Here is a 144,179-nt window from a genome sequence, read left to right as displayed (position 1 = left end):
ACACATGGTCAAATATCACTTGGTATGAAAACCTTCACAACAATAGGTATAATCTACCACGCAGGAGCCACAACCAATTCAGGGCACTACACTGCATATATAAAAAAGAAATGTGGATGGTTTGAATGTAATGATAGTACCATTACTCTAAAGCAGAGATTACCAGCAAATCTTACAAATGCTTATTTGATGTTCTTAAAACCAAAATTTGATAAATAAACTGTATTTAAACCTTTAAGTAAATTTGTGTTAAAAAAATATAAACTGTTAGAATACTCCAAAAGCTATCTAATTGCTCAAAGATTCTACAACAACGAATCAGATAAATGAATACCTCTAAATTAGACCAAAAAATACACAGTTAGAATACGCCAATTGGTATCTAACTGTCCCAAAATTATAAATTTGTGTTAAAATAATATAAACTGTTAGAATACTCCAAAAGCTATCTAACAGCTCAAAGATTCTACAACAACTAATCAGATAAATGAATACCACTAAATTAGGCCAAAAAATACACAGTTAGAATACGCCAATTGGTATCTAACTGTCCCAAAATTTAACAATATCCAAATAGATAAATCAAAACCACTAAAATATATTAAAAAAATAGACAGTTAGAATACGCCAATTGGTATCTAACTGCTCCAATATTTTATAATATCAAAACAAATGAAGAATCTGTTACTGCTCCAAAAAAAATACAACAAAGCAAAGTATAAAGCATTAGCCAGAAACAACAAGTGAACACTGAAAACAAACAAACAAATAAACTGTAGCATAACAGAAAAAGTTTTTTTTTTTAATCCAACATGGATTTTTTTTTCTCCCACAGACCCAATGATTTAAGCAACAAATACAGAAACTGAGCAAATTGCACAGTACTCTGATTTGTACTCTACTAAATATGAGGGTCGAAAAGAAATAAAAGTATATTGCTTATACAATGTAATAAGTCATTACAAAATACTAATACTAACATGCTATTTTCTTTTATCACAGAAATGAAGAAGAAAAACATGGACTCCCATTACTAGACGAAACAGTAAGTATACAATAATAAGGACAACCATAGCAGCATATCACATCCATAGTATCTAATACCTTTGTTCCTTATACATTTGTTTTTCACCCAAAGTTATAAGCAAATATGAATGTGATATGCTGCGGTGGTTGTTGCCAGGGCATAGAGTCTTGGGTGCATGGCCAAGTGGCCATGCACCCAAGACTCTATGCCCTGGCAACAACCACCGCAGCATATCACATCCATAGAGTGAAACATTTCAACTATGATCTATGGGAAACTTTTAATGTCCGCGAACAATGTGAGTGTTCTTAGAACACTTTGAACTTGCCAGCGAACAATACGGACACCGTCTTCAGGACACCCCCTACGAACATTTCAGAACAACGCGATAGTTCTTAGAACACTTTCAACTTAACAACAAACAATACGGACAGCGTCCTAAGGACACCCCCTACGAACATTCCAGGACACCGGGAGTGTTCTCAAAAACGTCTTCAGAACACCCCAATCTTGTTTATTTGCGAACATTTCAGGACACCGCGAGTGTTCTTAGGACACATTCAACTTGACAGAGAACAATACGGACAGTGTCCTCAGGACACCCCCTACGAACATTCCAGGACACCGGGAGTGTTCTTAGAAGCGTCTTCAGAACACCACCATCTTGTTTATTTGCGAACATTTCAGGACACCGCGAGTGTTCTTAGGACACATTCAACTTGACAGAGAACAATACGGACAGCGTCCTCAGGACACCCCCTACGAACACTCCCCGGACACCGCGAGTGTTCTTAGAAGCGTCTTCAGAACACCCCCATTTTGTTTATTTGCGAACATTTCAGGACACCACGGGTGTTCTTAGAACACATTCAACTTGACAGAGAACAATACGCACAGCGTCCTCAGGACACCCCCTACGAACACTCCCCGGACACCGCAAGTGTTCTTAGAACAGTTTCACTTTGCTTGCGAACAAAACGGACACATATTGACTCCTTAGAACACCCCCTAGTCAGCTTATTTAGAACATTTCAGAACACCCGTGATGTCCGCAAACAAATCAAACACAAAAAAACGTCTAACACATAAAAAACACAACTTTCATGCTATCTCATACACTCCCACCCTCCCCAAACACTCCTACACACCAACACACTCTACAAAATACACATTTTGAACAAAGTTTCACTGCGCTGTCCGGGGACGACAGCGAATCCAAGATGGCGGGCGCTACCGAAAAATCTGACGCGCTTCACGCCGTCCAATCAGCGAACACGGTGCATGTCCGCGAACATCACGCAAGACGATTGGCCAATCAGTACACTGTCCGCGGAGCGAACAGGGAAGTGTGTCCGCGAACCGAACACAGATATCACAAATATTTTTTTACCTACTTTTTGGTAATTTTAAAAAAAACTACTGGACGGATTTTCACCAAATTTGCAAAAGGACGCTTTCGGGACCAAGCCGCTGCTCCTCGTCCAAATTTGGTGGAAATCCATCCAGCGGTTTGGGCTGTAGGCACGAGCAAAATTTATTTCCCATTCACTCTATGGAGAGTGAGTATAATGTATACAAATATGAGCATATAGAGGGAAGGTAGAGTAATAAAAATAAAACTATGAGAAAGTGCTCATAACCATAATGATTATCTTCATGCACAGAAAGGATTGCTCTCTTTCAAGCCTGTATCTTCCGCTATGTATATGTTTCATATGATGTGACTGGACCCTAAGTCTACAAATATAGTACCTTTTCAATTTTTACTTCCTGACTGTTACTGAAGAAAACTATGTGGCTTCAATATGTCAGTAAAGGATAAAAAGGGAGAGCCAGCCATGTGATGTCATCAGTGATGTCATCAATGACATTTGTGATGTCATCTTTGATGTCCTGGGTGTTAGTGTTAGCAGTGCACGGTGGCGCGAGTTATGGTTGCTTATGTTACCATAACTGTCGAATTTCAGGGGGTTTTCGGTTTTACTTTGAGCCATAACGTCCCTTTAACAAAGTTTTTTCACTGAATTTCATAGGTTTTTAGTAGCGCAACTTATTCATAACGCCCTTTAACAAAGTTTTTTTAACTGAATTTCACAGGTTTTTAGTAGCACAACTTAACCATAATATCCCTGACTTCATATACATGTAACATAGAACATACTAACCCCCTCGTAGTGATTTTCATGTCCGCGGACTACCGCCATGTCCGGACACATCGAAAATCTGAGACTGGTGAATGTAAATTTAAATAGTGTGCCCCATTTCCCCTTTGAAGTTGGCTCTGAAAAGAGCCGTTTTTTTTTTTTACAGATGCTTGACCGACACCTGTTATTTTGTATTTTTTTTCTTGTTTTTTTTTCTTACTTTACTCCTAAAATCTTCACATAACCTTCTCCAAAGCAGCCCTTACATTCCAAAATAGAAAGGCATTTCCCGTAAAAGATAAAGAAATGCCATCTTCTTTAAAATTAACAGCATTACTGGCATCAATATTCTCATTGTTACAGAAGAACATACCAGCTCTAAGCATGAAGGCACACATGCCTCGGTTCATGACACACCTAGCAATATTTTGCTGAGGACAAAAAACTGAACTATTGTCCCATATTGACCTAGGTAGTAATCCAGAAAAAATTACTTTTGCATTTGGAAGGATCTTCATTACTGCTTGAACCAAGCGTTCCAAATCAGCCAACAAAGTAGGGGCACTGACGTTGCCCAAATGGAAAGGACCATAGTGCAAAACTACCACATGCGGACTGTTCATCGTGGCCATATCCTCACAAACTTGTACAATTCCCTGTACTTTGCAATCAGGCACACTGCTCCACACCACCTCCACTCCTTTCACATCAAAGTTCTTTGCAACATGCCTGCATTCAGCGTACTGCTGTAAACCATGCACAAACATATCTCCGAGCACCAACACCCTGACTTTCTCCACTTCTGCCATCTTCACCACACACAGTCTCTTTCAACACAAATCCACAACCTCGACATCTGTTTGGCTGATCCGTACAATCTTCTTTCCATGTTGGATTTCCTGGAAAAACCCAGATGTAGCACTCCCTTTCCACGAACAGCCGCGGTGTCCGCGGAAGGTGTCCACTTTACTCTCTGTGCCATTCCCTCATTGCATACAGCTAAGCAATCACACAATACGAATAACGTCCTCAGAACAACCCCATTTTGTGAATTTTCGAACATTTCAGGACAATTATTACTTCATTATTCAACATATTAACATTACAAATATTATACTTTCATCTTGTACTCTGCACACAATGCTATGTTTCTCCATTAGTAGCTCAGTATACTAGATAGAATCCCATAATACAATGCTATTTATATCAATGCATCGTTCAAAGCACTAATAATGGTATGATATTTATTGCAATATCCTTGACACTTTTTTCGCAACATTATAATAAAAATCCCTAGTACACAAATTCCATGAAAAGTACATACACATGTGATGTCATCAGTGATTTCATCAATGACATTTGCAATGTCATCTTTGATGTCCTGGGTGTAAGTCTTAGCAGTGCACGGGGGTGGCGCCAGTTATTTTTCATAGCTTACCATAACTTGCGATTTTCAGGGGTCTTTCGGCTGTACTTAGAACCATAACGTCCTTTAAACAAACTTTTTTTAATATCACGCAAACAATATACAAACATGGCGTGCAAAAACCAACTTCTACAGATGGCTTTACACAGAATGTTGCAAAGTAAGAATTTATGCTCGTTCACAGTGAAGATCAGCTGCTTCCACAACTTCTACAGATGGCTTTACACAGAATGTTGCAAAGTAAGAATTTATGCTTGTTCACAGTGAAGGTCAGCTGCTTCCATTTTTTTCTCGGGCCCCGGAGAGGCTCACGAAGCGGACTATAAGGTTGTATTGTGTTTTGACCTTGACAGACAGAGATTGTGATGAAAGACTTCTCTTGAAGGAGTGTTGCTAAAACGTAAGAGAAGATAAAGATGAAATTTCTGAAACGAAACCACTTTTATATATTATATCACTATGCGAAAGATCGTTGGCACACGCAGAGTCGTATTTTGGGACTGCACCACTCGTAGACAATGGAAATTGCAATTGTACTGTAAGTAACCCTTTAGATTATTTTATACCAAATATAATTACAATAGCGTAGCATTAAAGACCGCTCAAGTTGAACTTGTTTGTTGAAAGTGGCATAATGTTTTCTACCGTGCACTATCACTGCCGAATTGATCCCCTGTCGTTTAGAGGGCTCTGCAAAAGGCAGACGACACAGGGTGGGTTAATAGAAATAATTTAACCAGTCTATAGGCGGTCAAGCGCTCTACTCGCTGTGCCACTTCACTGTAGCCTGTCAAGTGGCACAGCGAGTACAGCGCTCGCTTTGACATCCGTGCACAGCTTGCTAACGCAAGTTTGAATCCCGGCAAGGCCAAACTCAGCCTTTCATCATTCCGTGGTCGATAAATGAGCACCACACACCGTGGTTAATAATAAGCACCGCTTAGATACCTCACGGTTCTTAGCGCTATATGAATGGGAAAATATTATTATTTTATTATTAACATACTCTGTTGCACTATCTTCGATAGCAAATAGTTTCACGCCCATATAAATAAAATGATGATTTTTAATGAAGATCGGCTGGTGAGACTAATTTATGTTTTTTAAAACAGGTATGTGGCTCCATTTTGCCTATGTCACGATTTACAGACTCCAGCGGATGGGGTCTTCAACTGCCAGGTGCAGGTCCAAATATGCAACTTCATGACCCTCACCATTTTATGGGACAATCGCCAAGGACCAATATGCCCTTACGCAGTACTAGCGGCTACAAACAACATACCAACCAATAGGGTGGTCTAATGGCTCGTTGTTGGAGCAACCTTCCGATTATCAGAGCGACCATTTACTGCTTTTATCATAAACCAACAGCCTATCTACCGCAAAGGAACAACGCGTGGCTCCAAATAAACTTTTGCTGATCGACAGCAGAGACAATAGCAAATCGCTGAATATTCACTAAACATTTCATGTGAAATAAATGTACTTTACCAAATGTACAATCCTGCTGTTTACTTTTAAACCACAGTTTCATATTCCGAATTGTGGCGCACTGAGTTGTAAGCTGATCTAACACCCTCTGTACCGCAAAGGAACATCGCGTGCCTCAACATGAACTTTTGTGGATCGACAACAAAGACAAATGCAAATTGCTGAATATTCTCTAAACATTTGATGTCAAATAAATGTACTTTACAACATTTACAATCTTGCTGTTTGCTTTTAAATCACTGTTTCATATTCCGAATTGTGGCGCGCTGTGTTGTGACATAATATGTGTTGTCTTCCGGGTTCTGTGTAAAGTCACTTAGGACTGCAGAGAACTGGGCGTGTTTGATTATGCACCCTGTAACGTCACAGAGAGAGGCGGGGAATATGAATGCTTTGATAATATCAGGTTTAGGGGCGGGAGATATGATTTAGTGTCGCAAAAGCAAGTCAGCTAGGTCAATAGCGCCAGTCATAGGATTATCACATAATGTCGGCGCACACCAGCTGGATTTATCGTTTCTTTAGTGGACAAAAAGTTGGTTGACGCCCCTAGGAAATTGTACTATTAGCGGACAAAAGGAGTGGTCTTAAAACACTTTCACCCTGACAACGAACAATACAAACAACATTCTCAGAACACCCCCATTTTGTGTAATTGCAACCATTTCGGGACACTGCAAGTGTTCTTAGAACACATTCAACTAGACAGATTACAATACGGACAGCGTCCTGAGGACACCCCCAGTTTGTGTATTTACTAACAATTAAGTACACCGCGAGTGTTCATAGCTCATTTTTACCTTCCTTGCGAACAAAAATGACACATACTACGTCCTCTAAACACCCCACCATTTAGTTTATTTACAAAATGTCAGAACAGCCGTATTCTCAGCGGACAAATCGAACGCAACAAAAACGTCTAGCACATAAAAAAACAAAACATTGAACCTATCTCATACTCCCCCACCCTCCCCAAACACTCTTACACACCAACACACGGCACTAAATACAATTTTGTATCCACGTTTCACTGCGATGTACGCGGTCGACTGCGAATACAAGATGGCGGGCGCCACAGAAAATCTGACACGCTCCACGCCCCTCGCCGTTCAATCAGCGAACACGTCGCATGTCCGCGGACATGACGCAAGGCCATGGGCCAATCGGGGTGCTGTCTGCGGAGCGAACAGGGAAGTCCGTCCGCGAAGCAAACACAGATATCACTAATCTTTTTGCCTTACATTTTGGTCATTTTTAAAAAAACTACTGGACAGATTTACACCGAATTTACAAAAGCACGCTTTTGGGACCAGGCCGCCGCTCCTGCCGCAAATTTGGTGTAAATCCATCCAGCGGTTCGGGCTGTAGCCATGCGCAAAGTTTTTTCCCATTCAGTCTATGGGAAAAAAAAAAAAGTTTTGGGACCCCCCCTATAACTTTTCCCCCCTGGACGAATCCTCACCAAACTTTGCAAAAAAATTCAGAGTGACCCAACTACCTTTTTGCAAAGTTTGGTGAGGATCCGTCCAGGGAGAGCGAAGTTATAAGCCGCCCAAAAAGTGCTCTTCCTATGGAAACAGCAACTTAACCATAACTACATGGCCACTACTGTGGCCATGTAATTACACAGGCACGGTAGTGGCTGTGTAGTTATGGTTAAGTTGCTGTTTCCATAGGAAGAACACTTTTTGGGTGGCTTATAACTCCCCTCTCCCTGGACGAATCCTCACCAAACTTTGCAAAAAAAGAATATGGGCCGCTCTGAATTTGTTTGCAATTTGGTGATGTTTGGTCCAGGGGTGGGGGAAAGTTATAGGGGGGGTCCCAACACGTCTTTTTTTCCCATAGACTGAATGGGGGAAAACTGTTGTGCATGCCTACAGGCCAAACCGCTGGACGGATTTTCACCAAATTTGCGGCAGGGGCAGGAGCTTGGTCCCGAAAGCGAGCTTTTGTAAATTTGGTGACAATCCGTCCAGTAGTTTCCTTTAAAACAACCAAAAAGTATGTCTCAAAAAATTAGTGATATCTATGTCCGCTCCGCGGTCACACTTCCCTGTTCGATCCCCGAACAAGATACCGATTGGCTAAGGGGCTGGCGTCATGACCGCAGACACGCGACGTTTCCGCCGATTGGCTGCAGTGAGCCGTGATGTGCGTCAGATTGCTCTGATGCACCCGAAATCTTGGATCCGCCGACAGCGCGGTGGTGACCAGAGGAGAAATGCTGTTTCGGAAACTGTTTTGGTGTGTCAGAGTGCTTGGGAGGTTCAGAGAGTAAGAGATGGGTGAAATACTGTATTTGTTTAGGTGACAGGTGCTAATGATGTATTCCCTATGCCTGCCTTGTCCGGGATGTTTGTAAGTACTGAAAATGAGGGGTCTCATAAGGATAGTACTTCTCTCTGTGCTGTGCGCAGACAACTTGAAACTGTTCTAAGGACACGCGTGGTATTAGCATATATTAAAATTGAGTACATGCCGTAGTTAACATTTTTGTTTCTATGGGTATGCTCCTGATTTATACGCCGCCATGGGTGTGATATGCTGCGTTGGTTGTGGGCAGGGCCTAGAGTCTTGGGTGCATGGCCGTAGGCCGTTGGCCATACTCTCAAGACTCTAGCCCTGGCCACAACCACCGCAGCATATCACAGCTATAGATACACCCGTAGTATCGCATATCGGGGAGGGCCTAGAGTCTTGGTTGCATGGCCAAAGGCCATGCACCCAAGATCAAATTTATACGTAGAGAAGTTGTAAGCCACAATTGGTGCGATATGCTGTGGTAGTTGTGGGCAATACGTAGAGTCTTGGGTGCATGGCCAGAAGCCATGCACCCAAGACCAAAGTTATAAGCACTGCAGTTATAAGGCACCATGGGTTTCATATAGTGCAGGGTTGTGGACAGGACGTAGAGTTTTGGGTGCATGGCTGAAGGCCGTAGGCCATACACCCAAGACTGTAGACCCTGCCCAAAACCACTGCAGCATATCACATTCAAACATCACACCCATACAATCGATTATGTATCTGGTAGGTGTGGGCAGGGCCTAGAGTCCTGGGTGCAAATTGTGTACATGCTACTGTTAGGGTAAGACCTTGGGATTTATGAACGGTGACTGCATATACAAGAGTTAGAGAAAATTGTTCTCTACGTACATACATGTCTTTGAAGAGAAGGAATCGAGCTGTTGAGCGCCCTATCCTTTTCACTTCTGAAAGTTTGTCAAAGTGAATATTGACAAACTGAATGTTGTTGTCACGTGGGTATGTTTGAAAGCCAACAACTGTACCCAGTGCCCCATTAATTAGCCCTTGCTCCACGTCAAGGTTACTTTTAAGCATTACTCTACAATTTAAGGATAATTTTAATATTCTTTCCAACCCAGCTGTGTTGGAGATTGAATTTTCTAAGGTATTTAGTATTGATGTGGCTTGCTGACACATGGGTAGTGTCATACCACATACGTCCAGTTTGTCTGTGGAGCAAATTTCCATTATTGGTTGCATTTCTTTTTTTAACATTGTTTCATTGAATTTGAAACAGCTTGCAAGAGTGGCATTAAGGCCATACAATTGACATTTTTGTGCGCTAATTGTTCCATAACATCAGTAGCACATGCATTATCGCCATAAAGTGCATGAATGTGCCGGTTTTTCAATATTGCTTCTTAAGATAGTGCACCAACTCTAATACTTTTTAAAATGTTGGCGTAAGTCAGATCTGCAGATTGACACATGTTTTCTGTTAATTCTCTGTATATGAAATGTTGCCATCTTTGACATTTCCTATGCTGCCAACAGTTTTACGGCAGAGTTTGTGTCATAAGGTTTTAAAAATAGGTTCACCTTTCACTGGTGTCAATTGTAGAAGATCTCCGAAAACGATAATGTGTTTCCCTGCAAAGAGTTCTTCGTAGTTTGTTTTAAGTACTTCTTGCAATCTGAGGTGAATCAAAGCCAACATTAGGTTGGAGACCATGCTAACTTCATCTATTAGTAGCATTTTCATTTGTTTTAATACTCTGCATAGTTCCATTGCAGCTTCTGCAGAAAGTTTGAAATAGTCTAATTTGTTTTGGTGTTCTACTGGAAGGAGTAGTAATCGGTGTAAAGTGACACCGCCTATGTTGTAGGCAGCTAAACCTGTGGGGGCAGTTACAACAGCTGACAGTTTGTTGTTTGTCAATAGTTGAAGGTATTTGCTGATGATTTTGATTAAGACTGTTTTTCCTGACCCAGCTTCACCACTGACATACAGCAGTATAGGTTTGTAATTTTGGCAGATACATTCTTTATTTTTGTGTTGTACACCGTGTGCAATTTCTTTTGTTACTTCTTCAAAAATGGTGCGCTGATCTTTTTTAAGTTTTGATTGTACTAAAGTTTAGTCTTCTATATCTTCTTCACATTGACACATGGTGTTTTCCACTTCTGTCATAGCTAATTCTGCCTCATTTGCTATTAGTGGCTGTCCTAGTGGTTCTTGACTTCCTGTTACAGAAGGTTGACTACTGTCGGAATTGTCCTTATCTAGTTGGGCCTGAAGTTCTTCTTCGTGTTGCTGTACATTGTTTTGTACTGCGTAAGGTTCACATCGCTGATAGTGCTTTCATTTGCTTTGAAAGCGTCTTCATAGCAGTCATAGTTATCTAGTATCTCTTCCTCTTTCTCCATGGTTTAAAAAGTTGCAGCAGGGACATGTAATATAGTTCTTTCTGTTGAGAAGTTTTTAATGACAATTTGACATGATTAATTAAGCTTTGTTTGGTAAGTTTCACTAAGCTGCATTCACAATCTGTCACTCTATATCAACATTTGCTTTCATCTGGTTTTATATTATTTTTGTATGCAAAGTTTTGAGCTATGTGGTGTAGACACATGGTTTCCAAAGTGGTACTCCTGTTCGGGTAGTATGTGTCCAGTAAATTGTTCTTTAAAATGTCTTGGCTGTTGGGGTCATTTTTGGCAATTGTTTCTATGTCCTCATATGATTTGAGAACTCTTTTTCTAGATTTAGCAGGACCAAGACTGAGCCATACTATGTTTCCTGTTTTTCCATACAAAGCAGTACCGATTAAGCGATCTGCAGCTTCATAGGTGCCACATTCTCTATGAGAGAGCATTTTTATGCCTAGGCTGTACAATTTCAGAGATAGTGTTTTGTCTGATGATAGGTCATTACAGAGGTCTTGAAGCTCTGTTTTTTCTGCTTTTGTTAAGTAGGCTGTAACATATCGTGCAACTGCAGTGGAATCGTCTGCAATGTACAGCACATCTATGTTTGCATTCCATAAGAGAGCAATGATTGCATTGTAATCATTGATATATTTTGATTCTTCTGTTCTTTTTATGTAATACGTGTTCTTAGGAGATTTACCTTTAACAATATGTCGAACTGAAGACATGAAGTTGTTCACTTCACCTGTTTCTGTAACTGCTCTAGGGAAACCAAATCAGCATTTGGTGTAGTATTTCCCTTTGCTTTTGTATTTGTGACGACAATATTTGCCACATTTGTGTCTTTGAAATTGTTAAAGCTGTCTATGAAGGTCACTATGTGTCCTTTGTGAAGGGATTTCACAAGTGACATATTTTTGGATGAACTGCAAAACAGTGGCATCACTGTCCTGACCAGATTTAGGTGCACCTTTGATCCATAAAAGCATGTGAATATGTGGTACTCCTCTGGCTTGGTATTCTTTTCTCCAAAAGTGTTGCACTTTTCCGAGGGGAGGAACAGTTTTATTACAAATAAAGTGTAGCATAGCAATGAAATGATGATGGAAATATCTTGAGACATTAACAGGATCTAGAGAGCAAAGTAATCCAGGTGTTAGTATATCTATGTTTGTTTTGTTGTTGTTTGATATGCATGGAAATCATGTAAATCTTCCTATGCATACTCTGCACAACTTAATGTAACAAACCAAGTGGGTGGTCCAAGGTTTCTGATCATACAACGTACATCTTTGTGCATCAAAACCAGTATTCTTTCGTACCACGCATGTTTGCAAACAGATTTGTTATACTTGATTGTAAAACCTCATCTTTTTCTTGCACTTTTTGTATTAATTGCGTAGCTGACATATTTTGAAAGCGGGTTCCAGATTTCAATATGTGTGCAACCCTGTAACATAGGGTTGCTAGTTCACTTTCAAAGAGTAGGTGGGATATGTATTCCACATTTTGTCTAAATCTGGGATCTTGAGAATACGTTCATAATGAGTGGTATTCTGATGCTGTAATCTGAGTGGGTTTATCATCGTATTTTCCTCCTTTGCCAGTAGGAAATAGCAGTGGAAAAGCACGTGCTTCTATACTTTTTTCCCACATGCTCATTGGAGACCCTTTGGTTTGTCGCATTTGGTAAGTTTCTAATGCATCATCTATGCTCTCATTAGAGTGCAATGGATGAATTGTGTAATGGTCCAAAAGAGTGGATACTGCAGCAGGATCCATAAGTTCAAATTGACCAGTTTCTGATGACTCTTGAATTATTTCAGTTGTTTCCCTTAAGCTTTCTTCAATATTTATTTCTTTGTAGTATTCGTTATTGTCTTTCAGCTATTGCAAGGCTTGTCTAACTTTATGTAAGTCCATGAGTTGTTGCCAAATTTTTTTGTCTTTTGTTGGTACACCATTTACTAAGACAATTAAAGAATGCTCTATTGGACGTTGCACTCCTAGAGTGTGCCCACTTTCTGCCAGATCTAATGGCAAATAAACTACTTTGCCACAAATGCCTTTCACCAATTCAGAGGGAGGTAATTTTGCTGTTTTTGGTTGAAGGCGTATTATTGCTTGAAATGGGTGAACTGTTTGAATTATGATGCTCTCATACAAATTGAGTTGTTGCAAGGGTTTTGGTAGTGGGAATAATTCCAAATTATTTGTGATAGCATGTGAAGGAGTTTGGTTGTTGTCCAGTTTTGTAGTGCAGTAACTGCAACCTATCAGCGGTTCACTTATTTGGTATTTGTTTTCTGCTAAAAGGTAGAGAGCTAATTCAAATCATTTGGAATCTTCATTGTCTTCTATTTTGTATGTTACGTCTATAGTTTTTGTGTTCCTTTTGTAAAACATTCTGCGGCAACACACACACACATGGTTTGGTACTTCAGCGGATGTACTTTTAAATTTTAGTATTTCTTTTTTGTATGTGTGTAATAGAAGGTTGCTATGTGCAGAATTGTTGCTAGTCTGTTCTAAAAGTATTGCATTTTGTAAGTGGCTTTCACTTCCAAAATATTTTCTCTGGATACAGTGGATTTCTTCTTGTAGGTATTTGGGTGTACCATGCAGAAGAGTTTTATTTAAATTGGCTAATTCTAAAGCTGGGTTTTTTAGCATAGTACAGTTTATACACTAGATTTCAAACATTTGAATGATGTGTTGATTTCCTTTTGATATCATGAAAGGTGCTTTTGCAAATAGGTCCTGAAATGCAGGCTAATGAATGTCCTTGTAGTCCTGTGTATTTGTGCACTGGACAGATATCCATATTTTTCAGCACTTTCATTTTGATTTTGTCTTTACCTTTCACATACTGATTGAGGCACTGACGTAAAGATTTGAAAGATTTGTTAGGAATGTTACACATTGACGTGCACGCCATTTGTATACTGGACAGCCTGGTTCAGTCGAATGGAGAGGTAATTCTGAGTTTTCAGGGGATACTTTTGTAAGCAGTGTTTCTTGTTCCATGTTGGTATTATTGATTTTTTCATACCCTTGTCCACTGCTATGGATGGCAATTGTGTTTGTTTGATTTTGTTTGTATGCTTCTTCATTAAAATATGGTTCTGTGGTCGTTGTGTGACTCCATTTTCCTCCACAAATATTTAAGAAGTTATTTTTGTTGACATTCCGTTTATTGAGAAGTTTCTTTTGTAGTTTAGTACTTAGTTTTGTTAGTGGTTTCATCCTATTTAACACTAAAATAAATAACTTCCTTTTGAGAAGGATTGCACTGTCTACAAGAGCTTGTAGGATTAATTTTCTACGGTAGGTTTTAAGGGTTGAGGATGATTCCACCCCCCTTATTAGATTCTGAAGGACTCTGTGGTGAAATATTTTTGCTAAAATACTTTTCTTTACTATGGGCTCTTGCTAGTATATCAGGATTTATAGGAGCATTGTTAGCAGTACTCTTAGCCGAATTCTTGTAAAGCATTTTCTGTTTCATGCCACATTTTGATAGAGGAGCCAAAGTTTCTGTAGTTGAAGCTTCCTTTGTTTCGCTAAATGACTGTATTAGCTGTTTTGTTTCAATGTTCTGTTCAAACTCTGCTAGAGATGGATGCTTACTTTGGACACTTTGATTTTCATTTGCTCTATTTCTGCGTTCCTTTCTACGGACTTGCTTTTTGGTAGGCATTCTTTGTGGTCTGTTGAATAAAAGAAGGCATGGTTTGGTCTGTTTTACAATGTATGTGTGCTGTGTGCATGCATGCATGAGTTTGATGGGGAAGCTGTTTGTGGTGGTGTGCGATAGTGCATTGGGCAGTTACAATGAGTTGGGAAGGCTATTTTTCTGTTTGTATATTACTACACTGTGCTTCACATGAGAGTAGAAAGTGAGCTAGTGGTGAGCAGAAGCATTAATAGTAAACGTAATGGTATAAAATTAAAACAGCTATTTGTTTTGTAGTACTAACATTCTAAGGCTTCTGTATGTTATTTGTGTTCCAAAAACACAGGGATTTGTGTGCCATTCTGCCTGTTATTCTTTGTTTAATAAATGGGGATTTGTGGGCAGAATGGTTCAGAAATCAATGTTTTATTTGGTGCGCAAATTACATAAATAACCCACACAGTCTCTTTGAGGAACAGTAAGAATATAAAGGTAGTACTGTACTTACTTTTTTTTGTGGAATGACCAGGTTTCTTCGGGTATGTTGTTTGCAGTGTAGATGCTGTTGATTTTCAGGAGAGTAGTCTTCACTGCAATTGCAAAAGGAAGAAGTTACTAACTTTGTGTGTTTAAAGCAGTGATGTTAATGTGCACGTTCATTTTGCATCTTTCGTCTGAGTATTCTCGTTTGATATCTCAACACAGTGCATGTGTGCATTTCATTTCACTATGTGCAGCCTTTATATGTTATTTGCATTATGTTAGTTGAACCGGCTTCGCAAATGAGTACCATTTTCAGTTCATGAAATTCCCTTGTTTTTTTTAAGCTGTGTTGTCCATAGCAGAGAGGTTTGGAAGTGATAGGTCATTACAATAGATGGGAAAAATTGCCTACTTTCTTATTATAAGTACGAATGCGAAAAATCGGGAGAACCTCAGAGGAAGATGTCACCACAGCAATCGGGAACGTTTATTTTTCTCATACGATCGCATTGGAAGTAGCATTAATTTAGGCGGAAGACAGTAAAAAATGGTGACATTTGCTAATGGAAAATCGAGTTTCGCACCTAAATAGGGAGGGTTGGTACGTATGTATAGGTTATGCGAGAGACAGTAAGAAGTATTGCGGTTTCTCAATGAAAAATCGGAAGTCTTGCACTTAAAGCGGCAGCGTTGTTATGTATTGGCTATGCAGATTTAGTGGCATTAATTTGTTTAAATGGAATCATATGGGTTGCACATGTTCTCTGAATAAAATATGCATACCTGTACTTTGTACTCATTCATGTGCGTATGCATGGAGCTGTAAGTAGAAATCAGTGACACTTGCACAGTAGTTTTTGAAGTAGGTGCTTTGCAATGATATGCGACTTGCATTCAGTGTGATCAACAGTACATTTGAAGTGCGGAACTCTGATGACGAAGTTAAATGTAGAGATCTTGAATGTGATTTGTGGATGGTTGTGTGACTGCTTAGCTGTGTTTAATGAGGGAATGGATCCGCAAGTGATGTGGAAAAGGTAGAAGGACTGGCTAAGAGTTACATGCCACACGGACAACGCGCTTGTCCGTGGGTAGGGCGTGCCACATACGGGGTTCTACAGCAAATCCAGCATGGAAAGGGGACTGTAGGCATCAGCCAATCAGATGTTCAGATTGTTCATTTGTGTCAAAAGACAGTGTGTGTAGTGAAGATGGCAGAGGTGGAGACAGTCAGGGTGTTGGTGCTCAGAGATATTTTTGTCCATGGTTTACAGCACTATTCCGAAAGTAGGCACGTGGCAAACAATTTCGATGTCAGAGGAGTGGAGGTGGTGTGGAGCACTGCGACTGATTGCAATGTTCCGGCAATTCTCCAAGTTTGCAGAGATATGCGTAGGATGACCAGTCCCCATGTAGTAGTTTTGCACTATGGTGCTTGCCATTTGGGCTACGTGAGTTCACCTACTTTGTTGGAAGATTTGGAACAGTTGGTGCAAGCAGTCATTAACATCTTTCCAACTGCGAAAGTAATTTTTTTTTACTTACTCCCTAGAGGAAAATGGGACAACAGTTCTGTCTTTTGTACTGATCAAAGTATATCATAGTGTACCATCAATCGCGGCATGTGTGCTTTCATGTTACGAGCTGGTATGTTTTTCTGCAACCACAAGAACATTGTTTCCAGTAATGCGGCTTATTTTGAAGCAGATGGTGTTTCTTTATCTTTTTTGGAGAATGCCATGTTCTTTTGGAATGTAAGGCTTGCTTTGGAGAAGGTTCTGTGATGATTGTAGGAGTAAAATAAGAAGAAAAAAAATCAAAAAAATACAAAATAACAGGTGTCTGTCAGGCATCTGCCAAAAACACACAAAAACGGCTCTTTTCAGAGCCCACCTTAAAGGGGAAAAGGGGAACACTATTTAAATGTACAGTCGTCACGCTCAGATCCTCTACGTGTCCGCAGACATGGCAGTAGTCTGCAGGCAGCGCGTATTACTAACAGGGATTCTGGCGTGGAGACACATGCAAATGAGAATGAGCGAAGCTAGGGATTGGTCAGTAAAGTTCAGTGGGTGTGTTCTGAACGGAGAGATTTAGTGAGAACATCTTTTTCTTGAGAGAAGACAGACAGCTATGGCTCTGTCTGCTCGAAAACAGATTATCTGGATTTTGGGAGACTCATGGATACATTGGTTGAAGGTGCATACAGAACGTTGCGGTATATATGCAGATCTTGGATTTTTTCATGTGGAAGTGCACTGGCATGCAGTGCGTGGAATGAAGTGGCTGGACTTGGTACCTCTCTGTGCTACTTTACAGACAGAGTGTCATCCTGATATAATTGTCATTCATTGTGGAGAAAACAGTTTAGGGCATGTCTCTGGAATTTTCTTTGCAGTTTGCAATGAAGGAAGGACTAGCGAAGGTCATGGACATGTTTCCAAATTGTCAAGTCGTTATTTCCCCGTATTGCACAAAGACAAATGTGGCTGCGTTCTTCTGCATTTGGTCCACAAATGGAGAAAGCGAGACACAATGTCAATAAGGTTGTTTGTGCCTTTCTAAGAGATGTTGGCATGGCCTCTTTCCACAATGAAAACATTTTGTTTCGCAGCACTTTTATTTTTCGCAGAGATTGAGTCCATCTCACATATGCTGGCAATCAGATTTTTCTTTGAAATGTACAAAATGTATTGCGACCTTTTTGGATTCAAAGTCACCTATTTTGCATTACATTTTTTCGAATCCACAATTTTTCAAACACACACAACACCACCAAAAGGATCTTTTCAGAGCCACCACTTACTCCCAGCGAAAAGTGCATTGGTTTTGCTACGCATGCACCCTCCATTTTTGTTCGTCCTACGAATGTCCACTGACTTCTTGAAAAATGCGCGGGGGCCTACACCAGTCACTTGATAGTTCCATTGTTAAACTGAGAACAGCAGCTCTAAAAAGAGCCTTTTTTGTATTTTTTGTTGTTTTCCTTTTTTTTTTTTTTTTTACACACGACACACTAGGAGAGGAGGGTAAAGGAGGGTAAGGAAGGGACACCAACCAGGGGGATAAGAAAGGACAGGTGGACAGAGAAAAATGTAGGGTGAGCCTTACTTAGGTAGGAAGCAGTTCTTCTTGAAAGCACTTCGAAGACTCTCCCCCCTGCAGAGTACTGCGTCGCAGTACATACACAATATTGTGACCCTCGCAAGGTAAGGGTCAACAGCATTGCGAATGGCTTGTGAGGCAACTGGAGGGATGCGCCCTCCCACAGGAGTGTCTCTTGTGGTGAGAGGATCCGACACAGAGGATGCTGCGGAGGAACTCAACCTACTACGTTCTTCACATGGTATCACCTGGCGAATGTCCGCACTGTGGAACAAAGTTAGGTGTCGCTTCATGGTTGTCGTACCAAAGCTGTACGCACCAGGTCTCCCGCGACTCAGCACCAACTTGCACTGGTTACACATGACCTGGTTTGCACGTGCTTTTGGTACGTTTCCAAAAACGGTCAATAACCGCCACACCCACGACTCCCTGCGAGTGCTTGTAGTATGGAGTTCCTCCACCTCATTCTCTTCTTCCTCGCTCTCTACATCCTCACATCTATTCCCCTCTGCAGGCCCTTGGGGAGGTGGTGGAGGGTTTGGGGGTGGTGCTGAGGCTGATGAAGCAACAGCAGCCATGGATGCCATTAGGGTTGGTCAGATAATCTTCGCTACAGCAGTAAAGGCAGCAGAACTCAATCCGCTGTAGCCAGAAGTACAATGAAGATGAGCTTGGGGGTGTGGCCTGTTATAGGGGTGGAGGGGTGCACCTCGTTACCATATCGATCACTCAAAAGCGTTGCAAAAATTCTAAACAATATGTTGCAAGCTAGGGCCATTGTATGGGATATGTGAAATGGTGATTTTGTATTGTAAAATAATTTCCCATGTCTACATAAGTTGTTTTGAAATGTTGTGGAAATAAACAAACTGTGCAAATTAGGCCACACGCTCAACGTCATCAATGACATTTGTGATCCCTGTGTTCCAAAAACACAGGGATTTGTGTGCCATTCTGCCTTTTATTCTTTGTTAAATAAATGGGATTTGTGGGCAGAATGGTTCAGAAATCAATGTTTTTTTTGGTGCGCAAATTACATAAATAACCCACACAGTCTCTTTAAGGAACAGTAAGAATATAAAGGTAGTACTGTACTTACTTTTTTTGTGGAATTACCAGGTTTCTTCGGATATGTTGTTTGAAGTGTAGATGCTGTTGATTTTCAGGAGAGTAGTCTTCACTGCAATTGCAAAAGGAAGAAGTTAGTAACTTTGTGTGTTTAAAGAAATGATGTTAATGTGCACGTTCATTTTGCATCTTTCGTCTGAGTATTCTCGTTTGATATCTCAACACAGTGCATGTGTGCATTTCATTTCACTATGTGCAGCCTTTATATGTTACTTGCATTATGTTAGTTGAACCGGCTTCGCAAATGAGTACCATTTTCAGTTCATGAAATTCCCTTGTTTTTTTTAAAATGTGTTGTCCATAGCAGAGAGGTTTGGAAGTGATAGGTCATTATAGTAGATGGGAAAAATTGCCTAATTTCATATAATAAGTATGAATGCGAAAAATCGGGAGAACCTCAGAGGGAGATGTCACCACAGCAATCGGGAACGTTTATTTTTCTCATACGATCGCATTGGAAGTAGCATTAATTTAGGTGGAAGACAGTAAAAAATGGTGACATTTTCTAATGGAAAATCGAGTTTCGCACCTAAATAGGGAGGGTTGGTACATATGTATAGGTTATGCGAGAGACAGTAAGAAGTAGTGCAGTTTCTCAATGAAAAATCTGAAGTCTTGCACTTAAAGCGGGAGCGTTGGTATGTATTGGCTATGCAGATTTAGTGGCATTAATTTGTTTAAAAGGAATCATAAGGGTTGCACATGTTCTCTGAATACAATATGCATACCTGTACTTTGTACTCATGCATGTGCGTATGCATGGAGCTGTAAGTAGAAATCCGTGACACTTGCACAGTAGTTTTTGAAGTAGGTGCTTTGCAATGATATGCGACTTGCATTCAGTGTGATCAACAGTACATTTGAAGTGCGGAACTCTGATGACGAAGTTAGATGTAGAGATCTTGAATGTGATTGGTGGACGGTTGTGTGACTGCTTAGCTGTGTTTAATGACGGAATGGATTCGCGAGTTATGTGGAAAAGGTAGGACTGGCTAAGAGTTACATGGCGCACGGACAACACGCTTGTCCGTGGGTAGGGCGTGCCACATACGGGGTTCTACAGCAAATCCAGCATGGAAAGGGGACTGTAGGCATCAGCCAATCAGATGTTCAGATTGTTCATTTGTGTCGAAAGACAGTGTGTGTAGTGAAGATAGCAGAGGTGGAGACAGTCAGGGTGTTGGTGCTCAGAGATATTTTTGTCCATGGTTTACAGCACTATTCCGAAGGTAGGCATGTGGCAAACAATTTTGATGTCAGAGGAGTGGAGGTGGTGTGAAGCGCTGCAACTGATTGCAATGTTGCAGCAATTCTCCAAGTTTGCAGAGATATGCGTAGGATGACCAGTCCCCATATGGTAGTTTTGCACTATGGTGCTTGCCATTTGGGCTACGTGAGTTCACCTACTTTTTTGGAAGATTTGGAACAGTTGGTGCAAGCAGTCATTAACATCTTTCCAACTGCGAAAGTAATTTTTTCTGACTTACTCCCTAGGGGAAAATGGGACAACAGTTCTGTTTTTTGTCCTGATCAAAGTATACCATATTGTACCATCAATCGCGGCATGTCTGCTTTCATGTTACGAGCTGGTATGTTTTTCTGCAGCCACGAGAACATTGTTTCCAGTAATGCGGCTTATTTTGAAGCAGATGGTGTTTCTTTATCTTTTTTGGAGAATGCCATGTTCTTTTGGAATGTAAGGCTTGCTTTGGAGAAGGTTCTGTGATGATTGTAGGAGTAAAGTAAGAAGAAAGAAAATCAAAAAAATACAAAATAACAGGTGTCTGTCAGGCATCTGCCAAAAACACACAAAAAACGGCTCTTTTCAGAACCCACCTTAAAGGGGAAAAGGGGAACACTATTTAAATGTACAGTCGTCACGCTCAGATCCTCTACTTGTCCGCAGACATGGCAGTAGTCTGCAGGCAGCGCGTATTACCAACAGGGATTCTGGCGTGGAGAGACATGGAAATGAGAATGAGCGAAGCTAGGGATTGGTCAGTAAAGTTCAATGGGTGTGTTCTGAATGGAGAGATTTAGTGAGAACATCTTTTTCCTGAGAGAAGACAGACAGCTATGGCTCTGTCTGCTCGAAAACAGATAATCTGGATTTTGGGAGACTCATGGATACATTGGTTGAAGGTGCATGCAGAACGTTGCGGTATATATGCAGATCTTGGATTTTTTCATGTGGAAGTGCACTGGCATGCAGTGCGTGGAATGAAGTGGCTGGACTTGGTACCTCTCTGTGCTACTTTACAGACAGAGCGTCATCCTGATATAATTGTCATTCATTGTGGAGAAAACAGTTTAGGGCATGTCTCTGAAATTTCTTTGCAGTTTGCAATGAAGGAAGGACTTGCGAAGGTCATGGACATGTTTCCAAATTGTCAAGTCGTTTTTTTCCTGTATTGCACAAAGACAAATGTGGCTGCGTTCTTCTGCATTTGGTCCACAAATGGAGAAAGCGAGACACAATGTCAATAAGGTTGTTTGTGCCTTTCTAAGAGATGTTGGCATGGCCTCTTTCCACAATGAAAACATTTTGTTTCGCAGCACTTTTATTTTTCGCAGAGATGGAATCCATCTCACATATGCTGGCAATCAGATTTTTCTTTGAAATGTACAAAATGTATTGCAACCTTTTTTGGATTCAAAGTCACCTATTTTGCATTACATTTTTTCGAATCCACAATTTTTCAAACACACACAACACCACCAAAAGGATCTTTTCAGAGCCACCACTTACTCCCAGCAAAAGTGCATTGGTTTTGCTACGCTTGCACCCTCCATTTTTGTTCGTCCTACGAATGTCCAGTGACTTCTTGAAAAATGCGCGGGGGCCTACACCGGTCACTTGATAGTTCCATTGTTAAACTGAGAACAGCAGCTCTAAAAAGAGCCTTTTATGTAATTTTTGTTGTTTTCCATTTTTTTTTTTTTTTACACACGACACACTAGGAGAGGAGGGTAAAGGAGGGTAAGGAAGGGACGCCAACCACGGGGATAAGAAAGGGCAGGTGGACAGAGAAAAATGTAGGGTGAGCCTTACTTAGGTAGGTGGCAGTTCTTCTCGAAAGCACTTCGAAGACTCTCCCCCCTGCAGAGTTCTGCATCGCAGTACATACACAATATTGTGACCCTCGCAAGGTAAGGGTCAACAGCATTGCGAATGGCCTGTGAGGCAGCTGGAGGGATGCGCCCTCCCACAGGAGTGTCTCTTGTGGTGAGAGGATCAGACACAGAGGATGCTGCGGAGGAACTCAACCTACTACGTTCTTCACATGGTATCACCTGGCGAATGTCCGCACTGTGGAACGAAGTTAGGTGTCGCTTCATGGTTGTCGTACCAAAGCTGTACGCACCAGGTCTCCCGCGACTCAGCACCAACTTGCACTGGTTACACATGACCTGGTTCGCACATGCTTTTGGTACGTTTCCAAAAATGGTAAATAACCGCCACACCCACGACTCCCGGTGCGTGCTTGTAGTATGGAGTTCCTCCACCTCATTCTCTTCTTCCTCGCTCTCTACATCCTCACGTGTATTCCCCTCTGCAGGCCCTTAGGGAGGTGGTGGAGGGTTTGGGGGTGGTGCTGAGGCTGATGAAGCAACAGCAGCCATGGATTCCATTAGGGTTGGTCAGATAATCTTTGCTACAGCAGTAAAGGCAGCAGAACTCAATCTGCTATAGCCAGAAGTACAATGAAGATGAGCTTGGGGGTGTGGCCTTTTATAGGGGTGGAAGGGTGCACCTCGTTACCATATTGATCACTCAAAAGCGTTGCAAAAATTCTAAACAATATGTTGCAAGCTAGGGCCATTGTATGGGATATGTGAAATGGTGATTTTGTATTGTAAAATAATTTCCCATGTCTACATAAGTTGTTTTGAAATGTTGCGGAAGCAAACAAACTGCACAAATTAGGCCACATGCTCAACGTCATCAATGACATTTGTGATCCCTGTGTTCCAAAAACACAGGGATTTGTGTGCCATTCTGCCTGTTATTCTTTGTTTACTAAATGGGGATTTGTGGGCAGAATGGTTCAGAAATCAATGTTTTTTTTGGTGCGCAAATTACATAAATAACCCACACAGTCTCTTTGAGGAACAGTAAGAATATAAAGGTAGTACTGTACTTACTTTTTTTTGTGGAATGACCAGGTTTCTTCGGATATGTTGTTTGCAGTGTAGATGCTGTTGATTTACAGGAGAGTAGTCTTCACTGCAATTGCAAAAGGAAGAAGTTAGTAACTTTGTGTGTTTAAAGCAGTGATGTTAATGTGCACGTTCATTTTGCATCTTTCGTCTGAGTATTCTCGTTTGATATCTCAACACAGTGCATGTGTGCAGTTCATTTCACTATGTGGAGCCTTTATATGTTATTTGCATTATGTTAGTTGAACCGGCTTCGCAAATGAGTACCATTTTCAGTTCATGAAATTCCCTTGTTTTTTTTAAGCTGTGTTGTCCATAGCAGAGAGGTCTGGAAGTGATAGGTCATTATAGTAGATGGGAAAAATTGCCTACTTTCATATTATAAGTACGAATGCAAAAAAATCGGGAGAACCTCAGAGGGAGATGTCACCACAGCAATCGGGAACGTTTATTTTTCTCATACGATCGCATTGGAAGTAGCATTAATTTAGGCGGAAGACAGTAAAAAATGGTGACATTTTCTAATGGAAAATCGAGTTTCGCACCTAAATAGGGAGGGTTGGTACATATGTATAGGTTATGCGAGAGACAGTAAGAAGTAGTGCAGTTTCTCAATGAAAAATCTGAAGTCTTGCACTTAAAGCGGGAGCGTTGGTATGTATTGGCTATGCAGATTTAGTGGCATTAATTTGTTTAAATGGAATCATAAGGGTTGCACATGTTCTCTGTAAAATATGCATACCTGTACTTTGTACTCATGCATGTGCGTATGCATGGAGCTGCAAGTAGAAATCCGTGACATTTGCACAGTAGTTTTTGAAGTAGGTGCCTTGCAATGAAATGCGACTTGCATTCAGTGTGATAAACAGTACATTTGAAGTGCGGAACTCTGATGACGAAGTTAGATGTAGCGATCTTCGATCTTGAATGTGATTGGTGGATGGTTGTGTGACTGCTTAGCTGTGTTTAATGAGGGAATGGATTCGAGAGTGATGTGGAAAAGGTAGAAGGACTGGCTAAGAGTTACATGCCGCACGGAAAACACGCTTGTCCGTGGGTAGGGCGTGCCACATACGGGGTTCTGCAGCAAATCCTGCATGGAAAGGGGACTGTAGGCATCAGCCAATCAGATGTTCAGATTGTTCATTTGTGTCGAAAGACAGTGTGTGTAGTGAAGATGGCAGAGGTGGAGACAGTCAGGGTGTTGGTGCTCAGAGATATTTTTGTCCATGGTTTACAGCACTATTCCTAAAGTAGGCACGTGGCAAACAATTTCGATGTCAGAAGAGTGGAGGTGGTGTGGAGCGCTGCGACTGATTGCAATGTTGCGGCAATTCTCCAAGTTTGCAGAGATATGCGTAGGATGACCAGTCCCCATATGGTAGTCTTGCACTATGGTGCTTGCCATTTGGGCTACGTGAGTTCACCTACTTTGTTGGAAGATTTGGAACAGTTGGTGCAAGCAGTCATTAACATCTTTCCAACTGCGAAAGTAATTTTTTCTGACTTACTTGCTTGACGAAAATGGGACAACAGTTCTGTTTTTTGTCCTGATCAAAGTATATCATAGTGTACCATCAATCGCGGCATGTGTGCTTTCATGTTACGAGCTGGTATGTTTTTCTGCAGCCACGAGAACATTGTTTCCAGTAATGCGGCTTATTTTGAAGCAGATGGTGTTTCTTTACCTTTTTTGGAGAATGCCATGTTCTTTTGGAATGTAAGGCTTGCTTTGGAGAAGGTTCTGTGATGATTGTAGGAGTAAAGTAAGAAGAAAAAAAATCAAAAAAATACAAAATAACAGGTGTCTGTCAGGCATCTGCCAAAAACACAAAAAAACAGCTCTTTTCAGAGCCCACCTTAAAGGGGAAAAGGGGAACACTATTTAAATGTACAGTCGTCACGCTCAGATCCTCTACGTGTCCGCAGACCTGGCAGTAGTCTGCAGGCAGCGATTATTACCAACAGGGATTCTGGCGTGGAGACACATGCAAATGAGAATGAGCGAAGCTAGGGATTGGTCAGTAAAGTTCAGTGGGTGTGTTCTGAACAGAGAGATTTAGTGAGAACATCTTTTTCCTGAGAGAAGACAGACAGCTATGGCTCTGTCTGCTCGAAAACAGATTATCTGGATTTTGGGAGACTCATGGATACATTGGTTGAAGGTGCATGCAGAACGTTGCGGTATATATGCAGATCTTGGATTTTTTCATGTGGAAGTGCACTAGCATGCAGTGCATGGAATGAAGTGGCTGGACTTGGTACCTCTCTGTGCTACTTTACAGACAGAGCGTCAACCTGATATAATTGTCATTCATTGTGGAGAAAAGAGTTTAGGGCATGTCTCTGGAATTTCTTTGCAGTTTGCAATGAAGGAAGGACTTGCGAAGGTCATGGACATGTTTCCAAATTGTCAAGTCGTTTTCTTCCCGTATTGCACAAAGACAAATGTGGCTGTGTTCTTCTGCATTTGGTCCACAAATGGAGAAAGCGAGACACAATGTCAATAAGGTTGTTTGTGCCTTTCTAAGAGATGTTGGCATGGCCTCTTTCCACAATGAAAACATTTTGTTTCGCAGCACTTTTATTTTTCGCAGAGATGGAGTCCATCTCACATATGCTGGCAATCAGATTTTTCTTTGAAATGTACAAAATGTATTGCGACCTTTTTTGGATTCAAAGTCACCTATTTTGCATAACATTTTTTCGAATCCACAATTTTTCAAACACACACAACACCACCAAAAGGATCTTTTCAGACCCACCACTTACTCCCAGCGAAAAGTGCATTGGTTTTGCTATGCTTGCACCCTCCATTTATGTTCATCCTACGAATGTCCACTGACTTCTTGAAAAATGCGCGGGGGCCTACACCGGTCACTTGATAGTTCCATTGTTAAACTGAGAACGGCAGCTCTAAAAAGAGCCTTTTTAGTAATTTTTGTTGTTTTCCATTTTTTTTTTACACAAGACACACTAGGAGAGGAGGGCAAAGGAGGGTAAGGAAGGGACACCAACCACGGGGATAAGAAAGGGCAGGTGGACAGAGAAAAATGTAGGGTGAGCCTTACCTAGGTAGGTGGCAGTTCTTCTCGAAAGCACTTCGGAGACTCTCCCCCCTGCAGAGTACTGCGTCGCAGTACATACACAATATTGTGACGCTCGCATGGTAAGGGTCAACAGCATTGGGAATGGCCTGTGAGGCAGCTGGAGGGATGCGCCCTCCCACGGGAGTGTCTCTTGTGGTGAGAGGATCGGACACAGAGGATGCTGCGGAGGAATTCAACCTACTACGTTCTTCACATGGTATCACCTTGCGAATGTCCGCACTGTGGAACAAAGTTCGGTGTCGCTTCATTGTTGTCGTACCAAAGCTGTACGCACCAGGTCTCCCGCGACTCAGCACCAACTTGCACTGGTTACACATGACCTGGTTCGCACGTGCTTTTGGTACGTTTCCAAAAACGGTAAATAACCGCCACACCCACGACTCCCGGCGAGTGCTTGTAGCATGGAGTTCCTCCACATCATTCTCTTCTTCCTCGCTCTCTATATCCTCACGTGTATTCCCCTCTGCAGGCCCTTGGGGAGGTGGTGGAGGGTTTGGGGGTGGTGCTGAGGCTGATGAAGTAACAGCAGCCATGGATGCCATTAGGGTTGGTCAGATAATCTTCGCTACAGCAGTAAAGGCAGCAAAACTCAATCTGTTATAGCCAGAAGTACAATGAAGATGAGCTTGGGGGTGTGGCCTTTTATAGGGGCGGAGGGGTGCACCTCGTTACCATATCGATCACTCAAAAGCGTTGCAAAAATTCTAAACAATATGTTGCAAGCTAGGGCCATTGTATGAGATATGTGAAATGGTGATTTTGTATTGTAAAATAATTTCCCATGTCTACATAAGTTCATTTGAAATATTGCGGAATCAAACAAACTGCGCAAATTAGGCCACATGCTCAACGTCATCAATGACATTTCTGATGTCATCTTTCATGTCCTGGGTGTTAGTGTTAGCAGTGCACAGTGGTGCGGCCAGTTATGGTTGCTTAACCTACCAAAACTGGCGAATTTCATGAGTTTTTCGGTTTTACTTTGAACCATAATGTCACGTTTATAAAGTTTTTTTTAGTCAATTTTACGGAACGTTATGGTTAAGTTGCACTAATAAAACCTATCAAATTCAATGAAAAAACTTTGTTAAAGGGACGTTATGGTTACAAGTAAAACTGAAAACCCCCATAAATGCTCCAATTATGGTAAGCTAAACAACCATAACTTGCGCCACCACCTTGCACTGCTAAGACTAACACCCAGGACATCAAAGATGACATCACAAATATCATTGATGACATCACTTTTGACATCACATATCTGGGCCACTTGTTTTTCTTCGCTGACATACATAGGCCAGGTGGTTTTGTTCACTGACGGTCAGAATATTAAAATTGAAAAGGTGCTATATATCTAGACATTAACCTTGTCATATGTTCTTTAAGTACTTTCCTTAGAGTTTGGTCTCAGCTCATGGTGCACATACATGGGGAAATGAGCAGACCTCAAACACACAATTAATTTGTATACATGAAGATAAACTTTAATGTTATTAACATGTTCTGATGATGCTGTTTCTTTCTTCCTTACTTTAGTTTCCCTGTATGTGCCTCTGATTTGTATGCATTGTGGTTCTTCATATTTATTGTTTGTACCAGCACAAGTGTTGTAAGTCTTGAATGTTAGCTAGTATTACATGTTTAACATTACTCAAAACTCTGATATGGTAGTATTAATTATTGTACTATCCACATTTACAAGATTATAACTAGTGTACTTCTATGGTGCATGCTGCAGTCATTTCCTATGTTTATATATGATTAGGTTTCTGTATTAGCAACAACACTCCAATACAATGAATTCAGATGAGTACATTCTTTAATAGATTAAGTTGTTCATGATAGGTCTCCCGATCACCCCTGACATCTTGTTACCAACAATATGAACACAACTCCTTGTAGGGACTTTTCAACAAAATGTCTTTCACATGTGATGCCATCAGTGATGTCATCAATGGCATTTGTGATGTCATCTTTGATGTCCTGCGTGTTATTCTTAGCAGTGCACGGTGGTGGCGCGAGTTATGGTTGCTTAGCTTACCATAACTGGCGAATTTCTGTGGTTTTTCGGTTTTACCTGTAACCATAACGTCCCTTTAACAAAGTTTTTTCATTGAATTTCATAGGTTTTTATTAGTGCAAGTTAACCATAACGTCGCTTTAACAAAGTTTTTTCATTGAATTTCATAGGTTTTTACTAGTCCAACTTAACCATAACGTACCTTTAACAACGTTTTTTCAGTGAATTTCATAGGTTTGTATTAGTAAAACTTAACCATAATATCCCCTTAACAAAGTTTTTTCATTGAATTTCATAGGTTTTTATTAGTCCAACTTAACCATAATGTCCCTTTAAGAACGTTTTTTCAGTTAATTTAATGGGTTTTTACCAGTGCATGCTATTTTCCTAAGACATACTAATATCATACTTACCCAATATAACAATATTTGTGTCCAAGTTACAAAGTGTCACCTTAAAGCCATTTCCCACCTTCTAGAATCATTTTCAACACTTCTATGTACTTTTTGCAACTATTTCAACTAGTTTTGCATCTGTAGACGTCTATGAACATCTGACTTCATTGTGGACCTTCCGGACAGTGCCACATGACCATACGCTGGCGCGTGGCATTATGACGTGTCCTAGAACCCGTCCGCACTTCACGATAAGATCTGTGCTACAATGACAGTTCAGAAATGCTTTTTCTACTTATCGAGGAACTTTCAACTTCAAAATTTCCCTTGCACAGCTCCAACACCTATTCAAACTCATTATCCATTAACAATCTAGTACACAGTACATACTTTTAGCAAAAATGCTTTTTATCTTAAAATGGCATCAGCTAATTCCAGCTGTCACGACCTTAACCCCAGGCCAGGGGACTCGGGCTCTGTGGCCCTCACCACAGTACTTTAACAAGGGCAGAGGGTCCCAATTCAGCCTGTCTCGGGTACCTTGGACTCAATCCTGGCACCTGGCATCAGGCTCACTTGGCAGGTGTGGGTTTCAATGGGCATTGGGCGAATATGGCTGTCCCCAAAAGGATCAACAGGGAACTGCGACAAGCAGTCTAGCATCCAGGGCGGGGCCCGCCCCGAATGCACCTGGAATACCTGCTGGGTATTTAAACCACGCCCGGCCCGAGGCACGCGCTTCGCGTTATTTTGCTCTTGCAGCGTGACGTTCACCAGGTCCTGCTCAGCATCCAGGCCTGCACAGGTGAGAGAAGACAAAGAACCACAGCCACCCTTACCTGTCCAGCTCCAGTTCCTCCATCCAGTCAGAGTTTTCGTGGACATCTTCATCGTACTCCTGCAACATCTTCAGAAAATAGAGGCGAGAATAAGACATCAAGTAAGCTTACTTACTCAGCTTTCCTGGAAGGCCTCCGCCATTCCGAACATCTTCCATTAGCGTTTGGTCCCGATCAATCACATCTTCCAGGATTCCCCCCACGACCTGCAAGGAACAACAGCACAGGTCAGCCAACTTTCAAGGATGCTTTCAGCGATGCATCCTGCGCATCCTTACCCTCTCGAACTCTGCCTTCAGCCTCGGCTCGTTCCATCAGCTCCTGCAAGACAAGAGAAGAAGGTTATTCGAGCATCTATCAATACAGACATTACTCTTAAATATGAAAGACTTACCTGAAAAGTGGAGTCGCAGCCGGTCTGGACTCCAGGCCCACGCCAGTGAAGTAACTCGGTGGATCAGTGCCAACAACAACGCGCCCCTGCCCAGCACCGCAGCACGGAGAGCGCAACATTCCGAAAATCAAGGTGAGAGAAGTCCCAAGGGGAAATCGCAAGGGGAACACAGGGAGGTGGGTCTCGAGGGAAGGAGTAGTCGCTAAAATCCACCTTCTGTCTTTTAGAACTTATTCCTGGCAGAATGAACCCTGGGGAAGGTGCAGTGTTCCCAGAAGCATCCCAGACCTGTCGAGAGGCGTCCCTGTGGATACAAGGTGAGTGTTACACCATCCCTCCTCCCCAAGAGCCACCACAACTGATGTAATCAAGCAGCATGAGAAACACTGCCTACCTTAGAAATAACAGATGCACAACAATATCCCCTGTCCACCTGCCCCTCCATATTAGTCATATTAGTGTTTGGTGCCTCTTCCCTCATATCCCTCCCCACCTTTCGTTCTTAGCTTTCCTGCCAAAAAAAAAAAATACATCCAAAAACAACAAAAGAATTGTTCCTTTAGGAACCACCTTTCACAGTTAAAAAATAGAACTAAAAAAAAACTTATAGACTCCATCTACTTTATATTTCTCAGTAAAGTACATAGACTCAATAAAATTTTCCAACATTTCCATTTGCATTTTGTCTTATGCTAATGGGAATATTGTGGCGTTCATCTCCCGTTGCAGGGACTGGAACGGTGGATACTGGCCAAGCAGACCAAGTTATCAGCCCAAGCGAAGCAATAGTGGATAACGAGGTCTCTAGACCATTATCCCCCATTCCAACCCCTGTAATGGGGGATGAAGGCCATGAGCACCCTAGGTTCCCAAATCGGGAACCCTGAGTGCTAAAAAAAGGAATTTCCCAGATGGCCACCATGGAAAGGGAATGTGGGGTTCCATACAGGGCCCCTCTTCACTTTCCATGGCAGCCTGCAGAAGGCGAAAAGAGAACCCTATGACCATATTTCCACCAGCACATTTTTCTTACATTTGAAACCTATGCCAGTTTTGAAAAACTTTACCACAAAGCCAGTACCAGGTGGACATGGCCACTTTAACCCCATGTGTTGTCCCTCGTGGTCATGGCCAGTAGCCAGATTGTCCGGATCATGACCTTACTCCATGACCGGGACAATCTGACCACTGCCAATGGCCACAGGCTACACCTCAGTCCCCAAAGGTATATTACTATTTTTTGTACCTACATTATGACACTTGTCAAAAAATAAAACACATGCACATTTGCAAAACCATGCTTTCAGATTCTTGCCAATGCTCCTTACACAAGTTTGCTGGAAATCCAACCATGATTTTTTTTTTTCAAAAGTGTGAAATGTATGCACATACAATAGTCATATAACCTAGCCCCCACTTGACAAAATCCATTCAGACTTTACAAAAACATGTTTATCTAGATCTATAATCTTTTTGCAAACCTTTGTGTAGATTCGTCAAACGGTACCTAATTTATAAGCCTTTACATTATTTTGGGACACCCCTCTAATTTTGCCCCTTCTTGACAAAATCCCACCAAACATTGCAAAAACATGTATATCTAGATCTATTATCAGTTTGCCAAATGAAGAGTAGATTCGTGAAATGGCACCTCATTTATAAGCTTTTACATTATTTTGGGGCCCACCCACTAATTCTGCTCCCTCTTGACAGAATCCCACCAAACTTTGCATACTCATTCCGAATCAGGACAGGAATATAATTCCAATATTTCATGCAGTTTCATTAAGTGGCACCAAAGTTACAAGCCATCCAAGAACTGCTTCACACCAACCTTGCAATGGTGAGGTGTCCGCAAACTTCTCAGGACTGTTCGTGAACATCTGAACTGTCCGCAGACTTTTGCTGTGAAAATCGCCAGTTTTTTTGCTTCTTACAGCCATATCCCATCCCATCCTCATCACCCCTCACTTCCCCAGAGATTATTTGATAAATTTGACAAGTGCATTATTGTGTTTTTAATATGTTTTTACTGTGATGTCCAAGATGCAGAGACGTTTTTATGGGAGGGCAAAATGGAAACTTTGCTTCCCCAGAGATTATTTGATAAATTTGACAAGTGCATTATTGTGTTTTTAATATGTTTTTACTGTGATGTCCAAGATGCAGAGACGTTTTTATGGGAGGGCAAAATGGGCACTTGCCCAGGGCCCCCATATTGGAGGGGGCCCCACAAGGCTAGCTGAAGAAGTTAGATATCATTGTTCACCAGTCTTAAATAGCACACATCAGGATAATTTATGGGATGCTGCTGAGACTCTAAACCCATTGCTAAACCCATTGCCTTTCTGTTTTGGCAAGTGCATTCTGCCTTGATCAATTCATCATGTATTGCTTTCTGTGTTCACTGTGGTATACATAGTTTGTGTGTTCCCTATGGCACAACTCTGTAGCATTCTTTCCTTCCTGTGGGAATTATGTTGATCATGTGCAATTGGCAATGATAAAATGCATATTGGTAAATTGAGTGCCACAATGGTCCAGAAGTTAGCCCAGTGTGTGAAGCACTCATTGCAGAGATGTATGTTCATATGCAAATTTAGAATATCACATTCTAGCAAGGGTGGCTGAGCCTTTCCTATGTCTGAAGTTTATAAAACTTCCTGCATATGTACTTGGTTTTGCAGAACATCATCTGCTATTATCAGCAATGTACCTGTACCAGAAAGGGGTTGCTATAAAAACTAACATATAATCCGTATGGTGAATGTCTAGAAATTGGTTTGTTCAGATGGGTGTTGTAAAACTTAGGCAATCGCCTCCAATGATGGCATAAATTGTTAGTCCAAGAGGTGAATAAGTATCCAAATTCAAGACTATGGAACAACAATGTTCATTTTTGTAACCTGGATTAGCCAGCAGACGATACAGTGATCCTGGTCAAATCATCTAATATATCTTACATTACTGGGTTGTCTTCTGTGAGGTTTGCCTTCTTGCATGCTGCTGGTATCGTATAGCCCATTAATTGATCTTTCTTCTTATGTAGGCCATTTGGGTGGAAGGGTTGGTAGACAGAAAATAGCAGCAGACCATCTGTTGCAGGCCTCAGGCAAGCATATGTTAAGGTCTGCTTGTTTGACACAAAAAACGGTTTGCTTTTTGGTAAAAGTCAAAGTTTGTATGCACGTTTATAAATGAAAATGTCACAAGCCATTGTTTAGGAAGTATTTAAAGCTTTAACATACAAAAGACAAACCCAGATTAAATTTGTTAAATCACATCGATTGGTATGCTGGTTCTTATATACTTCCCTTGACGATTGAAAGAATGAAGCTAGAATCATTCCTATTTTGCATAGCACCCTTCTATAATATTTTGTTTAAAAATGGGCATATTGGGTAATAATAATAATAATAATAATAATAATAATAATAATAATAATAATAATAATAATAATAATAATAATAATAATAATAATAAATACTTTATTGTGATATAATCCAGAAGTTGGATTTTACACAACTCATACATATCACAAATACATCTTAAACACAACAAAATATATATATATGCAATAAATTTGGTTAGATGCTGAATACATCATATAACAAACACCAACATAAAAGATAAACTACAATAGAAACTGCAATATAAAATATATAAGCAATATAATGCTATTGTTACAATCATTAGACCAACCATAAAATCACACAGTCCCAAATCAACAGTATATCGACTTCCCAGTAAATTTGACTTTACTACTGGAGTAAGGGCTTTATATGGGTCCATTCCCTAAAGAGGGCTAGCTGAAGGCTTAAGGAGACTGTATTCAGACAGCCAACCCAAAAGACTTCGGCCCTCATTACAACACCGGTGCTAAACCATGGTGCTATTAGCACCATGGTTGGTGCCGGTATTGTAACAAGTCCGCCAATGTTCAATGGGGAATTACCACCCCATTCCAAGGTTGGCGGGGCGGTAATTAACATTGGCCCTTCCCCATTCCCATTTTTGCCCCATTGGGCTCAATGGGACTGCGGAAGGCGGTAAGTACGGTACCGCAATTTGCGGTACCATACTTACCTCGAGAGTCCCTTTGTGGGTCCCTACTTTAACGGCTGGTCTAGACCAGCCGTTCAGGTCGGGTCCCGCAAAGGTACCTCATAGTAAGGCGCTAAGTGGTTAACGGCGCCGCAGGCTTTTACGGCGCCGTTAACCACTTAGCGCCAGGGTGTAATGAGGCCCTTCATCTTTTATCACCTCATAATTGTGGACCCATTTTTCGTATGCGCACATATATGTTGGACCAAGTTTTGGACAGAGTGTTAGGACATGTTGTGCAGATTCAAGTGCTCCTGTCCCCTGGCAGATTCGACAAATCCTGGCCTCTCAAGGAATATTCAACCTTGGCCCAATAATAGTAAGGACTGGTAGCCAGTTAGTTCTTAATTGCAACTAGAAGCGTCTAACTTCAGGTGCCGGCGATAACAATAAGTGCACCTGAGTTTTTAAATATCTGTGGTTGACGTGAGAGACTGCCTCAAATCCACTGAGCGTAGTTAAGTGGTCTGTATTCATACACCAGTCCCACTTATTTAGTTTATCTTGAAATGCTTTTTTCTGGTGGATATATGATAAATGTTTTAGCTTTTCATAAGGCCAGCCAATCTCCACAAATAATGATTCATTCAAATCTTTATATGACCCACCCCTGGGGTGTTTTTCTGAATCATACCTTTGCCCTGCCAACCTGAGCAATTTACAACAGGGATTTGCTCGAGCTTTCAAGTAGAAGGAACCTTGCGCCCGCAGTGCCATCCCTCTCAGGGAGATTAGCCCCAGTTCTAATCTTAGATATTGTACTGAACAAGAAGGTCCCAGGCCAAAAACACTGCGCCAATAGTGTCCCTCTAGGATGTTGAGCCAAGTTAGATCTTGCATGGCTAAGGCCTCCAGGCCATATAGGATTGCGGGAACAAAGCATTGTTGGTACAGTTTCATAATAGCGGCCTTGCTAAAACCTGCAGTGTCCTTTGCGAATTTGCAGGCCTGGAGGGTGAGCAATTTTGCTCTCCGTTTTTTATTTCTGATTATAGCTTCATAATCAGATAATGCCTTGAAATCCAACCCCAGATATGGATATTGCTCCACCACCGCAATCGTTCCCAAGTTAGAATCAATACCAGTTCGTTTGGGCCCTTTTCTTGCAATAGACATTATTTTTGTTTTTTTCCAGGTTTATGACCAAACCCAACTGTGATGAATATACCTGTAGCTCATTAAGTAAGTTCTTGATACCAGACATAGTGCGGTCAAAGAGGATCAAGTCATTTGCATATAGCATTCCCGTAATCAGTGTTTCTTTCAATTTGAGAGGACAATTGGACTTTGATGCCATATGGTCCAGCAGATTGGCTATATATAGGTTGTACAGCATGGGTGCAGTTACGCAACCCTGCTTAACTCCCATATTAGTACAGATCTCCTCTGAGACCTCCCCCCGGTCATTAAGTCGGACCCTAGTGGTGGTGTTACTATGCAGGGCTATCAATATGTTTAGGATCCATCTTGGGCAATCCATGTCCTTCAGCTTGGACCACAGGATGTCACGGCCCAACAGGTGAAGGCACTAGTAAAGTCTACAAAGACAATATATAGTATGGCATCCTTGCAGCTCATGGTATTACTAATTAGCTGATATAGGACCCTGATGTTATGGGTAGTGCCTGCCCCTGGCCTAAAGCCCGTTTGTGCGTAGTGCAAGATCTGTCTTTCTGTGACCCATTTTTCAATTTCTTTGAGAACCAAAGTGTTGAAAATGTTACTGATTACATCTAGCATAGAGAGTTGGCGGTAGTTGGCGGGTAGAGTTCGCTCCCCCTTTTTGTAAACTGGTATAAGCACAGATTTCTTCCAGGAAGTTGGAATTTGGCAGGATCTGCATATCCTAGCGTATAGCGTGAGCAATGTCTGCGCCCAGTTATGTGGATCCTGCTTCAGAACCGCGTTGGCTTAGCCGTTTGGCCCTGGAGCGTTTGAGGTTTTTAAATTCAAAATGGTCTGTTTTATAATCTTGTAACTGAGGGGGAGTGGCCAGTTTGTTACCCCCACAATCCTTAGTGTGTTGGTCATGTTCTCTCTATAAAATTTGTTAGAGATGTATTCAACCCATTTTTCTCCCAGGATGGGATTTAAAACCTTCAGCTTCTATTCTCCCCCCGCACGGGCCAATATTTGCCAGATCCTACGGCTATTTTTACTGCATAGGGCTTCTGCAAAATTTTGCCATTGAATTTTTTTTTGTGTCTGGCGGTACCTTCTTAGCCAACTACGATATTTTCGTTTTATCTCTAGGGTCTCCAGATTGAATGTACCCACCTCAGTATTTGATGTTGTTTGCGCTCTTAGGGCTCTTAGGGCTCGCCGCATAGCACGTTTCTGGTCTCGTATGTTCACATCAAATATTTGAGATCCCCCACTCTTCCAGCTTATCCACGGGGTAGGGTCAACCTTAAAGAGTGAGTGTGTTAGGTGTGTGATCCAGCATTTGATTTCCTCAGGGCTCTTACCCCACATTAGTTGTTGAATATTCTTATGACTGGGGAAGGAAATAGTGATCATTTTTTCTATATTTCTCTGGGTCCATCTGATCTTGTTTCCTGCATGATTAGGTACCAACTCCATACAGGAGCCGACCTCCACTGTGTTCCCTCCACCCTCTACACAGAGCATGAGGGTTGCATGGTCACTAAAATCATTCAACCTAATACTAAGTTGCATGACATGGGGTAGGATGCACTCTGATACGGCCACATAATCAAGGACAGAGCACTTTTTCCCAACTGCCCAAGATTCTTTCCCCGGTATGTCCCCCCTTGTGCGACCATTTAATAAAGTCAAGTTCCATTCCTTTAGGATATCCAACCATAGTCTCCCTTTGTTATTACTCTTAATCAGGGGCAGGTTACACATATTCTGAACAAATCGGTAGTTCCCACACCCTTCCAAATAAAGGCACTTTGCATTCAAGTCACCATAGAGTATGACCGCCCAGTACACCAGGCGGTCATCAATGTGTCAAGTTTGTCCCCTAATGTTTCCGTATTCTGCTCACCAGGGGGATCATATATGTTAATTATCAAGATTTCATTAACACCTGCCCAGCCACCCGGCGGGCTTATTTGAATCGCCAATACATTTCCCCCTGGACTATCCTGGTAGATCAATTAGGGGTTATATGAGGATTTGACACCAATTAGAAGACCCCCCTTTGGTCTTCCTCTTTCTCCCCTTACAGCCATCGATTGGTAGGTTGCATAGCCATCAAATTCCAATTCAAAGGTTACCCAGGATTCTTGTAATAAAAATAGGTCAGCAGATAATAGGAAATCACGGGAGGCTCCCTCATTCATCCAATGACTATGACCTCTCGTGTTCCAGCTAATAATGGTTGAAGTCTATCCTCTTTTTTTCTGGGCGAACATTCCTTGCAACCACTCCCACCCTTGCTCATCGCTAATTATTTACAGATTGTGTTGTGGCTGGAGCAGCAGGGCTAGGGGTACAAGCACAAGAGCATTTTTGGCACTTATCCACCTTCGGGGCAGTCGGTAGGGGAACATCTAATACGAAGCCCAAATGTTCCAACGAACCCCGATTAGCCCTTACCATAGCAGCTGTCTCAGGCAAACAACAGTGAATTGTTGTTAGTTTTACTCCCTTTAATCGTGAGGGTTCCACGAAATCAACGTCACTAGTGTTTAGTATTCGTAAAGATGGTATTTTTGAGAAGAGGGAAAAAAGTGTAGATCTGTTTAATTGAATACCAATCTTTCCTCCCTTAACCGGAGATATAGTCACATTTTTAATGTCCAGTTTGTCTGGCATCGGAGGCCCACCACTGCCCATATGGGACATTTGTGAAGGATTATGATGTGGGGCCTCAGGCTCCTCCTAGATGTTGATACAGAATTTTGCGTGGCAGAGCCTGTTCCAGTACAATTAGACAACTGGGCTTCCGATTGCTGACTAGTTTGCCCCAGCTGGTCGTCAATTAGCCAGTTAGTTTGGGTGCCCACTGTTTGGGCTGATCTTCTTTTCCTTCTAGCAGCCCGTTTACGTTGTTTCTTGGATAGGTTTTTGGCTGGGGGCTGAGGAGTAGAATTTCAGGGAGGTGGATTATTGATTTTTTCCTCACATTTCTTTGCTTGTCTTCTCTACTTCCTGGAAGGTTGGGCCCCATTTTCCTGCACCCGCTCTCCCTAGGAGGGGGTCTATGTTCCTCCTCAGTCGTGGTTTCCTTATCGAAAGTTGGCTCTGGGTTTACCTTATCCCGTCCATTTGGTGAAATGGCCGTAGCCGGGATTCCCCTCAGGTCGATGCAGGGGATATTAGGTATTTTAGTGGGTGCACTCGAAAGTTTGTAAAGGGCAAGAACCACTGTCCCCTGTGCTTTTTGGTCTTCATGGATAGTACTACAGAGTTTTAGTAGTATTTTAATGGCAAAATTGAGAGTTGCATTTCCAGATAGTGAAGTTTCATGGGTACTGTAGTCTGAAGGTGCAAGTTCATGTGACGAGTTTCCTGATTCAAAAGCCATATTTGGGCTGGCAGATAGTCGCGGTGCCTTTGGTGAGGCCATAGGGCTAATGTGAGGAGGCTCTGTTTGTGAGGCCGAAGATACAATAATGGGGTGTTCAATGTCCCCTAAAGTTGGGGGTACTGCTAGTTCCTCCAACGTAGGTGCCATGGGCCTTTCTCCCTCCAGAGTATCAGGAATAATGTCGCTGTTTGCAGGCAGCGCTATAACTTTTTCCTCAGTTTGTTTCCCCTCTTGTGTGCCCAAACACACCTGAAGAGCGTAACATAATTGTAAGAGGGAGTCGTTGTCTAGATCTAACAGAAGATAGCTACCTTCTCCTTCTATTTGCGAGGAATTACCTTTTTTGATCCAGTCGTGGCCCCTCCCTCCATAGGTATGCAGGGAAAGTATGCGTCCAAAGGGCCCTTTTGGGGAACAGTCAACTTTCCTCCCGGAGCTTTTATTCCCCCATTTTCCGAGGGGGAATTGTTTCCCGTATCAGCAGAAGTTCCTTTGTTTGAGCATAGCCCATATGGTTTCCTTCCCCTTGCGATTGCCGTTTTCCGATTTCATGCCTTTCCCGGCATGCTTTAGCATCTAAGCTTAGTTAAACCGAAGGGGAAAGGGAGGAAGAGAAGGGGGAGGGGAAAGGAGGGGGAGGGAAGAAGGGGTTGTGGGGAAAAACGGGGGAAAAGGGTGGAGGCTAAAGCAAGGAGTTTTAACTCTTAACTGTTGCTCTGCTCGGAACCACTGATGTCAGCAAGAAGGGGGACGCCTTCAACTCTTGCCGATACCTAGGGCTATGACAGTATTACTGCCACACTCTCAAAGGTTTGCTTTCAATACCAAGCAATTAATGGCAAACTATGGTTTACACAGTGGTAGGGCAGTGTGAAAGGTAGTCAAAGAGTCTTACAGTTTCATATTTTCGAAAATACCTGAGTCTTGAAGCGTAAGATTTAAGACTTAGTCGGAGCTTTCACCTTCCTCGCTCCCTGAGTAACACGAATAACACACTGCGCACACCGTAGGGAACTCTATTTAAGGCTCCACCCTCTCCTGAGGGAAATGATAGCAAGCAAAGACAGACTCCACAGGCAAGGTCCTTAGTCTCTAACACGAATAACACACTGTGCACACCGCACGCTCCGCGTAGGGAACCCTATTTAAGGCTCCACCCTCTCCTGAGGGAAATGATAGCAAGCAAAGACAGACTCCACAGGCAAGGTCCTTAGTCTCTAACATGAATGACACACTGCACACACCACATACTGTTTGGTAACGTGATTTGTGTACTTTCCAAGTCCGTTTTTTTATGAAACGAGATTGTTTTAGTTCATGGTAAGAACTGGAAAGAAAGTGTTCAAATGCAGAAATTGCAGAGTTGGCACAAATCCCAGCTTCACCCCTTCACCCTTAAACAATATGTGATCCTGGGCATCTCATTTAATCTTGTATTGCCTAACCTCTCAATATTGCCAGTCCCTAAACCTTTCAAAATTGTCAGCCCTTCCGAGTGATTTCCTTCACATGCTATGATCTTCATAAAAGCCTTATTCATGGTTTCACTGTGTTAATAGTAAGCATATTTATAAAGCACACCACAGGCATTTGTTACTTTGATATCTAATGGCAACACTATTTGAAAACCATATCCCACTTCTAATCGCAGTCTGTCTGGATAAAGACATTTTCCTGGTATCTTCTAATCTGCCTCCACTATCCATGCTACGGTATGTGTAGCGTTCTCCTTCCTTCCAATTGGTGGTCTGTATCCATGCATGAGCACTATTGCATTCTGTGAGGCAGCTAATGTGAGTTCTCTGTCTATTATGGATTACATGTACCTTTTATATACGGTCCTGCATTAATACTGCATCGACCTTCCTGGATGTTATTGATAAAAAAGTATCCTGTATGTACTACAAAAGTAACCCCTTTGTAGACTGTTAATGTTGGTCTTCAAATGCTACTTGTTTATCATTCTGATTAGTGCAAGAATGAAGAGGGCAAGGGGACTTAAAGGGAGTAAACAAGCTCATTATCCTGTGAGACAGCATATCAACCGATAGGTTGTGAACGCGATGGGTGGGGGCCCGACCAGTATTCTTGATCCCTTAATTCCTTTGGTTTGCTGGAGGGGGGCCCCAAAGATTTCCGTGCCCAGGCCCCAAAAGTGCTTAAATTGGCCCTGGATTTCCACACCTCGATAAAACTTTGACGTGGACGTCTTCTGACAGCGTTTCTCTCTCGTTTACTATCTGTCCTTAATCGAATTAGACTGCTGTTTTTTTTCTCGTTTTGATAATTATGAAACCGCATTTAAGTTTGTTTTCTAGTGGCAGAGTACAAGAAACATATAGAGTGGCCAGGCCACTTTTAAATTCTAATAAGTGGTTCCTGCCCGCATTTTCCCCACGGGTGTTTTGGTCTCATAATATTAAAACAGTGACTGACTGGGGAGTTTTGCGTATTCTTCGACCAATGAACAGGTCATCGGCAGTAACATTAAGGGGCGATCGCTCGCACCGTCCAAGATTTCGAGGTGAATGAACTACTGAGAAACTATCGGAGGTGGTGATGGACGCTGTCGGGATGCGCTAAACGAAACACATTCTTTTTGTTTCCCCCTCAGTTAAGAACTATAGAAATGATCCCTAAAGTATAGTGTTCGAGAAACTAATGTAAGCTCTATGGGTGGGAGGTACACTCGTTCAATATAACAGATGTAGAAACTGCCACTTTGGCATCCAGTGACCGTCCAACTTTAGCTCACCAACCCGTTGCACCAAAATGGCGGGCAAATTAACGGCGAAAGAATGAGTACAAGGAGACATCGAAAGTAAGAACCAAAGAAAGAAAGCATTTAAATCATGGTAAATATTAATTTTCTCTAAATGGCCAGAGTTCTACGTGACATTTTCAACAAATATATAACAACATTACGTTAGTGGTCTTAGTATAAAATGAAATGATAATGCTGTTATGGGGATATGCCTTATGTTACTAATACCAATTTTGCCAAAATGAATTATATCAAAACAATCATAGCGTAATCCGCACCCGCTGGATTATGAAACTGTAAATGTCAAGAAGGCATTTCACGGCCAAGGAAAAACGATCAGTGTGCATGGAGTTAAAAACAAAAAACAAAAAAAAAGTACATTTACATTAAAGCTACTGTATCCTGATACAAAAGATAACTACTTGCATTGAATAACTTCCTGGTGCATGGCATGAAGATTGAGCCCAACTCATAGCCTCGCTCTGAGAACACTCTAATTCTAAAGCCTGGGCACAATGCCATTTTAAAGCTCCTTGAAGGAGACAGTAGGAGCCACTACTCGCCGATAACCAACTGAAATCGAGTGGAATGTTCACAATAGCATCAAAAGTTCAAAAGTAAGGAAAAGCCAACATGTTGTGACTGCAGAAATTAGCTGGACCCTTAATATACACTGGCATTGTACAGCTTTTTTAATCTGTTCCAATACAATATTTTCATATGTTCTTAACACATTTGGCCTGATTTACAAAAGCGTTTTCCAATGGGAAAATCCCATTGAAAACGCGTTTGTAAATCAGTGTAGAAGCATTTCATCCGTGTCGCTTTCAAATAATGGCGCCTCTTCGTAGCACTCCTCCTCGTCTGCCCCACAGCTGCCACGCCAGCTTACACATCACACACACACACACACACACACATGCATGCCCCCTGTGTTTGCTTATTCTAATCTGTCTCCCCCCTCAGGCAGCACGCACCGAAAGTGACAGCATAATTATGGGGCCGTCAACCCTAAATGTGTTTATTGCGCATTAAGTCCCTTGAATTGCCGGCTCTTAACTAAATTAATTTTGTCTGCATAAAAAGAGGGGTGAAAGGGAAATAAATGAGTGTCCGAGCCCTCAGGTACAAGTCCTACAGGCCCCATGCAGAGTGCCCACATTAGGAGTGGCGTGGCTTGTGGCAGCAGAGTCATGTTCTAGGAACGGGGTGGGGGGTCCCACCTGCCCCAACCCCAGGCCCTCTTTGTCTCTCAGGGCAATTATTCTGTTTGAACTAATGAAGGGCTGTTACTGCCATCATTGGCCATCAGTTATTTAAACAAGGGCTCGCTTAGCATATGAACTCCTGTGCCCGGCTGCAGAGAGCTTCTCCTCTTCTTCTGGGGATGGCTCCTGGGGGGGGGGGAGACCGGGCGATTTCCAACTGGAGAGATGTTGTTGCCGTTAGTCACCCTTGTCAGTCACAAATCTGCTGAGGCTCCTCCCACTTCCCACTGGCCCTAACATGGCGACTGAAACGTTATGGGCGTGATTCATGCTCGCGCGCAGCCCCGGTACACACCGCATGCATCAGTGTCAGGGCGCTACACGGGTGAATATGACATGCCCATATTGCGGAGTGCACTGCTGAATAATTGATCGTTCCGTGTGAACGACGGGGGGGGGGAGGTTTCTCCCGACCACGCAAACTCTTGCAACATGGGCAAGAGACGTGAATAGCTGCCGAACTGCATCATATGACAGCATTGCGTTGGTGTTCGGGACTTAGGTACGCTATAGCGTTTTCCACTATAAATCGGGCACCACAAGTCCCAAAATGCAAAGACAGCTGTGTGAGCATCTCCCTGTGACATGCTGCTGCGTATTGCCATGTGTGACCACCAGGTAGAATGTGGGGCTTTCATCCCATTCCCAGTCCTATATTTCCAACAATCTAATTCTACATTTGGGATCTCACAAGGCCTTCATGGCCAGGCAGGTAGAATGCTGTTATATAATAAGCTGAGAATGTGGGGTGATGTCTAAAAGTGAACATGACCATTTTTATATAATCTCTAATGATGTTATCACCTGTTGAGACACGGAAACATAGGTTCGAGTCTAGGTTCCGTACCGAAACAAATGGCATTCGCAACAAATCTGTCATACGTGTTCATATATGTACTTACATGTCAACATCAGGAGTTCTGAGAAACAGACATGGATCCTGATTTACACACGTGTTTTTCAAAAACGTGTTGTAAATCAGGCCCTTGATCTAGTTGCTTTAAACATATCTTAAATATGCCACAAGCCTTGTCTGTACTTGCAAAACTTCAAAATCAAGAAGTTTGACAGATGGAATTATGGCTCCTCCCAGAAGCACAACGGTCTTCCCAACACAACTGAACGAGCAATACTCACTAGTGAGACAGTCCATGGAGCCAAGGACCCTGTGTGGTGTACCCCTGCGGTGAACCATGTGACCAGTGATCCACCCCTTGCTGCTGCACTTCACAACACTGTGTGATCCTGGGCCTCAGTTCCTGTGTCAAGCAACTCTAGAGCCACTTGGGAAGATGTCTGGCACCCCCCTTGTTATCTGACACCAAACTCTAGCACTACTGAAACAATCTATGGATTCACGTGCGTTGGTGGCTGTACTTTTGGGCGCAGAGATTTGCTGGGCACATCACTCAAAACGCATGTTTCCAACACAAACGGGCAAGTAACGAAAATAAGGCAAACGCAAAGGAATTCCGTGTAATTGTTCTTAGCAACACAAACTGCGACACTGTTTAAAGCGAAAGCCCCAGGGGCACTGAATTAAGGCAGATGTGAGGGTCGGCTCGCCTAAGGTGCGAACACCCCAGCTCCTTCAGAACCATTTGCAGCACAGAGTTCGCACCCGCCCTGCAAATGTTTATCTATTAACACATTACAATTGTTAATGTGGAGGAGGCGTGCCACCCGCGGAGATGGTTAATCCTCTCTGTTGCACGGTGTTAGCCGATGATTTTGTTATCCTCTAAATTCTACAGCTCCCCACAGCCGCAGTTAGTTTCGAACTGCCGATCAATCATTTTTTGAGGCCTATTAAAAAGTGCGCCATTTCAGTCGACAGGTCTCCACTTAAGACTGGAGAGTGTCTTGGCAGTCGAAGGCAACGGGCAGGCCAGCGTTTTATTATACCGACGCACACACCGCTAACTCCGCACAACAGGTCTGTGAGGCGTCCATTCTTATTCTGGAAGTTGTGACCACCATTGTGTCAGTGTCCCCCCGAGCCTTTTTGAGGGGTAACAACCCAAGACTTAGGTCCTAAACTATCTGTCCATAGAGTCCCTGATATTGGCCACCGCGTTTCAAAGGTGACTGGCAGCAAAACGTAAGGCACATGATCCGATGTACAAACGCCTGTTATACTGGCGAAGTCCTAGAGAAAAAACACCTTGTAAATGAAGGCCGAAGTGTCTTGTGACGTGTTTGCTTTGTCACTTCAGCGAGGCAACATTTCAAATAAACCGTTTGCGTGAGTGGCGGGCAGAGACGGGTATGCCTTTGCGCGCTGGGTCTGTATGTTTTTTGTAACTGTGCAAGTGACGTATGTGTGGATTTTTCCTTGTGACGCAAAGATACAGGCGTCAGTGGCGGGATGGCAAAAGAGGGATAGAACAAGAATACAAGACCCAGAGATGAGGCGGGAAAGCACTGGTATGTTAGACATGTTTTCGTGTGCATGACACTGTGGATTTGGACGCTTTGCACCATCGAAAATAACTGGAGTTGTCACTTTATCACAGGGTATGTGATGTGCCGACCGTGCAAGCATGAAAGGCTGAGTGGAAACGGCCAGGGACCAGCCTGAAAACGGGAGCACACTAGGGTGGTCAAATGTCCCGTATTTTGCAACTCACTGAGCTATCTCTCTCAGACTGGATTTGTTGACAGGATAGCAAATACATGGGGCGCGGAGAGGGGGAGGTCGAGAAAAGGGGAGGGGAGGTAGCACTCTTTAAGCCACCCCACCCCTTTAGTGGACAGATGTGGCAATTCAGATGCCAGATACCATTCAATGGTATTCTTGCCAGATTGAATTGCTAATGCTGCCGGCATAAACGCACACAGCATTCTTACATTTGAATTCGCAACAGCGTTGGTCAATTTACTCGTTTTAAGGACAAAAGGACAAATATAACGCACCAGTTCGTTAAACCAGGTCAATCTTAATTAGTACCATTCTCTTGCTGAACACTCACGGCTATAATGAGCTGTCTTATTAAACTGCCCCTCTCCTCAAGCAGCATTCGAGCACGGCACAAGTTCGGGAGGGAGAGCCCGGTCTGCCAGGTGGCGTGCCGCCCCCGCCAGCGTTCCGCTGAGGTGTTTCGAAATATTAGAAAAGCAAATATGACGGGGGAAAGTTACCAGTGCGCCAGAGAATGAGCACTAACACACAACACGAGCCGACGAGGAGGAATCAGGTCATTGCAAACCCAGCAATCGATGCAAAGAGGACACATTACCGCTGGCTTTGGAGAGAGGAAGAAAGGGTTTCGAAATTCGGAAGCCACTGCACGATTTTGCGAAAGAGCACTGGAAATGCATATCATGGCAAGAGATTTTAAAGATATCTATCCCGCGAGTGTCCAGTTAAACAGTTCTGTTTTCTACAGGGGACTTAATGCGGGCCATATATACTGGCGAGGGAGAAAGTATTCAGTGAGAACCCAGTTCACCGACTGTGACTGGCTGATAAAACACAACGATACCATTTTAAACCTTTAGGTGGAGCTGCAACACTTGCTAAAGTGATTGTCCAGTGCACACGTCGTCTAAATCCAATGAACCGCACGTGTGCAGATACAACAGATACGTGTCTAATGCATTCCAAGTTATATCTGGAGTGTGTTGTGAGTTTAAGCCCCTGCTAGGGCTCCTGCAGTGTCACGTGTGTAGTGACATGTGGTATACTGTGTCATGCTTCTAATAAAAGGGGTGGACGGCTTCCCATCTGCCAGTTACCCACCAAACTCACCGACTCCTGTGTGCATTCAGAGCAAGCCTGCAGGAGGGGGTCCGTCCATGCCGGCCCCCATAATATTGTGCAACGAGGACTATGGAACTCGCGTGCAACCCAGTGTTGCAGGAGCACGCCGTTGGGAGTGCCCGCCATGCAAAACTCGCACTTCTCATGTCAGATCTTCTCCGACCTCTGTCAGCATGACTGTCGAGGTCCCGTGGTCAGGGCTTTAAGTGGGGTGGGGCAGGCTCAGAAATTTTGTTTTGAGGCGTGGCCTTGCCGGGGCCCAGTAATCTCCCCTGGCAGCCCTGGCCACTACACGAAAAGGCATTTTTTTCTACAGCCTGAAGCTCTCACTCGTGGTGCGAGAGCTTTAGGCTTCAGATAAAAATGCCTTTCAGCCATAATGGTGGCGCCACACATGCTAGGCATCCCTTTAATCAAGTGATGCACGTGGGCCGGCACCACCATTATGGAGAAAACGTGAGGCCTCTGGAAGCAGAGGTCTTGATTTCTAAATACTGAAGCTCCCGCGGATTCGCGGGAGTTTCAGTCTTTAGGAAAAAGGCCTCTGCTTCCAGAGGCCTCTGCCTCACCCTTTTCAGCCTTAATGGTGACTCTGCCCTCCCCAGCTGGCGAGGGGCAGGACCAGCATTAAGGCTGAATAGACGAGGCGCTGTCCCCTGTCAGGCAAGCCTATAGAATATAAATGCATAGATCAGCTCCCTCTCCCTGATAGGGGAGAGGGTGCTAATCTCTACAAAAGGCTGCCTGGCAGGGGTGCCAGTAGCCCATTAAGCCGGGGCTCGTCAAGGGGGCGTGGCCTAACGGGCCATCAAGACCCCCGCTGTTAGGCCACGCCCCCTCGATGAGCCCCGGCTCGATGTGTAGTGCCACTTAAGGCACTGCCGTGGTGCACATGCACCTTGCTACTGGAGTCCCCAGTGCAGGCTTACATGCACCGTCCAAGTAAGGTCAGGCACAGCCCTGATGACCGCCGGTCTGCTGGCGAGGACCATGCACACCAAAGAGCCTGGGGCGTGTGTCGCACTGGGCAGTTGAAACCGCTGCAGTAGCAGTAAGGAAGAGCTCCTACCTGTGGGAGTGAGTAGGGGCGGTATCTGCCGCTGGTATGGAGAGGCAAGAGCTCCCACCCGCGGGAGAGAAGAGGCAGCAGTTATGGTGAGCTACCACCAGGGAGTGATGGTGCCAGATAAGGCCCCCATCTAAGGGGAGAGGAGGAGGTGTGCTGCCACATTGCGACATGTGATACTCCAGGCTGAGGGGGGGGGGCAAGAGTGGAGTGGCCTTAGCCACCTATGCATGGAAGAATGTGGTGCACTGCTGCCCGCTGATAAAACAACTATAACTATTGTCGGGGGGAGCAATACTTAGCAGTCAGCGATGTGAAGTGAAGAACTCCCCGCCGCCTGGGAGCGCAATTATGGTGCAGCCTCTGTTACCGTGCACCAAATGAACAGAAGACTTCCGCCTCAGGAGAGGCCTTCCATCATTTGGCCAAGCTGCTGCAAGGCTGGCCTCCTTTGCCCAGGAGCCATCCAGTAACCGCAGCAGCTGCCTCCTTGCCACCATCAATAAATGGCAGCCGATGTGGCCCAAGTGTCCCTGGGTGTGTGGGGTAAAATAGCCCTTGGATGAGAGAAATAAAGAGGTCAGAGTCATGGGGGATATGCCCCTAAGTAAAAGTCCTGCCCTGAAATAATGTGGAACATAAGGCATTGTACATTCAAACCACAAGGAAAGGAAATGTGCTAAATTGCAAAATATGGAATGATGCCAACTGCCTTTCACAACGGAAGCAAAAGACACACGGCAAGGATATTTTGACTAATCCATGAAGAGCTGGACTGATATTCCACAGAACCACAGTGCCCAGTATCTTAAGTGAAAAAGGCCAAGATTGTGTTTCAAGTAGCTGCAGTAAAATGAAGTTTCCCTCATGTGTGAATTAAAGAAAATATCACTTTGTGTTTCCTCCACAGTGACAATCTGCAAAGGAAAATGTTCACCAAAGCCACTAAAATGTGATTATGATGCCCTAATTTAAGAAATGCCATGGGTTTTCCCTCCACAGTGCCAAGGCCTTTTTTGGTGATTTTTGTATTTCACCATGCAAAGCCTTCTAACATTTTCTCCTTCATTAAACCCTTAAGTGCCAAGGACGAGCTATCTCGTCCTTGGCACTGGGGAGGTAATCCCAAGGATGAGATACCTCGTCCTTGGCACTTAAGGGGTTAAGCACAATATGCAGGGGACAACTTTGTAGTAACACTTATAGACGATGAAACTGTGTGCCTTCCAAGAGTTCATTTTAAAGTGAAATGTGAAGTATAAAAGAAAATTTACAGCTGAGTTTTGAAGACCCTGTGCTGCTTGCCATTTGTTTTTTTCCCTTTGCTCAAAATTTGAAACTGCATTCCAGGGTCCCTGCTTTCCTGGATATCGGGGCATGCAACTTCAAACGTCAGTGCCTTCCCTTACAAATACAACTTTAAATGCTGTTAGAGATCAAATCCATGGGGTTGACAAGATAAAGACATGTCATTCTCCAGCCTTTACGACCTCTGGGTCATACAAGCTGCAATAAAAAGCGCATTAGTGCTTGTTAGCTCTTGAAGGGCTGAGCTAATCTAAACACAGAACCCTCTCTTGCCATCACAGGCATGAACAGGAATATTGAAACTGGGAGAGCAAGGGTAGAGGCCAGAGTCAAGGAGTGGTTTGAATGCCCATGTTTAAAAGGAGAGAAATGTATTTATTGTGTAAAATGGACAATATTTATCACACAATAGTCATTGTGGGATTTCCGGAAAAAGGTGACAGTTAACTCCTTCTGGTCATCCCAAAATTATTTTTGTGAGGTAAACACATCTAAAGTTATTCAGGAAAATGTGATTGGGGCATTATTGTGTTTACTGGGGATGTGAAAAATTGATAAAGCATGTAAAATATGATCAGTATGGTACCCATAAAGGGGCACATTTTTCACTGCTATGAGTCTGGAGTAAATGAAGAAAAACTGTGGCTCTGCACAGGAATGACATACAAACTCATGTGTAGGGTCATTGGACTCGCAGCAACATGTCATTTTCAAAAATGAATTCACATCTGTCAAAACATGGAAGTCAAGGGTATTTGCAAGGTAGTGAGATTTTAAGTGCAAAAACATGACCAAGACCACCAGTTGAGATGAGATGCTGAAGTACCCTCACTTTTCTGGCCCTATCAGCACACAGGTAGGAGTGGACTACTGGAGCATTAACCAATCCCTTCTGGGGAAACTATGACAAATCTGTGATGTCATTTGCAATATGACTAAGTCTGCCTGCCTCAGATCAGGACTTTTCCCAATAATCCCAGCCCAGGACGTGATCTATTGCCAAAATCTAGAGAACCATCCCAGCAGCGAGAGGCCTAAATCTTGCAGAGGAGCCAGGAGATTAGAAGCTGACTTTGGACCCATTGGAGACTCAACAGAGACCATGACTGTCCCCCTGTTGCAGTCCCAGCAGTGCCCTGACGCTCCTTGATGTTCAGTCCAGACCTTTCCTGTAAGTATAACTAATCCCTAAAAGCCTAAGAGTGTGTATGCCCAGTATTCTTGTAGCATTTCCTAAGATAATTCCCCACTGCAAAATCTCGATTTGTCTGTAGATTTCAGTCCTTTTCCCATTGGAGAATCCATTTTCCTGTGTAGATCCTTAGCATATTTGTCTAAGTAAATCAATTAATTGCCCCATTGAATTCACGGGATCTGTATTGGTGGAATTTGAAACCAACAATCTTTTCTCAGTGTTTTGTGAGCCGGTATAGTTCTAAATATTTGCCAAAAGAATTAACTTAAAAAAGCTGTGTTTTCCAGTGTGTCTCATTGTAAGGTGAAAAACGAAATTGTGCATATTTTCCCACTGTAAGGTGCAAAATGAAATTGTCCATATTGTCCGATTGTAAGGTGCAAAATGAAATTGTTCCCATTTCCCCATTCTGTTCCCATGCCCCCATTGTAAGGTAAAAACAAATTCCCATTTGCATTTTCTTTCCCCACTGAAATTGTGCTAAGCATCCCAAAATCAGTTTTCCTTTCTGTGTGGCAAAACACATTTTCCCCTTGCATCCCGGTCTCCTCTTCAATGTTATTGTGATTAAATCTTCCAAAATTCGATTTTCCCCTTGTGTGCTGACTAGTATTCTTAAAACTCCTGCATGTCTTTCTAAGTATAAGCAGAACACATTCCCTTCATTTGTATTCTTTCCCGTAGCAGTTGTGATAAATAATTGAAAAGCCCATTTCCCCATTGTGCTGTGCCAAAAAAATGTTCGCCATTCCTTTTTGTCTCCCATATTGTTCCTGTGAGCACCACACCACAAAAAACAATTTTTCCCTTGCATTCCTACTCCGTGCCACTGCCTTCCATTCAAAGGAATCAACGCCAATTGATTTTTGGGGGTGATGCTCGCAGGGGGAGTGTGTAACCATTGTGCTATCGTTGTGTGTTGAATTGTTCTTTTTCTATTTGTAATTTGAAAGGAAGTATTGGTGACAGTATATTTCAACGTGGTCGCTTTACAGAAGTCATTGCATTTTTGGGTTGCCACAATATTGGTGGAGGATGTATTCTGTTGGTTCTAATTTGATTTGAATAACTATATTAATACAGATGTTATTAATACACACCAGCCTGGTTCCTAGTCCATTGTGACGCTGGGTATTCGTTGGGGTTTTGTTTGAGACGGATTGGAGGCCTTATCAAAAAAGGACCTGAAGAATAGAAATTAAAGCGTTTTTCTTGTGCGTCACATTCATTGTAGATGAAGGAGATCCCTGACTTGCATGTGCCATGTAATAAACCGTGACAGAATTGGGGGCTCTCCTGCCGGGATTGGTGAAGTGTTTTCTCTCGTGACAGTGCAGCAGAACAGACTAGTCATTGAAGGTATTGTTATATTTAGTGGCTAGATAAGCTGGGTTGCATTGTGAAGATGCTATCCAAACATGTACTCTTGGTTTCAGGGCTGTGTGTATAGATACAAATAATCAGTGAGTCCTTTGTGGGGAATATAAACTAAGCAAGAACAGGGTTGAGATGTTTCCCTTGCATAGAGAACCTATTAGTGCAGAACACATTTCTTAATGAGCACTGTAGAAATGTACATGGCTAGGAAGCACCTTCTATCCAAATTGTTTATTAAGGGTGAGTGGATAAAACACGAGCAGGAAGCATGGCAATCTAGAATGATGCAAGAGTTTACCTCTATAAATATGGATATGTGGCAAGATAATGAATGGCCTGTTACATTGGCCCTGACACACTTTTATATGACACAGACCACCAGAGATGAGCTAATTAAAATGGCTCAGCTCACAGCATATATGTACTTCCATGTGATGATCATTGAAGAAAGATGAAAAAACAAGTGGGGGTGCTGGGACTCCCTCTGCCGGACATTCGTCCTGGTTGCGAGAGACTTACCAAGAGCCTTTAGCTCACTATCTTCCACAGAGGGGAAATATCCAAAACATATCAGTCTTTGTCCTGCCCTGGGGCAGTCCAGCACTGAAATGCTAAGCAATTCTCCTCTAAACAAGAGTACCAACAGCAACCCCAGACACGTCTTTCAGTCTGTTTGGACCTCATCAGTAGGGTGGAGCTGTGCCTCTCGAAGAATAGTGAGCAAGGGGTCCACGTCTGGATTCCCCATGTAACTTAGGGTGAGAGCCAAAGTTACTTAAATATGCAAAAAACAATGCTATAAATGTGGCGGAGGTGAAGAATACCCCCATTTTGGACTTAGAAATGGGGGGCCTAAAAATACTCCTACCTATAATAAGCCAAATGAGAGGCAGATGAGACCCTCTGATCAATCCCAGTCGGGTGTAGCCAGGCAGGGTATGCAACCAACTCTTCACCTGACCCTGCCACCTATATTAGCCAGATATATATGGGTAACAGACCCATCTTGGCGGACTTATGGACTCACCAAGCAGAAGGGGGGTCCAATCAGGTAAGTACGGACACATGAAACCTCCCTCAAAACATCCCTCAGGAGGGAAGAAATATTGAACCCTCCAACTTAAGTTTCTTTCCCAGGTACCCGCCAAACCTCAACTTCCAGAAAAATCTTCCTCTCTCTCCTCGCTTTTAGGACTCTAGACCTGCAAATCAGGGAAAAGGGAGAACAAGGATTGAGGGCTATTAGGGAAACCCTCAATACCCGAGCTACTATGGGGGAATGGACAGCTACCCTTCCCGAGAGCATTAAAGGTATGACTCCAGACCCCCATACCACCAGAAAAGATGTTACAACTGGAGCGCCCTGTCCAAAGTCTGACACATGACCTGGGTCACATCTTGAGGGCTCAGCATAGCCCTGAAATGAACATGCCTATCCAGAACAGCTCCACACCTGTGGCTGATGCCCAGGAGCAATGATAGGGAGAAAACCCTGACAACCAACAGGTTCCAGAAGAGGAGGCGTGGGGGGAAGGGAGATGCAAAGCCATAGAGTAAACCTCCTTTCTCATCCATGAAAAACCTCTAGAAACCTCTAACCCTGAACCCAAATCTCCTACCCCAAAAAAACTGCAACCTAGGGAACACAGGGTAAGTAGGAGAAACCAAGGGACAAAGAAAACTCATTTTGTGGAGGAAGTTCACGTAATCCCCTTAAGTGGAATCTTCTCTTTCAGGGATGGAAGGATCCCTCCCAAGGAAACATGGGTCCCAAAAGACCCTAAAATAGACTGGGTAAGTATGGAAACAGACCCAGAACCAACAATTCCTAAACCCCAACCATGTCACCCAGATGACTCTGTAATCAACGAGGGATCCTCACCCCAAACCGGTTCAAGTTACTCTCTTCAGGATAAGGGGGGTGTAGAAATGAATCAGAGTAAAAATGGGATTTACAAATCCCACAAATATCTGGGTTGCCAAATTTACTTTACAGATTTCCAGACTCCGACACAGAAAACTGCCCAATATCACAGTGTCAGAATTCAAAATAAAGAAATTACCTGCCAAGCTGGCACAAAATGCACATTTTCTTTGCCCCCTTGAAGAGAGAGAAGGCATATTTTATGCCTTCATCAAGGTACAGGGCCAATGTGCATTTTCTGCATTAGTAGATACTGGATCCCAAGCCACCCTTCTGTCCAATAAGGCATTTGACCAAATGAATTGAGGAAGGGGGAGAGTCACCAAACTCCCCTCACGCCTCTTCCTGGACAACTCCAAAACTTCGACGGAAATTATATTTCCGTCAAGGGGACTGCGGATCTGGAGATCAAAATTGGGTGACATAGGGTGAAACACCGGGTAATAGTCGTCATTCCAGAGGGCATTCTTTGTCTACTGGGGAAGGACCTCCTCCGGATGTTATCACCCCTGATTGACTGTGTGAACAAGGTCCTCTGGACACAGACTAACCGGCCAATCAAACTGAAACAAAGCACGAATTACATGAGTTTAAATGGCACATGCAACATGATTGAACAGCGGTCTGACCAAATCAAATTTCCCTTTAGGAACAATCACGTCACTGACATCACTGTCATCTTTGTAGGAGAGCAAACTGGTGATGGGAACCCATCTCCATTTTGAAAATCAACCTTCCTCTCAGATATAAGTGGCATTCCACACTGGAAGAGAATACCCTGATACTTTATATTGATCCACAATCTGAATAAAACTCAAATCTCATGACAAAAAATGATGAAAAACCAGCTGAAAGTTTGACTGACATCCAGAAAAAGGGTGAACAGTTGTATCTCTGTATTCAGGTAAATGAGGGGGAGAGCCTGTTCTCGCCCGAGTATGCCTGAATAATGGAAAAAGCTTAATCAGTGAAGCATTATTAGAAAACTCCCAAAAGATTGGAAAATTCCCACATTTAAGTTGATTGATAAGTGGTAAATGGGCCTGGAAACTCCCAATTCCAAACATCTCCTGCCTACAAGGTGCATGCTACAAATTCCCATTGGCGACAAATGCATAGAACTTAAGTGTTGGATTGTGAGAGATGTCCCCTCCACCATTTACTTAGGCAGTGCCAATTTCAATCGATTTGCAATTAATTTGGACCTAATTAATTACAAAGCCTTGTCCTGACTTGGGGATAACCTCATGGGATTTGGCAACCCTGAGAAAGCATTTTGGTCAGTCCAATTGCTGCTATATGCAGTTGAAGTTCAAACAGGAGAAGAGGTTACCATCCCAGGACAGGTAAACCCCCTTTGAATACATAAACTCTGGCAACAAATTTAACATCTTCCTGCATAAGGCCATACCTGACTTGGGCACAAGGGGAAACCTGGCCTATGTAGATGATGTTCGAATCAAAAGCTCAACTGTGGTGGAACACATAGCTGAAATATGCTATGTTCTGACCCAGTCGCAGAAAGCCGGAGCAAAACTATCCTTTCAGAAGGCACAGTGGTGTAAGACCCATGTGAACTTCCTAGGGCATGAAATCACCCTGAGGACTTAGTCCTAATGCGAAAAAGGTGGAAGACTTATTGAAATGAAAAGACGATTCAACTCTGCGTGAACTAAGAAGCATTCTTGGACTTACAAATTATAGTTGGAAGTTCCTAGAGGACTACGCAGAGGTCACAAGACCCTTGGTCCATTTACTAAAGGCCGGAGTCAAGTGGGAGTGGGGTCCAGAGCAAGCTGAGGCAGTAAGACAACTGAAGAGAAGCCTTTCCCAAGCACCTTGTTTGGCTTACCCCATCAAACACAAAGGGTTCTTCCTGGAGACAAGGTTCTCAAATCCCTGCTTAACAGCAGTTTTATACCAAAAGCATGACAAGGTAAACAACGTCATCTTGTATGTGAGCAAGACTTTGTACTCTGTGGAGGAAAACTTAACGATTGTGAAAAGGCACTCCTGGCAATGATGTGGGCATTGAAGAATTACCTCCGTTCATCCAGGGGGAGCACATCATTGTCGAGGCTCTCACCACCCCTTGCAATATATTCAAAATGACCAAATCCGAACCGGGAATGTGAGTAATTCCAGAATTACTTCCTGCATTCTGTCCATGCAAGGCCTTCCTGTGGAGGTCAGATATGGCCAAAATAAGAAGAGTCCCCTTATGCAAGATGTGTCTGACTTGCATGACTGTGCTCAAGAAAACTGTCTCGAGGATAAAAGTCTAAAAACCAAAGACAACATGGAGGCATACCTCACTTCCCCACAAAAACTCTATGAGGAAGACACGTGCCATGAGATACCCACAGTTTATGTGGATGGGAGCACCTACCATATCGATAACAACGGGGAAAAAGAACTGGTAAAAATAACTAATGTTTGGCATTGTGAATGCCTGGGTGAATGATGCCCCAGAGCACTCTGCTGGGTAAAAGTTTGGTCCCTGAAGTAGTCAGGAGGCAGAGTTGATGGTGGTTCATCAAGCCATCCTAACAGTCTGCAACACCAACTCCAAGAACTGGTCAAAACCACGGATTCAGATTGTGTCAGGAATGGGTTCATGGAGCACCTGATTAATTGGAAAAATTGAGGCATGCTGTGTGTAAATAACAAACTGCTCAGGCATGGAAAACTAATACAATCCATTGATGATATGGTCACCTGTAATGAGATGACCATCTACTGGAAAAAGACCGAAGGTCACTCCAAAGTAGAGAGACCAGACAAAACTGGAAATGAGTTGGTTGACCAGTTGTCCAAAACCAGAGCCATTCACAGGGATCTCATAGACACTGAATCCCTGCTGAGGGAAATCCAGGTCACTGCAGTTACCAGGTCCCAAACACTTGCCCAAAATGAACTCTCAACTGCCCAGTTGAGTAAGGAAACCTCATATGCTGATTTGATCATGGCACAAAAAGGGGATATGATTATTGGTGAATTTTTATCAACACAGACCCCGTGAATTTTCCTCTGACCGTATCTGATTACATTGTGAAAGAGGATCTGCGGGTGTTGTTGATGAGGTTTTCCAAAATGTTCCGAATCCAAGATGGTTTCTTGGTACTGGGATCAATCTCTGGATTTGACCAGTTGGTGGTACCTATCTCATTCCGAAGCCGGATGTTAATTTGCACCCATGACGCAGACAAAGCCAGTCATAGGGGGTTTCATACAACTTTGGAGATTTTGCGAGAGGTCCCATAAGGCCACAAATGGGTCAGGATCTTAACCAATACCTACAGGGGTGTCTTGTGTGTGCTTGGTTACAGCCAGGTTCCCTCACACACAGAGCTCCAATACAGAAAAGGGGGATGACACTGCCTTGGTCGGATTTGCAAGTAGATTTCATCAGGCCTGTAATTCGCTCATCTAGAGGAAACTAGTACATGTTAACCGTGACATGCTTGTTTACCAAGTGGGTTGAATGCCTCCCGGCGCCAAATTGCAAGGCAGAAACAGCGACCGCCCTGATGATCAATCACATCTTCTCGCATTTCTGCCTTCCTCAAAGGATTGAGTCAGACCAAGGACGTCATTTTACCAGTGAGGTGATGACAAAGATGTGGGAGATACTCGGGTAATGAGAAAACTCCACATTGCCCACCACCTAGCCTTGAGTGGGGGAGTTGAGAAGTGCAATAAAATGATTGTGGGCATTCTAAACAGGTTTGTGCTAGACTCTGGGCATAGTTAGGACATCCAATTACTGCTTGTCCTGATGGCCATCAGGTCTACACCATCTTCTGCGATAAAAATGTCATCATTTGAGCTCATGACTGGATGAAAAATGGTGCTACCTCAGCATCTGCTCTACCGAACTCAAGAACAGACCCTGATCAATGCGTCCATGAACCATGAATACGTTGAGAATTTGTGAAAACACCTGCAGCACGCCCAGGCCCAGCAAAATTTTGAAAAGTGGACAGAGGGGATGAAAACCCACTACCACTTGAAGACCACTAATAAAGAGTACCAAGTAGAAGACAGGGTCTACTTCTACAATTATCAAAGGAACCCGACCAAAGAACGGAAGTTCCTCCCCTTCTGGTGTGGCACCTTTTTAATTGTCATGGCCACTTGCCCAGGATCACAGGAGCTGCACCATCAGGTTGAGTGAGCAAGGGGCACCATGGTTCACGCACGTCCCCTTGGGATGTTTATATATAGGGGGCCCGGTTGGACTCAGGCCTGGCGCCTTTGGCACCAGGCTCATGGAGAAACATAAGCAATACTCTTTTATTATGGGCAGGAGTGCTTGAAACAGGAGCAAGACTCTTTTATTATGAGCAGGAGTGCTTTCAAGAACTTTCCACTTGTGTGCAATCAGTCCAGGTGTGGCTTTCTATCTTAAGCTGCACATGCAACTTCAAGTAGTGGCAGGGTGTGGCAAGCAGAACTGAACTAGTTGGCATGGCCTTTATACTCCGCTATAAAAGCCAGCCCAACCCCAAGGGGCATGCTTCACATTAATCTGCTTTCACATGCAGTGTAACGCTCACCGCCACCATGGATAAGCAGCACTTACCTTGGGAATCCAGTCTCCTGTCCATGGGAATCCAGTCTCCTGTCCATACGCTTACCTCCTGGAGTCAGCTTTCACCTGCAATCTTCACCGCTGAGCCCAGCATCCATTCTTCATCTTTCCGGAACGTGGGACTTCAGCTCTGGGCACGACATCTTCTTCATCCTCCGGCACGCGGGACTTCAGCTCTGGGCTTCCGCAACGCAACATCTTCTTCTTCCACGAAGGCTGACACTGTAAAAGGACAAAAGGCAAGGTTAGACATATGAACCTGCAGTTTAAGGTCGCGCTTGCAAAATTCTTTGCGCTTGTCCTTAAAAGCTTACTTACCTGCTGCCGGACCGCCGTGGGATCCTCCGCCCCCATCTGGAGCCACCTCACGCTATGTTGCTCTGCGGGACCGCAATCACACCTGTTTGGGAGAAAGATAGACATTATTACAGAGCTGACAACAGGCTGTGAAAAAGACAATAGCAATACTTCAAGACAAAGAGAAAACAGAAGGACACTTACCAGAAAGGTGTGGAATCATCGGACTGGAAACCACATATAAAGGACCAGTGAAGTAACTTGCTCCTCATTCTACATGTGCCCCTGCCAGAAGTAACAGGACAGAGAGTTCTCCATTAATAATCTAGAGGAGCAGTGTTACAATTCATCGCAGCAGCCCACAGCCTATTTGCAGCAGGAAAAAGCAGATAGGAGGGTCCTACTTCCTGGGAGGGCTGCAACCGTGCCCCAACGTCCCCGCAGAGACCAGGTGAGCATACCAGAAATTGCAGATAAAATCTCACCTGTCATCTATAAAATCTGCATCCCTAAAGCAGAACAAATGGAACAGAAATGGGTTCACATCAATCAGTTGAAGAGCTGTCATCCAAAGCAGAACTTGCGACTGATTGAAGAATCATCTGAAGAGTAGAGGTAAAAGAATGGCAACCCGGATGAAGAAAATCATACATTTACAGGGAGTAGAACAATTATCCTTATTTTGAAGTTATTACGAAGGATGGGCATGTAAAGCAATGTTTGTAATGTGATATACTGTGCTGTTTCTCTTGTTCTTTTGTTGTCATCTTTCACGTCCCTACCTGGGAAAATAGTATTATATGAAATACTTAATCTCTCTTTCTTCTTGGCAGATTAAATTACTCTTTGCCTCTACAGGCCAGATGTGGAGCTGTCAGAACGGGAGAGGCCAAGGACAAAAACCTAATAGAAAAATAAAAATCTGAAAAGAGTGGAGGACCGACCAGAGCACCACTCCATCAGGACCAGTAAATGAGTAGACACGCTCTAAACAAAATCCCTGGGATAAACCCAGGCCTCTGTGCTATGGACACCCTACTCTCTCCTTGCTCTTCTCTGCATAAATACATCAAAGATCCAGGTGAGGGGAATTTGTGGGGTGAAATAGCCCTTGGATGCAAGAGATAAAGAGGCCAGAGTCATGGGGGGACAGGTAAAAGGCCTGCCCTGAAATAATGTGGAACATAATGCATTGTATATTCAAACCAAAAGCAAAGGAAATGTGCTAAATTGCAAAATATGGAAAGATGCCAACTGCCTTTCAAAAAATGTCTATGTCGGAAGCACTATTTGTGAGTTATGACCTAGAATACGAGAACATCTGCCCAATTTGAATAGTCAAGACCCAAAGTTTCCATTTGCCATTCATTGGAAAACTTCTCACCAAAGTGACAATAGTCAAGACATTCGCTTTGTGGGTCTACAACAGGCTCAAACACATATCAGAGGAGGTGATCGACAATTGCATCTTCGACAACTTGAGGCACGGATGATCTGTAAATTGAGATGCATCAAATTTTTGACTCAATAAGGAACATGAACTGAATGTGTTGTTATGAAATATTCTGACCAAACATCTGGGGATCTATCTTCATTTGTGTGCAACCCTGGTGGGAAATAGGAGAACCAAGTATCCAAGTATATTACTTTTGTGGTTTCAGAATTACATCAATATTTACAAGTGTACATTGCTTGTGAGGACTGCCAACATGAAGGGAGCAATAGACATTGTATCATCCCTTTGTAGAACTTTGGTGAAAACCTGACCAACAACCATTACCCTATGGGAAGATAGCTCTTATAATCTCAAACAATAAGTGCAATATATCAGGCACTGTGCATGCGCCAGCATTTGAGCATTAGGTCAAATTTAAATTAGATCAGACAAAACTTTGAGGATTGGTATTGGGAAATTCTTCATATTTATTTTTACCTTTATTTCATATTAAATATTTGACACGCTGGTGTATATATCCCTTTTCTCATTTGGAACCTTTGACTGGGAGTTAAATGTTCAATATCAATATCCCATCATTACGGACAGGTCTTTTCCTCTCTTTCAGATATAAAAGACTTTACATAGAATAGTGCCCCTTTGTGAGTTAAAAACGGGAGGTTCTGCTTTATCATTGTGGGACACGAGCACGTCCGCATGCGTAATTACCCATCAGGTACTAATATAGAAGCATAAAGAATCTCACATGGACAAAATTATTACGTAAGAAACAAGCACGATGCACGGTTGCTATAAAGTAAGCCTTTACCCGCATTCTAGTCTAATTCAAATGGAGGAGCACGTGATGCGCGAGCGGTCACATGACCAATCTACGATGCTCTACAAATTAGGCATACAATAAATAAGAAGCTTTTGGTCAGCATGGGTATTACAAAGTTTAAGAGCCAGTTGAGACAATAATATTCAGCTTGAAATATGTGCATTTATAGCAGGTTCACCACTAGCTATTCTAAATTCAGACTTGCAAGTCATGTGACTCGGCACGTGATAAACCAACAAATCCATATAAAAACAATGAAGGATCACAAGACGACTGGTTGCTGTTGCTGCTCTGAGCTTTCAGGCCGCAATAGGCGTACATATTTGTTCTCAAGACTGACTACGGGTAAGAGTATTATTTGGCACAGGGAGATCGTATGTGCTCTCTGGTTTAGCTCACAAGGGTACAAGCCTAAATTCACGTGCTATGTGCTTATTCCATTACAGACAGTAACAAGCTTCCTCTATAAGAGACATGATGATCATGTTGGTCTGGCTACAGTATGATGAGAGACATTAAAGCAACACACACGAGGCTTACGTTGTGATATTATTGCAAGTTCAATGCAAACCAGAGTTGATACACGTCTTCACCATTAATTAATGGTGAGAATGCTTTACTAAGTTCAGACTTAGAATTGTTTGACTTGGACCACTAATCAAGGGTTTATTAATAATAGAACAAGTAGCCTGTTTAACGTATTGCAGCAACCATACGATATTCTTCATCAAGAGATGAGATGAACATATGGATCTGGCAAAATCGCCAGGGTGGATAACAAAGACAACAATTGAAGTTGTTTTTTGTGAGAATCCTACTTCAACAATACTGAATAGTTCAAACACAGGATAGGAATAAGGTAATTTCAAGCCGAACATATATCATGTCTGACATAATCTCAGTAGAATTTTGGATGACATGTGTTGCTGTCTAATGTGCCATAATTAAGTCAGAGGTGACATCAAGGAACAGTTTACGAGGACATGTTTGTTTGGTTAACTAATTAAGAGCAGTAGAATATGGGCTCAGGAGGATATATTTCCAATATGACTGTATATTTTTATACTGTGAATCACTAGATAGCTTGGGGAAATTCATTCTCTCTATTTTGAGACACTCTATATGACTATGGGTTTATACAATGTCCTGTACTCTTTAAGATGGCAGACTATATATACATTTAGATTCATTGAATGTGCCAAACAAGAGTCTTATCAATGCCTTAGCTCAAATGTGTGTAAATCTGTTTATGAAGTAGGGTGAACCTCAAGCACCAATGTGTTATGAGAACTCTGTCAAGTTTGAGGTCAGACTTTTGATTTGATGATTAACAATTGTTTCATGATTTGTGGATACAACAAGTGATGAAGGATATTCAGTATTGCTAATTATTGTTTCTTCTCCCTCCCCGTTTTGTCTCCCTTTTTCTCTCACCCCCATTTGCTGTTTTCTTTGTGCCAAACACATGGAATGTCTGTTTTGGTTTATTTGAGAATGGAATATGATTAAGATACTGTACCCTGAGGAAGACCTAGCGGGTCGAAACACGTGTTGGCATTTGGCATTTCCAGTATCATGAGAATCTCAAATGTTTGAGGAATTTCTAGTATTATGTGAATCGTAAATGTCTGATTCCGTATTGGTACACATTAAAAGTGTCTTATAGTGAAGATTGAAACTGTCTTTATTACTATATTTAGTGTACAGCACACATTTGTGGAACTACTGTACTTTTATTTCAAGTGTTATTGGCTGGGGTAGCCTTTCAGTTCCATCTCATTCACAGCTGGTCTACTTAGCTTATTTTGGTAAAAGCGCGAAAATACTGTAATACATGTTTAGTCTCAGCACACTCACAATCCAGTCACCCCACACATCATATCAAGTCACATGACAAGGATAGTTGGACTAATCCATGAAGAGCTGGACTGATATTCGACAAAACCACAGTGCACAGTATCTTAAGTGAAACATACCAAGATCATGTTTCTAGCAGCTGCAGTAAAATGAAGTTTCCCCCGTGTGTGAATTAAAGAAAATGTCCTTTTTGTGTTTCCTCCACATGACAATCTGCAAAGCAAAAACTTTGCCAAAGCCACTAAAAATGTGATTATGATGCCCTAATTTAACTAAAATATGCAGAGGACAACTTTGTTACACGCAATGAAACTGTATGCCTTCGAAGAGTTCATTTTAAAGTGAAATGTGAAGTTAAAAGGAAATTTACAGCTGAGTTTGGAAGGCCCTGTGCTGCTTGCCTTTTTTGTTTTCTAAGTGCTCAATATTTGAAACTGCATCCCAGGGTCCCTGTTGTCCTGGACATCGGGGCCTGTAACTTCAAACCTCTGTTCAATTCCTTAAAAATGCAACTTTAATTACTGTTAGAGATCAAATCCATGGGGTGGACAAGATAAAGACAGGTCTGTCTCCATCCTTTAAGACCTCCGGGTCATACAAGCCTCAATAAATTGTGCATTTGTGCGTGCTAGCTCATGAAGGGCTGAGCTAATCTAAACACAGAAACCTCTCTTGACATCACAGGCATAAACAGTGAAATTTAAACTGGGAGAACATGGTTGGCGGCCAGAGCCAAGGAGTGGGTTGGGTGCCCAATTTTTAAAAGGGGAGACATGTATTTATTGTTTAAATTTTACAATATTTATTGCACAATATTCATAGTGGGATTTCTGGAAAGGTGACAGTTAACTCCTTCTGGTAATCTCAAAAAGACTTTTGGGAGTTAAACACAACTAAACCTATTCAGGAAAATGTGATTGGGGCCTCATTGTGTTTACCGGTGATGCAAAGAATTGATAAAGCATGTAAAATATGATCAGTATGGCACCCATAACAGGCCATATTTTTCACTGATGAGTCCAGAGTAAATGATGAAAAACTGTGGTTCTGCACAGGAATGCCACCCAAACTCCTGAGTAGTGACATTGGACTTGCAGCAAAATATTAGTTTTCAGAAATGCATTCATATCTGTCAAAACATGGAAGTTAAGGGTATTTGCAAGGTAGTGAGATAAGTGCAAAAACATGACCAAGCCCACCAGTCGAGATGAGATGATGAAGTGGTCTCCTCCTCTGGTGTCCCAAAGCATTCCAACATTTTCTGGACCTATCAACACACAGGTGGGAGTGGGGTACTGGAGCATTAACCAATCCCTTCTCTGAGAACTATGACAAATCTGTGATGTCATTTGCACTATACCTAAATCTGCCCGCCTCAGAGCAGGACTTTTCCCAATAATCCCAGGAGGTGATCTACTGCCAAAATCTGGAGAAACACCCCAGCACTGAGAGACCTAAATCTTGCAGAGGAGCCAGGAGTTTGAAGCTGACTTGGAACTCCTGGAGGACTCAGCAGAGACCTTGATTGGCACCCTGTTGCTGTCCCATCAGTGCCCTGACCCTTCCTGATGTTCAGTCCAGACCTCTCTTGTAAGTATAACTAAACACCAAAAGCCATAGAGTGTGTAGGCCCTGTATTCTTGGAGCATTGCCTTAGATAATTTCCCATTGCACAATCCCCATTTCCCTGCAGATTTCAGTCCTTCCCCCATTGGAGAATCCATTTCCGTGTGTCGATCATTAGCATATTTGTCTAAATAAATCAATGAATTCCCCCATTGAATTCACGGGATCTGTACTGGTGGAATTTGAATCCAACAATCTTTTCTTAGTGTTTTGTGTTTTATGAGCCAGTTTAGTCCTAAAGATTTGCCAAAAAATGTACGCCAAAAAGCCCTGTTTTCCTGTTTTGTCTCATTGTAAGGTGAAAAACGAAATTGTCCCTATTTTCCCATTATAAGCTGCAAAACAAAATTGTCGATATTTTCCCATTGTAAGGTGCAAAACAAAATTGTTCCCATTTTCCCATTCTGTTCCTATGCCCCCATTGTAAGAAAATAACGAGTTCCCATTTGCATTTTCTTTCCCCACTGAAATTATGCTAAACATCCCAAAATCGGTTTTCACATTATGTTCTGATCATAAACTTAAAGCCCTCTGTGTTATTGTCAGGTGTGGCGAAACTGCTGACTGGTATTCGCTAATGCCCTGCCTGTCTTTCTAAGTATAAGAAGAACGAATTCCATTAATTTGTATTCTTTCCCATAGCAGTTGTGATAAAAAAATTAAAACCCATTTTCCCATTGTGCTGTGCCAAACTAATTTTAGCCTTTCCTTTTTGTCTCCCATATTGTTCCTGTAAGCACCACCCTTGCAATCCCACTACATTCCACTGCCTTCTATTCAAAGAAATCAAGCCCAATTGATGTTTGTGGGGTGAAGGTCGCAGGGGAAGTGTTTAACCATTGTTCTATTGTTGTGTGTTGAATTGTTCTTTTTCTGTTTGTAATTTGAAAGGAAGTATTGGTGACAGGATATTTCAACGTGGTCGCTTTACAGAAGTCATTGCATTTTTGGGTTGCCACAATATTGGTAGCTGATGTAATCTGTTGCTTCTAAATTGATTTTAATAAATATATTAATAAAGATCTTATTAATACTCACCGGCCTCGTTCCTAGTCCATTGTGACACTGGGTATCCGTTGGGGTTGTGTGCTAGATGGGTTGGTGGCCTTATCAAAAAAGGACCTGAAGTATAGAAAGTAAAGCGTATTTATTGTGCACCAAATTCATTGTAGTGGAAAGACATCCCTTACTTGCGTATGCCATGTAATAAACTGTGACAGGTGCGACTTTCCCAGTTTGACATAACTTCATGCAACTCTATCCGGCTTCAAAGTAAGAAAGCGCTATAACCTAAGTGTGTTGGGTCCAGTGGGTAATGATTTACTTTTGCGAAGCTGTGTTCCTGCGTACTGGTGGCACACTTATATTTGACACAGTGAAGGGTCAGCCTGAAGCTGTGATCCTGTGAACTGACTTTAGGCTTAATTTGGGCTCAGTAAAAAAGGGGCATCAAGACCAATAAAGTGTTTTTGTTGTGAGCAATGCCCATTGCCCCACTAGCTGGGTTTCCTAAATGTATCTGATCAGTGTCTGCTGCCCTGTGATCAACTGCCTGATACTATTGTGTTTACAATTGTAAGTAATAGAATGAAGAAAGAAAGAAAGAAAGAAAGAAAGAAAGAAAGAAAGAAAGAAAGAAAGAAAGAAAGAAAGAAAGAAAGAAAGAAAGAAAAGAAAAGAAAGGCAGGCAAACTAAGGTCTGATGGGAATAATGAAAGAGGGATTCTGTCGTGTATATGGAAGCAGTCATTTGGAATTGGTCCAAGGATCTCATTACCTAAATCGATAGAATAATGTTGAGCATCAACCGCCATTCCAATGAAGGTGTCTGCACCCAAATTGATGCTACAAGGGTTGCTGTTATCCGCCAAAATACAAATGGTGTTGTGTTCTAGGTCAACTAGGGTTGTCGATACAAACCTAGTTGTTGGAGATGATCATTCAAATTTATATATGCGTACTTGTCTTTGAGGTTCTGTCCTCGCTTAATTTTTAGGGGAATTGTAAATTGTCGCACCTGTTCTCAGATGGTAACCTCTTCTCTCACTTTAACTTCAACCGAATACGCCAGCTATTTGCTGACCAAAATGCTTTCTCAGTGTTGTCAAAGCCCATGGGTTTAGCCCCCAGTTGGGACAAGGCCTTGTTATTAATTAGGTTAAAAAATAACTGTGAATCGATTGAGAATGTTACAGCCTAAGTAAAAGGTGGATGGGACATCTCTCACAACCCAACAATTATGCCCTATGCTTTTATCGCCAATGGAAACTTTTAGCATACACCTGGTAAACAGGAAATATTTGTAATTGGGAGTTTCCAGGCCCATTTCCCAATTATCAATCAATGTACATGTGTGAATGGTCTGATCTTTTGACAGTTTCCTGCCTAACGCTTCGCTGATGAAGCTTCTTCCGTTATTCAGGCATACTCTGGCGAGAACAGGCTCCTCCCTCTCATTTACCTGAATGGGGAAACACAGCTGTTCACCCTTTATCTGGATGTCGGTCAAACTTTGAGCTGGGTTTTCACCATCTCTTATCATGGGATTTGGGTTGTCTTCTGATTGTAGATTGGTATACAATTTCAGAGTATTTCCTTTCAGTGTGGAATGCCACTTAAAACTGGGATGGAGGTTCATTCTCAAAAATGGAGAAGGGTTCCCATCAACAGATTGTTCTCCTACAGAGACTATAGTGATGTCTGGGACTTGATTGTTCCTAAAATGGAATTCTATTTGGTTGGACAACAGTTCAATCATGTGGCATGTGCCATTCAAACTCACATCATTTGTACTTTGTTTTAATTTGATTGGCCGGTTAGTCTGAGTCCAGATGACCTTTTCAACAAAGTCAATCAAGGGTAATAACTTCCAAAGGAGGTCATTCCCGAATAGATAGGGTCTTCCTTCTGGAGTGACGATGATTACCTGGTGTTTCACCCTATGTTGCCCAATTTTGATCTCCAGATCTGCAGTGCCTTCAACGGAAATATCATTCCCATTGAAGTTTTGGAGTTGTCCAGGAAGAGGTGTGAGGGGAATTTGGTGACTCTCTCCCGTTCCTGAAATTAGTTGGTTGAAGGCCTTTTTGGACAGGAGGGTGGCTTGGGATCCAGTGTCCACCAGCGCTGATAATGCACACTGACCCTGTACCTTGACGGATACATTCAATCTTCCTTCTGTCTCCTCAAGGGGGCAAAGAAAATTTGCTTTCTGTTCCAGTTTGGCAATTAATCCTTTTATCTGGAACTCCAACACTGTGTGATCTCAGAGAGTTTTTTGTGTTGGAGTCCGGGAATCTGTAAAAAGGATTTTATACCCAGAAACAGTTGGGATTGGTAGGTCCCCTTTTCCCCCTGATTCTTTGCTGTCCCCCCTTTTCCGGGAGACAGTTACTAAAACCTGTTTGGGGGGAGGATACCTGAGTTCTTTCAGAGTCATCTGTGTGACATTGTGTGGGTTTTACAGCTTCTGGCTCTGGGTCTGTATCCATACTTACCCCGTCAACATCAGGGTCTTTTGGGACCCATTTTTCCTTTGGAAGGATCCCTCCACCTCTGAAAGAGATGATTTTCTTGACCGAATCCTCCAGGGATTGTTCTCCTTTGAAAGGGATGATGCAAACTTCCTTCTCAAAGTGGGTTGTCTTTGGCTTTCAATTTCTCCTACTTACTCTCTGTTCTTTAAGTTCTAGTTGTTTTACTGGGTAGAGGATTTCATTTCAGGCTTGAAGGTTTCCAGCGGTTTTGTTCCAGTGGGAAAGGAAGCTTCCATAGGGCTTCACATCTCCCTACCACCGGGCCCCCTCCTCTGGAACCTGTTGGTTGTTAGAGTTTTCTTCCCGTTATTGCTCCGGGGCACCAGACCGGGGTGTCAAGTTATTCTGGGCAGAAGTTTCCATTGGAGGATTCTGCTGAGTCCTCAACATGCGACCCAGGTCTATGGTATTTGTTGGACTTGTTGTTCCAGTTGTGGACATTTTTCTGGTTGGTAGGGAGGTCTTCATACATACCTTTGCTGCTCCCGGAAAGGGTAGCTGTCCTTTCTCCGACAGTAACTTGGGGACTGGGAGTTTCCCTGATAACCTTTAATCATAGGTCTCCCTTCTCCCGGATTTGGGAATCTATTGTCCTGAAAGCGGGGAGAGAGAGGAAGATTGTTCTGGAAATTGGGGGTTGAAGCGTATCTGGGAAAGAAACTTAGGTTAGGGTTTGGAGTAATTCTTCCTTCCTGTGGGAAGTTTGGGGGGAAATTTGAAGAGAAGTTTGGAGGGATGTTTCCTGGAGCAGTATTTATCTGAGTGGAAACCCCTTGTGCCGAGGAGTCCATACATACCCCAGGATGGGTCTGTTACCCTTGCAACTTTGACTGATATAGGTAGCAGGGCCAGATGGAATGTTGGTCTGGTACCCTGACTGGTTACCACCTGATTGTGTTGGATCCTAGGGTCTCCTCTGCCACTCATTCTGCTTGTTGGTGGGAGGAGTATTTTCAGGCCCCCCATCTCCAAGTCCAATATGGGAGTATTTTTCACTTCTGCTACCTTTGCAGCAGCGGGTGTGTTTGAAGGTTTGGGTTTCTTAGGGTTGTTTCTGTTTTCAGAGGGCTTTTGGACCTGATAAATCCGGGTGGCCTGTTCTATCACCCAATCCCGAATCCTAGGCTCATGGAATGCCTTACTAGTTGGGTCATAATGTATTTCAGGAATGCACAGAAGAATGTGTTGATGAACTCCCACCTATTGGTGTTCACCAGCCTAGAGGCCTGGGCAAATGCTTGCTTCAGCTCTTGCACAAACTCTCTAGATGCTTGGTGTTCCCCACATTGCAGGTTGTATGCTCTTTGTAGGCCTCCTAAGGATTTCTGTGAATGGAGAGGGATTTTAAAATGGCCGCCTCATAGGTGGACCATTTTTGGTGATCTTGGTCCTCCAGCCCTGCAAAGAAGCTAGAGTATTCATGGGGAAATGTCTATTTGACAAACTCCATGGAATTACTATCACTCTTAATACCAAATTAACTCATAATCTGGTCATAAAGCTCTATATGCTCCCATACTAAATATTTGGTGTTCTTATGGTAGGGAGTCGTAAAGTTCTTTATCGCGTTTATCTGCCGAATTGGGTCTTTCACAAGACCTCTCCTCTGTTTGGCAGACTTTCTTTTCTGCTGCACTTGAGTCCACTCACCCTCTGACTCAGAGATGTTGCTATTGGTGGTCAGTTCCCTGCCCTCTAGGTGCTCCCTACCTCTATGAGACTGGGGATACCTCCCAGAATTCTGGGGTCTGGACTCTTCAGCCCTGTGGGGCTGTGGGCTCTCAGGGTCATTTCCCTTGTACTCGCCTTTTTGCACAGGGGAGTACTCATCTTCCTCATCCCTCCTTCCATGTATGGTGGGGAATTACCCCTACCTCCCTGAAGTGTGGAGGTTTTTAAGATTCTCTTTTGAGGACTAGACTCTGGTTCTTCTTTGTCTGCAAAGCGGATCAGGTGGACTCTTTGTAACTTCATTTTCTGCTACTCCAACTTCCTGATCCTTTCATCATAGGAGCCCTCCTGGTCAGAAGTACTTGCCAGGGTATTCTTCAATTCCCAGAGCCCACTGGTCTAACCACCATCCTTCCTACTGGATAGAGATGAACATTCATCAATATCTGATAAGGACTGGCCTTCTGGCTCAGTTGGACTAGGCCTTGTTGTGTCCAGCTGCCTCATGTTTCCCTGTTCTCGAAAACTGGCAGGTATGAAGTCAGCTGCTCCCTGTACATATGAGGGGGTGAGTTGGCTTGAGGCCCCTGGTAAGGAGTCCATCACTCCATACCCGCAGGGTGCTTTTCCATACCCTGACTGGCTGGGATGCCTTAAAGCCTGTTTGCATTTGACAATTTCACTTTCCAACCCCTTACCTTTGTTTTTGTCAGTCCCTATCTCTTGGTGATATATAGAGGCCTGGTTTTCAATTCTGACACCAGTGCTTGAATGGCTTCCAGCACTCTACTTTGTGACATTTATCAGTCTTTTAGTCGCTTGTTCTCTTCTCAATGGGAGTCATTTTCCTTCTGTGAGGTTCGTATCGTCTGCACATATTGAGATTGTTTCTTTTTCAGGAGATTAATCTCCTCCCCTTGTGCAATTTCGGCCTGTGTTGCCTGCTCTATGTCAGCCTCTTCCTGCCTCGCATGTTCCATTCATTTAGCATTTTCTAGCCTCATGTCAGTCAGTTCTTGAGAACATAGCTCACGTTTCTCCACATCCGTCCTTAACTGAAGCACTTCCTGAAACAGGGCACTATTCTCTTCACTTAATTTGAAATTTTCTTCCCTCGACTGTGTTCTCTGCTGTTTCAAGGTGTTCAGAATTTTGCTGCATCTGATCGAATTCACCCTGAGAATGAACCTCCTTAATGATTAAATGGCCTTTGTCAGCTTTTAGTTGTTTAACCTGTGCTTGGAATGTGAACATATCCTCTATGCAGGCTCTATTGTTAATAACCTGCTCATTTGATTTGTGTGGACTTGTGCTTAGTTTTTCCAACACATTCTTTATACTTCCCTTGTAGTGCATACAATTGAGCCTCTCGCTCTGCATTCACTTGCTGTTGTGTTGTTAAGTCATCTTTTAGCTGTTGAATAATATTTTCTAATTTTGACTCTGAATATTGGTTCTGTTGTGCTTTTGCTTCTAACTGTTTCAACTCTCTAAGAGCTTGATTTAAAAGCTCAGCCTGGTTTTGCACAGAGGCCACAATATCCTGGTGTCTTTCTTCCATGATCAGCACATGGAATTACATATATGCTTTGAGCTGAGTGAGCCATTTTAATTTGCTCATCTTTGCTGGTCAGTGTTATATAAAAGTTTGTCAGGGCCTGGTGTAACAGCCCATTATATTGCCATATATTAACATTTGCAGAGGTAACCTCTTGCATCATTCTAGCTTGCCACATTTCATGTTCTTGTTCTAGCCATTTACCTTTAATAACAAATTTGGATAGGAGGTGCTTCCTGACCATATTGATTTCTACGGTCCTCATTCTGAATTGTGTTCTGCGCCTGATATACTCTCTATGCAAGGGCAACAATCTCAACCCTGTTCCTGCTTAATTTCCACTCACAATGATGACTCAAAGTCAATACTGGTTTATCTACACACCACCCCGGATTCCAGGGTACAGGTCTGAATAGCACCTTCACAATGCAACACAACATTCAATCCACTGCAATGCAATTACTCCCAAATGAATAGTCTACTGCTACTGCACTGTCACAAGTGAAGATTCTCAACTAAAACCCGTCCAGGAACCCCCAGCTTTGTTTCAATTAATTAAGTGCTCACACTCAACTCAGGGAGTTCCTTCCCCCCATTCCCAAGCAAGGTGGTACGCACCCAAAGCGCTTATACAGATTCACCTTTAGTGAGGGTTCCAACCCGTCTTGCACCACCCCAACAAACACCCTCTATAGCCCAGAAGAGCTAGCAACCAGGCTGGTGTACAGTAAGACTATATATGTATTTGCTAAAGGTTTGACAAAACGGAATATCCACCAACATCAACCACCAATGCTGTTGCAATACCCAATATCACAACTCCAAATTACTTTCCATTATTAAAACAACACAGGTAAAATGTAGAACCATGCAGTCACAACTTACATCAGAATTAATTGCAAGTTAACCCATAGAAAAAATTCACAATACAATGGGAAAATCGTTTCAACTTGATATGGAAAGGCAATGGTTGAGAAAGAAACTGAATGGGACAATGGTTTTTAGGCTTTTATTTGAATGCCACCGTTGGAAAAAAGAACTCAAATGGGGAAATAGTTTTTCAACTTTTATTTAAAAGATAATGTTGTGACCGTACCGCTGAATTATGAGTTCTTCTTGCGGATGGCTGACAGCCCGCAAGGTCTGACCTGGCGGGCTGTGCAGCATCCGCGAGCAGAACTCGTAATTGCACTGGCACCGTTATCAAAGATGCCGGTGCATCCATGTTCCCCACGGGGATGGGGAGCCCGGCATTACAGCCACCCGCGAATGGGCAATTACCAGCCCATTCAACTCATAATGCGCCGGTAATTGCCCATTCGCGGGTGGCGATGCCGGTAGCGAGTTTGGCGGTAGCCGTGCCTTTAAAACAGGCACGACTACCACCATGCTCGTAATGAGGCCCAATGTTATGAAAAGAAACTCAAAAAGGAAATCATTTTTTAACACACATTCAAATGAGAAACCATTCTTGGTTATTCTGCTTTGGGGTGCAATGGAATAAAAGGGGAATTTCATTTTGCACCCTCTACATTCACTTGAATAGCAGAGTTTTAGGGTTACCTATTTTGGGATTATGGACCCCCCTGGGACAGGAGTCAGGGGTTTCAGAAGGACAGTTATCCAAGTCTTTATTGTCTATACCGACTCTAACATACTCGGTATGAACTTTGTTAATTTCAAATTCTAACAACACTCATACCATGATTTTATATATGGGAATTAATTGATTTAACTTCAATTCAATGCGCTAAGGATTTACACAGATTCCCCCCTCTCCACAATTTCATGGAAAGGATTAAGGCAGGCTTTTCCCAACACAATTCAATTTAAATGGATAGGATGATATTCTATAGTGGAATTCATTTGAATTGGATTTAATTCAATGTGCCAAGGGCCTTCCCAGTACCACCCTCCTATCTGCTATGCGAAAGAGAGATTAAGGCTGGCAGTTTCCCCCCTCACACTTTTGATGCAATTTAGGATATCTCTACTTACATGGGAGGCTTTGGTCAGGGAAAACAGCAGGGCTACTTTGAGGACAGCACAGATCTGGTCAAGGATTTTCAGTCAAGGATTTTCTCCTGCACCCAGACTCCCTCTGGTATATTTGATTGGGTCCCAGATAGCTTCTAGATTTCCCTGTCACTGTCTCCAATGCAAGGATTGAGGACTCTCTGCTAGGTGTTCCTCGCAAGAATCCAGCAGCAGGCTACCTCTGGAATCAAATGGAAAAGTCCTGTTCTGATGCAAAATTGACCTCTTATAGGGCTGATGACACTTCTACATTATCATAGTTCCCACTGTAAGGATTGGCTAGCACTCTCCCTTCACCTCCCACCAAGAGGCCAACTGGCTGCTGATAGGACCAGGAGTTGAGGGCTGTATGATATAGGCTGAGGGTGGAGGAAGATTTGTCATCTCAAAATGACATGTGGGATTTACCTTTTTGGGTTTTGAAAATGTAACGACATGGCAGCTATGCTAATTCTTCAGATAACTACATACATATATATATTTTTGGATTCTACATTGTATGGCGAGTCAGAAAATGCTAATTTTATGTTGGCATGCCCTTCCTGGGCGTAGCCACCATTTGTTGCGGTTTGCTGTTGTGCGGAAATAGTTATAACTCGGACACAACATACTTCCAACATTAATTTCACTGTCTATTAATCTATCAATATTTCCAATTCCTCAGATTTATGAAAATGCTAGAATCATAAAATTGATCATAACTTAAGTTAAGTACATCACATAAATTATGTTTTATATGGCTCCAACTAGCTTTTTATCCCCTTTAAAATGAACCCTGGGTGGGTTCCATAGGACACCCAATGCACTTTTTATTTGATAACATTTATTCAATGTTTAATCAATGGCACTGCATCATAGGTGCACTCAGTTTCACTCTTACAATGGCCCCACCAATTCTTATGTTTCTACTTCTCCTTAAACATGTGTCCAGCCCTCTGCCTGACCATAATGGGGAACAAACATCACATGTTGGACATTAGAATGGCAGTAGAAGAAGTATTGAAGAGTTGGAGGTGAAAAGTGGGGGGTGGGGGGGCAGAAAATCCACCTCTGGAGAGGGTTTTTCTGTATGCCGGGGACACAGTCTTTTGAAGGATGGTTAGGGTAGCAGACAGGGTTATTTGTGCGGTAAAGGAGGGGGATCGCGCTGTTTGGCTGGACAGGCTAACCCCAGAGGTAAAAGAATGGGCAAGAGGTATGGAAGAAGAATGGGCGTTGTCTCAGTGACAGGATGGGGGAGAAAGTTGGGTAGGATGGTGAGGGGAGTTGTATCAGGAAGGGAGGATGAGAGGGATCTATGGGGGAGTTGATGAATTGTTTGGTACATTTTATAATGGTTTGGTAGTACGTAGGGCCAAGGAGCCAGGTTGTAAGCTGTGGCCTGTCACATTAATGCAACCTTTTCCACTATATGTGAGTCTGTGTGTTTTTGTGCCGTCTAGCCCACAGGAAGTCCTTGGGGGGGGCATGCAATTGCATTCCCCCTGTGGGGATTTGGCCCTGCACTTAGAGGGGCAGTGAACATTTTCCTAGGGCCTGAGGGGTCTCCACACTATAAGAAGGGCCATGGAAGGTTTGCGAACAAGTATCAGTTGATAAGACGAGTTTCCCACCAACACACCCTGGTTTTTGAAGATCCCCCATTTTTAGTTTCAGTTTTTCTAGGGGTCATAAAAGGAGGCAAGGAAGGGACCGTTAAAGGTATAACTGGTGGTGGTTTTTTGACATGCTGGGTTAGTAGTTGCGCTTGGTAATATATGAGGAATGTAGTTGTTGCTGATGTGGCAGGTCAGCCGGGCTGTGCAGCCAAGAGTAGGTTGAAGGAGGACATGTAAAGTGATGTGGGCAGGCAAGAGCTGTGTGGGAGCTGGGGACACAGTTGTTTGAAGGCTGCATGTGGAAACTGAGTTGTTGGACATTAGAATGACAATAGAAGTATTGAAGAGTTGGAAGTGAAGTGTGGGGAGCAGAAAGACCACCTCTGAAGAGGGGTTCTCTGTCTGTTGGGAACACGCCCTTTGAAGGATGGTTGGGAGAAGCTGACAGAGTTATTAGGGTGGTAAAGAGTGGGGGTTAGTTCTGTTTGGATGGATAGGCTAGCCTGACGGTGAAAGAATAGGGAAGAGGTATAGAAGAAGGACAGGCGTTGGCTTAGGGAGAAGATCGGGAGGGAGGTGGGTAGGATGATGAGTGAAGTTGCAGGGGCAAGGGAGGGATGGGAAGCTAAGGGCAAGTTGATTAATTACTTGTTTTGGTACACTTGTTAATGGCTTGGTAGTCTTTAAAACCAAGGAGACAGGTTAGCATGGTTTATGGCCTGACACCTTAAAGCAACATTTTCCACTATAAGCAAATGTAGGTGTTTTTGTGCAGTCTAGCCCAAATAGCAGGCATGTTTGTTTATACGCCAATATTTATTTTCCAGACTACTCAGAATTGTGGCCACCCTCTCAATTGGTTGGGTTAACAGCAGCAAATCAATGCTCTGATGAACTGAGATGCGGATTATATCAATATTTGATTCCCAAAATTGCTTCTGGTTTCCGACAAGTGCTGGGCCTGGGCCGGCCTGTATGGCTGGGGCGTCCCCCGTATTATTTCTTAATGACTTCCCCAGCTGCTTTTCCATGTTTCCACCATCAACAACCATCTGCCACCCTATTAGCGCCTCAATGCCCGTCCTTTCTTCTCATTTAGGAATGAAAAGAAGGGACGAGATCTGAAACCCTGCAACATTTTTACAGATTGTCTCCAGGAGATTCATATTTAAACGGAATCTGAGGCAACCGGTTGGCAGCATAAGAAAGGCCTGCCTCTGACAGTTATTTAAATTTAGGGGGAAGAGGAAAAATAAACTGAATTTGAATTCCCAACACCATCATGTTTTAAGCCGAAAAAATAGATGTCTTCATGAAATCAATTCACTTAAAACAATGTTAATTTTGTTTTACATCTTATGAGGTAGGATTTATACGATTATTAGAAATACACGTGCCAACTCCGAAAATAGTGATGACTTGAACTGAAGCTGAAATGCAATTTTGTGTAGCTGTGTTTCTGTTCGCGATACCAAAACACTACTATACAATGGGCCTAATTTAGAAATGTTTCATTTTTTCAATAGGAAAAATAATTAAAACCCGTGTTGTAAATCAGCCCATTGTTTCGTATGACTGATTTGATTGCGCAGAAAATGTTGTTCGCGCTGTTGCAAAAGGAATGATCAGCTCTTCCCGCGGACATTGATAATCTTTAAAAATGTTCTTCGAACTAGTTGAAGCCACTGCTTTTATTAAAACTCCTTTAATTTACTTTTAAAATCTCGGTAAAATAAACGTAGGGATACATTTCATTTAGTTTATTAGGCAAACATATATGTTTTAAACACGTGTTGCTTATGTGCTATTTGCAATTTGAAATAACTCAAAACAGGAAAACGCAGGAAACGTTTACCAAACAAATAATACAAGATGGCGGAGGAGGCCTGGCTTGAAACCGCAGACGGGTGCTTCCAGCACAGCACCCCGACGCATCTCTTTTATGGATTTCTTGCACCACCATATTGCATAAAAATTGAGACTCGGAAAAAAAGTCCACAGCGTGCCTCCCAATGTTCGTCGCAGTTTGTGACAAAGGGCCTCATTACGACCCTTGCGGAAATGGAAAAATGATGGCGGAAATGCAATACCGCCATCGAACACCGCTCGTTGCGATCATGACCCGTCACCGTAAAGTACGATGCCATTAGCGACACCGCAGTGAACGGCAACGCTAACTGCACCAAGTACGCGCACGCGCGCCTTGCAAAACCGGAATCACCGCCATGGCGCAACGGTACGCGAATTCTGACCCTAGCGGACATGTACTGAACGCCATCAAGCACGTCGTAAAGTACCATTCCGCCATGGCGAGAAATACGGCAACGCGAACCAACCGTAAATGGCCCACTGAGTGCCTGTACTCCACTCCCTGGCCTCATTGCACAACTCCTGGCAGGCGCAATGTACTCACACTATGCAACCAGTGAAATCCACTATTCACCCATGCATGCCAACGTAGAAAAGCATGCAGGGGCTCAAAGCGCCCCGTGAGTGGGCATCCATGTACGGCATGTCACCATAGCCGTACTGACGCAGCACAGGCATGTGAAGGTACAACACATCAAAATGAAAATCAAGAACACATGACACAAAACAACAGTAGTCCCCCATCGCTTGCCACCAGCGCAAGGCAACATCCACAACAGCATCCTGAGGGGGATTGCACCAGCCCTGTACTCATGCCAGTAAACAAACCAACCATCAGCAGAAGCATGTACCACACAAGTCGGCAGAGTGACTGAGCAGCCAGGCCCATCCCAAGAGGGGCCGATGGGAGCTGCAGGGCACAGATGGCATCAATACAGAAGCTATTCCAATGGACATGACCCCAGTCCCCCTCCAACAAACGCACGCAAACACAGTCACCTGTGACCAGCCACATTCTGAACAACCCATCATTCCACCAATCGACCTGGCTGACAGGCACCAGTCGGCCAAAAGCCAATCCCCCGCCCCTGAACAGCACATCATGTAAACAGACACAATGGCAGCCTCTATCCGTGACCATACTGTGCTACGTAGGCAAACGCGGCCAGTACTGTACCACACAACTCAACTCAGAAGGCGGAACACAAAGCAGATCATCACGCAATACATACCGCCACAAAGCGAAAATCGCCACATCACCTGCAAAGAACAACGCAACACGACAAATATCGGAATACAATTTAAATGCACATCCAAATGACAAAGGCCCCACATCAATTTGCAAAATCCCACCAAAACAACCATCATCACCGAGGGCTGCATCTGCAATAATTGACCGGCTTCCACTTGTGTGACGCCCTGTACCATCATGGCACACAGGGCTTACATCAACGTTCCAAAAGGCAACATGGAAGCGGCAAGAACCGCAGGTCCGTCCCATGAGGCAGGCACTAGTCGAGCTGAAAGGCCGAAATGTTGCACCTAGCCACCAGTACAGCGTAAGGGCATGTGGCCCATTGGCGATCGTCCCATATGATCGAAATGGTGCTCCACTGATTCACCCGAAGCTGCAGGAGTCGAGAGTAAAAACCATCTGGAGGAGTGGCGTAGAGATGGCATCTGCAATAGGGCAGGAGATACCTGTCACCCAAAAGAAACACAAATCAACCGATTGCATTACGGGACTCATGATGCATTACAATCTTCATTCAACACACCAAATCCACACCCATATGCATGCTAGCCCACTCCAAAGGAATATACACACCCCTAATCCAGTATCGAATCACAACGAAACCAATCGAGCTAAATACACCATTGGCAACGTCGGTTACTGTGCATGCGTCCGTCAAGATAGAACCCATGACATGGGATTAGTAACGTGCCTAGACACAAGTGTATGAAGGCGCGTCGAGACAGGGAGGATCCGACAAGGGCAGAGAGACGTATGTCCCACTATGGCAGCCTTGCATCACATAACGCAGGGGAAGGGGAGTGAACCAAGAAACCCATGTACATGGCAGACCCTAAACGGATTCATCAGTCCATGCATCCACACATCATTCCCTCATCCCGCAATGAAAACGCATGAATATTCACTCACATGATATGTGAAACTTCCATCGCGTCTGTGCGTAATGCAGTCCGCAAAAACCACTGTGCCCCTGGCCGGATCTGTAGTGTTGTGAAGCAAGATGGATTTGGGAACGTCCTGCCTCATCGTCCACTACGCTATTGCGCATCCCAATCAATTCATATCATTCATTGCCTGCTCGTTATGGGCCATGTCCCAAGGACATTCTACAATAGAACGTTACATTTCCAGCCAGACCTGTGGGCGTATCCTCGCCGCTACTTCAAAACCAAAAATGCTGGCCTTCGAATTCCTCACTTGCAACATTACGTCGAAAAGGCTTCTGTGAACGCTTGCATTCACAATTACATCAATGTAGTGCGGCTGTGTGTCATGATGCTAACTGGCTGCAATCACAAATGGGACGCCACGCCCGTCGGTGAAGTACGTTACTGTGCTGCATGAGGGTCGGCCATCGATCGAGCCCTACATACCACTGACTCTTCACAGGTATGTAAGCGGCTGCAATCATAGCATGTGTAACAATGGGAGCATACCATGAAAATCAGTCAAAGTACATCACACTGCCATCGGGATTTGATACATGATTCCAATCCCAAGATGCCATGCGGCCAAATGCAGCCTTACGTGCGGGCCGTGCTCGACCAGAAGGGATTGCATCTGCCACAGATTCATTCAATCAGCACAGGTGGAGGCCATACAGGCCGACAGCACATATATTGCAGACCCAAACCCCTCCCACAACCACTCCCACTCCAAAATGCTACCGGCAGGACTAGCGATGTTGGGCCTGGGGTACCAGATAGCACTGCAAGTGCTACAACTACAAGAAGACGACGAACAACAACAGGTACAACAACCGGGCGCACAGGGGAGACGGAGGAGGAGGAGGAGGAGGAGGGCAAGGCAGGGTCAGCAAGGCCCACAAGCACTGCCACCACCACCACGCAGGCGGCCCGCAATCCCACGCCTCCGAGCCGATCCGTTCAACCTCACTGCTGAGCAGATCCACACCCTCTACCGTTTGGACCGGGACACCATAATCGCCATTGTGGACATGACACATGCTGACCTCGTGAGCATGATAGATAGCCCAACCGCCATCCCACCCCTACTGAAGGTGGTGTCTGCACTCCACTTCCTGGCCACAGGCACCTACCAGCACACAGTGGGACAGTTGCATGGCATTTCACAGCCACTGTTCTCACGGACACTCTTCCAAGTGCACGATGCCCTCCTGAAGCACGCCGACGACCACATCACACTACCACGCACGTACCAGGAGATTACCAACGCTAAAGTGGGATTCCATGCACTTGGCGGCATCCCGGGTTGCATTGGTGCCATCGACTGCACCCATGTTGAATTGGTTGTCCCACATGCCATGGAGGTCCAGTACCGCAACCGGAAACAATTTCATTCAATCAATGTGCAAATGGTGTGTGACTCCAACAAGATATTTACGCATTGTTGTGCCAGATTTCCAGGATCTACCCATGATTCTATGGTCCTGAGGAACACAAGAATACCACGCTACATGGAGCGACACGCAGGGCACAGATCCTGGCTACTCGGTGAGTCTCATTTCATGCATGACATCGTGGCCCATTTGATGCGTCAATGACCTTGCAGGGGGGGGGGGGGCTACTTAGCACTATCATTCCACTGACACCCTTTATTCGTCTCATACAGGTGATGCCGGGTATCCACTGAAGAGATGGCTCCTTACACCAATCCGGAACCCACAGAACGAGCATGAGGAGGACTACAACCATGCCCACTCACGTACCCGTGTGGTCATTGAACAGGCATTCGGCCTACTGAAGGCTCGTTTCCGCAGCCTCAGCAGGTCTGGCGGGGCACTCATATACAGCCATGAGAAGGTTTCTAAGATGGTCATGGCATGTGTCATGCTGCACAACATGTGCATACGTAGGAATGTGCCCATGCCCCCTGACGCTGTACTGCATGCACCTGAAGATGATGATGATGATGAGGGTGGGGATGTGGAGGCACCTCAAGGAGTCCATGAGGCACAGGATGCACGTGCAATCCGACAGAGCATCATAGATGCATGCTTCTAGCAACCACGCATGGTGCCTATTACACGGAAAGGGGACCTGTGGCACTGTGTGTGTGTAGTACAGGCACATTGTGGACTGTACGCCTATGAAGGCCTCGTACGCAAATATCAATGTCCACACATGTCATTGGATGATAATGAGGTGCTGTATTGTTAATGTGATTTGATTTATACACCCTATGGACCCGCCACCCAGTGAAGCCCAACACACCCCCTCCACCCTACTACCTCCCCCCCCAACACCAGTGTCCAAATATGCATGCTGTCCGTGGGTAGACGCTATTGCAAGCCCCCTCTACGGGTATCAGGGGCACCCCTGCCCGTGGAGCGCAGGTTCCTGCCAGATCTGCGTTGGGGGCTGCCCTGGACGGAACTTGCCACGGATGAGGTCTCTGCCTGCTCGCGTCCATGCATGTCTCTGAGGGTTTGTGAGAGCTCCGAGAGCACACGGCGCACAGCAGCAAGTTCAGCACAGACGTCTTTGGACGTCGCATGCAGTTCCCCCCTCAGGCTCTCGGTGCTTTTCTCCATTTGTGCTCTCAGGCTCTCGGTGCTTCTCTCCATTTCTCCCCTGAGGCTCTCACTACTTTTCTCTATTTGTGCCCTGAGTGTCTCGGTGGATGTTTCCATGGCTGCCCTGGAACCCCCGCATTCATTTGCATGGTCCTTGAGTAGCGTGGACGCTTCCTGCTGTTGCTCGATCAGCAGGTCGAGGGACTGTTGCCTCTGCTGGGCCATGGACATTTGCGGTGGTGTGACAGGGGGGCTGCTCAACACATGTTGCCTTGGCCCAGGACTTGTGGGGGTTGGCCAGTCGTCGTCTTCAGGGTGCCCCTGCGTGGTTTCGTCATGGTGTAGGGGATGGAACATGCAGGGGGATTGGGAAAGGTCATGGATGGTACCTACGTCGCCAGCACTGTTTTCCGTGTCGGAGCATGCTGGCATGACAGCTGTGTCACCTATGGTGCTGCTACCACCAGAGGCGGTGCCATCAGATACGTTCTTTGGGGGGACCTGTGGTGCTGGGGTTGTGGACTTGCTGGCTGCTGGGGTGCCTGTTGCAGTCCCCTCCAGTGTGCTGCCACTTGATTCCTGCTGCTGCCGTTTCTTGATCCTTGCACCTGAGGTGGAGGCTCTTGGGACGTTGGTCCTGGCCCTCTTTGCAGGCGTGCTGGTAGGGGTGTCCTGCAGCTCGTCGTTGGTATCGGACCCTGTGGTGGAGTAAAGAGGGGCGAGCGTTAGTTATGGGTCTGTCGGATTTGGAATGGCAACGTATCAAATGCATTGGGGTGGTACATGAGGCTGATTTGGGACTGGGCCTTGGAGGTGGTCTCATTTTCGTGTGGATTGAGGATGCATTCATTTGGCTGCCTGCAGTTAGGGGGTGCATGCTGCACATGTAGGGGTTGTTTATGGCTTCTTGATTGATTTGTTTGTTCATTCTGACTTTTAGAGGGCGCTGTCAGGGCTAAGTATGTATTGCACTATGGGGTCACATGGTACTGCACATGTTCGTGGTTTGTGGATTTCGCATTGTTTCTCTTGGCCAACCTACCTGATTCTCCGGATGTCGGCACTCCTTTCTCCATCCCTCCGACTCCCTCTATGCTCTCCATTCCTATGGTGGAGGCGCAGATTTCCTCCCAGGGGGTCAACTTGATGGGCGACTCTGAACCCCCCCCGGTAGCTGTGGCGATGTTCCTGTTCGCAGAAAGTATGCTGCGTACGCGGATCCGCAGGTCGTCCCACCGCTTGCGACATTGCTGTGGCGTGCGGGGTGTTGTCCCCACCGCACTTACGCGCTGTGCCACCAGGACCCATATGGCCTTCTTGTTGGCAAGGGCCGTCCTGGTCATTTGACTGGAGAAGACGACGGCGGAATTTTCCTGTAGGGTCTCGGTGAGCACGGTCAGTTCCTCTCGGGAGAAGTGTACCTGCCGCTTGCGGTCACACGCTTTCTTGGCTACCTTTCCCATATTTATTTTTTTAACTGGGGTTGCTAACGGGTTGGGATGTGTGTCAGGGTCGGATTTTTTATGGTTGTGTTGGGATTCGGATTTTATAGTTGTGCGGCGTGCTGTTTCCCGTTCCGGCCACATGCTTTTACTTCCGTTTCCGTATATTTACGGTGGCCGTAATTTGCGGTGCACGCTCGTTACGGTGACCGCTCATTACGGTGACCGCTAAGATGGGTGGCGGTATTGCACCTGGTGCAGCGTACGGCGGCGGTAAGGGCCGTTTTGGGGTCATTTCCGCCTTCGCAGCCTTTCGGATTCCGCCATGGCGTAATGCTCGTGCCCGATGGGTCGTGATTGGCCGCACTTTGCTCCTTCGTGCAATGGCGGAAACGCTATTTACGCTGTTGCGGTCCGGTCAGTCAATTTCCGCCAGGGTCGTAATGAGGGCCAAAGTCTTTGAGAAAGTTCAATCTTTGATAAATCAGGCGAAAGGAAGTGCCGGCTAAGAAGCACGTGGTCCCATCTTGCTGAGCTACTCAGCGGCAAACAAACGAAAAGGAAGACATAAGAATCGTTCATAAAAGCAACATGGGAAATGTTTGTTTAATTCCGTGCTGCTGTATTATGGCAATAACCACCAAGTCGGTGGGCTATTTCCCGCCTAAGATAATGGCCCGCCAGCGAGGCGGTTCCTGCCATTAGTATTCCCGGTTTGTAGCCCTGGCATACTAATGTCGTAGCAAAACCTTTTCAAGCGCATTTCTTTTGCCATTTGAAAAGGTCGTCACAGCAGTATGCGTTAGTTCTAGGAACACTAGAACGCGCATACTGCTTCATTACTACGGAGCAACAGGGCACCATTTTGGGTCAAGTTGCTCCATAGTAATGAATAGGAGGATTTTTTTTGTACCTGGCACGCAATGCATGTAAGTGCGTCCACAGGATTACACTGTGGTATGGCTCAGAAGCAAGCCAATCCACATGAAGTGTATCCCATGGATTTGCTGCGTTGGGTACTAATGGCGAGTAGAAAATCAGAACGGCTGACTTATGTTTACAACGAAACACCCCTGGACAAGTGAAATACTAGAACTTAAACCAGCAACTCCAGTTACTCTGGAAAATCGTTTTACAGGACTTTTTCAAAGGGAAAAGTACCCTGTTAGCCAAACTAGATGGTCTATATGCGTGGGCTAAATGGGTTGGTTTGCATTTACCCATAGAAAATACTCACTGACTACATCAAGTTGGAAAAGCGTGACTTGAGCAGGTTTGTTGGAATAAGGTTATCTGCAGAACAATTCACTTGTCTCGTACACGCTGAAATGGCGACTGTAGGTTGTGAGTTATTCCTTGGTATGTTTTTTCTTTCTGGATAAAAGAGTCATAGGATCACGTTAGACAATGAAGCATAACCCGGACACAATCACTTGGGAACACTTATGAGGGTGAGTGGGGCTTCGCAGGTGGCGCTCCTTATCTGACTATTCCCTATTCTAATGACTTAAAACTAGTTTGCTTTAGTAAGTTTCGGGGAATGAGGGTGCAGTGAAAACATGTGGCACTCTTGCCACTTTAAGCTAAAAACATTCTTTTTAAAAAAACAATTATTGTCCCACCAGAGGGAGAAAAATGTATGGGGTTAATTGGACTCATAGGGAGATGGGATGCTTATATAAGTGCACTTTTTTCAAAACATTTCATTACCAAACCGGCCGCTCCATCTTCTAATCAAGTACTTTAGTCTAATTTATGTTGTGCACAATGGCGTTTTATTTTTTCATGCTAGGTACTGGATGAAGTTTTCTTTCCTTCTCTAAACTAATGGAGAATACACTTCCTACTGCTGCCCCTGAACAAAGGCTCAAATCGCAACTATCAAGTGCATGTGTAGAGAGGGCCGGGTAGGCTGGCTGTGGCTGTGCATGGTGGTGCATTACCTGTGTTTTTTGGGCTGCTTCACTCTCTTGTGTTCTTGCTGTTCAGTGTGCCCAGAGTCACTGTTGACACAGAGGAGCACTGGTGCTACTGGCTCTCCAGATGATGGTAGATGTGGTGACCACCATGGTGGTATTTGACTCCCAACAAAGACCTCATCTTCTTAAGTGAACTTTGGGCCAGGAAAGCCCCATTTATCCAGTTGAAAACTTGCCAATCTGGCAGGTGTAGAGTCCATGGCTGGAGAGGCAGGTGGGGTGGTGGATTTGGGGGGAGGGCTGTGGCTGACCTGCGATGGTGGGGAGGAGGACTTGAGCCTGGGGTCGGGTGTGCAGTCTGGCTCTCCTTGCCCAGGGACAGCGGGTCCTTAGTTTTCAGCCCCTCTGACCCCAGAAAAGAGAGATAGTGGCCCTTGTCGAAGCACAGGAGCTCATGCTGTTGGAGGTGCTCCACTTTCTCCTCCTTATTGCTCTGTTCGCCATCATTGTCATCGATCTGATAGATCTGATCGATGTTGATGCTTTCCAGGTTAATCTCATTGTCAACCTTGTTCTTGTCCGGGTTACCCTTGTTGTCCCTGCCAAAGAGGTGGTCATACGCATTGCTGTGCGCCCCCCTCCTCCCACCACATGACCTTGTTCTCCTTCTTCCTTCTTGAGCATGACACATGAGTTGACAAACCAGGTGGAGACCTGGGTGAGGGTCATCTTGGTGATGATGGCCAGAATGATCTTCTCACAATTGGTGGGGTATGGGTTCTGGCAGTGGTAATTGAGCCAGGCCTTCATGGTGCTGGTGCTCTCGAAGGTGGTGTTTTTGGGCCGACTGGAACTGCCCTTATGGGTAGGAGCCATGGGCGGTGTGGGCAATGGATGTTGCACGGTGAACTCCGAGGCTGTCCTTCAGTAAGTACTCTAACCAACACAAAAAGTGGGGGAGAGTGAAATCAGGAAGGTACAAAGAAGCTCAGAAATACACTGACTTTCATTTAAGCAATAAGCCCCAAGCAGGGGAGGGGCATTAATGCATCAGGTAATGCCCCAGGGCCCAGAGTTACATGCCAGAGTGAAGTGAGGGCCTTAACACAGGCCCCAGGGCATTACCTGAAGTGGTAATGCTTCCCCTGCGAGGGGCTTATTGCTATTAGTACCTCAGCCTGGAAGACCAGGGTACTAAAAGCATTTTTTTCAGTTGCGAAACGCTCCACTGTTTTGCAACTTAAAAACGTAGTCCGTTCTCCCTTTCCATGGCAGCCATTGAAAATAGTAATAAAAAGTAAACAAACAAAATTGCTGCCATGGAACAGGAGAAGGGCCTGCACATAGTCCCTTATTCCGTCCATGGCAGAGTGTCACAGATCAGGAGGGAAGACACTGGAGACAGAAGTGTTCCCATTTCACCCCCTGCCCCCAGATCACCAGGGTGCACTTAACTGAGGCCTGGGGGGGGCAACGGCACCTTTCCCAGGCAATCCAGCTCCCGCATTGAGCGGTCACACAGCCATCACCATCAGGCTGCTTCGCGCCTCCGTGCGGGACAGAGGTGAAGCCGAGACTCCACCAACTCGTCTGTCGTGTTCTGCACTTTTCCTCACCACCGGGGGCCCGGGTCCTTACCCTCTGCAACCTGCTGTCCTCCGGCCCATACCTGCAACACCAACAATCACCAACAAGCAGCACCGGCCAGGGAGAGGTTCAAATAACACATGAGGGCATGCGCACATCCTCCAAAACCCCATGTCCTCATGGGAAATGTAGTCTTCTTGCTTTCCCAGCTCGCAGGTAGGCCTGCTGTGCTCCCAAACAGCCCTCCTCCCTCACAGTACCCTCTAGGGCCCTCCCCTGGAATTGGCTTATCCAGATGTGCCCGGTGTAATAGTCTAACAAAATGTCCTGCATGCACCATCGCCGAAGGTTCCCAAGAAGCATCCTCAGGACCACAACCCATTCATCATTTTTTAAATTTAAAAAAAAAAAATGTTTTATTTGTTTTTGGTCAAACTGACCTTTACAAAATAGAGGCGTTAGAAGAAAATGTTTTAAATTAAATATACAATTGCATTCAACTTGTACTCACAAAAAGACTTAGAAAAACAAACACATTTCCCATTTAACTTAGATAGGTAGAAGATGGTCTATACAGTCAGGCGAGAGGAGAGCGGCAAAAAATGAAAGCCATCCTAGAAAGTCTCTTGACTACTTTTTGTTGGTCACTATTCTCTGGTTCCTCTGCCAGGTTTTCTTCTTGATGGAGATCATGAGGTCCTTTCTGTCTATAATCACTTCTTAGCCAGCTCTCTGTGGTCTTACGAGAGCAGTGACAGTGTTCTATTTACTATAAGTATGGATGAACCCGGCCCTTAACAGAACTTGGCTTACCGCTAGTGTTAGGGTTGTGTCATGTCCTGAAATCAGCAGGTTCCAAAAGTTGTCTGCGAGCAGCCAGTCCTCTTTGTACACGAATTTGGAAAAATATTTTCTTCTTATGTCCCATGTAACTTTACAGTAACAAAGTAAATGGCTCAAGCTTTGATTGACTGGTTCTGCGCACATTTTGCAAGATTTGATTGCATTTTGTTTTTGCCCTCTGATTTTCAATATTTCTCCTGTATGGAAAATATTAAGTCGGGCCCTTAGGAAATTATTTCTCGATTCCTGTTCTGGATGTTTCATGAAGTACTTTGGTAACTGGCCCAGTTTTTGTCCACTACTAAAAAGCTGTTCCGTGGTTTAATTTGACGCATCTTCTCACCAGTTCTGATCCAATCCCTATTTTTGATGTCTTGTTTTGCTTTCATAGGGTTGGCAATCAGTGTTTCGAAGGAGGAGTCAGCTTCTTTCAGATTTCTTGAGGCCTTTTGTTCCAGGTGTTCTAGTATATTCGATTTGTGAGAACATAGTTGTTGGTTGATTTCTTCGTATGATGAATTTTTTTGTGGATCTACTATTGTCCTATACAATGAGAGGAGCCTCCATGCTGCTAGTGGCTCTAAGGACTTTAGGCCTAGTTTGAATCTGAGGGCTGGTATGGGTAGGCTTAGTGGCAGGCCCAGGGTCCTTTTCCAAATTTGGGCTTCTACTTTCTGCCAGTTTAGTTCCCACAGTACTGGTTTGGTCTCCAGACCGTACGAAATAATCAGACCTACTTTTGCAGTGTAGAATTTCACTAGGGTATGAAGGAGAATTTGCAGAGCTTGCGATAGATCTTCTTCAACTGTATAACTGTTCTCTCCATTTTCTGACCTATTTCTTGTTCCATTTTGCCAAGTGATGGAGAGGCATGTACTGCATAGCCCAAGTAAATTGTTTCTTCTACTCCAGGGATGATTTCGCCTTCAAGTGTCCAACCTGTGAAGTTTATGTGTTTTTTGGATGTTTAAACACTATAATCTTCGATTATTTAGGGTTAATTAGAAGGCCATTTACTTTGGCATATTTGCTTGATCCAATCAGTAGATGTTGAAGCCCAATAGCAGTCCTGTCGATAAGGACGATGTCATCAGCATAGGCGAGCCAATGTACCTTAGTTGTATTAAGTACTGGGCTAGCCAATGTCCAGGACTGCAAGAAAGGCCCTAGGTCTGCTAAATATAAGTTAAAGAAGAATGGTGCCCCCAAACACCCTTGTCTAACTCCTTTTGTTACCATAATTGGCTCGGAGAGATGACAGGCTTCATCGAGGCGAACCTTCAGTGAGGTGTCTTTGTGAAGGTCTATTAATATTGATAACAGGCCACTTGGTGCTCCCCAATTCCTCATTTTTGCCCATAGACGTTCTCTCTGAACCAGGTCAAAAGCTCTGGAGAAGTCAATCCAGGCTCCATAGATGGGTCCTTCTCCTGCCTCTTTTTCATGTTCAGTCAGTAAACTCAGTACTAGGCTATTTAGGGTGGTGAACATCCCTCTTCTAAAACCTGTTTGAAATTTTGAGATGATATTTGCTTTCTTGGCCCAATCTTCCAAATCTTTCAATATTATCCTCATAATTATTTTACTTTCGATGTCCAGTCGCCCCCCTTGTAGAATGGGATAATAATAGCTTGCTTCCAGGAGGCCGTAAAGGTTTGACTTGCCATTATTTCATTGTATAAGAGATACAATAGGTTTGCCCAGGTCTTAGGGTTATATTTTAGTACTTGGTATGTTAGGACATTTGGGCCAGCAGCTTTCGAGGACAAAGCTTTTATTATTAAGTCCTCTATAAACTGGGTGCTAAATGTAAGTTCCCATTTGTCATGTTCCAACACAGTCTCTTGGGCCTCTTGGTTTCTCTTAAAATTTTGAGTAAGATAGTCGTTCCAGCTTTTTTCTGGGACCAGATTACATTGAGGGGTGCTATGTTTTTTTGTTTTGTCCGAGCTATTAATGATGGACCAAAAGTTTCTACTGCTGTCCCTGCAAAGGGCCTCCAACATCTGTTAACTGTCTTGTTGATAGCGAATGTGTTTTCTTGAGAGGGTCCATTGTATGTAAGCCCTTTTCCGTTTTTGTAACTCTCCTTGTAGCATTGATTGGTCAGTAATGTGGTTTCTCAATTGTCTAATTTCTCTCCTATAGGCGTTTTTATGTTCCCATGTTTCCTCGTCGAATGTGTGCTGATGGTGAGTAGTTCCCTGCAGGCCTCCTGAGCCTGGTGGATGAATGGACCAAATACATTTAACAAAGTTTTCAGGATAGCAGTTTTCTTTTTGTTCTCTCATTGGAATTGTGGCGAGATTGTCGTTGAATTTCTTCCCCTCTCTTTTGTATTTTAACAGGGTCGCTTTGCCTTTTCCAATGATAGTTCATGGACATATTTTTCGCCTTGCTTGATGTTGAGGTCAGAGATGACTAATTTTAGGCGGGCATGATCACTCCCTTCTCCCCAGAAGGTTTCCATGTGCATATTTTTTGACAGTATGCTTTCTGAAGCAAACATATAATCCAGGGTAGAGGAGGAGTTGCCACGTGACCAAGTAGGTCCTGGCAAGCTTTCACCTGGGAAGGCCCCATTCAGCATACTGAGGCCCCAAGAGTTCAGGTAGTTAAGCCATTGTTCCCCTAGCACAGATTGTTTAGATTGTCTTGGCTTACACTTCTGATTATGATTTTGATGCACTGTGCAATGAGATCCCCTGTCAAGATCATCTGGGCCTCACCATATTCCAGGGCTGTCTTTTCCAATAATGATGATAATAAGGAATGAAAGCTTTGGAGGTCAATCTGTGCTGGGTTCCAGTAGATATTCACTATAATAAGCTGCAACCCTCCTAGTGAAGATAGTAAGTTGATTTTACATTCCAGTATGCCATTTTTGTTGCTGAATAATAGAATCACTTCTTTGCTTAGTGAGTGGCTAAGACCCAGCAGGAGCCCCCCTGATGGGCGGCCCTTTGCCTTCTGGGTTGCAGGAATCGTGAGGATTGAGTAGACTCTATTTGTATAGGATGCATTAGCCACGTCTCTTGGAGGAGAAAAATGTCTGTATTACCAAAAAGAGTGTTTCTCAATTTTTTGGTAGTAAACGTTGTTGGGCCACAAGAGTTCCAACTCACAACACTTAGCGTGTCCTGCCTAAAGATTCTGCGACCCCAAGCCTATTTTTTGTAGAACTTGCGTGAGAATCTCCAACAGGGCAGCTAATGTACTAGCCTGTTGCTCCCCTGTTCTCCCTGGAGAGTTTGAAGATGTAGTCGAGTTTGAAGATCTTGCATTTCCAGCAAACCTCTAAGTTGGGCTCTTGCTTTCTTCTTTGGCTCTTGTGGCTTCCTCTGGCACCGTGAGGAAAACCTGTAAATTGATTTTGTCCAGTTCTTTTTTTGTTGTTTTGTATTGCCTTCTTTGCTTTTGTTGATGTAAAGCCTACTTCTGCAAGCTTTGGATTGCTTCTATTCGGGAATTTCACATATTTAATGTCACCTGATCCAAACAGATAGAGGTTTGGAATTTTATTGATGTAGGCCAAAATTGCCCCTCTGCAGAGGGAGTTATGCTGCATGATCTTATTTGTTTCCTTGAGCCACAGTTTTGGCAACGCATACTCTTGGACTTCAGAGACCTCCTCCTGCATTGTACACTGCAGGGTCTCTGTTCCATGTTCTCTAGGCGAGCAATTCTTCGGCATATCAGTTAGGTCTTCTTCGATTGCCATCATCTTGCTCTGACCATTTTTGCTTCCATTCAATAAGGAGGGTACTTTGTGACCCAGTGAGGAGCGTTTCAAGAAAATTGGAGCCATTTTTCTAGTTTTTTGTTTTGGTTCGAATATGGCAATTTCTGATGTAGATTTAAGCCCCTTCATCATAAAAATTGTTGCCCCTCGGTGGGCCTTTTATCGGCAGGCATCTCTTCTTATGGCTATTGCCTCCCTTCTCCTCCCTTTTATTAAGAAGGCTTGATAGATTACTGATCTCTGATCCCAGATGCTGTAGATCTTCAATATGTATTGTTTGTGGGTCTGTTTGCTGGCCCACACTTGCACTAGTTATTTCAGACTGATCAGGAGTTTGTCTGCTTTGATTCGAGGACATAGATTTTTTCCTGATGTTTGTCTTGCCTGCCATTATTTTAGAGGACAATTTTCCGTTCAGATCTCTTTTTTTTCCCCCTTATTAGATGTGCAGGGGTCTTGATCTTTTTGAGCTAAGTCCTGTAGCTCGTCTTCTGGTGTCTTATGTCCTGTTGTGCTTATTACTATTTCTTTAGAGCTGCTTGCTCTTTCTTTTTCTTTATTTGTTTTTTTTTTCTTCTTAGAGCGAAGTAGTGCTTTTCTTATTGATTTCTCATTTTTTGCTTTTCTTCTGCCTTTTGAGTGATGTTTACCAGCTTCAATCCATTCCGGAGTACGCATCTTCTGTTTCCGTGTCAGTCTATCTGGATCTGTGTGCTGAGGCTCAGCTACTTCTTCTTCCACTTCTTCCACCACATGTGCCAGTCTCCTGAACTCCTCTAAAACTGATTCGGAAAGAGGAGTATCGTCGAAGAGATTATTTTGAGACTCTTCTTTTCTAGGGTCTTTGTCTTCTCCCGTGTTTGTATGTTTAAGAGATTTAAGAAGAGAAAGGGCTTCATGGAGCAAGATGTTATGGTTGGTCTCATCTGTTTTTTTCTCCTCCAGAGCTCTTTGGATAGCAGAGAGATCTAGTCCTTGTTTCGCTGTTTCTGTTCTCAAGTTTTTCAAGGAAGGAATAGTGACTGTAATAATTGTAGTGATTAATACTATTAGGGCTGCCTCTGTTTTGGCTGACTCTCTAGTCAATTCAGTTCCCGCCTGCATTTGAACCTCTGACTTCAATTGTTCAAAGACTGTTACTAGGGAATTGAGGACAAAATTCAACGCTGAGTGGGTTGCTGCTCCTGTTTGACTATTTTCTTCTTTGTCTGGTGTGTGTTGACCTGAAAATTCAGATGTTAAGATCTTGTTGCACACTTGTGTTTCCGTGGCTCCTATTTGCTTAGGATCTATCTCAAGAGACAGTTCTCCTCTTGTATGATGTTTGATGTTGTTTCCTCTGTTGCTTTCTTTTTGTATGTCATTTAGATGAAAGGGTTCGAGATTTCCTTGGGGAGAATGACCTACACTAGGTGGTGACATTGTGAACTCACTTTGAAGGTCATTCAGGCTTTTTGTTCTTTTCTTTATGCCAAAATGATCATCTATTTTTTTCTGTATTCTTTTTGTCATAGTGTTGTATTCTATCCCACGCTTCCAAGAGTGTATTATGTCGGAGGATAAATCGACTTGGTTTAGTCTTTGTGCATGTACCTGCGCTGTTGTAGATATTGCAGGAGTAGTCGCTCTGTTGGGTGAGCTGTGAAGTATAGTGTGTGGTTCTTGACTTCTTACCTCGTCAACATAAAGAGCCGTCCCACTCTGGGCATCTGTGGTCATCCTATAGGACCTTGCTGCGCAGCTTCATCTTGCTTTGAAAACAGAACCTCTTTAATAAGGTTTGATGATGTATTAAATACTTTTGCCTCAAGTCGCCTCGTGTTGCTTTTTCTCTTTTTTGAGGTGATTTCTCTGTTAACCTCCCTCAATACCTCAATTTAGATGACACAGTATTCAAGTATGTGTCGTTTGGGTGTTTTGATGAGATGTAAAAGTACCTTGAAGGCAGTGTGCCTTAGCTGCTGCTATATGCCGAAGCACTCTCTGTGAAAATAAGGTGTTTTTTTATTTTTAGTTACTGCAGGTTTTTTATTTTTGTTTTATGTTTCCTGTCAAACCGCCAGCTGTCTTACAGTTTTCTAAGGTGGGCTGTTATTTGTTTATGTTTATGTTTATGTTTATTGAGTTTATGTAGCGCTTTACTCCAAAACGCTTTACAGAATAACAACAGTACAAAAGAAGAAGCATATTTACAAACTTGAAACAAACCAGTGGTACAGTATATGGAACAATTAACTCAGGAGGAGGGAGGAGGAGGGGGAGTTCACAGGTGAGTTTAACAACCTTAGATGGTTACAGCTTCCTGTATGTGGTCATGGGGATGAGGAGGAAGGAGGGAGGGGAAGGGATGGGTAGAGGATAGGGGGGGAGCGGTAGGGAAGGAGAGTCAGGGGGGATTGGTGACGAAGGGCCTACATTCAGCATTTTATATAAGGTCATTGGGATGTAGGGGAAGGAGGGAGGGGAAGGGATGGGTAGAGGATAGGGGGTGAGCGGTAGGGAAGGAGAGTCAGTCGGGGGAGTGGTGAAGAAGGTAGGAGTGGAAAGATGGGTAGGAGGGGGAGGAGTGGATAGAGAGGGGTAAGGAGTTCCAGTGGAGGGGGGCCAAGAGTTGGAAGGAGCGGAAACATGAGGAGGCACAAGGGGCTGGGGGTACAGTGAGAAGGTATAGGTCAGCTGAGCGGAGAGAGCGGGAGGGAGAGTAGAATGAGAGGAGGGAGGAAAGATAGGGGGGTAGGTCGTGGAGAGATTTGTAGACAAGGCAGAGGAATTGAAATTTCAATTGTGAGAGTAATGGGAGCCAGTTGAGTTGGGAGAGTGAGGTAGAGATAGAGTCTCGAGGGCAGAGAAGACAAAGAGTGCGGATAGAGGAGTGGTAGATGGATTTTAGGGGAGTCAGTTGAGAAGTAGGGAGGGCAAAGAGAAGAGAGGAGCAGTAGAAAAGACGGGAGAAAATAAGGGAGGAGATTAGGGGTTTAGAAGCATGAAAGGTGAGGGAGGGGCGGATTGTGCGGACGTTGAAGAGGGGGTGCCGACAGGCACGAGAGGTTAGAGAGATGTGGGTGGAGAAGGAGAGAGAGGAGTCGATGTGAAGGCCAAGGGTGCAGGCATGGGTAGAGACAGGGCGATTGGATGGAGGGAAGTGGATGAAAGGAGGAGGGAGGGTGAGAGAGTGTTAAGAGGTAAGAAAAGCACTTCAGTCTTGTCAGAATTGAGGGAAAGAAAGTGGGATGACATCCAGTTTTTTTATGGCCGTGAGGCAGGAAGAGAGAGTGTGGTGGATGTCGGAGGTGAAGGGGGTGAAGGAAAGAAAGAGTTGGGTCTCGTCCGCGTAGAAGTGGTGGGAGATGCCGAAAGAAGAGATGATGGGAGCGAAAAGGGAGGTATAGAGAGAGAATAGGAAAGGTCCGAGTACAGATCCTTGGGGAACGCCATAGTACAGGGGGAAATTGGAGGAGGTGCTGCCACCCCAGGAGACAGTAAAGGAACGGTTGGAGAGGTAATAGGAGAGCCAGGAAGGGACAGAGCCTTTGAAGCCAAGGGAGAACAGAATGCTAAGAAGGAAGGGGTGTTCAACACTGTCAAAGGCTGCAGAGAGGTCAAGGAGGATGAGGATAGAGGATTGCTTGGTGTGTTGAGCAGTGAGGAGAGACTTGAGTACATATGTGAGAGCAGTTTCAGTGGAGTGTTTAGGGCGAAAGCCAGATTGAGTGGAGGGGAGGAGGGATTGATAGGAGACGAAATCAGAGAGTTGAGAGTATGCTAAGCGCTCGAGGAGCTTTGAGAGGAAGGGGAGAAGGGAGATTGGTCTGAAGTTGGAGGTAAGAAGAGGGTGAGCGGAAGGTTTCCTCAGGATAGGGATGATGGTGGCATGTTTGAATGCTGATGGAAAGGTAGCAGAGGAGAAACAGGTGTTAAAGAAAGTGGTAAGGTAGGGGATGAGGAAAGGGTAGACTTTGGGGATGATGGAGGTGGGGATAGGATTAGAAGGGGCAGCGGTGGGATGAGTTTTGGACAGGAGGCGGGAGACACATGCTGGGATGATAGGAGAGAAGGTGGACATGTTAGCATAGGTGGAGGGGGAAGGAGGAAAGGAGGAGGAGGGGGGAGGAGGGGAAGAGGAGGATGGGGAAGAAAGGGAGAAAGAAGGGGGTGAGAGGATGTTTTGGCAGAGAGAGAGAATTTTGGATGAGAGAAAGTTGGCAAAGTCAGAGGGAGAGAGGAGAGAGTTTGAGCAAGGGTCTGGAGTGGGAGGGGAAAGAAGGCGAGAGAGAGTTTGGAAGATACAGCGGTGGTGAGAAGTTTTTGAGTGGAGGAGGTTGGAGTAGTAGGAGCGCTTAGCAGATGTGAGGCAGGAGTCATAGAGAGAGTGATATGAAAAGTAAGTGGATTGGTTTGTCAGAGAGGAGGATTTGAGCCAGCATCGTTCAAGGCGACGGAGGAGGTGACGCATGGACAGAAGGTCAGAGGAGAGCCAAGGTTGGGAAGGTTTGCGAGAGGGTGAGAAGGGAGTGAGAGGATAGAGCAGGTCAAGACTGGAGGATAAGGAGGAGGAGAGTGAGGAGAGGGCGATGTCGGGTGAGAGGGATGAGAAGTCAGAGAGAGGGGGAACAGGAGTCAAGGAAGAGAGAAGGGTGAAGTTGCATAGATCACGATGAAAGAAGGAGGGAGCTGAGGGAGAGGGGCTGACAATGAGGAGGGGGGAGGAGTAAGGGAGAAGGAGAGTAAGGCGTGGTCGGAGAGATAGTTGGGGAGGGATGAGACGGGGGAGGAAGAGTGAGGTGAGAGAAATATGAGATCGAGAGTGGAGCCAGAGGAGTGGGTAGGGGAGTACAAAGGGGGGAGATGAGGTAAGAGTCAAGTAAAGAGATGAGAGGACGAGAATGAGATGAGGTGGAGAGAGGGAGGTTAAAGTTGCCGAGGACAGAGAGAGGAGTAGGAGAGGGAGACATGAGAGAGAGAATATGGTCTAGGTCTTCATAGAAGGAGGAGAGGGGGCCAGGAGGTCTGTAAATCATTAACGAGGCAAGGCAGTATTATTTGGAGGAAAGGCAGTATGCTAATTTATTCTCTTAGCAGTCGAGTGAAGCAAAGAACTTCAGAGGTTTCAGAGGGTTTAGGTTAAATACCCCCGCTGTGATGTAACATGATAGCGAGGTTGGAGATATATATGTAACGTGACAATTCGAACAAGGCAATGTTTCTTACACGAGGCCGTGTCTCCCGCGATGTTTGTCAGCACAGCACAGCTTTGAGTGAATCACTGATCGCAGCGCTGCACTCAGGGATTATATGTCTGTTAAGACTGTGAAAAAATTTGCCGCCCTTGTCACCGGAGCCCGGCTTCTCGCCGCAAGGGTGGCGCACACTGATTTTAAGGCTTCCTCCTTATTCACGTGGCAAATCACGTGTCATGTGCCACAGAGCCAAAAAAAAGAGTTGAGATAAAGGGACAGAGCCCAATTTCACGCTGTCCACACTATCCAAATGCGTTTTCGTGCAGAAGCTGCTAATGCTGCCAATATTCAAATCCTTTGTTGAAATGCACTGTGTCCCAGCTTCGCAGTCTCAAAACAGTCCAGAAACAGTCCATAAAAAATGTGCCGCCCTTGTCACCACAGCCCGGGTTTCTCTTCTTCCATCAAATTAAATACCAGAGTTTCTTGCCACCCCACTTGGAGTCCAATATGCACTGCACCTCAAATTCTTCCTGACCATCACGTATCATGCCCGGAGCCTTCCTTCCGTATCACCACACCAGGAACTGCGGGATTAACAAAAGAAATGTTAAACACAGGATGGATCCTCATATGCGAGGGCGCATGTAAATGCACCACAGTTTCTGCATCACATTTCACAATCCTATAGGGCCCAAAAATGTACGAGACCAAAATAACTTGATATACTGCGTGGACAAACACACTCGATCCCCCACCACATACTTGGGACTGACTTGTATTTTCTGGTCCAGCTGCTTTTTATAGGCCACCTTAGCACTGTCCAGATTTTGGCATGCCTTCTCGCATATATTGAGAAGCTCCTGAGTGTGTTCCATCATCGCTGGAATCTTATTAAACTCGGGAACCTCTTCTGGCAACATTTGACAATTTTGTCCATACAAGCAGAAATAGGGGGACATCCCCAGTGAATCGTGTTTGTCATTGTTATAAAACAATTCTTCCACCCACAAAGACCAGACCAAGGAGGATTTACTATCAGCCAGAAAACACATAAGAGATTGCTCCATTGTCTGATTAACTCAGTTTGACCATCCTTCTGTGTATGATAACTGGTGGATAGAGCACAGGAGAATTTGAGTAATTTACAGAAAGCACGCCAAAACCGTGATGTAAACTGAGGGCCCCGATTGGATACTACAGTTCTTGGTAACCCATGCAACCTCACTTCATGTTGCAAAAACAATTCCGCCAGTGTTTCTGCACTCAGAATACCATCACAAGGTACACAATGAGCTTGCTTAGTCTGGTAATCTACCACAACCAGAATTGTATCAAAATCTTCATCTCTGGGCTGTGTGATAACAAAGTCCATAGACCAACATTCCCATGGTTCCTTGGGCATGGGGAGTGGCTGTAACAACCCTGCCTTCCTCAAATGGTATGCTTTAGACCACACACAGGTCTCACACCCTGCCACATACTCCTGTACATTGGAGGCATAACCCTCCCACCAGAAGTACGACTGCACCATGTCCCGAGTATTCCTGACACCAGTAGGAACTGCCATGGTAGAATTATGGCACCAAAACAAGGCCTTTTTCCTCAACATCTCAGTGGGTAGAGATAACTTCCCTTCCTGAAGGGTAATCACCCCAAATGAGTCTGGCACTGCCCTTCTTCACCCATTCCGTCCACTTCTCTTTAGGGAAATTCTTGCATACCTCCCCAAGCACCTCCTGTGTCACTGCACCCACACTCTTCTCCATTGCAATGATAAATTGTTCCACTTGACACGGCCAACCCGTATTCGCCTGCCTGGACAGTGCATCTGCCTTTCTGTCTGTTACTCCTACCTGGACGATATGTGACCACAAAGTCAAATTCCTCAAAGAATTCTGACCACCGTAGCTGCTCGGTACTCAAGGTTCCTGCTGATCTTAAGTAGTGCACATTCTTGTGATCTGTGATAACCATTACAGGATGCTGAGCCCCCATTAAGTAGTAGTGCCACTCGAGGGCAGCCTCTCTAATAGCCAGGAGCTCTTTATGCATAATAGTGTAATTTTGCTCACTACTTGTCAGTTTGCGGGAGAAATAATCGACTGGATGCAAAATGCCCTCCCCATCAGCTTGTGACAAGATTTCTACTATGGCCAGCTTGGAGGCATCCATCTTCACCTGAAACTGTTTCTCTAGATCGGGATGACGTGAAACTGGTGCTTTAGTGAAAGCAGCCTTTAACCTCCTAAATGCTTCCTCTGCCTCCTGATCCAATTGGAACTTGTTAGCTTTTCTTAACAGTCGGGTAATGGGTGTAATGATGGCTGAAACATTGTTTATAAATCTGCAGTAGTAATTAGCAAACCCCAGAAATGACTGAATGTCCTTCACACACTGGGTGGATGGCCATTTGGTGACTGCCTGCACCTTCCTGCTGTCCATAACTATGCCAGATGGTGTTAAAAACTGGGGAGTAAACCCATGGGCTTTGATGACACTGAAAAAGCATTCTAGTCAGCTCAGTTGCTGAGCTGACTGGAATGCTTTTTTGGTTTATCTGGAATCCCAGGATTCCTGGGATTCCAGATAAATCCCAGCAATTCTACTCTGGTGGTATGAAATTCACATTTCTCCAGTTTTGCAAACAAATAATATTCCTGTAACCTCGTCCGAACCGCCTTAACATGTTGCACATGTTGCTCAATAGGCTCTGCATGAAGGGCTAAAAAGTTGCAGGAGCCTTACATAAACCAAAGGCATCACCAGATACTCAAACAAACCAGACTTTGTATGAAAAGCAATCTTCCACTTGTCACCCTCCTTCACCCTGATGAGGTGATATGCCCCTCTTAGATCCAGCTTTGTGTAAATCCTGGATATCGTCGCTTGATCTAGCAACACCGGGATCAATGGCAGTGGGAACCGGTTCTTGATGGTAACTTTATTTAAGGCCCTATAGTCTATGCAAGTCCTCAAGGTGCACAATGGGGATGATATGGGTGATTTAGCATGTCGAATGAACCGACATTCCAGCATTTCAAACAAATATTCCTGTAAAAGTTGAGTCTCCTTTAATGACAATGCATAGGCCCAACTACAAGGTAACCTAGCATTAGTCTCCAGCTCAATCACACAATCAAATGGTCAATGGGGCGGTAACTGTGACTCACCCCTTGTCAAATACTCCTGCAAACTCTTGCTATTCCACCAGCAAAGTGGTGACCACTCCTCCAATCATGGCCTGATGATCCACCCCTTCCACCAAGAAATGTGTGGGATCACCAATGCCAGTTAAATGAGATCCACACTGCTCAATTTCAAATGTCCTTCTTTCCAATCAATGCTCGGGTTATGTGTCACAAGCCATGGAATTCCCAAAATAACCCCAAATTGGGGAGCTGCAATCAAATCAAAGGTAATAATCTCCTCATGGCCATCCCCACACCACATTGCCATTTCCTGGATCTGGGTGGTAATAGGAAAAGATGTCAAACAAGACCCATCTACTGCCTGTAACAATTCACTCTCCTTCTGGACTCGAGTGGGAAGTCCTAACTTTGTTTGCCAATGCAACATCAATGAAATTTCTGGTAGCCCCAGAATCCAACATTGCCAACACCATCTCCCTAGCTATGTCAAAAATCAGGGTCACCAGAAGATAGATGTGAGGGGCATTGACCTACATTGTGTCAGCCACTGCCGACGGGATCTCTGCCACTGTAAGGCTCAGTGTAGTCATTCCTCCACTTACCGAGCCCTCTATTTTCCCGCCTCCACCTTTTTCTTCTCCCTGGTTCATGCTGGGGCATTAAGAGAGTTCTGAATCGAATGCCCTGACTTCCCACAATAAAGGAACCCATTATTAGTTCTCCTATTCTCCTCTTCAGCTGAAAATCGACCCCAAACACTCCCAATCTGCATGGGCTCGCCCTGCTCCCCTCCTGCATGTCCCACTAACTCCTTACTCCTGTCTAAATATATGAATGGAAACCAATCTGTCCTCCTCTTTTCCCCTTTACACTCACACAATCTGTGACCCAACAGCAGAGCTAAATCAATCAAGGTGCTACAAGACTCTGATTGCGGTTCCACATGAGCTGTCAGATCCTTCAACTCCTCTGTCTCAAACTTCGATAAAATAAAACTGCCTGATTTGGTTCTGGCCAAGCGGTCTCTACCACCAAGCAATTAAACTGTGTCACATAAATCACCATATCCTTAGTACCTCGTCTAAGGGCTAAAGGTTCCTTATTTTGATCCAAGGACACATTGCGGTGATTAAACAAGCATGCAAATTCCACAAAAAATCCCTCTCAATCACACAATAAGGGATCATCTTTCGGCACTGAGGGAATTGCCCAAGCTGCGGCATCCCCTGATAAGTAAGAAATAACAAATTCCATCTGGGCTTATGCAGACTCAAATGGCGTAGGTTTGCACAAGAAATGTTGTTTACATTGTGTCAAAAAGGTGGAAAATGTCATAGGATCCAGGACAAATCTCTCTGGTGCTGTCAGTGGAAACGCTCAGTGTTTTTGTACCACCACTGTTATTTCTCGACTAGATGAACCCGAAGTCGAAGCCGCCACCACGCCTCCCTGAAGCGGCATACCTTGAGCAATTAAACCGCTAACTTAGGTTGGTGAGGAGTCTCGACGATGAAGTGCTCAGCCTGGATGAATGGGTGGTAGTTCTTCAACTCCCACACCATTGCCAGGAGTGCCTTTTCACATTCATTGAATTTTTTCCCCACAGAGGACAAAGTGTTTCTCGCGTACAAGATGACTTTGTTGACCTTGTCATGCTTTTGGTACAATACCGCTGTTAGTCAAGTATCTGTGAACCCTGTCTCCAAGAAGAATTCTTTGTTCATTATAGGGTAAGCCAAACAAGGGACCTGGGAAAGGCTTCTCATCAGTTATTCAACTGCCTCAGATTGTTCTGGAACCCACTACCACTTGACTTCGGCCTTTAATAAATGGACCAAAGGTCCAGTGACCTCTGTGTAGTCTTCAATGAACTTTCAACTATAATTAGTGAGTCCAAGAAAGCTTCTTAGTTCTCACAGAGTAGTAGGGTCTGATAATTTCATTAAGGCTTCCAACTTATTTGCCTGGGGAATGAGACCCTCAGGGGTGATCTTGTGCCCTAAGAAGTTTAATCAGGCCTTACACCATTGTGCCTTCTGAAAGGACAGTTTTGCTCTGGCTTTCTGCAACTGGGTTAGAACATAGCAGATTTCTGCGATATGTTCCTCTACAGCTGTGATCCTGGTCAGAACATTGTCTCCATAGGCCAGGTTTCCCCCTTTGACCAAATTGGGCATGGCCTTATGCAGAAAGATGTTGAGCTTATTGTCAGAGTTTATGTTTCCAAAGTGGGTTCAGGTCCATGCATATTGCTGTCCCCCAAAGGTCAAAAGCCAGCTTGTGTTTATCGTCCTTACTCAGAGGTACTGTCCAGTAGCCAGTGGTCAAATCAATGGTGGTGTACACCTTTGACCCTTGGATCTGTGCCAGCCCTTGATCGACATAGGGAAGTGGCCATCTTGACATGTGGACCCATTTGTTCAACTCCCTCAGGTATGTGCATAGTCTCCATTTGCCATTTCATTTTAGGATCCCTAGTACCGGGTTTTTAAAAGTATTGTGGATTGGACAAATCATCCCAGAGGATTCTAAATTCTAAATAATCTCTGTGAGTGACTCCAAGGATGCAATAGATAACCATTGTTGTTTTACAAATACTGGAACCATCTCTGGGTCCTTTGAAATTGTGGTTGAATGAAGATGTGTGTCCACAGTCATATGAGGCCACTGAAAAGATATCTTGGAAGTCCAGGAATACCTGCTTCAGCTTTTGTCTTTGCTCCTTGGTCTCACAGGCATCAGCAGAATTGATCCGTTCTTTGACCATTTTAGAAACCTGGTAAGAACTCGGGCTTGGCAATTTCAGTGGTATTCTGCAGCTGGGTGGAGAAATCTCCATTTATGGTGTTAACCTGGACTGGAGGCTCCAGGGATTCAAGGTAGTGGTCCTCGACTCTGATACTGCCTCATCCCTCCTGATGTCAGAGGTCATCTCTTCCACCCTGTAAGGGCAGGAAGAGTACACCAGGGAATTCCCCCATGCCTAGTAAAAAACCTTTTCTGGAGGAAAATCGTCACTGATGTTGATTGAAGTGTCATTTGGGATTGGTCCAATGAGTTCATTACCTAAATCAATAGAAACATTGTGGACATCAACCGCCATTCCAATAAAAGGTGTCTGTGTACAAAGTGATACTTTCAGGGTCGCTCTTATCACCAACATTCAAATTATGTCATGTTCTGGGTCCACTAGAGGTGTCTGATTTAAAGACAAACTTTGGTGTTGGAGATGGGAATTCAAATTTATATAGGTGTCCTGATATTTGAGGTTCTGTCCTCGCTTAAATTTGAGGGGAGCTGCGAATTGTCGCATCTGTCCTGGAATGGTAACCTATTCTTGCACTTGAACTTCAATTACATAAGGCAGCAACTGAGCTGACTGGAATGCTTTTTCAGTGTCATCAAAGCCCATGGGTTTACTCCCCAGTTGTGACCAGGCTTTATTATTAACTAGCTCCAAATTGATTGCGAATCATTTGAGGATGTCACTGCCTAAATATTATGTTCTATTCTATTGTTGCCAATGGAAATCTTTATCATACACAGGATAGTCAGGAAATGTTTAGAATGTGGGGCTTCCAGACCTACTTCCCATTTATCAATCAATTTAACTATGGGAATGGTCTGATCCTTTGGGATTTTCATTAATAATCCTTCACTAATGAAGCTTCCTCCAATATTCACGCATACTCTGGCGAGTACTGGATCCTTCCCCTCATTTATCTGAATGGGTTAAAACAACTGTTTGTTCTTTTCTGTATGTCCATCAGACTATGAGCTTGTTTTTCATTGTCTTTTTTCACAGGATTCAATGTTTCTTCAGACTTTGGACTGATGTAACATTTTAGAGTGTTCCATTCTAGTGTGAAATGCCACTTAAAACAGAGAGGAAGAATGATTTTCAAGAATGGACAAGGGTTCTTATCACCAGTTTGTTCTCCTACAGAGATGAAAGTGATATCTGGGACCTGGTTATTCTTTAAATGGAATTCTACTTTCTTGGGGTGTTGTTCAATTAAATTGCAGGTACCATTCATGCCGACATAATTGGTACTCATTTTTTATTTTATTGGCCGGTTAGTATGAGTCCAGAGGACATTGTTTATTTGCACAGTCGAACAGAAGTGATAACCTCCTCAGGAGATCGTTCCCCAGTAAACCAATTGTGTGCTGTGGAGCCGCGACTGTCACTGGTTGTTCAACCAATGTCAGCCAATGTTTATGGATTTTATATGTATATTTATTATATTGTATCTTTGTGTCTGCATAAATGTTTAATACAATGGGCCTCATTACACGGACGGCGGTAAGGGTTAACGGTCACCGTTAATGGCAACGGTGACCGTTAACCCTTACCGCCGTACTACGAGGTCCCTTTGCGGGTTGGAGGAATTAACGCCTGCTTCTTGCAGGCGTTAAGTACCAACCCGCTAAGGGACCTCGGAGCTAATTACGGCACCGCAAAATTGCGGTGCCGTAATTAGCGCCTTCCCCATTCCCATAGAGCCCTATGGGGCAGAAATGGGAATGGGGAAGGGCAATGGCGGAAAGGGGATTTACCGCCCCTCCAACCTTGGAATGGGGCGGTAAATCCTCTTTCCGCCAAGGCGGTGCCGGTAATTTACCGGCATGGTCCAGGGTGCTAATAGCACCCTGGATTACCGCCTTCCGTGTAATGAGGCCCAATGTATTTGTGATATTACATATGTGTTTTAGAATTTGAAAGGTGGAACAACACTACCTGGTCCCTTGAATGCGATTTACATGCATAGCTTTCCTTTTCTTAATAATATATTGTGTACCACATAAGGTAGAAAGGCTTATTACCCTAGGTGGGTTTGCCATTTCTGTTACTAGAGCCCGATTTTTATTTCCAGGTCTGCATTCCCTTCAACGGAAATGTCATTCCCATTGAAATGTTGGAGTTGTCTGGGAAGAGGTATGAGGGGAATTTGATGACCCACCACCCTTCCTGAAAGGCCTTTTGGATAGGAGGGTGGCTTGGGACCCAGTGTCCACCAGAGCTGATAATTCACACTGACCCAGCACCTTGACTGGCACATAAAATCTGCAAAGGGTGCAAAGAAAGTGACTTATTTTCCAGTCCGGTGGTCATTTTCTTGATATTGAACTCCAGCACTGTGTGATCATGGGTGATTTTTCATGCTCGGGATCGGGAATCAGTAGGGAAAATTTTACAACTAACAATGGGAAGATTTGGGGAATCCTCTTTCTTCCCTGATTTTTTGCTGTCCCCCTTCACCACAAGATAGTTTACAGAACCTGTTTGAGGAGGACTATCTCCTCCCTCTCTACGTTGTCTGGCTCACATTTGTGGCGTTGAAGAGTTGCTTTATCTGGGACGGTCTCCATACTTACCCTGTTCAACTCAGTGTCTTTTGGGACCCATGTTTCTTTGGGAGGGACCCCTCATTCCTGAAAGAGAATGTTTGCCTACCTGAATCCTCCAGTGACTCTTCTCTTTCAAAGGGGATGATCTTTAGCTCCTCCACAAAGTGTGTTATTATTTGGCCTCTCTTACTTACCCTTTTCTCTATTTGTTGTAACATCCTGGAGGTAGAAGAGTCACTTTTCGACTGAGAGGTTTCTAGGGGTTCTGTCTGGGGGAGAAAGGAAGCTTCCTCTACTCTATGTCTTAGCATCTACCCTCCACCTAAGCCCCCTCTTCAGGAACCTGTGGCTTGTCAGACGTGTCCACCCATCCTTTCCCGTATGGGCATCCAATCTGGGTTTTGAGGGTTGGACTGAGCCCTCGGCAAGTGCCCAGATCATCCATCATGTGCCGGACCTGCCGCTCCAGCTGCATGATTTATTCTGGGATGCAGGGAGGTCTCGAGTCATTCCTCTGCTACTCCCGAAAAGGGTAACTTTCCCTTCTCCCGGGTTCAGGGATCTGTTGCCCTGGAAGCAGGGAGAGAGAGGATTATTTTGGAAGTTCTGGTTTGGGGGGTATCTCGGGAAAAGTTCACGTTGGGAGGTGGAGTGATAGTTCTCTCCTGAGGGAAGTTTGAAAGGAAGTTTCACAGGGCAGTACTTACCTGGTTTGATCTCCCCCTCCTGGGCCTGGGAAGTGCATAAATACCCCAGGATAGGCTTGGTGCCCTTATACCTAGGGCTTACATAGGTGGCAGTGGCAGAGGGATCAGTGTTCTGCACCCCTGCCTGACTACCATTCGATTGGGCCTGGGCGGGGGGGAATTTTGATGGTTGATAGGAGGGGTATTTTTAGGCCCCCATCTCCAGGTCCAAAGGAGGGGTAGCTCACACCTCTGCCACCTTTGCAGCGGCAGGTGTAGTAGATGTTTTTTTTATTTTTTTTATTTTTTAAATCTCAGTCAGTTTGCTCCTGGACCTCATAGATCCTGATGGCTGGTTAAATGACCCAATCGAGAGCCCTGTGCTCATGAAAATCAAGCACCAACTGAGTTATAATGTATTTGGGGAGTGCATGGAAATAGGTGGTCACATTCTCCCTACTATGTGTGTTCACCCACTGCTTAGTCTGTGCAAATGCATGCTTTAACTCCTGCACAAACTCCCTAGGGACCTGATCCTCCCCACATATTATATGCAGCCCTACAGGCCTCTTGTGGGTTTCTGTGTGTTAAGAAATGTTTAAAAATGGCCGCCTTATAGGAAGACCATTCATAATGATCCTGGTCATCCAGTCTTGCAAAGGAACTTGAGCACTCAGGTGAAAATGTCAATTTCGGAAATGCAATGCAATTCAAATATGTTCTAATCTGAATTGCTCAGGGTGCCTCAAGGCCTGTTTATATTTTTCAATTTCATTTATAAAATTATCACACCTACCTCTCTCTGGGCCTCATCATGAGACTGGCGGTAACCCTTAAATGTGGCGGTAGCGCTATTACCGCTGCATTTAAGGGTCCGCCAGATCATGGCCTTGGCGGATTTCCCCCCAGTGCACAGCTGGGGGGAAATCCGCAGCAAAAGTGCCGATTTTCGGCACTATTACCGCTGGCGGGAAATCCACCGGCGGTAATAGCGCAAATTTTCCCCATTGGGCGGAATGGGGAAGGAGGAATTCACGAATGGGCCCAATGGGGAATGGGAACTAACCGTTCCGCCAAACCCGTGATCCGGTGCTAATAGCACCGGGGGTTTGGCGGTAGGGCTATTAGCGCCGGCGCTAAAAGCGCCGGCGTTACCGCCCAACTCGTGATGAGGCCCTTTGTCTTTATTTCTTGTTGGTATCCAGAAAGCTGTTTTTTAAAATTCTGACACTAAGGCCTGACTGGTCTCTAGCACCCCACGCTGAGCCAGCAATCGTCCCTTCATTTTCTGTTATTCTTCCTGACATGTTTCATTTTCTCTCTGGGAGTCTCGTATGATGCTTGAATATTCTTGGCGCTTGTCTTTCAAGAAGCAAATCTCCTTTTCCTGCGCATTCCTGCAATGTGCCGCCTGTATCAGGTTAGCTTCTGCTTGCTTCACATGCTTCACAAGCGCCAAGCTCTCTTCTCTCATGCTGGCCATTTCCTGAGAATTTGACTGTCCCTTTTCTTCATCCATTTTCAATTTTGATGCATCTCGGTCTCTACCTAGTTGTGAGTTCTGTTTCTTCAGAGAATGTATATCCTGAATCATTTTGTCCAGCAATTTCTCAAACTCCTGCTTTAAGTCCATCTCTTTTATGATGAACTGACTATAATCCCTTTCAGTATGTCTTGATTTGTTGCTTGAGGGCCATATTGTCATCTAACTAACTCCCCAGATGCCGCAGATAGGGAAGGAGGGCAGGAGCCCATCCCTCACTGCAAGTGCACTTTCTGGAGAAGTAGCACCCTTGCCACAGCATCGATCCAGCTGGTAACCCTGCCTGGCTACCCTGACCCCTGAATCTACTTCATTGCTGGACCACCCCTTGCGTTGCCGTAACCCAGCACACCAGAGATCTTCCTTTGTGCATTGCAAATCCTGTGAGCAGCCTGCAGAAAATGGCTGACACTGGATTTGTTGACTGGGGTTGCTAAGCAACTACGGAGGCAAGCTGTGCTTCTGGATTGGTGGTAGCCCTCTATTTCCCGGCCTACACACTGCCAGAAGGCGATAGCCAGCCTTCCTCAGAAGGCCTCCTTAAAAGGCCTGTGTAGCCTATCTGTGCCTATCCGTGCATATACAGACGTACAGTGGCCCACTTTATCCTCTCTTACACTAATTTCTGTGCACCCTCACGTTGTACCGCTGTTCGCCCTCTTGCAATTGATCCAGAAAAAACAAACTAGAATCTTAAAGAACTCTCTAACTCTGTTGACCATACAATATTAAAGAACTCTCTAACTCTGTTGATCGTCCGGCGAACAATACCATATGGTAAGCGTGCTACACCGCACACTCAACCAGTGCCTTATGTTGTTACTTACACCATTTGGCTAATATTATCATGAGACTCTCCTCCTGCCACCGCTATTCATTAAATGAGCTGCACTAGGCCACGCCATATATCTGTGCTCCTCTTCCATTTGCATAGCATAGTGTTATATTGTTTGCCGTGATTACTGTAAATTATATTCATAGGACATATTTAAAGTTAGTTTGGCAATATACTATTTACCTACCTATGTTGTGTACTGTACTGTCTAACTATATACGATATATATGCTTTGCGCTGTACCATTCTGCCACTGCAAATAGCATTTTCCTGCTATATTTTGTATGCTCTGCCAACCACCTGTGCACTGCCTTCTGATTTCACGTTTTATCTGCCGCTGTCTCCCATCACGCAACTGTACTGCCACCCCTAGTCCTAACTCTCGCCACCTGTCTTCATGCCACAGTGATCAGTATTACTTTGTACACTTGAAGAAGGTTCAATAATAGTAGCTTACTTGCCTCACTTCGCGCTTTGACTACAGCAGCTAAGTTTGCATTTCCTAAATGTACCTATGCCGCTAGACCCGACCTGTGCATTGTCATAATAGGCCTATATTGCCTGTGCATTTGTTGTCTATAAATTGGTAATAGCCTACCGGTTTCATCCCGTGTTTAGACCACTGCAGCCAAATTCAATTTACCCAAATGTGCTGTAGCTGCTAGACATGACTTGCGTTTTGCTCATTGTAATATTAAGCCTCTACCTAGCAGCCTAAATTAGTCTTACTCCACCACTTGTCCTCTTGACACGGTAGATTAGTACTGCAATTTGCAGATAAGGTAGCACATTGTTAGCAGCCCACCACTGCTCACCTACTTGTCAGCCACCTCACATATACTGCCACCTAAAACTGATATTTCTTGGACCTAGCACCTTACTTGACTCCCACAATGGACCTGCCTTGCTCTGCAGGTACATACATTCAATATGGTCAGGTACTCACCCATCTTCACTGCGCTCAACACCATCCTATCCCCTGCCCCACGCCATTCCTCAACAAGACCGCACCTTTCTCTCACTTCCCACTACCAATCAACTACATCTTCTCCACCACAGATATTGCCAATTCTGACTTGCTATTATACGAACTCCCTTCCTCCTCATTGTCTCCAGATGGACCCACTAGACTTTACCGCCTATCTACAAGGACTCTGCACAACCACCCGAAGACTGTTATAGCTTCACCTTTTGACACTCAAATCCCACCGGCCCTTCAGCCTTCACAACCTATCACTGGCCATTTGAGAATGTCCCGAATGTCATCTCGCACTCTCTGACCTCGACTTGATAAATACCAAACGCCATGCAATAACCAACAAAAACTGAAGACCAACATCACCACATCTCATCTCAACATCTCACACACACCTACAATCGTAAATAATCATGAACGCCTCTTGAATACTGCTACTGCCTTATCATCAGATGATGCTCATATCCCATGGGATCCTTGGCCATCACAACCTAGCATTGGCTACCTAAGAAGATCTCGACTATCTTCCCGCACACTCCAACCAAGACTGAATAAACTCCAAACTCCATGCCATAACCAACAAAAATCTCAGACTAATAATACCACTGTCCACTTTAACATCACACACACACAACCACACATATCCTATCCCGAACCACACCAGGCACAACTAAAGACTTCAAATATAAGGGTACCATCATTCCAAATCCTACTATCTCTTACACAATCTCCTCAAAAGGCGCTCTTACTAATGCCAGATCCATTACAGCTCATTCCCTGGATATTGCAGATGCCATAAAAATGGACTACCTTGATTTCCTAGCAGTAAATGAACCATGGCTCCACACAGCTTCAGGCCCCCTCCTTTCCTTAAACATCCGGGAAGGTTTCACCATTTACTGGAAAGACAAACCTACTACAAGAGGAGGTGGAGTAGCCCTACTAGCCAAAGAGGCCCTTAACATAAGAATAGCTTCTAAATTACCATTCACGTCGGAAGAAGTCATCTCGCTAAAATTCACTCTCACACCTACTTGTACACTTACACTTCATATCATCTATAGACCCCCAGGACCCATCTCTACCTTCGAAGATGATATCACAACACTCCTGGCACACAATATGAAACCTCAGTCCAAAGTGATCATTATGGGCGACGTCAATCTACTTTTGAATGACCCTCTAGACACTTGTGAAAATCTCACGGCCAACTCCATTGAAGTTGGCAGTGAGATTTATTCAAAGAATCACTGCACCTACACATGACAAAGGACACACCTTAGACTGGTTAGCTGATACTAACTGTTCCACCAACATCCTATCTAACTCCCCTTTGGCTTGGTCTGATCATAACATCATCATATTCACCCCCACTATTTTTACCAAGCCTCTGAAACAGCCTCAATCAACACCCTTGGCCCTATCCAGAAACCTTAAAAACATCAACCGAGACAGTATGTTACCACTACTTACGCCTATCCTTGATTTTGCACACTTGGAAAGTAACCTTTCAACCTTGGTCAGCCACTACAACGAAATTATGTTTGCAGCTATAGAAAAAACTGCTCCACTAAAAAGTAAAAAGATCAAACCCCAAGCTCATGTCAATCCTTGATTCTCCCCTGAACTTAAAGCCCTCCGGGCTTTAAAAAGATCTGCTGAAAGGAAATTGGTCAAACTACCATCTCAAGATAATAGAACACTATTCCAAACCCTAGCAAATAACTACAAGAATGACATCATTAAAGCTAAAAGTGAAGTCTACACTCAAAGAATATCCAAGGCCAATCTCATACCAGAGAGCTATTCACCATTCTATGTGAATTGGAATCACCAGCACCTACTCCAGATTTTATGATTAAAGACGAACAATGGTACTCCAATATTCAGAATGCCCTAGCCAACAAAATCTCATTACTACAAAGGAAAAAAAGAACAAAAAAACTCAAAACTTAACCTTACCATTACCCCATCAACCACATACCTTTCACCAAATACCCTTAAGGTAACTAAATTCACATTTCCCCACTCACAACCTTAGATACGATCAACATCATCAACAGCTTAAAGCCACCAAAATGCAAAGGCGATATCTGCCCTGCTACCTTGGTAAAAGATTATGCAGTTGAACTTGGACCCTTTGTCACCAGTCTCATCAATAACCCGTTCACCTCCAACAGAGTCCCTAATGACCTAAAAACAGTTTGGGTCCTACCTTTGCTAAACAAAATCCACCTTAGATCCTAATATTCCAATCAATTTTCACCCCATTAACTACAATTCCCTTCTTACTTAAAATATTAGTTTGTGCAGCCTATCTGCAAATCCAAAAACATTTAGAAGATAATCACCTCCTGGGTTTAAGACAGTCAGGTTTCAGACCAGGCCATGGCACCGAAACGGCATTACTCAATCTGAAAACTCAAATGGACCTTTACATAGACAAAGGAGATGTCTGCATCCTTCTGCTGTTAGACCTTTCAGCAGCATTTGACTTGGTCAAGCATGATATACTATGCCAACACCTTGAAAGCGCAGCCCAATTCTCCCCAGATTCCATCAATTGGATGAAATCATTTCTATCTAACAGAACCATGAGGGTCTTTTTGAACACTTCAGCAGCTCACCCTGCCCCGGTGACCTGTGGCGTACCGCAAGGTTCTTGGTCTCACCTACAATCTATAATGCTTTCACCAAGCTCGTGTTTGACAAACTTGATAAAATGGGTATCACGTATACAAATTATGCGGATGATTCTCAAATTCTAATACCAATAACCGGATGTTATGATACAGACACCAATAATCTAAACAAAATATACCTCGCAATCCAAGCTTGGATGGCACTGAATGAATTATGCCTCAATGATGATAAGACTGAGCTTATCCTCATCGGAAACAAAATGAAACTTAGTAACCTCCCACAGTGCTACAATTCCTTCATTATTGATGGCAACACATCCCAGTAGTGAACAAAATAAAAACGCTAGGAGTCTATATTGATTCCACACTCACAATAAATAGACAGATCAATGATGTTGTCTCCTCAGCCGCCTACACGGCTAAACTGATGAGAACCAGCCACCCTTTTCTCTCTATGGAAATCGCTATCACCCTGGCGAGGGCACTGATACTTTCTAGGATTGATTACTGCAATTCTCTCTTTGCGGGGACTAGCACTAGAAACATCAAAACATTACAAACAGTACATAACAATGCCATAAGAGCAGCATTAAATATCCCTAGTCACAATCACATATTATCCACTAGAAGGAACATTCAGTGGCTCCCTGTCCAAGACAGAATCAAATTCAAAGTCTTGATGATGACGCACACATGCATTGCTAATAAGGCTCCTAAATACTTTAGCAGCCTCATTTGCAAAGCCAATACTAACAGACCAACCCGCTCTTCCTATACTAACTTGCTCTCCACTCCCAGTTACAGAAGACAGAAAGCAGGAGGTTCAAATTTCCAGGTTATAACTCCAAAACTGTGGAACACCCTCCCCTACCAATTGAGAAATGACACGTCATTCTGGTAATTCAGAAAAAAAACTTAAAACCTTGCTCTTCAGATCCGACCTCTTGCAATAGTCTCTTAGCCCAGCAATTTAGTACAAATTAGGACAAGGATTTGCAACAATATATAAATATGTAAATTTGTGTGATTTCTGCTTCTGAACTTAATGTAAATTTATTGTTTAATGTTTTATATGTAACGTACTGTGTAACTTGTAACGTGATTCCTGACTATTAAGACGTCAATTATGTAACCATAGCCTTAAGTAGTAATCGGCACCTAGTTGCCTCTGTGATATGTGTGCTTTACAAATGAATAAATAAATAAATAAATAAATAAATAAATAAATAACAACCTTCTTTAATGTTCAGTCTGGTCATTCAATTGGCATTGGAGGTGGCTCACAGTTTCTGCGCTCGCTTTGCATGTGTCTTGACGTTCAGCACACTCTATCTCTCACTCTGCCCTAGCCTGTAGGTGGGTTTTCACCTCATTTTGTAATTGCTCATTGAGATTTTGTTGTTTTACTTCAAAAATATGACTGTTTTTCTTTGTCTTCTAATTGTCTGATTTCTTTCTGGGCCTGTTTATATTTCTCAGTCTGACTCCTCACTCAAGCCTCCCAATTTTGCACTCACTCTTCCACTAACTGCAAGTGCAAATATAAATACGATGTGAGCTGAGCCATCTGGATGCATTTGCATTAGCATTCTGGGTCATGTAAAATACCTCTAATGCTTTGTGTAAAATTGTATCTTCTAGCCAAATGTCAGTGCTCACTGAGGTAACATCCAGCACGATTCTGGTTTGCCAGCTCTGGCTTTGCTTTCACTCCATTCTCCTTCAATGAAGAGTTTAGCCAGAGGATGTTTCTTGGCACCACTCACGTCTATGGTAGTCATTTTAAAATAGTTTTTTGCAACTTTGTGAAACCTTCTTTCCACAGGGGTAAAATCACCCTGCTCCTGCTTGATTTAAACACACAATACAAAATCAAAAAACAATTCTAATCAATCTGCTTCTTGCATTGTTAGTCTAAACAATCTTATTTTCTACACTTATACACCTCCCTGGAACTCACGGGTCAAGTCCTTTGTGGAACTTTAACACAGCAAAAACTACTTTCTATCCACCTCAATGCAATTACACCCGAATGAAGAGTCTGTCACAATGCCCTTGTCATAAGTCAAAAGACAGTAAGCAAAATCTCAGCACGAGCCCCCCACCTTGCAAAAATATATTGGAAGTCCACCGCCAACATAGGGAGCTTCCCCCCAATTAATCGAGACCACAACACACCATTGGTTAGGATTCATCATGCCCTATATACGAATCATATAGAGCCATGCAGATCCCTCCCCTGTTCCAACAATGAGCCAAGAACCAGGCAGTCGTATAGGCAGAATATATATTTATTTATAATTTATGTTCAATGAATCTTTAATGATTATACATGCCACCTTCACTGGGGCACCAAATAAAACTTCAACATAACATAGTTTCCTCCTTTTATTTTTTTATTTTTAAACGCAAATATTACTTGATACAATTTACATTGAACGCAAAGCACAGTTGTGATTTTAAAACTTGTTACACATTGACATGTACAGTGCTTGATACCTGGGATTTCTCTGCACACTTGAAAATGCTTGCATTTTTGAAAATACAGATTTGTAAAAATGCATGTAGCAAATAGCACCCTGTTTCCTTTTCACCCAAAAGCAATGCAAATCATTCTGCCATTAGGGTCACTTACTCACTCTAAGGAGAGAGTGTATATTGTTCAATGGGAATTACACGAGTTTCACTTTTCAACGCACCTCTCACCCAGCACCAAAAACCCAGGCACCAGTGATATGCAGCACACCTCTGTTTAAAGGCCAGATTTAGGGAGTGGGGACAGTTAGGGATTCCGTCAGAGGTCAAGGTTACCCCTTTCTTTAAATACAATGTTGAAGGAGTGTTGACAACTGGGAATTTTCGTTTTGTGGAAAAACACCCTTTTGTTTAAATACAATGTTGAAGGAGTGACAATTGGGAATTTCTTTTGTGGCAAAAACACCTTTCATTGAAAGGCAGGCTTTTGGGAAGTGATATCAGTTGGGAATTGCGTTTTGTGACCAGCACCTTTTTGGTTTAAATGCAAGGATTGGGAAGGATGTCTGTTGGGAATTTCGTTTTTTGTCAAGAACCCCCCTTTCATTAGACAATTCATGGTGGACAGGAAAAATAAAGGCACCCAATTATTTTAAATGACAATAATATATTTTCCCACTAGGAAGTAGGGTGGGAGTTTCAAATTCCTCCAAACTCCCCACTCTGTCAATTTATTTGAAAGTTGATTAAATTAATTTTCAGTCAAATATGCTAAGGGTCTACCGAATTTGCCCCCCACCCACTATAAAGGCAACATATGAAGTCAGGCAGATCCCCACACGTTTCATTTCAAATGGATCAATTCTATTTGCGTGGGACCACTGTTTTGGGGTGCTCTGGAAAGACAGCCAGACTCCTCTGGGATCAGCTTGGGGTCTGGTCATTTCAGTCAGAGATTGTCACAAGCTTTTATCCATCATCGGGCTCTCCGTATGAATCAGAGCCTAGTCAGCTTGTGACTTCCCCAGTTTCTCTCTCCTTGGCAAAGCTTAAGGCCTCTCCACCCACGATGGTTTTAGGCAGGTTTTCCTTTCTCTCCGTATGGGCCTTGTCTTTTTCTATGTACATTTTAAGGCCTCTCAATATAGGGCTCCTCAAGTGACGTCAGGCAGCTGACTCAGGATCCACCCAGGTGAATTAAAGGCATGCCCTAGAAGATGTCAGGCAGCTCTCCCTCAATGATGGTCTCTAGGCAGCTTTTCTCCTGGTCTTACCTTTTTTTGTTCTGCATAGAGCAAGTGCTTTTTAATGTATAAGTCACACATCCAATTACTACTTAGATGGTGCCAGTTTATTGGTGCTACCCTTCTCATTAAAGGATTATCCTCTCTTCGTCCTCCCCCAGCCAACCACTCCCTGCCCTGATAGGCCCTTGGAATCCCCTGATTGAAGTGAACTGAAGTGAAGTGGAGAGGTACACCACTTCTGTCATTTACCCATTTGTTTAGCTGTCAGCTTTTTACCCAAAAAGTCCCTACATGGCAACATTGTGTCATTTGCCAGTAAATGCCATGATATGTTGATATTAATGTTCCCCTAATCATCCCAGACTTAATGAGATGACTCCCATGTTTGAACGAGAATGCATGCGTAAATGTTTCTTTTTCTCCAATTTGCACAACAATTATAGCAATCTACATTACTAAAATGCATATACAGTTACATGATTCACTAGGCTACCATCTTTTTGAATCTTGGCTTCAGTACATATTCCGGGAAGCTAAGAATACATTTTGGATTGTCATTGAGTTTTCAAAATTCGAATAATTATGAAATTGGTGGCAGTGCAATGGACTTGGCATCAGCTTTCAATTGACAAATGAATGGACTCAGTGTGAATTATTGTTGTTGAGAACATGAACAATTATGATAGGTCATTTAAACTAATGGTAATGTTCAAACATATATGCATATCCAAACTCTCATTTCTCCATATAGATTTCATTTCCCTTGAAATGCTCCCCCAAACCCTGCAGCCTTATTGTTAGTTCAGCCTGAAATAAACCCATCATCCTTTCTTCTCTGAAGGTCTAATGGTCTTTAATGGCCTATCCTAAAGACCAGGCCACCATAAGGTTCTTCGATCCCTGGTCTGAGTGTTTTCACCAGCAACTGACCCTTTCCCATCAAGAAACAAAACTTACAATCATGCATTTCCTGAACTCATAACCAATGTACATGTTGTATCTGAATGAAAATACTCTTTTAAACCGGTTGCATTTATTTTCCATGTGAAGCCTTATATTCCTGCATCTTGTTATCACTGTTCAGGCCTTCCTTATGATATGTTAATTTGGGCAGCTGAACACTTTCACCATATGGTCATTTAATGTTGCAAACTACACATACTTCTGGACATTGCAGTTTCAGTCCCTTAATTTGCACACATCATTTATTTTTCAATGGTGAACTGTTTTCATTTTGATCACACACAAAAATTGATTTTTATTTAACATGATGCCAGTTTCCGGGTTGAAAGTGGCTGTCATTTTCAGCAAGACACATATTTTCCATGAGACACTCTTCATTGCGTCATTTCAGCAAGACTTAGACTTTCACTCACCAGGCCCTTTCGCTGTGTTAATGATTTAGGCCTGTCATTTTTTTAGTGTGCCTTGCCATTAGTCCAAGGTATTTCACAGTAAGTCCTAACCTGGCCTTTCCTTTCGTGTGCTGGGGCTATCATTAAACCCCAAAGTACCTCATGTAAAGGGGTGTGATTGACATTTTCTAAATATCTCACAAAAATATAGAAAAATAGGCAACAAATAATTTATCGACATAAAATTTCAGCATAAATAAAACCATTTGTTTTAAAGATGCTTGACCAGATTCCAGTGACTCTAACATATTGCGGTAAAAAAAACTCTGAGCCAGAGTGAAAGCAGAAAGGACATATGGTATTGATTATGAAATTCATAACCCAGATGCCAGGAGGGAAATAAAATATAGTGCTTCTGAACCGCCAATGTGCATCCGAGCAGAAATCATGACCGGATCTCTGCAGTTGACATAGGGTTTCCAGTTGACAACTGGCAGCTGATATATCAGCTCCAGCATGAGAAATGTGTGCAAAGTGAAGAGTTCTGATTTCTATATTAGGTGGGTCTGGTTTCCAGAGTTTTTTCAACAGTATTCTGAGCTTGAAAAACGCTTTGGTAATCATGCTCAAACTTACATACGACTCTTGATCTGGTGGTAAAAGAGGGACCAGGGGCCAAGAGTGAAGCTAGGTACCCACTAAAAATTTAAAGTGTTGGAACCTGTGGAAAAAACACAAGAACAAAAGTGAGGAGGACATCAAGGGCAACTTTTTTGGAGAACCACTTGATTGGTCCCAACGGTACAGTCCTTACACAACAACCATCAAAAAGGCCCCTCTTAATTTATTTAAGAACTCTGACAACCTTGTGTTACCATAGCAGCACCCAATTGCTAGTGCGAATTTCGGTGATACAAGTTTAATATAGATAGAGTGCTACAATTGTTGTCACATTATACATTGTTCTTCAATATGTTTTCAACTACGTGTCCTAATCTCTCCTGCCTTGGCTATGTTATATTTAGACTTTTCCCATTAAAAGTATAGAACAAAGACTACTGTCTGATGGAGTCAGAGTAGGACAAGGCATCAAAACAAAGGTTCAACTCCCTTTTTTGTGAACTGTTTAAAAACCACTTTGAATTTTATGTCCTCTTTAACTCCCTGTCTGCCACAAAACAAACTCTCTAACTTTCCGTTCCAGAGTACTTCTGACATATACATTGGGGATGCCCACAATTTCCTTAGTGTGGCACCAGAAAGACTTACCATCTGTGAGAAGAGCACCAGCTCCATGGTGTAGGGCAGGAAGTTGCTGTATTTGGAGGATGCCCCATAGTGGCTATGGTCCGCATACATGCCAAGCACAAAGGGCTGCTGGCCTGATGCCTCCCAGCTCACTGGACCCCCCTGCTATGGCCCGGGTCCCAGAGGTGGCAGCAGCAACCAGGGCCAGGAGGACCAGGAATTTTCCAGCCGCATATACCATCCCCCGGCTGATGCTCAGGTACTGCAGGTAGTCAAACTGCGGGAAGAACATGCTGTCAGCAATGGTAGACACCGAGGAAAAGACACTGAGGAAAGGCTGCATCCCTTCTCTCTCTGCTGCAAATCTTAAGAAGGGGAGGGAGGGACGTTGCGCGCGCCTGACTCCGGCTCTGCTGAACTCCCAAATCCCCCAGATGTGATCTGATCAACAACTGAGCTCCAAATGATGTGCTGCCCCAGGTGCCAGGCTGATCTTCAGATACAATTTGAAGATGATGCCTTTATTAGCACCCACCCCTGGGCTCACAGTACACCCGCTTCCGACAGATGGCGGCAGCACGCATTGGCTGGGAGGGCCTGCAAAGGGAGCCTGGGTGTCTGCATGAAGGGAAAGAGACTGCGCGCGTGGGTGACAGTGCGTGAGGATGAGAGAGAAAGAGAGGGCCAGAATATGCATGATATTGTGAGAGTGTGTTTATGTGACATTATGTGCCATGCATGAGGGGGGAAAGGTATGTTTGCCTTACAAAAAGTGCTTCAAAGCATTTTTTAAGTTTTTCAGAAAAAGCTGATTACTGGCATCAGTAAGATGTGCTCCATCTCTGTGGAAAATATTGGCAATGTCATATTTAATATTTTCATTATGGAAAGACGTCATACCAACATCTCCCAAAAATGCACACACAGCCTTGTTGACATTGCACCTCACTTTCTCCATTTGTGGACCAAATGAACTTGAGCACACCCACATCTGTCTCTGGGCAATGCGAGAGGAAATCAGTCCAGAATTCAGGAACATTTCCTTCAATATGCCAAATGTCTCCTTAATTGCAAACTGCAGTGAAATTCCAGTGACATACCCTAAATTGTTCCCTAGACAATGAACAATGATAATATCCGGATGTTGCAGTCTGACCATATCTACACAAAATGGGAGCAAGTGCACCCATTTCATGGCGCACACTCCATACCATTGCACATGAACATAATCAAATCCAAGATTTTCAGCCATTCCACAGTGCTGTGCATACACCTTCAGCAAACGGCTCTGTGAGTACCCCAACATCCATACACTCTTCCTCCTGAAATACATAGCTATAGCCATAACCATCTGTAGTCCTCTCAGCAAATAAAGCTTCTTCCAGAGTCTCTCCTTGTGTACCACTCCCAGGAAACCTTATTGTCTAACCCCCTGAGCTGCAGAGTGCCATTTCCATTCCTGGCATCCTCAAAAGACCCAGATGTGCATGTGCCATCAGCTGACTGTCGCAGTGTCCGCAGACAGACCGTCCAATTGAAGGGAGTGGGGAGAGAAATGTAATGCATTGTAAGTTATTTACTCTTTAGTGGTGCCTCTGAAAAGAATATTTTTTCTTTTTTCAGATTTGCTTTTGTTTTGGGGCTTTTCATATTTTCTTTTCCTACAACTACTCAAATGCATTCTACATCAACATCATTTTCACAGGAACTTTCTGAGTGCATTTTTAATGTTTTCAAGACATATTGCACGACCAAAATCAGTAAAAGTCATGCCATCACTGAACAAATGATGTCCACCATCCAGCAGAATGTTCTCATTTGGGAAGGATGTCATCCCAACACCATTCAAAAATGAACATACCCATTTGTTCACAAGGCACCTTCCTGAATCTTGTTGAGGACAAAGCACATTGGTGCATCTCCATAGTGCCCTAAGAGGTATGTGTGAAAGGATTATCTTTCCAAGTGGAAAAAGTTCCATTAGTGCTTTCAGCATATGTTTCAATGAAATCTGCAAAGATATTGCACTGATGTAGCCCAAACTATGTCCTCGACAATGAACCACAATGATATCCGGACAATAGAAAAGAGACATGTTTTTGCAATGTACAAATAAAGTCTCCCAGTTTTGGCCAGGCACATCATACCATGAAACCTCCACTCCCTCCAATACAATGGTAGGAGAAATGCCAGTAATTTTTGTGTACCTTCTCAGACTCACCATCCAAGAATCCCCCACCATCCACACAGTAAGTCTTCTCATTTCAACAACCAAAGCCATCTTCCCTACATACAGCAATGAAAAGAACTGCTACTCTATCTTTCTGAAACCAGAGCCAGAAGACCTCATTGGCTAATCCCCACAGTCCCCTTTCCATGCCAGGCATCCTTAAAAGACCCGGATGTGGCATGCCCTGTCTGCAGACAACTGCGGTGTCTGCAGACCACGTAACACAGAGCAGCCCTTCTTCTGTTTCCAATTTAATCTTTGTAGCACTCCATCATTGGCTACTTTCAAGCAGTCACACACCCATCCACCAATCACATCCAAAAACTGTACATCTAACTCTGTCATCTAAGTTCAATTCTTCAGATAAACTTGTAATGTCCTGGTGGCACCGGGAATCTAGGTTCTGAAAAATGATTAGGAATCTGGTGACAAACCGTCTACAGCACCAGCAGGGTTACCACCACACTCGTAATGAGGCCCAATATTATTAACTCTTCTTACCAACAACTCATCCTACATTCATAAATAATGTCTTCTTGTACTAAAATTACTTCACGATTACCATACATACCCACTAATTTTCTTCTTTCGCAATTGCAGTGATCAACAACCTCCATGAAGACAACAACCTGAAGAAAACTACTCTTCACATCCTACAAAGTAAGTGCAGTAGTGTAGTGTATTCTTTCGGTTACTCGTACAGTATAGTTTAGCCGCATAGTAGCCTACACCACTCCTTTCAAATCAACATTTATTTCACTCTTATTCATTACACCTCAACATGAACAGTCTTTGTATTCTCATCTAAACACCATTATTATAACACCCACTATTATCCTGAAAACATCATAATGTACTTACTTATTCTTTGACACTACCAATCTCTTACGCACTAACTCAAGCCCTTCACACATCTATACACAGAGCTACTCTTACAACCTTCCCAACCACAACTAGCAACCCATTGCACAATCACACAGCCCTATATTTATGTCTGCCATCATATTCACACATTCATTCACAATACACACGAATATATTGCACAACTTTCAAACCCACACTTTCCTTTTTTCTCCAACAGACAAAACAGAATGCCTACTAAAAAGCAACTCCATAGAAAACAAAGAAAAAGGATAGCAGATATAAATAAAAGCATGCCATATACTCACATACCTCTAGCAGAATTTAAAGCAAATATTAAAACAAAACTGCTAATATAGTCAGCAACAAAACTAAACGAGCAACCAGTAACAAAATTAGGTCCCTTCTTCCAAAAACGTATTTAAAAAAAAATGTATAAAGAAGAAGAAAACTGCAAATTACCCAACCACTATATCTAACAATGTTAACGTAGCCACAGTTAAGCATTCCAAAAAATTAATTTTACAAAAAACCTTCCACTGTAGAGTACGTCACAATCTTATGAAAACAGCTGAAAAGTCACGCTCTACCCTTAAAAATTACCACAGAAGACTAATCCTGGAAAATCTAATTGACAGCGTTATTCTACTCAGAAGAAATTTGTTTATGTTCATTTTAAACAGAATGAAACCACTCACCAAATTAATTAATACATTACAAAAAGTACTTCTAAACATGCGCAATGTCAACATTTTTTTTAAATATTCGCAAGGAACTTGGGGTTGGTCACCCTGAGTTACCTGGGGGCAACCAGACGTGGACTCCCTGCTCACTGTGCTCAGAGAGGCACAGCTTCACGTCATTGATGAGGGCCAACAAGGCTGAAACACGTGTATGGGGTTGCTGTTGGTACTCTTGTTCAGAGAGGAATTGTCATAGCATTTCGGTGCTGGACTGCCCATGTGTGCGGGACAAAGACTGATATGCAAATGGGTATTTCCCATATGTGAATGTTACAGTGTGCAAAAAGCGGGTGCTGCAAACTCTCATCTCAGAACATGTTTTCATGCCATGTTCTTTCTGGAGAGGAGAGCCTGCTACCTTTTTTGAAATATTTGCCAGGAACTTGGGGTTGGTCACACTGAGTTACCTGGGGGCAACCAGACATGGACTCTCTGCTCACTGTTCTCAGATAGGCACAGCTTCACCTCACTGATGAGGCCTTTCAAGGCTGAAACACGTGTATGTGGTTGTTGTTGGTACTCTTGTTCAGAGAGGAATTACCATAGCATTTCGGTGCTGGACTGCCCATGTGGGCGGGACAAAGACTGATATGCAAATGGATATTTCCCATCTGTGAAAGGGACAGTGTGCAAAAAGCCTGTGCTGCAAACTCTCATCTCAGAACATGTTATCATGCCATGTTCTTTCTGGAGAGGAGCGCCTGCTACCTTTTTTGAAATATTTGCCAGGAACTTGGGGTTGGTCACCCTGAGTTACCTGGGGGCAACCAGACATGGACTCTCTGCTCACTGTTCTCAGATAGGCACAGCTTCACCTCACTGATGAGGCCTAACAAGGCTGAAACACGTGTATGGGGTTGTTGTTGGTACTCTTGTTCAGAGAGGAATTGCCATAGCATTTCGGTGCTGGACTGCCCATGTGGGCGGGACAAAGACTGATATGCAAATGGATATTTACCATCTGTGAAAGGTACAGTGAGCAAAAAGTGTGTGCTGCAAACTCTCATCTCACAACAGGTTATCATGCCATGTTCTTTCTGGAGAGGAGCACCGGCTACCTTTTTTGCAATGTCAACATAGATACCTTTTCAAACTTCTGTGAAGGTGAATGGATTCACACAAGCAGAACAGAATCATATTTCAATGAAGGGGCTTATAAACAAGAACAGAAAAACACAATTGTCATACATAGTAATGGCATAGGGTATGAAATGCTAGGAAACACCATTATGGCACAATAAATCCTTATCAAAAAAGTTTCCTTAACAAACTTTCAATCAACTGTTCCTTTCACCGAACCAATCCGTCCAGTCTACAATTGCCCATGCAGCTCAATGTGCAACGTACATCAAAAATCCGTCAAATCTTTATGACAATTCCTTAATCACTATGTAAAAGTAAAAGACAAAATTAGAATAAAAACTTTACAAACCATGGACTCCTGTCGAGTGCACAACTACACTGGACAGCGAGGACATTCATTAGCATGCATTTCAGGAACTGCTTGCAAAAGCACCTTCCACCACATCAAAATGTTAGGAACACACCATTCCACTATACAGAATCCTCTGCAGAGACTGTACTATGCAAAAGTCCTGCTTTACAACTGCAACATTTTAATAACATTCTCCTTCATGTAACAGCCAAATAACTCCTTCAACAAATAGAACACATCCAAAGTAAATATTTTGGAAGTGAATATGATTTTGAAAATTCATTAACTTTAGAGAACATTAGCAAAAACCTTACAAACACCAATCTTCTAATAAACACATACAAGAAAGATATAGCACATTTTAAAAGCACATCTGCTGAAGTACAAAACCAAGCATGTGTGGGTTGTCGCAGAACCTTTTATAAAAAGAGCACACAACTTGTAGATATGACTTACAAAATAGAGGACAATGAAGAATCCCAATTGATCCAATTAGCTTTATATCTTATAACAGAAAATAAGTACAAAATAAGTTACCCCTCAATACTTTGCACGTACTGCAATACAAAGCTTGATAATAACCAAATGCCATCAGGTGCTGTCACTAATAACTTGGAAATATTCCCACAGCTTAATTTGTTTGAGAGTATTATAATCCAAACAGTGCACCCATTTCAAGCTATACTACACCTTCAACCCAAAACAGCCAAAATGCCTCCTTCTGAATTATTAAAAGGCATCTGTGGCAAAGTATTATATTTGCCATTAGATCTTAATGAAAATGTAGAAGCTCTAGGAGTGCAATGGCCAATAGATCAATCTTTGATTATCCTAGTTAATGGTGTACAAACAAAAGACAAAACATGTGGCAACAACTGGTAGACTTAAACAAAGTAAGTAAAGCCATATAATTTCTAAAAGAAAACAATGAGTACTACAAAGATATAAACATTGAAAAGAACTTAAGAGAAACTACCCAAATAATTCAGGGTTCATCACAAACTGGCTATTTTGAATTTGTAGATCCTATTACTGCATCCAAAATTTTAGACCAGTATACAATTCACCCACTGCACTCCAAAGACACCATAGACGATGCATTAGAAACATATCAAATGCATCAAGCCAAAAGAACTCCAATCAGCACATGGGAGAAAAGTGTAGACGAATGTGCCTTTCCTCTACTTTTTCCAACAGGAAACGGGAGAAGATATGATGAAAGATCCACACAAATAACAGCATCAGAATATCGCTCTTTACAAATGTATTCTGAAGACCCCAGATTCAGACAAAATGTAGAATCCTCCTGTTCGAAAGTCAATTAGCAACTCTATGTCACAAAGTTGCACACACATTAAAAACAGGCTCCACTTTTTTAAACATGTCTCATACCCAACTACTTCAAAAGACAAAAGACAAAGATGAAGTTTTGCAGATAAGTATCACAAATCTCTTGGCAAACATGTGTGGAACAAAAGAATACTAGTTGTGACATCACGCTGATGTATGGTGTATGCTAAGGAACCTCGGAACACACCACATGGTTTGTTACTTTAAGTTGTGCAGAATATGCATGGGAGGACTTGCACAACTACTTCCGCATAGCAAACCAAAAAAAAAGAAGGAATAGACATAAAAACACCAGGAGAACTCTGTTCTCCTGACCCTGTAAATGTATCAAGATACATCACCACCGCTTTATTGCCATCCTGCACTTCATTTGTAATAACAACATCCCTCTGGAATGAAAAGACTATCATTCCAGAGGAGCACCACACATCCACATGCTTTTGTAGATCAAAGATGCTGCTAAATCTGGTCATGACAGTAATGCCACTGTTTTGCAGTTTATTCACAAATACATATCCTGTGTCATCCCTTCAGAAACCACACATACTGAGCTACGTACACAAATATTATGCTTCAAAAATCATAGGTGTGGCAAACACTGCCGACGCAGATGTAAAAACTAATGTACATACTGCCTGCACCAAATGCTGCTTTGGTTTCCCTAGACCAGTTTCAGCAAAAGGACAAGTAAACAGCTTGATGTCTTCTATAGACACGGTGTGAAAGGCAAATAACCTAAAAACACATATAGCATTAAAAGAAACAAAGCTTCAAGGTACATCAATGATTACAATGCAATTGTTGCCCTCTTGTGGAATTCAAACATAGTTATGCAATATATTACAGCTAATTCCACTGCTGTTGCAAGATATGTCACAGCCTACCTAACCAACGCTGAGAACACAGAGCTAAAAGACCTCTGTGATCACATATTATCTGACAAAACACTGTCACAAAAATTGTACAGCTTTGGCATCAAAATGCTGTCCCATAGAGAATGTGGATGCTACAAAGCTGCAGACCCTTTAACAGGCACAGCCTTATATGGCAAACATGAAAACATAGTCTGGCTAAGCATTGGTCTAGCTGCATCCAGAAAAAGAGTGCTGAAATTCTACTAATACATAGAAACAATACCCATAAATGATCCCAACAGCCAGGACATTTAAAAAAAAACAATGTATTAGACACATACTACCCAAACAGAAGTACTGCTTTGTTAAACATGTACCCGTACCACTTAGCCAAACATTTCTCCTGCAAAAACAATGTGAAACGAGATAAAAAATATGGAAAATACATGGTCTCAGCTTGTGAAGGAAACCTTGTCAAACTTACCAAACACAGCCTAATTAATCATATAAAATTATGATTTAAAACTCCTCCACATAGAGAACTTTACTACATGGCCCTACTGCAACTTGTTAAACCATGGAGAAAAGAAACCGATTTATTAGGTAACCATGACTCATTTGAAGCTGCATTCAATGCAAATGAAAGCAGTATAACACATGTTAATTTCAAGCAATACAAACACATATTGGACAATGAACACCAACAAAAGGAAGATGTTCAAGCACGCCTAAATGAAGATACTGGTCTTGGGAGGATAGCTCAGGGGCAACATTCCCGCCTTGGAAGCAAGAAGAGGCTGAGTAACACAGGTTCGATTCCCGGGTCCGTGCTTAGAAACCTCTGGGTATTAATCATGTTATGAATAATCATCATACACCTGAGGACAGTCACCCTTCTGTTACAGGAAGCAAAGAACCACTTGAAGAGCCACTCATTGTAAAGGAAGCAGAAATAGCCATGAGTGAAGTAGAGAACGCTATTTATCAACATGAAAAAGCAAAAAAAGAAATTGTCAGTGCTGAAATCACAGCTAAATTATGAGCAATTTAGCATTTACCTAGACATGACCAAATAAATTGAACATGGTTTGAAGCATGAAAGTAAAACTTGTAGCAGTCAAAATCTAAACCTCTACTCCTCCATGTAAGTGGTAAAACTGGTTCTAGAAAAATATACTTAATTAAAATCATCAGACCTTTCAGCAAAAGTTAACAAACAACAACCTTTTATTAGCTCTTATAACAGCCCCCACAGGCTTAGCTGCCTACAACATAGGAGGTGTTACTTTACATTGACAACTGCTCCTTCCGGTAGAACACCAAAACAAATTAGAATACTACAAACTATCAACAGAAGCTGCTACTGAAGTATGCAAAATTCTGAAACAAATGAAAATGCTCCCAATAGATTAGGTAAGCATGGTCTTCAACCTAATGTTGGCTTTAATTCACCTCAGATTGCAAGAAGTCCTTAAAATGGACTACAAATGTGTCTTTGGAGGAAAATATGTTATTGTTTTAGGAGATCTCCTACAATTGACACGAGTGAAAGGTGAACCTATTTTTAAAACCTTTGGACACAAACAGTGCCACTACACATTTGACAGCATAGGAAATGTAAATCTGTGGCAACATTTCTAATACAGAGAACTAACTCAAAACATGCGTCAGTCTGCAGACCTCACCTATGCTAACATTTTAAAAAGCATTAGAACTGGACTTCTTTCTAAAGATGCACAATCCATCTTACATAATGGACTCATCCATGAGGTTTATGGGTGTGACAGATCTGCTCCTGATGTCATGGAACAATTAGCACAAGAAAATGTAAAATGTATGTCCTTAATGGCAACTCTAGCAAGCTGTACTCAATTCAATAAAACAATGTTAAAAAAAACAAAATGCAACCAATAGTGCATATTAGCTCCACAGACACACTGGAAGTGCACAGCATGGCCCTCCCCATGTGTCAACAAGCAACAGCACAACTAAATAGCTTAGAAAAAAATGTATCTCCAAAACAGCTGGTTTGGAGAAAATTGTAATGTGTTTAAACTGCAGAGTAACTCTAAAACGTAACCTTCACGTGGAGCAAGGTTTAGTCAATGGAGAAATTGGTACAGTTGTTGGCTTCCAAACATATCCAGTTGACTACAACATTCGGTTTGTCAACATCAACTTTGACAAACTCTCAGAATTTAAAAGGTTGGGACACTCAACAGCAACCTTCTTTTCAAAGGCATGCATGTATGCAGAAAACAGTTCTCTGTCTCTTGCATATGCAGTCACTATTCACAAATCGCATGGTTTAACCCTAGATCAGGCATTGATTGACATCCACAGCACAATCTTTAAAGAAGGTATGAGTTATGTAGCACTTTCACTAGAAGGACTATTTCTAGTCAATTTTGATACAAAGTCAAGCCTGACATTCCTTACATCCTAGAGTACAACAGACTATGTGCACTCTACACACCATATGTAGATATGTACCCTGTTCCTCAAAAAGGTAAAGTTTTGAAAAGAAAAATAAAGCAACAGAACTTATAAGAGGTCTCCCAACAATCCCACCAAAGAAACTAAAAACAAATGTTACTCCATCAAGTAGTACAACCACAAAACGATCTAGTGCAAACACGACTGCACATGCATCAGCAGATATGAAGAGAAATCATTCTTCTAAAAAAACAAGTGGAGGTCCAGCAAATGACATGGAGACAGAACTATCTGGTCCATTTACATTTTCCAAAACAACTGGGGTAAATTTCTATGCGAATGTAGCAATCAATCTTCTGTTCTAATTGCCACCAATTGTTCAAAACATTTATTTGAACGGCTCAGACAAGTTGTGTTTACAAACGCTCGTCCTTCATAGAAATTCCGCAAATAATCCTGACAACAATTAAAGTGTCTCAGGAATTTCTAATGTACTTTCTGCAAGTACCTAAAACTAAAAACATACCTATAAATTAAATCTTCCAGATTTCATACACGTGGAAACATACATGCAGTCTCTGCAACCATGTTGCACAAGAGAGAAGAGCACATCCCTAATGAAGATATAAGTATGTATCTATGCCAAATTGTGAATTCATTCCATTTCATCAGCTGGTGCAAAATGCAAATCATGGCATATTAAGCACTTTTTGCAATTCAGACAATAGTTCCATCTTAAACATATACTCAAATAGCCAATATCTAATACTAATGCTTTTAAGGTACAATGCAGATGGTACTAAAAAAAACTGCAAGGTTACTAGCTTCACACATGGGCAAGTATCTCTTTGCAAGAAAACCTTCACAATAGTAGGCATAATCTATCACACTTTTGCCACAACCACTGCAGGTCACTATACTGCATACATAGAAATATGGTTCCATTACTCTAAAACAGAGATTACCAGCAAATCTAACAAATGCCTACTTAATATTCCTTAAACCTAAATTTAGTCACTGACCTATGAAACTATCAAATGTTAGTGCACTTTAAACATTCCCTTAAGTACTGCACACTTCAAACAAACATACTGTGAAAGTTAAACTCACATAAATGTAGTACATTGTTTTAATGCTGTATAGATTTACTTCCCAATGATCAATGATTATGCAAAGAGAAACAACTGTGCAGAACACACAGTAATGTTCTTTCAAACATAGTACTTATAATGTACTGATTATGAGGGTCTACAACGTTTAGTCACTGACCTTTAGAACTATCAACAGTTAGAATACACCAACTCGTAACTAACTGCATCCATTGTACAGAAATGCTACTTTTGAATAGCAAAATAGTTAGAATACACCAACAGGTATCGAACTGCTTAATAGAAATACTCTTCAGAAGTATAAAACTATCAACAGTTAGAATACGTCAACTGGTATCGAACTGCATCCATAATACCTCAATGTTACTTTTGAATAGAAAAATACCCTTCGGAACTGTAAAACTATCAACAGTTAGCATACACCAACTGCTATGTAACTATGTCTATAGTACTGCAAGGCTGCTTTTGAAATGCAAAACACTTTCAATACGCCAACAGATATCTAAGTACTTCAAAAATACCTTTAAAAAAAGAGTACAATAGCACTTTTGAAAAGTAAAAAGTTAGAATACACCAACAGGTATGTAACGACTTCAAAAATACCCCTCATTAAACTTCATTGCAAATACACCATTATGATTCTTCCTACTGCAACACTGCTCGTAACAACACATAGGGCCTCATTACGAGTTTAATAAGGGCATGGCTGCCTCCAAACTCGGGTCGGACAATCCCCATTCCCATTCGAGCCCCCATAGGGCTCAAGGGGAACGGGGAGGGAGCTAACAATGGGCCCGTCAATAACAGGCCCGTTGTTAGCTCCCTGGCCCCCTCGCTGGAATCCGCTCTGGACGTCTGGTAAGACCAAACGTCCAGAGTGGGTCCCTCAAGGGGACCTCGTAATAGGGCGGTATTGGTTTAATGGCGCTGGCACCTTTAGCGGCGCCATTAAACATGTACCGCCCAGGTCGTAATGAGGCCCATGCACTTATTTGTGCACCTTATACATTCCCGTAAGTACTGCGCACTTCAAACAAACATACTGTGACACTTAAAGTCAAATAACTGTAGTTGTTTTTTTTAAATCCTCCTATGGATTTCTTTTCCCCAATGACCCAATGATTATGCAAACTGACACAGAAACTGTGAATAACACACAGTACCGTTGTTTCAAACATAGTACTTAGAATGTACTGATTATGAGGGTGTAAAAAGTACATGAATATGTGAGATTGTATGCTATGAGACATTGTAAACTATACTACCTAATATATTGTACTGTGTTTTTTCCACAAAAAAGAAGCAAAGATGTCTCCTTCATTACCATGTAAAACAAATTCAACCTGTAACCCCAATGGTACCCAAGAATCTAGCAAATGGCCACAACCACCACAGCATAATACGGCCAAGTACCCAAGAATCTGGCCACTGGCCACAACCACCACCCACAACTTGCCCTGAACCTCCTGATTCAAATGACATCGGCAGACATCGAAATGGACCTCTAACCCTATATTTCACCTATGAAAATATCCCCATATCATCTATATTCCACTGACCTACCCTGACCAAGCTCTCTTGCAGTCACAAAATAACCCCAAATGTGTGTCTCAAACTTTCCACCCAAGCCCTCTTTCAGTCACCAAAAATCCCCGCTGTCTACCCAAGCCCTCTTTCAGTTACCAAATAACCCGAACTGTGTGTCTCAGCTGTGCACCCAAGCCCTCTTTCAGTCACCAAATGACCCCAAATATGTGTCTCAAGCTCTCCAGAAAAGACTCTGCCCATGGACTACTATGGTGTCCGCAGACTACCGCGCTGTCTGCGGACTACCACGCCACCCATACGCCATTCTTCCACCTAAACAAAGAGCCCCAAATAATCTTTTTTCCACTCCTCGACCCTTCCCAGACCATCTTTCCAACATCAAATGACCCAAAATGTGTTTTCCAGACTTTTTCCCCACCGATCTGTCCGTGGTGAGTTGCGGCTGTCCGCGGATCCAACATTGCTCCCTGGAACAATCGAGGGCTCCATCCGCGGCGAGAACAGGGAAGTGTGTTCGCGGACCGAACCATGATATTACACATTTTTGTTTACCTAGTTTTGGGCCGTTTTAAAAAAAAAACTACTGGCTGGATTTACACCAAATTTTACAAAAGCCCACTTTTGGGACCAAGCCCCGACTCCTGCCACAAATTTGGTGAAAATCCGTCGAGCGGTTTGGGCTGTAGACGTGAGCAAAATGTATTTTCCATTGCATCTAATGCAAAAAACGAGAAATGTTGGGCCCCCCCATAACTTCCCCCCCTTGATGAAACCTCACCGAACTTCGCAGGATCAATCTGACAGGTCCATATACTGTTTTTCAAAGTGAGTTAATGATTCATCCAGGTGGGGCAAAGAGATACGCCACCTAAGAACTGCTCTTCCTATGGGTTGAGCAATTTCAGTAACGGATTTGGACGAAATTACAAAAGTGATTCAAGTCTGCGGGCCACCGAAGACTGCAAAGTTTCGTAAAGATTTGTTAAAAAATCTAAAAGCTATTAAGCGTCCAAAAAAATATTTTTCTCCAAAAGTGCGACCTAGTTCCCATTCATTTCTCCATAGACAGAAAAGGTCCATTTTTGGCAAAGCGCACAGCCCAAACTGCTGGACGGATTTGGACAAGGTCCGAAACAACTTGGGCACAAAGCGTTGACTCGCAAGCCATGCGTGGTTTGGGGTTATTCTGTGCTGTTGTCATTTTAAAATTTGACAGAGAAGGGGGTGCCCCTTTCTCCTAAAAATATAGTTATATCTCCCATGGTGCATTGCAGGATATTGGTTTTCAGAAATGAAACAACCTCCATCTTGTTTTTCTCTTGATGTGAGAGATATTCGAGGTTATAGCTGAGGTTATGGGAAAATGAAATGCAGTGAAAAGCTATTTATAGGTAAAAAAACAAACAAATACCATCAGGGTAGAGGTGGGGGGATGAGTGCAATTGTGGAGTTGGAGGAGGTCCAAGGACTGAGTTTGCAACACAAAGCTTTCTGTAGCCTCGGCTATAGCTGCGAATAGCCGATTTCTGAAAGCAAACTGCATCACAGAAGCAGCATGTGCCATGGGGTGTAAGAGCAGGTGAGGTGAGGAGGCCACCTGGTGAGTGGGGGGTGCTGGCACAAATGAAGGGGGCACTTGGTGATGGGCTGGGGGGGCAGGGAAGCATTTTGTTTCTGGCTTTTTTTCCAATATTCCTGGCTATATTCGAGGTTACAAAGGACTACAGATAACCAGGGTTATGTGTAGTTCGGTACCCAAAGATCTTTTTATAACTGTAGTGATGTTGGGCCGATAAATAACAGGCCATGGCCAAAAGGCATGGACAGTGACTCAATTGCCATCCAGGTCTTCCATTCATGTAGTAACCAGGACAGACTCTGCTGATCTTCAAATTGAGGAAGGGGCCACCCTCCTCAGGCCATGTTGCCTGATGAATGACCCAAACTTACAAGACTACTTAATGGAATGGGCCGTCACTTTTCTTTCATTGAAGCTAATCCGGGTTTGCCGCGCTTTGAAGCTAAGCAGGGTCATCCCGGTTACTGTATGAATGGGCGACTAAATGGGAACCTGCATTATTTACTTTTTTTAAACCATGCTACTGTTAGTCCTTGATGGCTTTGCACTCAGAGCAATTTGTTTGCCTTTTGCTGAATTGCGTTCTGAAATGTATAGTCTCCCAGTAAATAATTAAAAAAAACAGATATTTTTACAGCAACAGTAGGTTTCCAATTCTTGTAGTAACTGGGACGATGCCTGCTTAGCTTCAAAGTGAGGAAGGTGTCAGCCCACTAAGGTCATGTTGCCTAATATATGGGCACACCGTTAGAAGAACACTTAGAGAAACATGACCTAAGGGGGCTGGATTCTTCCTTGCTTTGAAACTAAGCAGGGTCGGTCCCGGTTACCGCATGGATGGCAGACAATTCACAGTCATGAATGTTGTGTGTTTTCTTAGTTTTAAATATCTCATAAAACACGGCATCCGCATTTTTATGAAACAGAAAAAATGAAATAAAGAAAAATCACATTTATGTTAAACACTGCTATTAGAGTGCACTGGCCTTAAGGAGTTTGAGACGTAGCACTTAACCATTATGCTACAATGATGTTATTGCTTGGCTTTTCATAAGTTTTATACTTAGCTGTTTATCTATGAACATATTCAATGATAGGCTAACTATGAAATGTATGCCCCATGAACATCATGCCATTGTGGCTTACTGGTTAAATGCTGGTTCTCAAACTCTGGCAGACCAGAGTTCAAGGCTGTATGTTTTTTTTAATGTAACTAATTTAATTTAATTAAAAGAAAAGCAACAGAAGTGGGTGGTGTTGAGGTTTGTTGCAGTGCAGTCATGTGATCTTATTTAGCAAAGTCAGCCACGTCCAAACATCCCTCGTGCCAAAATAATGGCACCGGAATGGCTTTCGCACCCAAAAGTGCATGTCGAAATAGGCGCTGCAGCGGAATGCCCATGCCAAATCGGCCTGCGCCAAAATGGTGGCATCGAAAAGGAGTGACCCGCTTAGAGAATGCTGCTTAACCAAAGTGTGTGTTCCATGGCAAATAATTTAATCTCACTGCGCATTGCCTAAGCACATTTTGAGTTGTCAAAGTTTTAAAATCTCACACCACACGACATCCGCATTATTATTTTTTAAACCATGCTACTGTCAATCCTCGAAAGTTTTGCACTCAGAGACAATTCTTTTGCCTTTTGCTGAATTTCATTCTGGTATTTGTAGTATCACAGTCAAAATGGGGGGAATAATGCCACAATTGCACACTTTTGCCTAACATAGTTCTATAAGGATGTATATATTTGAGTGACACTATGGTATGTGTACTTTTGAAGTTAGCTTTACAAAGCAAATTATTGTTGAAAGACAGACATGGGGGTGAGGATGGGAAATGATGAGAGGGCAAGTAGTCATGAGTATTTGCCCACGATGTGGCAAGAAAGTTTGCAATCCTGGGCACTGGTGCAGTTATTTTCCCCTGATTGTGGTTGCTTTTCAGGGCACCAGTAAAGGACACATGTGGATGCAACCCCTTTGTTTTTTTTGAGGTTGATAAGGTTGCTCAAGTATTTGGATACCAGGATTTTACTCAGGTTGTTATGTTCATGTCATGGCACCAGTGATGTGATTTGTAATGTCATCTGTGTTCTCATACACCATGTAATTAGTGATGTCATCAGTGATGTGATCTGCGATGTCATCATTGTGGTCATAGGCTGCGCAACAGGGGGCACACAGTTAAGGTGGCTTTAGCTGAATTTCAGGGGTTTTGTTTCATTAAATTCCCACCTTATCATACTGCAACAATAGTTTTTTTCTTGAATTTCAAGGGTTTTGTTACAATGTATTGTTCACCTTAACATCCCTGCAACTAAAGTTTTTTCCTTGAATTAATATATACATACTGATTGGCCGTTTCACTGTTCTGGTTTGATGTTTTTTTTCAATGTCACTTTTTGCGCCATGTACTTGTTTATCACTTGCATAGTCTGTCATATGTTTTGGTACTGTCCTACATAACTACCCTCTGTAAGTAATGTTAAGAATTATTTGTCCAGGAACTTTATTTTCTCTTTTTGTAACTTGTTGGTGCCTTGGTTTTACAATTACTCGATGTTTGACATTCAGGATTATGGTGTGATTTTTAGTGGAACCTTTTTTTATAATTGGTACCTAATTCTGTTTGATAATACTATGGGCCTTATTCATGGATTTATTTTCACAATGCAACGTGACTGTTCACTGGTGCAAAGTGACTTTCCACAGCAAAAAGACACTTTGCACTGTTGCATGAATCAGGGTGTTTGTTGGCAGTGCAAAGTCACTTTGCATCACTAAGAAGGCACATTGCACTGGGCAAATCATTTCATGAATCAGGCTCTATATTCTGTATGATTACAGGAATTTTTCACCAACATCTTTTTACACAAAGGCCCAGGATCATGGAATTATCTGCGTGGAAAATGGGGACTTTTTGCGCACCAAACCACACACGAAATCCTGTTTTTTGATTCATGGAATCGACAGCGCAGGACATTTTCTTCATGTGGACTTTGCGAAGGCTCGGCACACCACTGCGAGGGGCCATGTGCCTTGTGCGAGACACCATGCAGAGCATGGGTGTGGCTTGCGCAAAGGGCGGGGTAGGGGGGTCGAACGTGGAAAAATAGGAAGAACAAGGGAAAATGTGGGCGTTACAAGGGATGGCCCACAGGCAGTAAATTGCATGCCTATTATTGCACGGAAAGATACGTATTCATGTATCCGACCACACAACCTCTTGGTGGGGAAATGGTCACGCAAAAGCCCTCATAGTATCTGCCCCCAAAGGCAGGCGTACAGGCACTTGCGCATAGGATTCACTGCACAGATGTAAGATCGGATGTTGAAATTAGGGGTGGGTGTATGCAGCCGGGGTTCAGATCTAACTTAGGGGTGCACGTACGCAGTGTAGCAAGGTGCAGAAATGGTTTACAGGGGTTCACATGCAGATTATCTGAGTTTTACCAGAGTTACGATTAATCATTTACATATTGTCAGGGTGCCGGTTATAGTTACGGGGGAACCCGTGCAGGGTCCCCGAGATGCAGATCTGCTTGCGGGGGACTCCACACACTGCTTAAAAGGTGCAGGTATTCACAACCAGGGGAGCACGCAAAGGTACCTGTTTCTGGCTATTTTTGCAAGGGGGCTTGTCGGGGGCATTCTGGCCTTAACTTGCAAATACAGTTACTTTCCCCGAACAATTCCATGAATACATGGAGCGTGCAGAAATAACATTGCACGGAGGCCCGCACAGAGTAGTTTTTCGGCACGCATGCTTTGCGGGATCTGTGGCCACTTTTCCATGCATCAGGCCCAAAATATAAACGCTGTGGCAGATTCTCTTATTTCAAAACTATAACCTTTGTTGTACAACTAGTCTGAGTTATCAATGCTTTTAAATGTAGAAAGAAATCAGTAAAAGTAATTCATGAAGAAATAAATGTAGAAAAAGGGGCCAGTGAGTATGGTAATAAGGCATATAAGAAGAATGTAAATACAAGCCACCACACAGAACTATTACATTTTTCAAAATTCTATAACAAACAAGGCAACTTGTAAACTGAAACCTGCTAGTCATACATGACTGACTGATTAATATAAGGAAGGCAAGGAAGGAAGGAAGGATGGAGAGAGGAATGGACGGAAGGAAGTAGAGAGAGAGAGAGAGAGAGAGGGGGGGAGAGAGAAAGAGAAGGTAGGCAGACACTTATAGAGCTTTTTTTATCAGTGAATAACCGCTCATTTTCCATTAATGGACTCTTTAACCAAATATCGTCATGCATAACTCACTTTCCTTCCTTCCATTAACAGTGTGACTGGGCATGAATAACATCTAAATTAAATTAAACTCAATGAATTATTGTTCTTATGCTGCTTCAATTCAAACCAATTAATTCGTAGCAGACTCTAAGGAGGTCTGATCTGTGCCTTCTAGTCCCGTGGTTGCAGACTATTTTTAACTAAGTTTGGATGTTTTTTTTCTGTCTTCCTAGCTAACTTTGCAATCACTAATAGCGCTGGCATTACAGTTTTCATTTGAATAATAGAGCCATACAAATGTCCTTCTAAATTGTAAAGTGTTTATTTAGTGCATTTTGAATATTTAATCTTAAATATGCAAACACATTCCACTTCATGGACATGATCCTTTTATATGATTTTGAAAGAGCATTTGCAATTTTATATGAAACGTGCTTGGCAGAATTAGACATGTTTTGCCCATTTTGGTAACTATTATTTTTGTGGGCCTGAAATTGCTTTTATATGCAATTATGTAGTTACAATTGTATATATCACTAACATAAATGTTGTATCAAGTTCAGCGCACTTGCCGACTAACAGATTAAACCAATGCTGAAACATCTCTCGGGTCAAACACATAGGAAGCTGCTGTGCCACACTTAAGAAAAGTTGTTATGTTTTGCAATATTTTATTTTCTATATGTCTTGTGATGATCAGAGGCAATTCACCTTGCACATCAGAATATTGTAAACACACAGGGATATTTTGCCATTTAACATAATATGGAAGGGGGGATTATTGCCGGATAAGAACCCCTGCAATAGTCGCATCTGGACATAATCTGGGCAAGGCTCATGATCCCAAGTTAAATTTTCCCGAGTTCTTTGGGGCTATTATCACATAATGCTAGCGCAGCTACATAGGTTTTAGAATCGTGGGGGTTAAGTGAAAAATGTTAGTATAATAGTGGGAGCAGGGACAGCTCACGGCATTGATCTCATCACATTGATGTCTTTCTGTAGTAAGCATTTTAATGGTAAACCTGGTTGAGCTCGAGCAGTTTTAGAATTTGCTTGATTTAGACACAATTTTAAGGTGATTTTTTTTCTTTCAAAAAGTGAAAGCATTGTTCCATATTTTATCTTTAATTTTGTTGTGTTAAATTAGAATTGTGTGTTTCGCTGAAAGAAATCATGCTTGAATGTGGATAAATATTTCCTGTTCTTCCCCTTGCTGCTTTAGAAGTCAAAGGGCCTAATTTACAAATATAACGATAAGTCAGCACAAAGTAGTTTGGGCGTGCAAAAACATTGCGTGACCCAAGTGTACAGCACTGGGAGTTGATTCATGGAATTATCATATGCTAGCCGAAACCTGCAGCACAAAGGAAATGAGTAGCGCCCGCCATGCCCACAACACACCCCCAGGGTGAAATGAACATAACACTATCAAACAACTTTTGCACCAGTGTCATGGTAAAGAAGTAATCAAGGATTACTTAGCAGCAATCAACATTACTTCCACTCCTCTTCTGCGACCGACAAGTCCTCATCCCAGAACCTCGACTAGTCTGCACCCCAACACCCTACATTAAGGCTGCACCTATAAGTCCTCTCTCATCCCAGTACCTCCACTAATCTGCACCCCAAAACCCTACATTAAGGCTGCACCCACAAGTCTTCTCTCATCCAAGCACCTCCACTAATCTGTGACCCCCAAATCAGCATCTCTCTAAGCCCACTGCTCTTACACGCAGTACCTGCACCAACAAGGTGCAACATCACAATAATGTACCCTAAATACATATCAAACAAATGGCCAAACTTTCTCTTTCATTGCACATTATTGGATGACATGTTAAATGTCTGAGGGAATTCCCATTGAATCAGCTTTCTTGCAGAGGTCTAGGATGAATCACCAGTCCACCTTAATAGACCGCATCCACTCCATGTAGTTCCATACCGCTTGTACTTAGGAACACAACAATCAGACTCCCACAGATGTACTAATCTTGTTGGCTGTTGAACAGACAGACTGTACACTAGCACACACTCATGACATGGTGTGAAAAAGCTACAGTCACATACCCAACAGCAATGGATACCCATACCAGTTCACTGTCCCTGTAAAGTGATGAACATGCTTCCGGGCCTTGCTCAGCATGATGGTGGAGTCTGCCAAAAAACTGTTGCAAGTGCAACAGCACTTGCTATATCGGCACCTTCAACACCAATGGCCCAGTTTACTGTGGAATACTTTGCGCCTAGAAACACGTGTGTACATGTGCATTATAAATAACTCATCATATCATATCATACTTACCTTCCTCAACTCCTCTGGCCTGCGTCTTCCAATAACTTCACTTGGGAGACTCCCTCTTCCTCCTCCAACATGATCACTGGAAGCAGTGCTGGGTATTCCAGGACTGTCACCTCTTCCAAAGCTTCCTATTGGATCACACTTAGCTGCACAACAACAGCCCACCATATTGTCAGCACAGCTACACTTTGATCCTTGACGTTCAGGTGAAATAGCCTCATGTGAGATGGGTAGCCCAGTGAATCTCTTTTCATCATCCCTAATGCCAATGTGCTATACCTGTCATGGACGTTTAAGCACATCCACATGGACAAGCAAGTGCCAAATGGCCCCTAACTGCTGTGGCTGCATAAAGGAATACTATGTCCAAGAATCTGAAATCTTGAGGGGTGAATGGGCAGAGATGAATGAGCTGTCACCAGATACCGCACATATCCCTGCATTGGAGAACATCTTGCCAGCCACCTAAGAAAATGAGCACCTATCCTCAATATTGTATTTATTTTAATTTAATCTTTGCATTTATTTACAGCACACATAACCCGTAGGTATATAGGCGCTAGTTTCATTGCAGGTTATTTATGACGAAATTGTTTTTTTTTTGTTTCCAAGCGCGGGTCCGGGATTCAAACTTGCATTTGCTCAGCGCAGTCTTGCTTCCAAGACCTGCGCGTTGCTACAGAGCTACCCTCCCGTCCCAACACCCTACATTAAGGCTGCACCCACAAGTCCTCCCTCGTCCAAGTACCTCCACTAATCTGTGACCCCAAATCAGCATCTCTCTAGAGACCTGCAACATCATCATAACAATACTGATTATATCTAAATGTTGCCCTGCATCACCTCCAGTAGACATAAATCTAAAACATACTCAACTAACACTGATACACTGAAAGCAAACATGCAATGCCCCTGTACCACAAATGACATCACGCAACCATACCTTGCTACACCGACCCTTGAGATGGTCCCTTCCCTACTTGTAAAAAAACATGTCCACATGGTCATGTGAGCAAGCCAATCAAAGTAATGCTACCATGCCTACCTAATAATCGGAATGGAAAAAATAAAATAATCAAAAGTAACCTACAACTACAGAACCATCTCAGACAATGCCTCAGCCAAGGCCAATTCCCCTTCTACATCTACCTTCTGCAGGCAGGCCTCTGTTGTTTCCTGTAGGGCTTGCATGGCCTCCCTCATCCTTGACTCTATCTCCTGTGCTGCCCTACAAGACATCTCCAGGATGACAGCACACACCCTTGCCAATCTCTCTGCGACCTGTGCCCTGGCAATTGACGCCTCATGTGCCCGCTCCCTCTCCTCATTCTGTTGCTCCACAAATGGCAAACTTAAAGACACCAGGGCATGCAGGTGCCATTTTGTCTCCTGCCTCACTTGCACCATGCATGCACCTTTGTGCCTCCTCCTATCAGCTATGCCATCAAGGATGTGTCTCCTCACCAATAACACATCATTCTGACTGTCAATGTGTCTCTGGTTCAGGTACTCCCTCCAACTGGATGACATTCTACGTCAGGGGAGTGCAGAATCTGTGATGCCATCAATTGCCTGGTAGTCCTCCACAGCCTGTTCCCATGTAGGTTCCTTGGCAAGCTCTGTGACCACCTAATCTGTCATGGTACAAATGTCCACCTCCACCAGGGACATTGGCACATCCAGACTCCCCAATGGCAGGACAGGGGCAAAGGAGGCCATGGTGGTAGCTGGCATCAAGGCATCAGTTGAGGTTGACTGGGGCACAGTTGTGGAGGAGGTGGAGGCTATTGCAGCAGCCTGTCCAGAGAGGCCACTGCCAAGCACTGATGTTGCCAATTGGGATAAGAGGCCGCACACCTGACCATGATGCTGTTAGAAGCAGCTCATTAGTTGCATGACCAGCATCATGGAGAGATGCCTGCCACCTGAAGCCACCCACCAGCAGTGGCAGCACTGCATCACGGATGGCCTCATCAGCCAAAAGTGTGGGGTCTGCCTGGGTGGAGACGTCGGCGAAGCTGGGTAGTGATGCAGTAGATGACCCTGGGACAGAAGGATGTGCTGAACCCTCCATGGTGGACTGCTCAGCTTCCTGTCTCAGTGACAGGTGTTCAGCCTGCACATCCACCTCAGTACCCCCACCTGATATTGTGGATAGACTTGCAAAGTCCTCCTCCTTCTTCTCCTCCTCCATATACCCTGACACCTATGCCTTGGGGTCTTTGTGTTGTTTCGTCACCACCACCCTGTCACTCTGCTGCTGAAGTGTCCACCACAATGATGGGATCCATGGGCTCCTCAGCAGCAGTGCCATCAGAATGTGAAACTCCTCCAGGCACATCTGAGGAGGTGGACAAAATTGTGTGTGCCTGGGGCCCACACTTTTAACTGGCATCCTGGGCCCTGGGATGCAGCTCCACAGCACAGGTTGTACCCTCTTCTTCAGCAACAGCAAATGGGGAAAAGGGGAGATACAACAAAAGAATCAATTATAAATGCTAATGCATGTGTACTATCCTCAATTAAATTGTAGTGTGCAGTCATCATAAATCAAAAAGCAACTGCCTCACACACACAGGCCCATGCTTTGAAGTTAGAATGAATCAAGTCACACAAGTGAAAGGAAAATGACAAGTCACAATGTTGAGACATGTGCATGTGAACATAGCACATTGACGTGTTGACACATACACATAACAACTACTCATTTCACATACCAATAGCAATGAAGCAGTGACACAGGTCTATCCTGCAGGCAAGGTATTGGGAAGGGCACCTGGCCACATGTGTCCATAGTATCTTAGTCACATCTCATTCCAACAACATCTTGCAACATGCACCCCTGAACCAATCCCACATGAAACCGTGCAACACGTACATGCACCCATTGCTGAGGATCAACCAGGCATGCAGTTAGCCCCAACATGAAAACCTGTCATGATGACATACCATGTATGCCCCCTCATTCAGTGGCCAGACTGGTCCTAATGTTGAACAAGATCATCAAATGCACTGAATGCCATGGCCTAAAAACCAAACACATGTGTCATGTGTCAGTCACACCTGCTGAGTGGATATGATGTAATCATCTTTCCCTAATTGAACAACCCATAGAGTAAGTGTGCATGAATGTACCTTACATGGCCTCCAAATCTCAATCTGGGTTGTGTCTCTGTCTAATGAGTTGCTCTCAGCATCAACAAAATGACCTAGGCTCACTAACCTTCGGTGTAGGTTTCACACCCTTACATCCACTATGTGGTTGGTTTTCTCATAAATGAATCCTTTTTTAGTATTGGTTCAAATTGTTCAATTGTTCACCAAACGGATCATAGACAGCTGTTCAATTTCTATGGTCAATATATCATTTCACATTTTGAGTGCACAGTACGGAGGCACTAAATTGTGGGTCTGCACCCCACTTACATGTTATAACTACCCGTTTCCTAAAGAAAAAATTCACAGTACATTCATTGAAATATGCCGTGCCTGCTCAGGATTTGAAGTTAGTTGCTGTCAGCATCACACATTGCATGCGTACAAGTATCCATTGTCACTCAACTGTGTGCATGAGGCTGCATTGGAGTTACGAATTGTGCAACACATACGCCATGAAACGCACTGACTTGCTCAATTCATGCATACTCATCCAGGGCATCCTAAATCTGTGGAGCAGTACTCCCTGTGAGAACTCACAAGCAGCCTGGATATGGACCTGCAGGTCAAGGACCTGGACATGAAACATTGGGTTTATACTCTTCCGGATCTGGAGGTAAAGCAGTGTCATTCGATGGCAGCCTGAAGAGTTCTCTCCCATGGAAGTACGTGCCTAAAGGGCCACCTTTGCTTTGTCTGGCTCCAAGGCAGTGGAAGAGGTCAGCAGCCAGTGACACACTTCCAGGCTGCAGAATATGTAGATGTTGTCCTTGATTAAGTAATTTGTAAAATGGTAACAATGGAACAAAACTTCTCTGAGGACAAGTTCAAGGATACATTTATGTTTTGTGTGGAGGCTCTTGCAAAGAAGGACAACTACATGGGAACTAGGCAGCACAAGTATCACTATGACAAAAGCGAGGCAAAGAGGAAAGAAAAGGCTTGAGACTGCCTTGTTTCCGCATCGTGTAAAATCTCAGTGTACTTACTCCTTGGGCCTCCTTACGACCCAGGCGTTAACCATGGCGCTATTAGCGCCATGGTTGATGGCAGTACCTTACCGATTCCGCAATGGTGAATGGCGGAATTACCGCCCCATTCCAAGGTTGGCGGGCGGTAATTCCCCATTCACCATTGGCCCTTCCCCATTCAGATTTTTGCCCCCATAGGGATCAATGGAAATGGGGAAGGCGGTAATTATGGTACCGCAAATTGCGGTACCGTAATTACCTACAAGCTCCCTTTGCGGGTCCCGTCCTTAAAGGCTGGTAAAACCAGCCATTAAGGGATGACTGCAAAGGGACCTTGGAATTGGGCGGTAAGGGATTACCGGCACCAGTGCTCTTACCGGTACCGCTAATCCCTTACAGCCAGGGTCGTAATGAGACCCAATGTCTTACTTTCAGATGGAGATTCACATGGTTGTGGGGACATCCTTAAATGCTACTACTATGTCTCATGTGTTGGCGGCAGTAAATAGAGGGGGGTCCAGACAACGAACATGGCCTCAGTTGATATTTCAAATGCTTTTGACACTGTTATTAGGAACAAGCTATGGAATAAACTTCTGGCTTGGAAAATTCCTTTGAACATCCTACAGCTTTTGGTGCTTCTCATGAGGGTACTTCCCTGAGAGTGAGGTTGAGCAGGGCAGGGGTCATGACAGGGCAGGTACCCCCTTTTGTTGGGTTGAGGGAGGGTTGTGTCCTGGCTCTGGCCCAGTTCAACCTTTATGTTTCGGATCTAGACAGATTGTGGCAGTCGGGAGTCACAAACCCAGTTAAAAGGGGTGCAATGGATATGGATTGGCTCGTGTTTGCGGGTGATTGAATTGTATTTGATAAAACCCTGTAGGGATTACACAGGAAGTTGGGTCTCTTTTTGCAGTATGAACTGGATAACCCCTTGAAGGTGAATGGTCAGAAATCAAAGGTCATACCTTTTACTACAAACAAGCACCCAAAAACATTTAACTGGCAGGTTGGGGCACAACCACATTAAAGAGTTCAATCAATTAGGTATCTGCGGTACAACCTCGAAATTCATGTTCAACAGTGGTATGGAAGCTTTTCCTGAAAGGGAAATGTACTCCATTGCTCACTAAAATGAAAAGAGTATACACCCAACTGTGCAGATATTCCCTCCTGCCTTTATTAAAGTTTTACTTACTCAAAGTTGAATCCACAATCTGTATGGTCTTGATAACATGCTTGTTGAATTAGGCTCCTATTTAAACTCCTTCATGGGATGCTATGCAAGAAAACCCTACGCCTGGCAAACTCAATCCCAAACACCGTTATTAGGCATGAGTTTGGGTTAGTTTCAGTGTCCAGGAGGGCACTCTGGAGAAAGTTGTCTGAGTTTGCAAAATGCCTAACTCTTCCGGCAAACTCACTCTACCAAGTCCTTGGGAAAAAATCAATACTCAGCAGGTACCATAAATGACTTCAAACAAAGTATGTGTAACAGCTTGAGTTGTTTGGGTCTTCATGTGAAGAACTTGCAATCACACCTGGTGTGGTAAAAAGAAGTTGGCTGTCTTTGATTGGGCGGTAACAATCGATTTGCCGGCCAATTACTCACTGTATAGAGAGTATGACAATTTTCCCAGGAAGACAACTGAAACAGTAAATCATATTTCTCTTTTTCCTTGTCCCAAAAGTGTGGGTTAAATACCTAAGGTTTCGATTAAACCAGTTCCCAACTTTAGAACTAACTAGTAATTGGGACGATAAAACTCCTGAAACAGAGTGTAGGTTTTGCACCGGGATCAACGTCAAAGAAACACTAAAGCACCTGGTCCTTCACTGTCCAGAGTTGAAGGCTTCAAGAGCACAGTTAATGGGCTCGGAAGTGCTGTGTGAGATGTTCTGGGTAAGGTAGGAAATGGGGTACATTTAATTTTATTGCTACACGCTTTTCTAAAAATTGTAATGCAACTGGGGAATAAGCAAAATTCAGTATCCAGCAGATTAATTGAAATTAATTTAAGTGCAATATGCTTTTAAATTTATTTGGCAATGTAAAAAAAAACTGTGATATATGTATTTTTAAAAGGTTGGTATATGAATTGTAATGAATATGA

The 144,179-nt window shown here is 43.4% G+C and overlaps 1 pseudogene; it reads right to left on the bottom strand.

Annotated features, from left to right (window-relative positions):
* Positions 1 to 58,018: 58,018 nt before the first annotated feature.
* LOC138480647 (iroquois-class homeodomain protein irx-1-like) lies at positions 58,019 to 117,351 on the bottom strand (annotated as a pseudogene).
* Positions 117,352 to 144,179: the final 26,828 nt, after the last annotated feature.

Source organism: Ambystoma mexicanum, chromosome 5p (assembly GCF_040938575.1).
Source record: "Ambystoma mexicanum isolate Mex_15411 chromosome 5p, UKY_AmexF1_1, whole genome shotgun sequence".
Taxonomy (NCBI): domain Eukaryota; kingdom Metazoa; phylum Chordata; class Amphibia; order Caudata; family Ambystomatidae; genus Ambystoma; species Ambystoma mexicanum.
The sequence above is the reverse complement of the archived record's forward strand: the minus strand, read 5'-3'. Positions and strand labels throughout refer to the sequence as shown.